The sequence below is a fragment of the Schistocerca serialis genome, chromosome 11 (assembly GCF_023864345.2).
Source record: "Schistocerca serialis cubense isolate TAMUIC-IGC-003099 chromosome 11, iqSchSeri2.2, whole genome shotgun sequence".
NCBI classification, from domain to species: domain Eukaryota; kingdom Metazoa; phylum Arthropoda; class Insecta; order Orthoptera; family Acrididae; genus Schistocerca; species Schistocerca serialis.
In genome coordinates this window covers 166,740,101-166,862,302 of record NC_064648.1, presented here as the reverse complement: position 1 = coordinate 166,862,302, position 122,202 = coordinate 166,740,101, and the positions used below count along the sequence as shown (strand labels likewise).

Genomic DNA, 122,202 nt, shown 5'->3' with positions numbered 1-122,202 from the left:
AAATTTTATCAGCCACAGGATCACTGAAAAAGAAGAACAATTTCTTAATTCACTATTGATTTTTATGCTTCTGTTCCCGATTTACGGGTTTGATAATTTTTTAAATGTGCCGCCTATTGTTGGTCGCGGCACAGCCCAGCAACACCGCTAAAAAATGCTGAAAAATTCTTAAAGAAATTTTATAGATGACGTGGGCAAGCTAATTTACATAAATAATTCACACTTTTGATAAACTCTAATATATTTAGAGCAAACAACAATACAACTCACATTAATTCGTAACGCATCGTCTAATGGCGGCTAAGTCCAGACAGAGACAAAAGAAGTCTACCCATTCGTAAAAAACTCTTTCACAGTGTCCTACCGCAATGACTTCTGAACAGAGAAGACCAAAGAATACATAATGCATTGTGCTTAAATAGTATTGCTGACTATTAACATTTCTTTGCAAATTGACGATATTATTCTCTTCCGACAACATTTTATATATATCTCTGCTATCGCAAATACTGACACATTTTACAATCACATAATAAATACAGAAAAATTCCTATCCTAAATACAGAGAAATATTACAACAAAAAATATAAGGAGAATAACAAATGTCTTTTACACCACATTCAGTAATATTTTTGTTCAATAATTACGATATATACAACTTGCCCAAAGCGGCGTATATGGTACAAATAAACTCTTGTTCTTTAATAATGTGAGTTTGCCAGGGAACGTTACATTGCCCCCTGGCAGCATTTGGCAAAGAGTTTTTACACTTTGACACAATGGTGCCAGTAACGTTCTTTACACTTGTATATTTTACGGAATGGCTCTTTTATTTAGTCCCAGGGTTATATAAGTTCAAGGCTCCCCCATTTGGGCGTAGGCAAACAGAAAACCTGGGCAAAACTGTGCCGGAGCCCAGCCATCCCAGTTGGTTCATGGTCAATATTGCCTCTTTAACAGTTATTCATTTGAATTAAATTTGCAGTTCGTCACAAACGGTTACACAATTACACAATATCACAGTCACATACAGTTCGACTGAAGTTTTTTGTGTGTGATACTATTATTCTTGTGATACACTACAAGGTCACTTGTCCTACGTAGTAAATGTTCAATGTTTATCGAAATGAAGTCATTGACATGTTATTCAGTTTATGTGAACATAAAAAAAAATCAATAATGCTGCATTTGGTGAGCGGTGCGGAGTGATTGTTGAGCGGCGCTCGGCGCGGCGCGCTGACTCCGTGTAGGTCACCGCCCCCGGCGTTGACAGCTACGGCGCGGAGGGGCGTGGCTGTCTGTCTGGTCTGCTACGGGCTGCTGCGGCCGCTGCATAGCTGATGTAGCCGGATGCGCGTTGGATATCCGCTCGCCCGTGCGACGTCTTCTTGCAGTGCTCCAGGAAACATGCAACAAGTTCAGAAACAGTGTACTATCCTTATAGGCATTTTTCCTGCTGTGGGAAAGAACGCACACAGTTAGTGGCAGTTATTACTCAGTAGGCCTTCACTAGTCTGGTTTGCACAATGTTTCGTTGTCACAGTAACACGTTTTATGGGCATACAATATTTTTCACCATGTCATGACTTGTCATTAGTCACACGCAAGTTTTCACCTTTGGACAAAATGTATCTCTGTAGTCAATGCGCTTTCTTAGCGTCCCTTGACACACAAAGAGTTAAAGTTTGACACTAGCTTGATCCACCGTCCGTTATCGGTTCACTGTTCGTGTCGTGCTAGTTCCTTGTCCATTTGCACACACGGCGATGATACAGTTTTTTATCACTTATACACAACTACTCCGTGACGTATTGCTGCAGGTTTAACGGTCACTGTCTGTCTCTGCCGCACAATACTGCACTTTTGTTTAAGTTCCTTTATTTTTATTTACAATGTCTGCTGTGCAAATTATTTTTTTTTTTTTTTTTTTTTTTTTTTTTTTGTAATAGCACATTCGTAACTCTTTACCAAGGTGTGATATTTGCGTACATGGTAACAAAATATTAAAATTTGGTATTAGTTTGCCCAAAAGTCATCTATATTCGTGTTCGAGTAGATTTTATTTGTGCATTCCAGCCGGATTCAGGCATATTGTTCAATAACTCCTTTGAACTCATGTCACACTTTACTATCAACGTCCTACGTAACTACAGTGTAGTCTCTGTAGGCAAAAATTGACTTGGACTGTATCTGGCTAGCTCTTTTTTACTGTTTGAATCTGCACATGCTTCAATTGAAGTTTCTTTGTGCGTAACTTTGCATTACATAAATTTGCAACAAGTTTGCCTCCCGTGGTGCCCTCGGGTCACTACTGGGTGCATTATTTTCTCTAATAACATTGGTGAGATAATAAAGTTCTCAGGGCCTCATATTATTGATATTATTCTGGGTTCGAATCTTTCAATCTGACAGCTACACATATCTACATACATACACATAATAGAAAAGATTGTGCCAAGAAATATTTCAAATTTGGGCACATAGAAAATTATGTAGTACACTAACTAATCATTACTAAAATGTTCTTTTTGATTGAACTCTGTCACAGCTTAACACTACAAATAATTGCACTAATCAGATTATCTGTGCAAACATTTATAGCATGTTCTAGATAACACAAATTAAAAGAGTACATAACACAAATATCCATACACATGAGAAAGTCAGTCATATTCTTATAACTAAACACTTCTACACTAGTACATTATCTCTAAAGATCACACATCATTAATGTTCATTATTTACAAACGAATGGTGTCCACATATGACTATTAGTCTTTTACTGTAGGAATGCTTTTACATCCTTACACGGATACAGTCCCCGTACTCTCCCTGAGTGGGGATCTGCTAAGAGATAGCTACACTCATGTGGCACACTTACTACTCTAAAAGGTCCACTGTACACCAGTTGCCACTTGCTATTCTGTTTCAAGGATGCCGAGGACTTAGGATGATTGCGTAAGAGTACCAAGTCCCCAACACTAAATTTTTGGTTATTCGTCACATGTCGATTATATTTTTCTTCCCTCTTTTAGCGCACCTGGTAAGGTTGCATCCTGCTTTTCTTATCTTGTGTGCTTATATACAATGTATAACCTGAAAAATTTATTTAACTCTCCAAATGTTCGTAAAAAAACTTTTTCCTTCTTGGGCCAAGGAATGGAGTATGAGGCTCGACAGTAATTTTTGTGAGGCTTCACCTCGATATTGTACTGATATCCCTTAACAATTCCTGGTCGTTCAGAAAATACATCTGCATAATTAAATAATAACTGCACCAAATCCTGTTGTTGCATTGAATTCAAATTTTCGGACTGTGATACTTTGTTCACAAGTGCGTCCACATTTGCTTTTAATTGATCACCTTGTACGTCAGGATAATAGAGATTCTGTCCTAGACAATGATTGTCTAAATGTAGTATCGACTGATTCCTACACTTTATGTTAATAGCCCCCCCCATGAACCATGGACCTTGCCGTTGGTGGGGAGGCTTGCGTGCCTCAGCGATACAGATAGCCGTACCGTAGGTACAACCACAACGGAGGGGTATCTGTTGAGAGGCCAGACAAACGTGTGGTTCCTGAAGAGGGGCAGCAGCCTTTTCAGTAGTTGCAAGGGCAACAGTCTGGATGATTGACTGATCTGGCCTTGTAACAATAACCAAAACGGCCTTGCTGTGCTGGTACTGCGAACGGCTGAAAGCAAGGGGAAACTACGGCCGTAATTTTTCCCGAGGGCATGCAGCTTTACTGTATGATTAAATGATGATGGCGTCCTCTTGGGTAAAATATTCCGGAGGTAAAATAGTCCCCCATTCGGATCTCCGGGCGGGGACTACTCAAGAGGATGTCGTTATCAGGAGAAAGAAAACTGGCGTTCTACGGATCGGAGCGTGGAATGTCAGATCCCTTAATCGGGCAGGTAGGTTAGAAAATTTAAAAAGGGAAATGGATAGGTTAAAGTTAGATATAGTGGGGATTAGTGAAGTTCGGTGGCAGGAGGAACAAGACTTCTGGTCAGGTGACTACAGGGTTATAAACACAAAATCAAATAGGGGTAATGCAGGAGTAGGTTTAATAATGAATAGGAAAATAGGAATGCGGGTAAGCTACTACAAACAGCATAGTGAACGCATTATTGTGGCCAAGATAGATACGAAGCCCACACCTACTACAGTAGTACAAGTTTATATGCCAACTAGCTCTGCAGATGACGAAGAAATTGAAGAAATGTATGATGAAATAAAAGAAATTATTCAGATAGTGAAGGGAGACGAAAATTTAATAGTCATGGGTGACTGGAATTCGAGTGTAGGAAAAGGGAGAGAAGGAAACGTAGTAGGTGAATATGGATTGGGTGGAAGAAATGAAAGAGGAAGCCGCCTGATAGAATTTTGCACAGAGCACAACATAATCATAGCTAACACTTGGTTTAAGAATCATGATAGAAGGTTGTATACATGGAAGAACCCTGGAGATACTAAAAGGTATCAGATAGATTATATAATGGTAAGACAGAGATTTAGGAACCAGGTTTTAAATTGTAAGACATTTCCAGGGGCAGATGGGGACTCTGACCACAATCTGTTGGTTATGACCTGTAGATTAAAACTGAAGAAACTGCAAAAAGGTGGGAATTTAAGGAGATGGGACCTGGATAAACTGACTAAACCAGAGGTTGTACAGAGTTTCAGGGAGAGCATAAGGGAACAATTGAAAGGAATGAGGGAAAGAAATACAGTAGAAGAAGAATGGGTAGCTCTGAGGGATGAAGTAGTGAAGGCAGCAGACGATCAAGTAGGTAAAAAGAAGAGGGTTAGTAGAAATCCTTGGGTAACAGAAGAAATATTGAATTTAATTGATGAAAGGAGAAAATATAAAAATGCAGTAAATGAAGCAGGCAAAAAGGAATACAAACGTCTCAAAAATGAGATCGACAGGAAGTGCAAACTGGCTAAGCAGGGATGGCTAGAGGACAAATGTAAGGATGTAGAGGCTTATCTCACTAGGGGTAAGATAGATACTGCCTACAGGAAAATTAAAGAGACCTTTGGAGATAAGAGAACCACATGTATGAACATCAAGAGCTCAGATGGAAACCCAGTTCTAAGCAAAGAAGGGAAAGCAGAAAGGTGGAAGGAGTATGTAGAGGGTCTATACAAGGGCGATGCACTTGAGGACAATATTATGGAAATGGAAGAGGGTGTAGATGAAGATGAAATGGGAGATACGATACTGCGTGAAGAGTTTGACAGAGCACTGAAGGACCTGAGTCGAAACAAGGCCCCCGGAGTAGACAAAATTCCATTGGAACTACTGACGGCCTTGGGAGAGCCAGTCCTGACAAAACTCTACCATCTGGTGAGCAAGATGTACGAAACAGGCGAAATACCCTCAGACTTCAAGAAGAATATAATAATTCCAATCCCAAAGAAAGCAGGTGTTGACAGATGTGAAAATTACCGAACCATCAGTTTAATAAGCCACAGCTGCAAAGTACTAACACGAATTCTTTACAGACGAATGGAAAAACTAGTAGAAGCCGACCTCGGGGAAGATCAGTTTGGATTCCGTAGAAATACTGGAACACGTGAGGCAATACTGACCTTACGACTTATCTTAGAAGAAAGATTAAGGAAAGGCAAACCTACGTTTCTAGCATTTGTAGACTTAGAGAAAGCTTTTGACAATGTTGACTGGAATACTCTCTTTCAAATTCTAAAGGTGGCAGGGGTAAAATACAGGGAGCGAAAGGCTATTTACAACTTGTACAGAAACCAGATGGCAGTTATAAGAGTCGAGGGACATGAAAGGGAAGCAGTGGTTGGGAAGGGAGTGAGACAGGGTTGTAGCCTCTCCCCGATGTTATTCAATCTCTATATTGAGCAAGCAGTAAAGGAAACAAAAGAAAAATTTGGAGTAGGTATTAAAATCCATGGAGAAGAAATAAAAACTTTGAGGTTCGCCGATGACATTGTAATTCTGTCAGAGACAGCAAAGGACTTGGAAGAGCAGTTGAACGGAATGGATGGTGTCTTGAAGGGAGGATATAAGATGAACATCAACAAAAGCAAAACGAGGATAATGGAATGTAGTCGAGTTAAGTCGGGTGATGCTGAGGGTATTAGATTAGGAAATGAGACACTTAAAGTAGTAAAGGAGTTTTGCTATTTGGGGAGCAAAATAACTGATGATGGACGAAGTAGAGAGGATATAAAATGTAGACTGGCAATGGCAAGGAAAGCGTTTCTGAAGAAGAGAAATTTGTTAACATCGAGTATAGATTTAAGTGTCAGGAAGTTATTTCTGAAAGTATTTGTATGGAGTGTAGCCATGTATGGAAGTGGAACATGGACGGTAAATACTTTGGACAAGAAGAGAATAGAAGCTTTTGAAATGTGGTGCTACAGAAGAATGCTGAAGATTAGATGGGTAGATCACATAACTAATGATGAAGTATTGAATAGGATTGGGGAGAAGAGAAGTTTGTGGCACAACTTGACCAGAAGAAGGGATCGGTTGGTAGGACATGTTCTGAGGCATCAAGGGATCACCAATTTAGTATTGGAGGGCAGCGTGGCGGGTAAAAATCATAGGGGGAGACCAAGAGATGAATACACTAAGCAGATTCAGAAGGATGTAGGTTGCAGTAGGTACTGGGAGATGAAGAAGCTTGCACAGGATAGAGTAGCATGGAGAGCTGCATCAAACCAGTCTCAGGACTGAAGACCACAACAACAACAACATGTTAATAGCATTACAATTAGGTACAGGTACCTCTTCAGATCTGAGCATGGACAATTCTATTCTCCTACCAGCATTCATCAAACTTAATTTTCCCCGAGAAAGGTCGATTATTGCGTCCCTTTCTCTCAAAAAATCTACCCCCAAAATGCAGGCTACCTTTAAACCCTTTACTACCAGGAATGAGCACGCTATGGCTTCATCCCCTAAATACATCTCTACCCGCACTTGGAGTTTAATTATTTGTCGCTGTGCACTTATGGCTCCAGTGACTTTACAATTATTCACGGGAAAAGTCAGCATACGCCTTTCCTTCCCCAGTACTTTGAATAAGTCCATACTCATAACACTGACAGTAGCACCTGTATCTACGACCGCTTGCACATCAATATTGTTAATTTTGATCTCCATTATCGCTTGTACTTTGTCTTTGTGCTCCTTTATGCACGTGGATGGTTCAGTTATTAATTCATCTCCCATCTGTACCCCGTCATTATACCTAAGGATACAGATGTTGTTCGGTGTTTTGTTCTGTGTCGGGCTGCTCTCACTCCAAACCTCAGCCGACGATGGAGAGCGTATCTCGGCTGCATCTAGTTTGTTGAATTATTGCTAGTGGATGGGCGTGGCTGCTCTGTGTCACTGACCTCCACTATGTGCACGTTGTGTTGCGTCGGCCGCCACGGTTGCGCAATTGGCGCATTTTGTGGTGGCGGTCGGTTATTGTCATATCTATCACTGTTTTGCCGGTCCGGACTGGGCCTCTGGTTCTGCGGCCAAGTTCGGTTTGCATCATTATAAGTATTAGTGTTGCTCGGCCCCCTGGCATTTTTCCATCTATTATTGCTTGGTGGGCCTGTCTCATACCGGTCATCGAACCTCCTGTTCCGGTCATTATTCACCGGCGGACTATTGCCGTTCCGGTCTCTACCTCTATTCCCGTTTTGTACATAATCTTGTCTCCTATTGTTACCTCCGCCGTTTCCATTATTTGGTGGGGGCGTGTTATTTCGACCATTTCTGTAACCGTTTCCGTTACTTCTAGCCTGTTCAGAGGCTGCCTTAACATCCTCCTGAATCAGGTCAATTGAGTCCAGAACAGACAAGAAATGTTCCATATCATTTTCAGGCACGTGTATAAGTTTTTCCTTTACATGTATTGGCAAGTGTGATTTCAAAAGTCTGATCAAATCCCGGGATGAAATCTGTTCGTCCCAGTAACGGGTCTTATTAATGTACTTCTCGAAATATTTTCGCAAATTGCCTAGTCGTGGAGAATACGGCTCTGGATTATATACCTCCTTCCGTAATCTCTCCAGAATACATGTTGACCAATATTTGGCCAAGAATGCCTTTTCAAATTGCTCATATGTGTCGCAACTGTCAGCTGCTTCGGTTGCCCATAATGCAGCATCTCCTTGTATGTAAGACATAACGAACTGTATTTTCTGTGTATGACTCCAAACGCTAGGCAAAATGTTTCTAAATCCCTTGATAAACACTACAGGGTGAACAGATTTCTTCTCCGTTGTAAAGATCTGAAACTGTCGGTTTCTAATCAGGCTTTCTTCAATCACTATTTTGGGGCGACATTTATTTGTTTCGCTAACATTGGTTGCCTGTTCTGTCTCTCAGTCGCAATTTTTTACTGCAGTATTTATAAGCCTATCATTGTTGGACCTGGCTGGCGTGACATACGCCTGGTCGTGCCGCAAGCTGATTTCTAGCTCGGCAAGACGACGGTTGACATTCCGCTGCCACAGCGGAATGTCAGTGTGTAACACCTTTTTTTAGGTCCTGCATTTCCGCATTTGAGCCCACATCTTTGGCTTCAATCGCGGCGTGCACTTTCTCGTCTATTTTTTTATAAATTCGTTTTCAATTTCGTGCACTTGTTCGGACATTTTGTGCTCAATTACTTGATTTGTGTCAATTTCTAATTGTTCCACCCTGTTAGTCAGTACACTGATTTCTTCTACGATACTGGCGTTAGCCACTTGGATGCTATCTACTCTTTCGCTTAGTTCTTGCACCGTTTTGGGTATGGTTTCATAGTTTTGTTTCAAACTAACTATCTCACTTTGCATAGCTTCCAAGGATTGCATTAACTGCAAGTCTCTCTCATGCAGGCGTCGATCACGCTCTGCTTGTTTAGCATCACGTTCTCTATCACGCTCTGCTTGTTTAGCATCACGTTCTCTTTCGCGTTCTGCTTGCATACGTACAAATTCAGCCTGGAAATTGAGCATGCGCTCGAACATAACTCTTAATGATTGCACTTCTGACACCTCACCACTCTCTGGTCCATGTCCAGTGCTTGCGGGTGGCACAGCATTTCCGCTATCAACTGAAACACTGGCTGGCAGTGGCAACATTTCTTGCCCTTCTGCCCCCAGATTCTCACATTGTACTTCCTGAACTACGTCACTAACATTACTTTGTGTCCCACTTTCTAACTCGGTATCACTACTTACTGACTGTTGTTCATTATCCATGTTGATATCCTTCTGACTACGCAATCTAACCATAGTAAACAAAAGAAATAAAATCTGAACTAAATATCCTAACACTCAGGTTTCACTGACATAATCACACAAGAAATGGTCATTTGTTAAAACACACTTATTATATACTACAATGACTAACTACTCAAATGTCCTGTTATTTTAAAACAAAGCACTAACAACAAGCACACCACTAATGATCCGAGAACACTGCACTGAGGCTACTGTACTACCCACAGGACAACTACACTGTAGCTTTACCTTTTCGTGATCTATCTTGGGTGCAGCTGTTCCCTGATGTTGTGGTAGGTAATTAATTTTTCGAAATAATGAGCTCTCTTCTTCAGCTTGCCTCTGGGTATATAGTGTTCTCATGCAAAAAAATCATATACAGGTATTACCACACAATATTGGTTATGCAATACATACAATATATGGAAAAATTATTAAATGTTCTCCAACAAAGTTCGACTATAATAATTCCCTAGTTATCTCATGGGTATTTAGTGGCCACTGCATATTCGTGCCCCACGTTGGGCGCCAATTTAACGAAATTGCTGTTTAAATTTCGTTAAAGAATAAAATTTGCTTTTAAGTTAATTTTCTTTACCTTACTTTCTTTGCGTGCGAACTTTGTTGTAGAACCTCTCTCTTATTTACGTGTGGTAATAAAAATTTTCACTTTCAAAAGAATTACGTACATTTAAAAATTACGTGAACTCATATTAACTGATTAAGAATATTTGGTTGAAAATTAAATTCTTTACATCATTCGGCCTTGGCACACATTTTCTAAATGCAGTGGATTTTTTGTTAAATATTTTTACTGAATTCTTTCCCGGCGTTAGCTTTTGGACACAAGATTATCACTATTAGCAGAAAATGGTTAATTATTACCAAGCCGACATTTAATTATCACTGATCAAACCTACTTCGCTATACATTAAAGTTATTTGAAAGAACCAAAATTGTTAAATTTCAATGTTAACTATCCGTCTAAGAATGCACAAATGTGTAACTATTTTTTTAAAATCTCAGTCAGTCTCTGGATCGCTGTAAAAGAAGAACATTCTCTTAGTTCACTGTTAATGTTTATCTATCTGTTCCCGATTTACGGGTTTGGTTGATTTTTCCTTTAGCGGAACAATTTTTTAAATGTGCCGCCGCTGTAAATCGATCGGTCGCGGCACAGCCCAGCAACACCGCTAAAAAATGCTGAAAACTCTTTAAAGAAATATTATAGATGACATGGGCAAGCTAATTTACATTAATAATACACACTTTTTATAAATTCTGATATATTTAGATCAAGCAATAATTCAACTCACATTAGTTCGTAATTTCTCTTTCAATGGCGGCTAAATCTAGATACAGACAAATGACGTCTACCCATTCACCAAATACATCGACACAGCTTCCTACCGCTTTCAGCTCTAAACGAGGAAGACCAAAGAATACATAGTGCATTGTGGTTTTATAGTATTGCTGACTATTAACATTTCTTTGTAATTTCACGACATTATTTCCCTCTGGCTGAATTTCACATCTCTGTTATCTCAGATATTGACACATTTCGCAATTACATATTTAATATAGAAATATTACCATCCTAAATACAGAGAGAATATTACTACAAAAAATATTACAATAATAACAAATGTCTTTTACACAAAATTCAATAATATTTTTTGTTAAATAATTACATTGTATACAAGTTGCTCAGAGTGGCGTATATGGTACAAATAAATTTTAGTTTGTTAATGTGTGAGTTTGCCAGGGAACGTTACACTTTCATCTCTTTGTGAAACTGGAAGACTCTCTTCGTGGAAAAAAGTTTGAATATGATGACTCTCTTGTGCACGGTCCCAAACAGTGACTCCAACAGGTTGGGCCAGAATTTTACCGTGCGGTTATACAGGTGCTGGTTCCAAGATGGCGTAAGGCAGTTGAGAGGGATGGAAATGATGTGGGGAAATGAAAATATTGTTCCTAAAGGATGTATCTACACACTGTAAAACTTTCAAACATGTACAATAAAAGATGGATTAAAAAAAAAATAGTGGGCATTTCTTTTGGAGTGATCCTCGTACATGTGTTATGGCTGCTAGCCAATGATCGCGTTTGTGTTTGTTCAAAAAAAAAAAAAAAAAAAAAAAAAAAAAAAGAGACTCAAATGCTCTGAGCACTATGGGACTTAACATCTATGGTCATCAGTCCCCTAGAACTTAGAACTAGTTAAACTTAACTAACCTAAGGACATCAAACAACACCCAGTCATCCCTGACCCCGCCGGGAGTCGAACCCGGGAACCCGGGCGCGGGAAGCGAGAACGCTACCGCACGACCACGAGCTGCGGACTTGTGTTTGTTTACAGCAGGTTTATTCTTATGATCTACAAAGTGCAGTGGAAACGTGTGGAGGCCACGCCTTTTCCGAAAGTGCAGAGATTGTTTTCGATGATTCAGAGACAATGGTTTTGAGTTGAATGACAAAAGACGTCCCAGTCGGTGTGGTTACAGTGAGTTGCTGCGGCCGAGTCCGGGGGCGAATGCTGAATGCTACAAAGTGCAGTTGCTCGATTTAAATCGTGCACTTAGAGAAGTGACAGTCATAGAGCTCCCTGGCGGTGCCAAACGACATGTTGCAAGCAGAGTGAAGGAAACCTTGAACTGACTACAATGGGATAGCTTGCTCCCACACGCCATATTCACCAGAGGGCGCCCGTTCCTATTACTTCGTGTTTTCGCCCGTACAGCAGGGCCTCTCTGAACAACACATACGAGGCACATTTCATGAATAACGCCCGCTAATAGTTCTTCAATATAGTGTCCCTGCTTCTCTACGACTAACAAGGGGAACCTCCATACTGTAAATCACGGATTTTGATGCGCTTCAACTGGGTTGTAGAGGCACTTACCCTGAGTACCTGGCTACCCGGTTTTTTAGCGACGTGCCTTGGTTTTTGAGAAAATCGATTTTGAAGTTCATTGCCCGCTTTGTATACCCGTAAAATTACATATACTCCGACCAAGTCAGTATAGGGCAGCGGTAAAAGTTCACGGCTACCGCGTTGGAGGTACCGTGTTCGAATACTGCTCCCATATTTTTTTTATGTATGTAAGAACCGTCCGGAAAATTTGGTCCAAACGTTCAAAAACGAGTAGACAAATTAACTGGGAAACAGAAATGTAGCCGTATCCTGCGCGAAATCCGGGAAGTTCACGAAACTGGTGTACGAATAATTTTTGCGTTCTGTAATTCTTCCGTACGTGGGATAGAAATTTTTTTTGTACATTATCGATTCGTGGGGAGGGCAAACAGATTCAACTTTATACGATCATCTATTCACTGATGAAAGGAAAGCGATAAAAAAAAAAAGGTTCAAATGGCTCTGACCACAATAGGACTTAACTTCTGAGGTCATCAGTCACCTAGAACTTACAACTACTTAAGCCTAGCTACCCTAAGGACATCACACACATCCATGCCCGAGGCACGATTCGAACCTGCGACCGTAGCGGTCGCGCGGTTCCAGACCGTAGCACCTATAACCGCTCGGCCACCTCGGCCGGCAAAGCGTAAACAATTGACAGGTATGTTGACTATGAAAGTTCAAATGGTTCAAATGGCTTTGAGCACTACGGAACTCAACTGCTGTGGTTATCAGTCCAACTATGCAAGTGGCTCAAAGAGATATATTGTATATCATTGAAACTATATGTAACATTAGGGCACATATGTTTCTGCCTATGTCATGCTGTTGTTAATAGTTTTCTGTGTTTTACTCAAATAACGCATGGTATATCAACATATGTGTGCGCTCTTATTCATAAAACCGTAACACACGGTTGTAATAGGCCATGCAACACATCAGATGTACTGCATACATTCGTAGTCCAGTGGAACAGTGGAAGATGTTTTTAATAGAAATTAACTAATATAAATTACAATAAAATAAATTAAATTACAAGAAAATGTGACAACCATGTCAGAATACATAGTTACTTATGTGTGGTCTATGTCGTATTATGTGTGGTACGACAAACAGCTACCGCAATATTAACGATAAAAAGCATAAAAGAGTTTGTCTTAAAACCCAATTGCATTCCCGAAGTAAACCAATGCAATCGTACTATAAAATCATCAAACACCTGGTCGCCGTAGGCACTTCATTAGGACCCTTATGTAGGACAACCCCACACTGCGCTGGGTGGATTAATGCAATGGGGCCTGAAGATGGCATCAATGTAATGCCGGAACTGGTAGCACATAGAAGTTCATAAAATAAAATAAATTTCTACAATACATTCGACTGTTGGTAAATTTTTGCATCAAGAAGTTCATGCTAGCCGTCGTCCCACGATCCATACTGGATCAACGAAGACACTTCGAAATCTTCAATTCTTTTTTTCTCTACTCCTTACTGTCATTCAGCTGCTTCTAGTGTCTCATTTCCTATTCTGAACTCCCTCAGTATCTCCTCGTTTAATCTGACTACATACGATTTCCCTAAGGGTACTTTTGTCGACGTTGATCTTAACCTCTTCTCAAGACGACAAATTGTGTTAAACTGCGCTCCCCATGTCCTATGCCGCCTCTGACAGAATTACCTGCACATTGTCGTCGGCAAACTTTCTTTTACCTGATCTGTAATCCTCTTTCCAGGATCCAATGGCTTGCTTAGCTGCTCACTCGATGTAAAATCGGGAAACATTATGGATAAGCTGCAACATTTTTCCTTCTCAACCATTGCGTCTCTTCAGTGTCTTTGACTTCATGCGGCACTATGGTTTCTATAATTTTTGTTAACAAATATTTTAAAATAATCATTAAACGGTTCTCTGAAAATCTACACTCCCTGAATTTTGAGAATACACAGTATATTAATTTTTGTTCTACAAATGGTCATACCAACACTTTGTACAACAGGTAGTCATGCCGACAATTGATGTAGCACGTGAACAGGAATCAGTAAACGGAATAAAACCCTTCAAATTTTTGGGTGTACATACTCGCGAAAACATGACCCCGCAAAAAACACATTACTGAACAGATCAAACAATTAAGGGCAGCTACTTTTGATCTTCGTTTAATTTATAGTCTTGTAAACAAACGAATCAGTTTCCTAATATATTCTGTATATTTCCACTCTTATGGAATAATTTTCCGGATTAGCTCTTCACTTAGAAGGTAATGATTATGCAGAAAGAGCAGTAAGAGCAATATATGGTGTTCATCCACAGCTATCTTGTAGGCATGTCTTCAAAGAGTTATGCACTTTAACTGCAGCTGCGGGATGAGTCAAAAGGCATGTCCCATGGGACAAATATGGTGAATCAGAACTCCACTGAAAAACGTTCAGGGATCTAAAACACGAAAAACAGTCCAATGAACAAGGGCTCTAAAATGCATAGCGTAGCCACATCTACAAATTAATTTTTGGTGTGAATGTAAAGTGACTTATTATCCAACTGACGCATGAAAAAAAAGAAAGAAAGAAAAAAGAAACAACTAACAGTAGAAAAAAAATGCATCTTAATCGCCCATTATTAAAGCTTTCAGTGACTCAGAAAGGAATTCCAAAATGTTTTTATCATTTGCCCAATAACATAAAGGTCTGACACGTAGCAAAGCAAGTTCAAAATCTAACTCAGAACACTTTCTCCTGGAAAAATCCTTCTGTTCCATAGGCCAGCTTTGGTTTAAAAAATTTTTGGTCTCTAAAAAAAAAGGTTCGTTTTTTAAGTGGTGTTTCATGCACAGGACTGAGAAACAAATATGTTAATTGTCTTAATGCTGATCATTAAAATCGTTCAAACTGAGTACCAGTCTGTTTTATTTAATCGTATGGCTACGGCCTTCCGTCGGGCAGACCGTTCTCCGGGTGCCGATCTTTCAGTTTGACGTCACTTCGGCGACCTGCATTCCATGAGGATCATAGGATGATGATGAGGACAGCACAACACCCAGTCCCTGGACGGAGTAAATTCTCCGACCCAGCCGGGAATCGAACCCGGGTCCAGAGGATTGACAGCTACCGGGGGGGGGGGGGGGGGCGGACTACCAGTCTGTAACACGCAACTAATAACCTAACATTCGCTCTTTGCACTTTATTCCTGTTTCCTTCAAAATTTCAAAGAGCGTATTCTACTCATCATAAACTATGCGATCAAAAGTATTTCGGACACCCCCCCCCCAAAAAAAACATAGGTTTTTCATATTAGGTGCATTGTGCTGCCACCTGCTGCCAGGTGCTCCATATCAGCGACCTCAGTAGTCATTAGACATCGTGAGAGAGCAGAATGGGGCGCTCCGTGGAACTCACGGACTTCGAACGAGATCAGGTGATTGGGTGTCACTTGTGTCATAAGTCTGTACGCGAGACTTCCACACTCCTAAACATCCCTAGTGTGGTGTCAGCGCCAGACACCACACTTGCTAGGTGGCAGCCTTTAAATCGGCCGCGGTCCAGTAGTATACGCCGGACCCGCGTGTCGCCACTGTCAGTAATTGCAGACCAAGCGCCACCACACGGCAGGTCTAGAGAGACGTACTAGCACTCGCCCCAGTTGTACAGCCGACGTTCATAGCAATGGTTCGCTGACAAATACGCTCTCATTTGCAGAGACGATAGTTAGCATAGCCTTCAGCTACATTTACTACGACCTAGCAAGGCGCCATAGCATTTGATAATTAATATTGTGAAGCCTGTACCGTAACGATTAAAGTTAAGTATTACATCATCTACATACTTTATTGGCAATTCTCAAGATATTGTCCTGTTCCAGACCTCACGCCAGTCAGCGTGTAATTAAACGCGTGCATTTCGGCCTCCTCTAGAAAAACAGTGTTGGCTCTTCTGCCAACACTACACCTAGGTCCACTGTTCCCGATGCGATAGTGAAGTGGAAACGCGAAGGGACACGTACAATACAAAACCGTTCAGGCCGACCTCGTCTGTTCACTGAGAGAGACCGCCGAAAGTTGAAGAGGGTCGTAACGTGTAATAGGCAGACATCTATCCAGACCATCACACAGGAACTCCAAACTGCATTAGGATCCACCGCAAGTAATATGAAAGTTATCTGGGAGGTGAGAAAACTTTGAATTCACGATCGAGCGGCTGCTCATAAGCCACACAACACGCCGGTAAATGCCAAAATGTGTAAACGTTAGACGATCGAACAGTGGAAGTTAAGAATGTGGCGATCCGCTGGCAGGGTGTGGGTATGGAGAATGCCCGTGAATGTCATCTGCCAGCGTGTGTAGTGCCAACAGTAAAATTCGGAGGTGGTGGTGTTATGCTGCGGTCGTGTTTTTCATAGAGGGGACTTGCACACTTTGTTTTGCGTGGCACTGTCACAGCACAATCCGCGCCCGGTAGCTGAATGGTCAGCGTGACGGATTGTCGATCCTCTGGGCCCGGGTTCGATTCCCGGCTGGGTCGGGGAATTTTCTCCGCCAATGGTGTTGTGCTGTGTTCATCATCATCATCATCCTATCATCCTCATCGACTGCAGGTCGCCGAAGTGGCGTCAAATTGAAAGACCGGCACCCGGCGAACGGTCTGACCGATGGGATGGGGGGCCCTAGCCATATGATTAAATTACATAAATAAATCACAGCACAGGCCCACATTGATGTCTTAAGCACCTTCTCGCTTCCCACTGCTCAAGACCAATTCGGGGATGGCGATTGCATCTTTCAACACGATCGAGCACCTATTCATAATACACAGCCGGCCGGTGTGGCCGTGCGGTTAAAGGCGCTTCAGTCTGGAACCGCGTGACCGCTACGGTCGCAGGTTCGAATCCTGCCTCGGGCATGGATGTGTGTGATGTCCTTAGGTTAGTTAGGTTTAATTAGTTCTAAGTTCTAGGCGACTGATGACCTCAGAAGTTAAGTCGCATAGTGCTCAGAGCCATTTGAACCATTTGAACCATAATACACGGCCTCTGGCGGAGCGGTTACTCGACAATAACATCCCTGTAATGGACTGGTCTGCACAGAATCCTGACCTGAATCCTGTAGAACACCTCTGGAATGTTTTGGAACCCCAAATTCGTGCCAGCCCTCAGCGACCGACGTCAATACCTGTCCTCAGTGCAGCACTCGGTCAAGAATTGAATGCCATTCCCAAAGAAATCTTCCAACACATGACTGAACGTATGCCTGGGAGTATGGAAACCGTCACAAGTGGGCCAGCACCATATTGGATTCCAGCATTACCGATGGTGGGTGCCACGAACTTGTCAAGGCATTTTCAACCGTGTTGATGTCGGGATAGCAGCTGACAATGACCTCGTTCAGATAGTGATAGGGGCAGTTGACAGTTAAGAGGAACACATTCTGTCTTGCCATTCCTGTCCTCGTCAGCAGCTGTGTTAGTGCAACATTACTCATGAACCTAGCGAGGTGGCGCAGTGGCTAGCACACTGGGCTCGTATTCGGGAGGACGACGGTTCAATCCCGCGTCCGGCCATTCTGATTTAGGTTTTCCGTCATTTCCCTAAATCGCTCCAGGCAAATGCCGGGATGGTTCCTTTGAAAGGGCGCGGCCGACTTCCTTCCCCGTCCTTCCCTAATCCGATGAGACCGATGACCTCGCTGTCTGGTCTCCTCCGCCAAACAACCCAACCCCAACCCAACTCATAGTGGTTGGTGCTGCTATGTTCAAATTAACAGCTGAAGTGTCATCACAGAGCATATTCCCAGGGTATCAAAGTGTCATGCATGTAACTGGTCAACAGGAAGCGGTAGACGCTACAGTGGAGCGAGACTAGATCTGTGGTGCTGTCTTGCTTAAGACAGCAGGAACATTGAGATGTGATTTCGGTCACTCAAACAATCTGAGATGAAAGAGAGTTCAATGCAAAGTGGTATACCTACTCCAACAGGTGTTTAATGCGGTAAATGTAGAATTCAAAACATACAAAAATAATTATTTGCAAAATTGTGTTGCATAGTCTCTAAACGTTAGTCAGTGCTATTTAAGTACAGTGATACTGTGCGTGGTGCTCCCATCATTAACAAATATTCCATTAAAACTGTTGTGTGCCATGCCATATAACTCCTGTACTGATTTCTTGGTTCAAATGGCTCTGAGCACTATGGGACTTAACATCTTAGGTCATCAGTTCCCTAGAACTAAGAACGATGGACCACATGTTTTCTATCGGCGAAAGATCCGGAGAGCGAGTCGGCCAGGGAAGCAATTCAATCTGGTTATTGACGAAGAACCTTTGGACAATGCGTGCCACGTGTGGTCGCGCATTATCCTGTTGAAATATGGCTGTGGCCGAGCCCTGAAGGTAAGGAAGGACAACTGGCTCCAGCACCTCGGATATGTAGCGCCGGCTATTTAAAGTACCGGCAATGCGTACTAGAGGCGTGCGAGAGTAATATCCAATACCGCCCCATACCATAATACCCGGTGCAAGACCAGTGTGGCGGTGCATAATGCAGCTGTCCAGCATCCTCTCTCCTCGGTGTCTCCACACTCGAATCCGACCATCGTGGTGCGTGCCTCGTCAGTAAAGACAACGTCACTCCATTCTGCCGTCCACATCCGTCTGTCATCACACCATTGGCGAAGGAGACGTCTGTGGTTCTGCGTCAATGGTAGACGAAGCAATGGACGTCTTGTGGACCGACCACTCTGCTGTAAACGGCGTCGAATGGTACGCGCAGGCACTGGATGATGCGTTACAGACGCAGTGTGCTGTGCTACGGTTCAGGATGTCACTGAGCGATCCGTCACTGCCATGCGCACAATTTGCCTATCAGCACGTGCAGTAGTGGCACCGAGGTGAATGCGATCGACCACGTCGGTCCGTCGTACCCTCCTGCATCCAACGGTCACATATCCGCATTACAGTTGTTTGGTTTCGTCCAACACGACTAGCGATTTCTCTGTATGATAATCCACAATCTCGGTAAGCCACTATCCTTCCTCTGTCCAACGCGGATACTTGATCAAAAGATGTTCGCTGTTGTCTACGAGGCATAACTGATCGTCTTGTGAAACAACCACAAGGTAAACACACGTGCCGAACGTACACTCGTCGAAATCGCCAAGCCTTAAATGGCGCTATGAGGTGGCGCCACAGGCGCGCGTGATGTGCGTCTGCTATGAAATTCTAATCAGTTGCATATCTCATCGCTGTAAACCCATGGTGTAAATTTCACTTGATTCGGATGCTTCCTTCAGGGTGTTGCATTTACGGTGGCCAGCAGTGTACTTAAACCTAACTAACCTAAGGACATCACACACATCCATGCCCGAGACAGGATTCGAACCTGCGACCGTAGTGGTCGCGCGGTTCCGGACTGAAGCGCCTAGAACCGCACGGCCACCGCGGCCAGCTACTGATTTCTGGTATGTATTTCCGTATACTAGCATTTGGACAGGAACAGGCTTGAACAGTCAGTCTTCTTATTTATAAATCAGACCTTTAAACGGTTCTTTTTAGAGGAGCCGGCCGGGATGGCCAAGCGGTTCTAGGCGTTAGTCTGGAACCGCACGACCACTACGGTCGCAGGTTCGAATCCTGCCTCGGGCATGGATGTATGTGATGTCCTTAGATTAGTAAGGTTTAAGTAGTTCTGAGTTCTAGGGGACTGATGACCTCAGAGGTTAAGTCCCAGAGTGCTCAGAGCCATTTGAACCATTTTTTAGAGGAGAAAGATGTAAACGTTTCTCACAAATGTTATGTACTCGCACATATCCATAATGATAAAAGCAGCTTCACTTAGTTTGTCAGGACGTGTGTTAATTACTAAAGGCCATCCTTTCAAAGTTACCAGTCTTGCATTGTATATTCTGTATTCAGGATGAACTGATCTAATCTCCCTCACACCACACCTGGAACTGTATAGCAATGCTGATTCAGGAGATGAATGACGGAGTATCTTCATTCTGCACAGATTATAAGTAACGTAGAAGACAAACAGTTCGACCCACTGATATACCACCGCAACACCCTCAGATATCCACTACATTAAGAGCGATCTGCTTTCATAACTTCCTTGATACACTGAAGAGCAAAGAAACTGACTAATATCTCAAGTAGTGCTGGAGAGAACTGACACCATGAATCCTGCAGGGCTGTCCATAAATCGGTAAGAGTCGAGGGGGTGGAGATCTCTTCTGAACAGTACATTGTACAGCCTCCCAAATATGTTCAATAATGCTCATGTGTGGGGAGACTGGTGGCCAGCGGTAGAAGAGTGTTCCTGGAGCCACTCTGTAGCAATTCTGGACGTGTGGGGTGTTGCATTGTCCTCCTGGGATTGCCCAAGTCCGTCGGAATGTACAATGGACATGAATGGATGCAGGTGATCATAGAGTATGTTTATGTACGTGTCACCTGTCAGAGTCGTATCTAAACGTATCAGGGAAACCATATCACTCCAATTGCACACGCCCCACACCATTACAGAGCCACCACCAGCTTGACATGCAGGGCCCATGGATTCACAAGGTTGTCCCTGTATACGTCCATCCATTCGACACAGTTTGGAACGAGGCTCGTTTAACCAGGCGACATGTTCCCAGTCATCAACAGTCCAATGTCGGCGTTGATGCGCCCAGGCGAGGCATAAAGCTTTGTGTCGTGCAGTCATCGAGGGTACACAAATGGGACTCTGGCTCTGAAAGCCAGTATCGATGGTGTTTTGTCGAATGGCATGCTGGTACTTGTTGATGGCCCAGCACTGCAATCTGCATCAATTTGCAGAAGGGTTCCAGTTCCGCCACGTTGAACGATTGTCGTCTGTCCCAGAGATGGAAGTCTGACAGAGCCATATCAGGTGAATAAGGTGGGTGCGGCAACAAAAAACTGGTTCAAGTGGCTCTGAGCACTAAGGGACTTAACATCTGAGGTCATCAGGCCCCTAGAACTTAGAACTACTTAAACCTAACTAACCTAAGCACATCACACACATCCTTGCCCGAGGCAGGATTCGAACTTGCGACCGTAGCGGTCGCGCGGTTCCAGACTGAAGCGCCTAGAACCGCTCGGCCACATCGGCCGGTGGTATGGCAACAATTCATACCTTAATTAGTGTAATTTTGCCATGGCAAAGGCATGCGTTTTCTATCCAACGTCAAGAGTCGCGGCGCCCATCTTGCAGATAATTGTTTCATTTCTAATTCTTCTGTTGAAATACTGGGTGATCAAAAAGTCAGTATACATTTGAAAACTGAATAAATCACGGAACAATGTAGATAGAGACGTACAAATTGACACACATGCTTGGAATGACATGGGGTTTTATTAGAACTGAAAAAATACTAAAGTTCAGAAATGTCCGACAGATGGCGCTTCATCTGATCAGAATAGCAACAATTAGCATAACAAAGTAAGACAAAGCAAAGATGATTTTCTTTACAGGAAATGCTCGATATGTCCACCATCATTCCTCAACAATAGCTGTAGTCGAGGAATAATGTTGTGAACAGCACTGTAAAGCATGTCCAGAGTTGTGGTGAGGCATTGGCGTCGGATGTTGTCTTTCAGCATCCCTAGAGATGTCGGTCGATCACGATACACTTGTGACTTCAGGTAACCCCAAAGCCAATAATCGCACGGGCTGAGGTGTGGGAAACTGGGAGGCCAAGCATGACGAAAGTGGCGGCTGAGCACACGGTCATCACCAAACGACGCGCGCAAGAGATCTTTCACGCTCTAACAACCCTACCATAACAATGGTCAAAAATTATGATTGTAGTGTTGCTCACGCTGCTAAATATTGCATTTACAGACAACAAAAAAGTTATATTGTGTGGCAGGTGTCATTAGAGCACAGTTAATAAAGTCATTCCTTGAAATAATGGATAAACTAGACACTCATCTTTTCGTGTTTCCCACGCTGGTCTCGTTGGGAACTCATGGCTCAATTGTCGAAAATCTAGGTAGTGATGATTCCAAGCTCGGATGCAAAGAGGCCTAGGTGATATTATGCGATATTCAAAAGTTTTTTGGATGTGTTTCACAAACCATTCTTGAAGGTTAAACTTTTGCAAGTTAAGACAATGGTGATGTAAAAAAGTAATTAGGACTCCAAATTTAAGTTACACATCTTTTTTTATTACTTTTGTGGCAACATCACTTCACAATATATAAGATATTTGAAAATATCTTCCTCACTGTTAAAGTTCACATTTCATAAACTGACTACAATTTGCGTCTTTTCAACATGACGACCAAGACTTGACTCTCTAATAACAGCTTACACGCCCAAAAATCAGAGTTACAAGTACGTCAAAGACCATAGTGACAAAAGAAAGAGTACACATAAGAATAATATCATTGCAATACAAACATATCGATGAATCAAAGTACCTCTACATTAATGAAATCAAATCTGAATGTTGTCACAGAAATATGTTAACTATTTTACAGAAACACAGTAGAATATTGCTGGTATCGAGACGTTGAGGTAAGGTGCCGTAATGGTTACGTAATTCAAGTACCATTACAACGCGTCTAGCTGTATGGGGTGGTTGTAATAAAACCCCACGTCATTCCAAGCATGTGTGTCAATTTTTACCTCTCTATCTACATTATTCCGTGGTTTATTAAGTTTTCAAATTTATACTGACTTTTGCATCACCCGGTATGATATACCCTTTCGTATGACATCTGGCAAGTGTGAGCAATTTCACCCACTTTCAATCGGCGATCCTCAATGACCAAAGACCATGTTGGAATGATTTCTGGAGTAGTGACACATCTTGGCCGACCACTGCGCGGATCACCATCTAAGTTCTCCCGACCAAATTTAAATTCATTTGCCCACTTGGCAACAGTTGAATATGAAGGAACAGAGTCCCCCAGTGTATTCTGGAAATCGGTATGAATATCCTTTGATTTCATACCTTTCTTTGCGAAGTATTTAACCACTGCTCGAATCTCGATTTTTTTCCACCTTCGCAAGTCACTACGCGGGAACAACAACAGAGCAATGTCACCGCCACAGCTCTCTTCCAAGAGCACTGACGTGGCACGTGCTTACAGGCAGCAGTCCAATGAATATCACGTGGACAACTCGTTGCGCTAGTGCTGACCTCTCGTGGTGATTCCGAGAACTTTTCAGACCACCCTCATACAGTGATGCATTATTAGGAGTGGCTGAAAGTGGTCTACACTCGACAGCCACACAACTCACACACACACTGAGGAAGTGGGATATTGAGCGGAGGAGCCGGCCACGGTAGCCGAGCGCTTCTAGGCTCTCCTTCTGAAATTAGGAAGATAATAAACTCTCTCAAGAATAAAAGCTCACATGGAATTGATAGCATCCAGCAGGATAATAAAAGCTTGTTCTCAAGAAATAAGTGGGGTTCTTAGCCACATATGTAATAGCTCTCTGAAGCAGGGTATTTTCCCAGATAGACTGAAGCGTGCTATTGTTAAACCACTGCATAAAAAAGGGGATACGTCTGATGTCAACAACTACCGCTCAATCTCTCTTCTGACTGCCTTATCCTAAATTCTTGAAAAAGTAATGTATTGTAGAGTAGCTTGACACCTTTGTAAAAGTAAAGTTTTAACAAAATGTCAGTTTGGTTTCCAGAAAGGTTTTTCAACGGAAAATGCTATATATACTTTCACTAATGAAATATTAAATGCTCTGAGTAACCGGAAGTCACCTGTTGGGATTTTTGTGATCTATCAAAGGCTTTTGATTGTGTAAATCATGGAATACTCCCAGATAAGCTCAAGTACTGTGGTATGAATGGGACAGTGCTCAAATGGTTTAAATCATACCTAACTGGAAGAGTGCAGAAAGTTGATGTAAACGGTTCGCGTAATATGCAAAAAACTGGTGATTTCTCAAACTGGGGAAGAATCAAGAATGGGGTGCCGCAAGGTTCGGTCTTGGGTCCTCTGCTGTTCTTCATATATATTAATGACTTGGCATTCTATATTCACGAAGATGCAAAGCTGGTACTTTTTGCCGATGATACAAGTATACCTATCACACCCAACAGACAAGAATTAACTGGTGAAATTGTAAACGATGTTTTTCAGAAAATCATTAAGTGGTTCTCTGCAAATGGGCTCTCATTAAACTTTGACAAAACATAGTATATACAGTTCCACACAGTAAATGGAATGACACCTTTAATAAATATAGACTACGATCAGAAAACAGTAGCTAAGGTAGAATATTCAAAATTTCTAGGTGTATGTGTTGATGAGGGGTTGAACTGGAAAAAACACACTTGAGGATCTGCTGAAACGTTTGAGTTCAACTACTAATGGTATTAGGGTCATTGCAAATTTTGGAGGTATACATCTGAGTAAATTAGCTTACCACGCCCATATTCATTCTCTGCTTTCGTATGGCATCATATTCTGGGGTAACTCATCATTGAGTAAAAGAGTATTCATTGCACAAAAGCGCGTACTCAGAATAATTGCCAGAGCTCATCCAAGATCATTCTGCAGACACTTATTCAAAGAGCTAGAGATCTTCACTGTAGCCTCACAATATAAATATTCACTTGTGAAATTTGTTATTGACAATCCGAACGGATTCAAAAGTACATGGCTACATCACTAGGAGAAAGGATGATCTTCACTACTCAAGGTTAAATCTAACTTTGGCTCAGAAGGGGGTAAATTATGCTGCCACAAAAGTATTTGGTCACTTACCTAACAGCATCAAAAGTCTGACAGATAGCCATATAGCATTTAAAAGGAAATTAAAAGAATTTCTTAATGGCAACTCTTTCTACTCATTAGATGAATTTTTGGATATAATAAGTGGGTAATTTCCCCAACACCCACAAAAAAAAAAAATTAAAAATATTGAGTGTCATGTAATATTTTGTGTAATGTAATATCTTGTATAGACACCTTTTATTAACCTGACACGTTCCACATCATTACGAAGTGTCGTATTCGTGATCTATGGAAAGAGTACGAATCTAACTAGGCGCTTCAGTCCAGAATCGCGCTGCTGCTACGGTCGCAGGTTCGAATCCTGCCTCGGGCATGGATGTGTGTGATGTCCTTACGTTAGTTAGGTTTAAGTAGTTCTAAGTTCTAGGGGACTGATGACCTCAGATGGAAAGCGTTTGACTCAGTGAACTCTCGGCTGTCGGAGCAGGCGGCCGAATTCTTTGAAGAGGGAATTAAAAACTTAGTTGTACGGTATGACGAGTGCTTAAGTAAACACGGCAACTATGTAGAAAAATAGGTAAAAGTGTGTAGAATCAGAAAACAAAAGTTTTTTTACGAAAGTATTTGTATCTTTTTTTAAAAATAAAAACGGCCCTTACTTAAAAAACAACCCTCGTAGTTGTGGTACGAGGTACCCTCCGCCACACACCGTAGCTGATTGCGGAATATGTATGTAGATGTAGATTAAGTCCCATAGGGGTCAGAGCCATTTGAACGATTTTGAACCATTGAGCGGAGGAAGAAAGCTCCGTCCAGCTAGGGATCTGCAGGCCCCATTAGCCTGTGGCAGCTGTTGTGAGCCTCTGCCGGGGGTGTGTGTGCAGGAGTACCTGCTGGGCGACCGCAGCTTGGGGGCGGGGCCCGTCGCCTTCTCGCTGATGGCCAGCTTCATGTCGGCCATCACGCTACTCGGCGTCAGCTCCGAGAACTTCGTGTACGGCGCGCAGTTCGTCGCCATCAACCTGGGCTACGGGCTGGTCACCCCTGTGGCTGCCTACCTCTTCCTGCCCGTCTTCTTCCGCCTCCAGGCTGCCAGCGCCTACCAGGTATTATATCTCTTAAAAAAAAAAAAAGTAACTATTTATTTTGAGGAAACACTCTCCTGCTAAATTTGTTTGTCCTTTGATTTATCGTGATCTGTTACTGATTTTCAGTGGAGTTAGTTTTTACTTTCAGCTTTCAAAAAAATACAAAAGGGATATAATAAGCAAAATAATGAATTTTGTAGGTTGCCAATTACGTATTATATCTGGTTTTATCGAGCGCAGGCTCCCTACAAATTACTGTAAATGCAATAGCGTAGTATTACTCAGCTCCAGTTCACTATCACAGAAAATGGACAAGTTTTAATAAAATTATTTCACTGGAATACTTCAGTTAATCTCACTGAATATTTTTACATAATTTCTTCCGCTCCGGCTATCAGACATTGTGCTGTGAAAAAATATTTTTAAATGTACCGCGTAATGGCGGCTAATTGTTAACAACCATAGTTCACTGTTACTCGCTCCGCAGCAGCTGGAAACATGCTAAATAATTTTCATTAAATATTGTTTTCATAAGATAAATGTGGCGTAGGTTCTTGAAATAACACACGGAGATCACTTTATACTAATATATTCTTACTAGGACACAGTTTACACGATTAAATATTTGCAATTACGTTACGACAGAAACAAATGCTAGCGCAGCACAATAGCTTGCGTACCTTATTCCAGCTAACATCAGAACGAACAGAACAAAACAGAGTACACAGAAGAATGAACATTGCATTGTGTTTTATACTCTTACAGAGATGATAATACTTCTTTTAATTACTTACACATTATAATCTCATACACTAAAAATAATGTCTTTTCTGCATTTGTCGATATATACTGCATATTTTTTACAGTCAAATCAATGATATATCAATGTTTGCAATTCATTTTGAGTCAGATACAGTCATTTTTATTTATGTTTCACCTTGATAATGGTGAATATTGCAAAAGGGACACTACACAGGTAACCATTCAGCCCTCCACCCACGTGTACAGTGCCGGCCATCAATCCTTTCACTGCTGCGGACGTGCTCTCTACATTCTGTGCTGGGGGCAGCTTTTGTTTCGGCTGTAGGGGAGAGTGGGGCACATTGAACCATAAAAAAATATTTCTCCATGTTACTCATCCAATAATTTTATTACAGAGTTGTGATTTACAGATGTTACAGTTCAATCATTCAAGTAGCAAATGGCCTTATATGATTGCGTTGTCATTGTTTTTTAGCTGCAGGCCTTTGAAGAAAATTTGGCAAATGGTTCATAGTGCCCCACATGTGGGGTACAATGAACCACTTTAAACAGGTTCGTTGAAAGAACCTATTTAGCATACAAAGTAAGTGTAAATATACTTAAAACATAATGTGTACATATATTCCATGTGTGAATCATATAATTACATCTGTAGGCACACAATCATGTTACTTATTTTGCAATTACCGAACATCAATGGACTCGAAGCTGATTCCAAATTTGAAATATGATTTTTGTCTCTTTGTCACACCATCAGTAGCAGGTCGTGGGAGCACATAAAGTCTGTTGATATCTGGTACAAAAGCTTCATCCTTTACCTAATTCTTTCTCCTGCTCCACAGAAAATACCTTACAATTGTCACGGTTTGGTGTCAATCTTTCTCTGGAACCACATTTAATGTCTTGAACATATGAATGAAGAGTTGGGTAAGGTATTAAATGAGATTTAGCTGCTTGGTGAACTGCCATGCCCTTATTAAGAACATCCTGTACAGCTTCTTGCATAACGTAATGGTCAGTTTTACCTCTGTTCGCCTTCCTGCGGTATGAAAGAATCATCTTCAAACCTGATAATATAAAACAGGACTGGTGAACGTCTGTGATTTAAAAGCCTTAAATTCCTACACATATGTTTTACCCATGCTAAGGAAACAAAGACAGAGTGCTTGTATTGGACACTTAAAAGATTCCTGCGGCACAACGAACCATGGCTCATTGTGCCCTGGGAGAGCTTGGTTCAATGTGCCCCAACAGTACATATTTCAAACAAAGCTCATGTGAGGTTATGTATGAACATTGTTAATATTTGAAGATCTATATCATTAAAATACAGTATTGTTATTCTTACAATGACTTACTTTGTCTAAAATTTGTTGACAAAGGGTTGAACAAAATTCAATCTATCTATGTCCCCAAAAATTATTTCAGTGTCGCGAAACTAACATATCACCACTACAACACTAATGTCGGGAACTAGATACTGCAGAAAACAAGTGTCAGTTGGTAGAGCAGTACTGACAACATATGACAGAGGAAAAAATAATTTACCACCTTATACTGAAATTATGCTACCTGATTCATTGTGCCCTGTGGTTCAGAGTGCCCCACTCTCCCCTATTGCTCGCTAAGTGCTGGTACCTGTGCTGATGGCCGGTGTTCCGGCCATTATGCAATGCTTACCTGGTTTCTTGGAAAGTAATAGCTGAAAAAATTTGATACAGGGTGGCGCACGAAATGTGTTACCAATTGTTTCTTTCACAGTTCATGACGCACATTAGATATCCCTCTGGAATCTCTACCGCAGTACCAGCAGAGCTTGGAAAAACTAATGGGTTACGAAATGTCGTGTAATTCACGATACTGCCGCTAGGAGACTAGTAAGCAGCAATGGCTGACAATGGAAGAGTGACGACACAGCAACGATCAGCAGTTGTGTTGCTTTTTCATGAAACGAAAAGTCTTGTTGCGACTCAGAGGCGTTTCCGAAAACAGTTTAACACACGATGGGTCCCTGGCGAGAAGACCATCCACAGGTTATACGATAAATTTGTACAGGAAGGAACAGTATTGGAAGCGAAGCGACCTTGGCCTAAGCCTGTTTGTTCGCCGGAGAATATTGAAGCGGTAGGAGTTGCTGTACAGAGAAGTCCTGGGAAATCGTGTAGAAAGGCAGCGGTGCAACTGGGAATATCCAGACGCTGCATTCAACGCATTCTTAAAAGTGACCTCCGTGTGGTACCCATACAAGATGACCTGTGCACAGAAGTTCACTGAAAAACACAAGCAGCAAAGACTACCGTTTGCTCAGTGGGTGGAGGATAGGGAAGAAACTCTCAACAACGTTTGGTTTTCAGACGAGGCGCATTTTTATTTAGACAGTGTGGTTAACAAACAAAATGTACGCTTTTGGGCCACTGAAAAACCACAAGTGCTTCATGAGCGACAACATTATACGCCGAGGATTACAGCTTGGGCAGCAATTTCCAGTCACGGACTTACTGGGTCCTTTTTCTTTGAAGAAACTGTGAACAGCGAGCGTTATTTGAGCATGCTTCGCAATAAGCTTCATTCCACAGCTTCTTGCTACTGCCTTGCCCTTCAACACGCAGTGGTTCATGCAAGATGGAGCAAGGCCACATACTGCAAACACTATGTTGGAGTGAAAGTTCCTGGGAGATTAAAACTGTGTGCCAGGTCGAGACTCGAACTCGGGATCTTTGCCTTTCCCGGGCAAGTGCTCTACCAACTGAGCTACCCAATCACGACTCACGCCCCGTCCTCACAGCTTTACTTCTGCCAGTACCTCGTCTCCTACCTTCCAAACTTTACAGAAGCTCTCCTGCGAACCTTGCAGAACTAGCACTTGCCTGTGAAACGCAAAGGTCCCGAGTTCGAGTCTCGGTCCAGCACATAGTTTTAATCTGCCAGGAAGTTTCATATCAGCGCACACTCCGCTGCAGAGTGAAAATCTCATACTATGTTGGAGTTTTTACACGAGCATTTCGGCATGCGAATTATTTCACTCAGGCTTCCAGGTCGCTTCAATGATGGACAAAATTGCCCCCCAATAGTCCAGACCTCAATCCGTGTGACTTTTTTCTTTGGGGGTACCTAAAGGAAAAAATTTTCCCGAAACGTCCACGTGATTTAATGGAGCTCGGAAGACGTATTCTTCAAGCTTGCTGTGAAATTACGGACGACATGTGCCGTACGGTAATCACTAACCTCAGTGTTCGTTTGAAGGAAGTTGGGAAACGAAATGGTGGACATATTGAGCATGTGCTGAGTTAGAACAAATCTCCATGGACGGCTCTTCATTGTATTATATGTTCCTTTCAGATTGTATAGACAATAAAGTTTATATTCAAAAACAAAATGGTAACACATTTCATGCGCCACCTTGTCTTTGCACATCTTGCAGTCTGAGATCTTCACCCGATAATGAAATCAGTTCCTTTTCGTTATCGATCATATTTATTGTCTTGCATCTAATTAAATAAGCCAACGGCCTTGCCGCAGTGGTAACACCGGTTCCCGTCAGATTACCGAAGTTAAGCGCTGTCGGGCTGGGCTAGCACTTGGATTGGTGATCGTCCGGTCCGTCGAGCACTGTTGGCAAGTTGGGTGCACTCAGTCCTTGTGAGGCAAACTGAGGAGCTACTCGACTGAGAAGTAGCGGCTCCGGTCTCGTAAACTGACATACGGCCGGGAGAGCGGGGTGCTGTGCACGTGCCTCTCCAACTCCGCATCCAATGATGCCTGTGGTCTGAGGATGACACGGTGGCCGGTCGGTCCCTTCCAAGGCCTGTTCACATGGAGTTAAGTTTAGTTTTATCAAATTAAATAAAACATTGCACAAAACTATAAAACGCATTGCGCTTACTTTGTATTTGGTTGATTTTAACTCATACATTGCAGTGAGTGAAATAAAGATAAGACATGGAAATCTATATTCACTAATCAGTTGTCACATGTATGAAAGAACAAAACCTGAGAACAGCTTGAGAGATTTTGCTTGAGAGATTTTTTGTTTTGCTGTGTTCCTAATTGTGGACTGCAATGACATTGTCGACATGGAAAAGAAAATTTAAAAAAATTATTTAGTTTTGCAAGTCTTGTGTCATATTTCCATAGCAAAACATAACTTTGGCAGTTAAAATTATAAAATGTATAAACACATGTTGTTGTTGTTGGTCGTTGTTGTTGTTGTTGTTGTTGGTGTTGGTGGTGGTGGTGGTGGTGGTGTCTTAAGCCCAGAGACTGGTTTGATGCAGCACTCAATGCTACTCTATCCTGTGCAAGCTTCTTCATCTCCAAGTATCTACTGCAACCTACATACTTCTGAATCCGATTAGTGTATTAATCTCTTGGTCTCCCTCTACCAATTTTACGCTCCACACTTCCCTCCAATACTTAATTGGTGATCCCCTGAAGACCCGAATGTCTCCTACCAAATGATCCTTTCTTCTACTCTCGTTGTACCACAAATCTCCCTTCACTCCAATTTTATTCAGTACCTCCTCATTAGTTACGTGATTACCCATCTAATCTTCTGTAACACCACATTTGGAAACTTCTATTCTCTTCTTGTCTAAACTATTTATCGTCCGGTCTTCGCTCCCATACAGGGCTACACTCCATTCAAATACTTTCAGCAAAGACTTCCTTAAATTTAAATCTATACTCGATGTTAACAAATTTCTCATCTTCAAAAACGCTTTCCTTGCCATCGCCAGTCTACATTTTATATCTTCTCTACTTCGACCATCATCAGTTATTTTGCTCCCCAAATAGCAAAACTCCTTTACTATTTTAAGTGTCCGATTTCCTACTCTAATTCCCTCAGCATCGCCCGACTTAATTCGACTACATTCCATTATCTTCGTTCTGGTTTTGTTGATGTTCATCTTATATCCTCCTTTCAAGACATCATCCATTCTGTTCAACTGCTCTTCCAGGTCCTTTGCTGTGTCTGACAGAATTAAAATGTCATCGGCAAACCTCAAAGATTATTTTTCTCCACGGATTTTCGCTCCTACTGTTAATTTTTCTTTTGTTTCCTTTACTGCTTCCACAATATGCAGATTGAATAACATTGGGGATAGGCTACAGCCATGTTTCATTCCCTTTTCAACCACTCCTTCCATATCGTGCCTCTCGACTCGTATAACTGCCGTAAATACATATGTAATGTATAAAGAGAAATGTAGGTACCAAAAATCTCCAAAAGATGATTATGGATTTACTTCAGATTTTTACACTATACTCTGCTGAACATTCAATGGAAACGGACATAAAGGGGGGGGGGGGAAGGTGGAGATGGACACACACACACACACACACACACATACAAAGAAAGAGAGAGTGAGAGAGAGAGAGAGAGAGAGAGAGAGAGAGAGAGAGAGAGATTTGGGGAGGAGGAAAAAGTATGGACTTTACTAAACATGGAGCAGAAGAAGATGGACGGGGGTGAGAGCTGCAGGGAGGAGGAGATCTGCAGAGCTACTAAACATCCAGAGGGAAATAGGTGTAGAGACGAGGGAAGAGCAGATTTACTGGGAGAGTGGCAGCAGTTTGTGGCTCAAATGGTTCGAATGGCTCTGAGCACTATGGGACTTAACAGCTGAGGTCATCAGTCCCCTAGAACTTACAACTACTTAAACCTAACTAACCTAAGGTCATCACACACATCCGTGCCCGAGGCAGGATTCGAACCTGCGACCGTAGCGGTCTCGCGGTTCCAGACTGATGCGTCTAGAAGCGCACGGCCACACCGGCCGGCAGCAGGTTGTGCACAGAGAAGTAGGGAGTGGAGGAGATGGATGGAGAGAGATGGGATGAGAAGAAGGGAAGGGAGAGGTGGAACGAGGAATTTAGGATATATATGCAAGCTAGTCAACATTCCATTAGAACTACTGACGCCCTTGGGAGAGCCAGTTCTGACAAATCTCTACCATCTAGTGAGCAAGATGTATGAGACAGGCGAAATACCCTCAGACTTCAAGAAGAATATAATAATTCCAATCCCAAAGAAAGCAGGTGTTGACAGATGTGAAAATTATCGAACTATCAGTTTAATAGGTCACAGCTGCAAAATACTAATGCGAATTCTTTACAGACGAATGGAAAAACTGATAGAAGCAGACCTTGGGGAAGATCAGTTTGGATTCCGTAGAAATATTGGAACACGTGAGGCAATACTGACCCTACGACTTATCTTAGAAGCTAGATTAAGGAAAGGCAAACCTACGTTTCTAGCATTTGTAGACTTAGAGAAAGCTTTTGATAATGTTGACTGGAATACTCTCTTTCAAATTCTGAAGGTGGCACAGGTAAAGTACAGGGAGCGAAAGGCTATTTACAGTTTGTACAGAAACCAGATGGCAGTTTTAAGAGTCGAGGGGCATGAAAGGGAAGTAGTGGTTGGGAAGGGAGTGAGACAGGGTTGTAGCCTCTCCCCGATGTTATTCAATGTGTATATTGAGCAAGCAGTAAAGGAAACAAAAGAAAAGTTCGGAGTAGGTATTAAAATCCATGAAGAAATAAAAACTTTGAGGTTCGCCGACGACATTGTAATTCTGTCAGAGACAGCAAAGGACTTGGAAGAGCAGTTGAATGGAATAGACAGTGTCTTGAAAGGAGGATATAAGATGAACATCAACAAAAGCAAAACGAGGATAATGGAATGTAGTGGAATTAAGTCGGGTGATGCTGAGGGAATTAGATTAGGAAATGAGACACTTAAAATAGTAAATGAGTTTTGCTATTTGGAGAGCAAAATAACTGATGATGGTCGAAGTAGAGAGGATATAAAATGTAGACTGGCAATGGCAAGGAAAGAGTTTCTGAAGAAGGGAAATTTATTAACATCGACTATTGATTTAAGTGTCAGTAAGTCGTTTCTGAAAGTATTTGTATGGAGTGTAGCCATGTATGGAAGTGAAACGTGGACGATAAATAGTTTGGAAAAAAAGAGAATAGAAGCCTTGGAAATGTGGTGCTACAGAAGAATGCTGAAGATTAGATGGGTAGATCACATAACTAATGAGGAGGTATTTAATTGAATTGGGGAGAAGAGCTTGTGGCACAACTTGACTAGAAGAAGGGATCGGTTGGTAGGACATGTTCTGAGGTATCAGGGGATCACCAATTTAGTATAGGAGGGCAGCGTGGAGGGTACAAATCGTAGAGGGAGACCAAGAGATGAATACACTAAGTAGATTCAGAAGGATGTAGGCTGCAGTAGGTACTGGGAGATGAAGCAGCTTCCACAGGATAGAGTAGCATGGAGAGCTGCATCAAACCAGTCTGAGGAGTGAAGACCACAATAACAGCAACCTAACACATATCCATGCCCAGGGAAGGATTCGAACTGACGGCGCAAGGAGCAAGTCGGTCCGCGATATGACGCCGTTGAGCGCACGGCTAACCCGCGCCGGCAAGCTGTTAATATCATCTGGTGTTACTAAAAAGTTACTCACTTCTGGTGAATGATTTTCTGCGGAGTTCATTTCAACAAAGAATAACTAAAATGTATTTGATGTTACGGAAGAGGAAAGACGCGTAATTCATTTCCCCTTGTGTTTATTTATGATGTTAGATTCGCAATCTGAGCATACGTACTAATTGTGTGCAGCAAATGATGGCCACCACATTGAACATCTATTGGCCTGACATGTCGGGACACACTCTATTCCACTCCGTAATTGAAAACGGAAACCACGTATGTGCGTCTACCTCACCCCTCATGGTAATGTACATGTGCGTCAGTGAAAAAGACCAATAAGAAGGTGTTAGCATGTGGACGTAATGTGCTGTTCCAGACTCTTCTGTACCTAAGGACCATCACCGTTCCCTTTGGATCCCTACGTAATTCGGTGCTCTCCGATACACACGATCGAACAGCGGAGGAGTGGTACTCAAGCGTCAACTTTAGGTTACAATATCTCTGGATGTAATTAACATTTTACAATGCAACAAACGGCACTGATTACTTATTTGTTTGTATGTCCAGATGTGCTAACAAAACTAACGGGGTTCCATTTAAAAAAACGTAGATTTGTGTTAAAAAACATACTTCCGTGCATATTTTTATGGTTTGTATTAACCAATTACACTAGCCCCTCTCCTCACGTTCGGTCTGTGGAATCGATTCGTCGTTATTTGATGTGGTTTACGAAATATATCCAGCGGTAACGTTAGGTGACTCACCCTGTATAGCAGTTCATGACATCCATTCTTACAAATGTACTGTTTCTGGTGGAAACACGTCCAGATCATCCGCTCTCAAAAATCCGCCATGTCACTTCCCCACATCCACCACTGCTGGCGGCTCACCTCCAACTGCGCAACGCTACGCGCTGTTCGCATCCAGCTGCCCAACACTACAATGGCAGACAACAATGCAAAACCAGCCACAGACTGCACACAGCACAGCCAGTGATTTTCACACAGAGCGCTACGTGGCGTTACCAATAAGGAAACCTAAACAGCCCACTTACAGTACGAGCACGAGCATATTGACAGCCGTGGCCGGTGCTCGGCTTTTGCAGTACCTGGAGATGCGCTTCGGCGTGGCGGCCCGGCTGTGCGCCAGCATTGCCTTCTCGCTGCAGATGGTGCTCTACATGGGCATAGTGCTGTACGCGCCAGCGCTCGCCATCCGCGCCGCCACAGGCCTGGATGAGAACGCCTCCATCCTGGCCGTGGGGCTCATCTGCACCTTCTGCTCCACCATCGGCGGCATGAAGGCCGTCGTCATCACCGACGTCTTCCAGGTGAGTCTCTGTCCCTCTGGCAGCTGCTCGTCAGCTGACGCCCTGTTCCACCCACTTCCTGTCCTTGCCCGGCCACCTGCACCTACAACACACGCTGCAGCTCCTGCCTCTCCACGTAAAATACACTACTGGCCATTAAAATTGCAACACCACCAAGATGACGTGCTACAGACGAGAAATTTAACCGACAGGAACAAGATGCTGAGATATGCAAATGATTGGCTTTTCAGAGCATCCACACAAGGTTGGCGCCGTTGGCGACACCTACAACGTGCTGACATGGGGAAAGTTTCCAGCCGATTTCTCATACACAAACAGCAGTTGACCGGCGTTGCCTGGTGAAACGTTGTTGTGATGCCTCGTCTAAGGAGGAGAAATGCGTACCATCACGTTTCCGACGTTAATAAAGGTCGGATTGTAGCCTATCGCGATTGCGGTTTATCGTATCGCGACATTGCTGCTCGCGTTGGTCGAGATCCAATGACTGTTAGCAGAATACGGAATCGGTGGGTTCAGGAGGGTAATACGGAACGCCGTGCTGGATCCCGACGGCCTCGTATCACTAGCAGTCGAGATGACAGGCATCTTATCCGCAAGGCTGTAACGGATCGTGCAGCCACGTCTCCATCCCTGAATCAACAGATGGGGATGTTTGCAAGAGGACAACCATCTGCACGAACAGTTCGACGACGTTTGCAGCAGCACGGACTATCAGCTCGGAGACCGTGGCTTGACGCTGCATCACAGACAGGAGCGCCTGCGATGGTGTACTCGACGACGAACCTGGCTGCACGAATGGCAAAACGTCATTTTTTCGGAAGAATCCAGGTTCTGTTTACAGCATCATGATGGTCGCATCCGCGTTTGACGACATCGCGGTGAACGTACAGTGGAATCGTGTATTCGTCATCGCCATACTGGCGTATCACCCGGCGTGATGGTATGGGGTGCCATTGGTTACACGTCTCGGCCACCTCTTGTTCGCATTGACGGCAGTTTGAACAGTGGACGTTAAATTTCAGATGTGTTACGACCCGTGGCTCTACCGTTCATTAGATCCCTGCGAAACCCTACAGTTCAGCAGGATAATGCACGATCGCATGTTGCAGGTCCTGTACGGACCTTTCTGGATACAGAAAATGTTCGACTGCTGCCCTGGCCAGCACATTCTCCAGATCTGTCACCAATTGAAAACGTCTGGTCAATGGTGGCCGAGCAACTGGCTCGTCACAATACGCCAGTCACTACTGTTGATGAACTGTGGTACCGTGTTGAAGCTGCATGGGCAGCTGTACCTGTACACGCCATTCGAGCCCTGTTTGATTCAATGCCCAGGCGTATCGAGGCCGTTATTACGATTTCTCAGGATCTATGCGCCCAAATTGCGTGAAAATCTAATCACATGTCAGTTGTAGTATACTAAATTTCTCCGATGAATACCCGTTTATCATCTGCAGTTCGTCTTGGTGTAGCAATTTTAATGGCCAGTAGTGTAAATGAGACTGCTAGCTTCATTAAGGAAATACTGTTTAGCTCTCTCACGGAAGTTGTTTCCTCACTCACGAACGTGCTCCACACCTGTGGCATGGTAATGAAACGACAAAAGCCAAAATACATGTTTGAAGAATTGCATCATGAAACCACTAAAGAGTTTGTCAAGCGATCATCTTCATCCCACCATCGTAGTAACATACGAGCTGTGGCTAGAAAAAAACCGGACTAGTACTGGTGAAACAATAAAACGAATGCAATAAGGCTGAAAGTCGCGTGGCCTGTCACGTGACTCTCGCTCCGCCTACTGCTCGAGTTTCATCTGCCTCCTGCACTCAGTCTGCCCGTGGCGTCTGTTTTAAGTAGTTGACGTTTTGTCTGTGCGTCGGAAAATGTTGAGTGTACAGAAAGAACAGCGTGTTAACATCAAATTTTGTTTCAAACTAGGAAAATCTGCAAGTGAAACGTTTGTAATGTTACAACAAGTGTACGGCGATGGTTGTTTATCGCGGCCACAAGTGTTTGAGTGGTTTAAACGATTTAAAGATGGCCGCGAAGACACCAGTGATGACACCCGCACTGGCAGATCATTGTCAGCAACAACTGATGCAAACAATGAAAAAATCGGTAAACTTGTTCGACAAGATCGCCGTTTAACAATCAGAGCAGTGTCTGAGTTAACAGGAGTTGACAAGGAAAGTGTTAGGCAGATTCTTCATGAAAGTTTCAACATGAACAAAGCGTGTTCAAAAATGGTTCCAAAGTGTCTCACAATTGAACGGAAGGAACGCCGAAGAATGATTTGTTCTGACATCCTGGAAAAGATTGAAAGTGATCCCACCTTCTTACAAAATGTTATTACTTGCGATGAATCGTGGTTTTTTACTTACGATCCCGAAACTAAACGCCAATCGATGCATTGGAAAACTCCTGGTTCTCCACGACAAAAAAAAGCACGAATGTCAAAATCGAAATTCAAGGCAATGATGATTGTTTTTTTTTGACATCAAAGGGATTGTGCAAATTGATTGGGTACCAGAGGGACAAACAGTGAATCAGCATTACTACATTAGCGTCCTGGCTACCCTACGTGAGCAAGTACGGAGAAAACGGAACGATTCGTGGAGAAAAAAGTCATGGATCCTTCACCAAGACAATGCCCCAGCTCACAGTGCGTTGTCAGTGAAGACGTTTTTGGCAAAACACAACATTCCCATCTTAGATCATCCACCCTACTCACCTGATTTGGCCCCCTGTGACTTTTTTCTTTTCCCTAAAGTCAAGTCAGCTTTGAAAGGAACTAGATTTGAGACTGTTGAAGCAGTAAAAGAAAAAGCGACGGAAGTAATATATGGACTTACCGAAAATGATCTGCAGCATTGCTATGAACAGTGGAAAATTCGTATGGAGCGGTGTAGAGACCGAGGAGGAGAGTACATCGAAGGAGATAACATGAAATTGTAAATAATTGTAAATAAATGTTTTTTCCAGCATCAGTCCGGTTTTTTTCTAGCCGCACCTTGTAATATGCACTGTTGGGCAACGGAAAATCCACGATGGCTGCGACAAGTGGAACATAAGCGACCTTGGCGGATTAATGTATGGTGCGGCATTTTGGGAGGAAGGATGATTGGCCCGCATTTTATCGATGGCAATCTAAATGGTGCAATGTATGCTGATTTCCTACGTAATGTTCCACCGATGGTACTACAAGATGTTTCACTGCATCACAGAAAGGCAATGTACTTCCTACATGATTGATGTCCGGCACATAGCTCGCGTACGGTTGAAGGGGCATTGAATAGCATATTTCATGACAGGTGGATTGGTCGTCGAAGCACCACACCGTGGCCTGCACGTTCATCGGATCTGATGTCCCCGGATTTCTTTCTGTGGGCAAAGTTGAAGGATATTTGCTACCGTGATCCACCGACAACGCCTGACAACATGTGTGAGCGAATTGTCAATCCATGTGCGAACATTACGGAAGGCGAACTACTCGCTGTTGAGAGGAATGTCGTTATACGTATTGCCAAATGCATTGAGGGTGACGGACATCATTTTGAGCATTTATTGCATTAATGTGGTATTTACAGGTAATCGGGCTGTAACAGCAAGCGTTCTCAGAAATGTATCACACTCGAACAACGGAAATAAAATGTTCAAACGTACCTACGTTCTGTATTTTAATTTGAAAAACGTACCTATTACCAACTGTTCGTCTAAAATTGCGAGCCATATGTTTGTGACTGTAACAGCGCCATCTATCACAAAGCGAAAAAAGTGCTCCAACTAAAACATTCATATTTCTTTACGTACTACACGAATATGTAATAAAAATGGGGGTCCCTATTTAAAAAAAAAAAAAAAGAAAAAGAAAAAGAAAAAAAAACCGAAGTCGATATCCGTTTGACCTATGGCAGCGCCATCTAGTGGGCCAACCATAGCGCCATCTGGTTTCCCCCTTCAAACTAGACGAGTTTCGTTCTTTGTAGTTTTTTTATTTGACGCTTATTTCGTGAGATATTTGGCCCAGTCACGATCATTGGACCACCCTCTATATACACTCCTGGAAATTGAAATAAGAACACCGTGAATTCATTGTCCCAGGAAGGGGAAACTTTATTGACACATTCCTGGGGTCAGATACATCACATGATCACACTGACAGAACCACAGGCACATAGACACAGGCAACAGAGCATGCACAATGTCGGCACTAGTACAGTGTATATCCACCTTTCGCAGCAATGCAGGCTGCTATTCTCCCATGGAGACGATCGTAGAGATGCTGGATATAGTCCTGTGGAACGGCTTGCCATGCCATTTCCACCTGGCGCCTCAGTTGGACCAGCGTTCGTGCTGGACGTGCAGACCGCGTGAGACGACGCTTCATCCAGTCCCAAACATGCTCAATGGGGGACAGATCCGGAGATCTTGCTGCCAGGGTAGTTGACGTACACCTTCTAGAGCACGTTGGGTGGCAAGGGATACATGCGGACGTGCATTGTCCTGTTGGAACAGCAAGTTCCCTTGCCGGTCTAGGAATGGTAGAACGATGGGTTCGATGACGGTTTGGATGTACCGTGCACTATTCAGTGTCCCCTCGACGATCACCAGTGGTGTACGGCCAGTGTAGGAGATCGCTCCCCACACCATGATGCCGGGTGTTGGCCCTGTATGCCTCGGTCGTATGCAGTCCTGATTGTGGCGCTCACCTGCACGGCGCCAAACACGCATATGACCATCATTGGCACCAAGGCAGAAGCGACTCTCATCGCTGAAGACGACACGTCTCCATTCGTCCCTCCATTCACGCCTGTCGCGACACCACTGGAGGCGGGCTGCACGATGTTGGGGCGTGAGCGGAAGACGGCCTAACAGTGTGCGGGACCGTAGCCCAGCTTCATGGAGACGGTTGCGAATGGTCCTCGCCGATACCCCAGGAGCAACAGTGTCCCTAATTTGCTGGGAAGTGGCGGGGCGGTCCCCTATGGCACTGCGTAGGATCCTACGGTCTTGGCGTGCATCCGTGCGTCGCTGCGGTCTGATCCCAGGTTGACGGGCACATGCACCTTCCGCCGACCACTGGCGACAATACCGATGTACTGTGTAGACCTCACGCCCCACGTGTTGAGCAATTCGGCGGTACGTCCACCCGGCCTCCCGCATGCCCACTATACGCCGTCGCTCAAAGTCCGTCAACTGCACATACGGTTCACGTCCACGCTGTCGCGGCATGCTACCAGTGTTAAAGACTGCGGTGGAGCTCCGTATGCCACGGCAAACTGGCTGACACTGACGGCGGCGGTGCACAAATGCTGCGCAGCTAGCGCCATTCGACGGCCAACACCGCGGTTCCTGATGTGTCCGCTGTGCCGTGCGTGTGATCATTGCTTGTACAGCCGTCTCGCAGTGTCCGGAGCAAGTATGGTGGGTCTGACACACCGGTGTCAATGTGTTCTTTTTTCCATTTCCAGGAGTGTATGAAGATGGCATCTGCTCTTTCGGAAAGCTGCGAGTAATGAGTATGATGGGCCGGGGCACTATGAATGTGGTGCGGGACAATAAGTTGCTAATGTGGGTCTCATGGGTGGCGTTCCAGAGATAAGTCCCTGCAGTGGCACTGTCTTCTGTGTCCTTGGTGGCTCACACGGATAGAGCGTCTGCCATGTAAGCAAGAGATCCCAGGTTCGAATCCTGGTCAGGGCACACATTTTCAACTGTCCCTGTTGTTTTATATCAACGCCTGTATGCAGCTAAGGGTATTCATTTCATTGTAATTTCATTCTAATGAGCTGCATGGTCACTGACATGTCCGAAAGAACGGATACCATCTTCATATATACATGCCAAAATAAAAACGTAATCGGGTGCCAGTGGTTGTTCTTACAAAAGAAACCACACAATAGCATTAAAACATAGACAGAATTCTTTCGAAATTGTTTTAGGCGTTGGCATCTAGGTTGCAGCCTACAATAGTTAGCCTGCTACATTGTACGTGCGTGCATGATGTTCCAGCACTTACAGCAACTTGACGACACTTGTTCTTCTGATAACACATTTATGAATGGTAGTGACGAATGATTGTGGGACCACAACATCCCAACAGCATCCTATGACTCACATTTGCTAAGTATGGATGTAGACTCTCTTTCCGATTGTGTTGTTGCTGTTCCTTATGTCTTCCTTTCCCAGGAATCCTGTAAAAGATGTCCTTCAACCCCTCTTTTGTCCATTACTAACGACGTGTGTGGTCCATGTGACTTGTGAACCCTTCTCGCTCCTTCTGCTACAGCCTTGTTCACTTCCCATTCCACCACTCCATCACCACCCCCTCACCACCCCCTCCTCCACCACCTGCTCCAGTAGGATTGTTCGGATGACCGGAATTTTTCTGTTCTCAGTCTCTATTAATGTTCGCAGCAGTGTTCCTGGTCAGTATTAAAGGTTCCATTGATGCAGGAGGCTTCGACAAGGTGTGGGAGATAGCCACCACTGGGGGCCGTGCAGACTTCTCCAGGTGTGTTGCCAGCCATTGCCTACTAACTTCACTCTTGTGTCTCTGTTCTGCTTGAACACATTTTAAAAAGTAGCACTTTGTTGTTGATTATGGAAGAACAAACAAGAACCTTTTTCCTCCTTTTTCAAATTTTCTTGTGTGTTCAAACATAAACATCTTCAAATCAGTTTTCAAGTTAGTAAAAGTAAAGACAACCATTCACTACGTTCAGAAAGAACTGAACAGTCCATAGGCACACAGCTTTGAAGACATTAATAAAGTACCTCAACTTTTGGTCTTGGGTTGTTCTTCTTCATGGTGCAACAGCATGTGTGTAAGGAATGGGGATTGGTTTTCTTTCTGTTAATGTTATCTGTATTTTTATCACACACACACACACACACACACACACACACACACAGGGTGTACAAACTCTAGGGATTGAGCAATGAAAAGATACGGAACAAAAAAGTCTAGTGCACTTACGTCCGGAAATGCATGGTTTCCATGCTAGAGACCATTTATGCAATCATACTTTGTTACAGAAAAATTTGGAGTAGGTATTAAAATCCATGGAGAAGAAATAAAATCTTTGAGGTTCGCCGATGACATTGTAATTCTGTCAGAGACAGCAAAGGACTTGGAAGAGCAGTTGAACGAAATGGACTGTGTCTTGAAAGGAGGATATAAGATGAACATCAACAATAGCAAAACGAGGATAATGGAATGTAGTCGAATTAAATCGGGTGATGCTGAGGGAATTAGATTAGGAAATGAGACGCTTAAAGTAGTAAAGGAGTTTTGCTATTTGGGGAGCAAAATAACTGATGATGGTCGAAGTAGAGAGGATATAAAATGTAGACTGGTAATGCCAAGGAAAGCGTTTCTGAAGAAGACAAATTTGTTAACACCGAGTATAGATTTAAGTGTCAGTATGGAGTGTAGCCATGTACGGAAGTGAAACATGGACGATAAATGGTTTGGACTTGAAGAGAATAGAAGCTTTCGAAATGTGGTGCTACAGGAGAATGCTGAAGATTAGATGGGTAGATCACATAACTAATGAGGAGGTATTGAATAGAATTGGGGAGGAGTTTGTGGCACAACTTGACTAGAAGAAGGGATCAGTTGGTAGGACATGCTCTGAGGCATCAAGGGATCACCAATTTAGTACTGGAGGGCAGAGTGGATGGTAAAAATTGTAGAGGGAGACCAAGAGATGAATACACTGAGCAGATTCAGAAGAATGTAGGCTGCAGTAGGTACTGGGAGATGAAGCAGCTTGCACAGGATAGAGTAGCATGGAGAGCTGCATCAAACCAGTCTCAGGACTGAAGACCACAACGACGACGACAACAACAACAACAACAACAACAACAACAGCTTTTTTTAAAATTTTTATGGCATTTGGATCAAATTGAGCCTTTACTACAAAGAGCCAAAGCTACTAATGATTCACAGCAAACAATTTAAATTTCATAGTGTGGCTAACACAGGGGTTTTTGAGGCAAGCAATATTAACTCAGCTGCCAATTCCACAATGGTGAAAACATTGAGAGGGGCCAGTCTATTAAAACTTGCTGCCATATTAAAACTGTGTGCTGGGCCGAGACTTGAACTCGGGACCTTTGCCTTTCGTGGGCAAGTGCTCTCACTCTGGAGCCAGTCTACTGTTGGAAATGTGGAAAGTGAACTGCTTTATTTTGTAAAACATTTAAATTTTCTCTGCAGTTTGTTTAGTGAAATATAAATTAAACATGAATAAAGAGTGCTCAGTGTTCAACTGAACAAATCAAAGTGATAAAACAATTGACATTCCTTATTACAAGTAAGTGTAAAATAGTTTAATGAAGATGTAATAAGGACTCATGACAAGCCGAAAGATGCCTTTGGATTTTAGTTATTCTTCAAATAAATGCCTACGCAAGCCAGCAGGGTTGCCACATCTTGCAAAGAAAATAAGTCTCATTACTTTATTATCACACCTCGTATAATGGGATGCCAGTGACACTCTTGAAGTCTGTGACTGAACTGAATCTCACCAGCGATAGGTGGTCGGTTAAGTTAGCATTGACAGGGGGGCGCTGAACTCTGTTTTCCTGGAGGTGTGGCTCTTCCCGCTCTTTCCATTCGCATGTGGCTCGAAGCCTTCTTGGTGCTGCTTTGCAGTGCTCTACTGGTTAGTGTGCAGTTTTTGCTGTTGGACCGCACAAAATCAATGAAAAGTGGCATGGAAAACCCAGGAAACTTTATCTCTCAAGCATTGCTGGACACCCTGATAAATGAAACGGGTTACCACTGTAAATACAAATGTGACAGTGGACAGTAACAAAAAATCTTGATATAATAATTCATTCACTGTGGATTTATCTTCACATCTCATAGTGTCAGTCGTCTATCGTCATTACTGTTAATGGTGGGACATGTTTTTCAGCATTTCTGCTGACCCCACGGTGCGCCATACATGGTGGTCGCTCATCATTGGTGGCGGCTTCACCTACCTGTGCCTGTATGCCGTCAACCAGACGCAGGTTCAGAGGCTGCTCTCTACCAGGTAAGTGGCAAGTGTCACAGCTGGAGGGCACGGTATGTTGCACGATCCAGAAATATCCTGTCACTAAAAATGCTTGGCATTTAACATATCCGTAAAGTGGAGGTGCTCACCACTGGTGTCCTTGGTAACTGGTGAAGTTTGCAGGTTTTATTTGTTTGGAGTGAGGAAGTCATATAGACAAATGGCCAGAAATTCATTCCAAGTGAGGCACACATATGTGAAAGTGTAGATAAAAGACCTTGGAATCAGCACCAAGCAGGTGGCTTACCAGCATAGCGTAAACCGTATGACTGTGTGGAATATTCACAATTAAAACTGCAACTATCCGTTTCCCTTAGAATGCCTGCAGGCCTCATTACCTACAGACTTGCCTCCGTGGCAACGTTTTCATTGCTGGCTTGTTGCAGAGGCCGTGACGGGGCTGGGATTTCAGTCATCTGTCCCATTCGTGGATGAGGCTACCTTTACAAGAAGCAATGTTGTTCAACCTTCACAACACCCATCTGAAGGATTACTGGGTATAGCTACAGTATCGTGTCTGTGAAAAATCAGCACCAGTTCAGCCTCAGTGTATGGGTGGGGATTAATGGCGATTGCCTTGTGGAACCAGTCATCCTTCCACAATGCCACACAGGTGAGGTACGTGTTCGCTTCTGTGGATGATCCCACCTCCAATGCCTTTGATGGTGTGAGCACTAATGTGGCTGTCACACATGCTGCTCCAGCTCACTGCCTTCACGAATGTGGTGCTAAAACACTGGTACAGACACAACATTCCAATTTGCCTGGTGTGTTCCCATCTGTGGTCAATCATTGAAACCTACACTGTTGAAGACCTTTTATAGTTTACTCAACATACAGGGTGTACATAAAGCCTGGGAACACTTTCAATTATTTATTGCACAAGAACCAAACATTGTACAGATATCATACATAATGTCATTTTGAAGAGAAACCTTGAAAGTTTTTTTTTCATGTACACCACCACAGTGTAGTCTGGTAATTTGCCAATAGTCAGCGCTATTCGTAAACCTGGCGAGTTCAAGTGTGTCTGTGTGTTGGAGTTCATGAAATGGCCTGTCTGATCACCAGATCTCACTCCGTGTGACTTTCTTCTGTGGGGACAGTTTAAAGATCTGGTGTATGTACCACCTCTACCACATGATGTAGCAGAGGTCTGAGAGGGAATATGGGAAGTGACTTCCACAGTCGACGATGCCAAGCTGGGACGGGTAGGGCAAGAATTCGATTACCGTATTGACATCTGCTGGGTCACTCGTGGTTCACATATCGAATGTTTGTAAAAAAAACTTTCAGAGTTTCTCTTCAAGATGCGATATGTATGACATCTGTACAATGTTTAGGTCTTGTGCAATAAATGATTGAAAGTGTTCCCGAACTTTATATACATCCTGTATATATGTTTCTGCTTGGTCTAGTTGTCCTTTTTAGTTTGGTAATCATTGCTGCCACAACCATGTCATGGTCACTGATACCAGTTTTGATGTGGATATCCTCAAAGAGGTCAGGTCTGTTAATTGCTTTGTTGTCATTACATCCAATATATTTCCATCTTAGTGGTGTTCCTAAGTACCTGTACTAGATAGTCTTCAAATAAGGCATTTAGTAAAGTTTTGCTGGATGTCTTATCATGCCAACAACTAATAAAACTATAATTTTCACAATTCATTTTTGGGTGATTAAAGTCTGCACTGATGATTACAGTGTGATTGGGGAACTTTTTACCATTAGGATTTTAATACTTTCACCTGTGGGAGTCATTTCTTTCCATTTTACACGGATACTTTTGGGTTTCCTACAGCTGCCATTATCTAGATGGATGGAGAGTGTGCACCCCACACACAGTCAGCTACCTGAATAGCAGTCTCTCATGTGTAGTGCACACTCTACAGCTCTCAACCCCTAACCCCATGTGATGTGTAGATGTAGGTGCAGATATAGATGTGTAGGTATAGATATATAGATGTGAATGTGGATACGTCTTGTTTGTTGCAGGGATCTGGCAACGGCACAGCGCGCTCTCTGGTGGTCATGGCCGGTACTTAGTTTGCTTAGCCTGACCACTTCATTCGCTGGTCTGGCCATGTACTCCTACTACTACACCTGTGACCCACTCACCAGCAAGAGGATCGAGAGGCTAGACCAGGTCAGTACTGTGTGTGTGTGTGTGTGTGTGGGGTGGGATGGCGGGGGGGGGGGGGGTGAGAGGAGAGTGTGAGTATTGGAGACTGATGAGTGGTGTCAAAACTTCATTTGGACAAGGTCCAAAGTATAGACATTTCCATTTGTTACGAGATCTTAAAGGTTAACAGAACTATATTAGAGGTAGTCATTATTAATGAAAAGATTGATTTATGAATTTTACAGGTTGTTGAGCTGTGTGGCTGTGAATTGTTTTACTTTAAGGAATACAGCAACCAACCACTTCAGTATGTACTGGATGTTTCAATCTTGGGGTTTCAAGGTTTTATAACATTTATTATACTCAACCTACAATTACAAATAATACACCAAGTGAAAGTGCAGCTCCAACGGTTTTTCTTAAAAATGTTCAGTGTGAGCATATTTGTCACATGGCACACACAGTCAATAGGCAAGTTCTTCCCAAATCTTTATCAATTTGTCTGTAGTAATTATTCCAGCAGCTGCCTCAGTCTTGTTTCTTAAATCAGGCAGACCGGCTGATAGCAGAGGCTCATGTATGTGACCCATTGCGAACCTCCTAAGGAAAAAAAAAAATCACATGGTGTCAGATTGGGTGAAGGTGGAGGCCATTCAAAAGGAGCTCTTTCATCTCACCCCATAAACCCAATCAGGTGGTAGAGTATGACGTCGTTTAACCAATCACGTACTGAATTATGTTACTGAGGTGGCATACAATTTTGCTGCCAAACAAAGTTCTGTGCTTGAGCTTCTCCCAACTGAGGAAAGAGCCATAGTTCTTGTGCATCACGAAGTACCGATTACAGTTGCTTCACCAAAAAAGGAAGGCCCATAAGCTATCTGTCAGGATATGGCACAAAAAGATTCAATTTACGGGGGGACTCATTGAAACTGTGTCATTTCGTGGGGATTTACTGACTCACAGATGCACACATTGTGTAGGTTCACATATATTCACTTAGGTGAAATGTCAATTCATCACTGAAGATGACATGACACAGAAAGTCTTTGTCATGCAGCAAAACTTCATTAGCAAACCTAGCATGTAAACTGTAGTCTGTACGCTTCAGAGCCTGTAGCAACACCTAACAAGAAAGATATAGTTATAAAAGTCTCGTTAAATGTCATCAGAGATTATCACTGGAATTGCTAATTCATAACTAGCCTCCCCAACCGATTCACTGGGAAAGACTGTCTCAGTCGTTGTAAAATTTCTTCAGCTGCTGCAAAGGGAGCCGGTATCTCAAAACTGATGATATCATCTACAGATGTTGTTATAACTAGGAGGGTTAGAGTGAAACTTAATATGGTATGTCCATAGGACTGTGGTAACAAATTCAAGCATGGCAAACTGTAAAATACAAAAACCTTAGTTCTCTAATCACCATCTTTGTTACCAGCACTTTGTAATGGAAGAGACAGAAAGCAATGCTTAAGCACAGGTATACAAGCAAGACTGAGTTGCTCTTTCATTTGATGTATTGTTTATAATTCTAAGTTGTATGAAACAATCGAAACTATAATTAGAATATCAACAATTATGGAAAGGATATATTATTACTCACTGTAAAGCTGACACGTTTACTTGCAGACAGCCAAAGCGTTACACATTCAACTTTTAGTATTCTGGTCAGAGTGGCCAGAGACAGTGGTAGAGTGTGAAGTGTGCTTGCTTGTGTGAATGCATGTGTGTTTCTCTTCCCTGATGAAGACTTTGGCCAAAAGTCTAATGTGTAACAGTCTTTTTATAGTACCTGTCTGCAGATCAATGTGTCACATTTACAGTGAGCAGCAATCTATCCTTTTTGTAACTATACACACTTGACTTAGTGTTAGAGGTTCAATCTGGAAACAGACCCCTCTGCTGTGGCTAGGCCATTTCTCAATGATATCTTTTTTCTAGGATTTCCAGTTGTAGCATCCCCATTTACATTCAGTGCAGAAGACTAAATTCACTTTGTGCATTATTTTGAAATGTGGTTGAGTTTGTTGCACATACTGTGTAGTTGTATGAGAATGTGAAATAGAAATGAATTTTTACTTACATGTTTCACCAACTGAGACTAGTTGCAGTAGCTGATGTTCAATATACAGACTCTTATATTTTTTTCAGGTTACTTTGTAACATGATGCATTTTTGTTCCAATATTTGAATAAAGTAGCAGAATTTGAATAAATGAATTTAATTTCTCTCTTATTGAGCAGTTGAGCAATGATCATTGTTGAGGTGGCATGTACGAGGTTTTCCCGGAAAATATGTATAAAAGTTGAATAATAACTTTATTTTACAATTATTCAGGTACTACAATATGGTCTCCTTCAAAGTACTTGCTCTGAGACGTGATACACTTCTGCCAACACCGTTTCCACTGTTGATAACATTGCTGAAAGTCTTCAGTTGTGATGTTGTTCAGTTGCCGTGTCGTTTCCGCCTCGATGGCTTCCACATCTCCCAAGTGCCGCCCCCGAAGCACCATTTTGCATTTCGGGAACATGAAGAAGTCACGCGGGGCTAAATCAGGTGAATAAGGCGGGTGGTCTGTCATGGTGATTGAGCTTCGCGCCAAAAACTCTCGCACAACGAGCGACGTGTGAGCGGGTGCATTGTCGTGATGAAGGATCCACCTGCCCCCCTTTTGCCAACTCCGGTCGAACTCGGGCCACATGAGCTCTGAGACATGTCAGAACTTCAACGTAAAAATTTCCGTTCACTCTCTGGCCGGGAGGAACAAATTCCTTGTGAACAATGCCCCGAGAATCAAAGAAAACAATCAACATTGTCTTCACATTGGACCTTGATTTTCGCGACTTTTTTGTTCCCTGTTCTCCTGCTAGTTTCCATTCCTTGCTTTGGGATTTGAGCTCCACATCGAATTCGTAAAAGCAGAACTCGTCTCCAGTGATGACTCGGTTGAGAAAGTCCCCTCGTTCCTCTGCTTCCAACCAATCCTCACAGCACTCGACCCTCTTTGCTTCCTGTTCTGGCGTCAAGAGCTTAGGTACGATTTTCACACACAATTTTTTCATTTCAAGTTTTTGTGTCAGGATTTCGTGAATGATTGTTTTGGGGATTGACAGCTCATCAGCAATCATTCTGACTGTCAATCTATGGTCTTTAAGAAAACGAGCCCGAATTCGTTCAACATTTGCATCGGAACTCGATGTCGACGGGTGTCCTGGGCGAGGGTCATCGTTCACCTCTTCTCGGCCATCCCAAAACCTTTTTAACCATTTGTTCACGGTCGGTTCCTTCAGAGAATTGTCTTCGTAAACCTTTTTCAAACACTCAAAAATCTCATGGCCGTTCTTGCCTAGCTTTGCAAGAAACTTGATGTTGACGTGCTGTTCCTCAATCAGAGAGAGCTCCATGCCGATGGCAGGTGAAAAAGGGTAACTGTCAACAAGCTGCCGCACACTTCCACCTTCACGCAGAGTGCTCTGACTCGAACTGTGCATTGATGGGATTGATTACAGCAGTAGTCCCACCTGGCGGTGACTACAACTTGTAACATAAAGACATTATTCAACTTTTATACGTATTTTCCGGACAAACCTCGTATTGTTCCTACTGCATCTGATACGCATCTAAAAGGAATGCATTTCAGAATAAAATTTTCTCCTAAAGTTTTTACCATTTATGAGCGATAGTAATTTAACATTGCCATCAGTTGTGTAGGGCCTGTATCTGACAGAAGAGATAGCAGCAGATTCACTGTTTGGAGACAATGGTCAGTTCATACGCAGTTTGAATCATCACAAGTCACTGTTAAATAATCTTCAAATAACCTCAGGGGTGGACAATTCTCTGAAGGAACCGACCATGAATAAGTGGTTAAAAAGGTTCCGGGATGGCCGAGAAGAGGTGAACGATGACCCTCGCCCAGGACACTTGCTCAGAATCATCACAAGTCACTGTTAAATAATCTTCAAATAACCCCAGGGGTGGACTTTGCTTATAGCAGAATGAAATCAGTGGCTGAATGTGCATTTCATTCAACATTTTGTGTGTCTTTACCACGATCTGCTGAGCTCATGATTCTAGCTAGCTTTTCTGAAATAAAAATTACAAAAACCCTAATTCACATACAACTTGACAATTGTGAGAACATTTCCTTATAAATGAAAACAAGAATGTAACCAATTTTTAACATATTTAATTACAAATCAAATCTATATCTACTACAGAGACATTAACAAAATACATCTAATCAGTTTGAGAAGAATTGAGAATCAGTTTTCTGAGAGAAATTTTGCACCTAATTTTTTTCTTAAAATATATTAAAATTCCTCTGATTTGTTTCAGCCACAGGCTGATTTCTCTATCGTTGGTCTGAATTTACAGGTCATACACATTTCATTACATTCTTTTGACAGCTTGAAATTTTTTTAAATAGAAGGATGCACATTTGCACAAGAAAATGATTTTGAAATAATTTTATACTTGCCAGCCGCTGTGGCTGAGCGGTTCTAGGTGCTTCAGTCCAGAACTGCACTGCTGCTATCATTGCAGGTTCAAATCCTGCCTCAGGCATGGATCCATGTGATGTCCTTAGGTTAGTTAGGTTTAAGTAGTTCTAAGAGCTAGGGGACTTATGATCTCAGCTGTTAAGTCCCATAGTGCTCAGAGCCATTTGAACCATTTTTTAATTTTATTCTTAAAAACAAATGATATTCTTCAAGTAAAGCTTCAAACCATCCATGGTAGATTTATATTGTCATTTTAACATATTGTAATAAAGTTCAAGATTTTAAGGACTATTAATTGCAAATTCTTAAAGTTGTTAATGACTTATTTGCAATGAAATGTTTTAGAACTCTGATGCTACATTTATAACTCATACTAAACTAATGTGTGTGGCATGAGTTCTTTTCACTGAAGATATCATGGCATCTAAATTCTGCAGTTTGTGAATAGTAATTTCTTCTCAAGGTAGCATTCAAACTCCAAATGATCAGTTTTATGATTTATTCAGAGAATAACTTCTGAACACACGTTACTGTTTCTAGAGAATACAGCTTCCATTTTCACAACATTGTTCAAGCTTCTCCAGTTTCATGTGACTGATCACAATGCATACTTTATCATAACATACTAGTTTAGTAAGCAGAGTCAATAGAACATAAACATGTTGTTGACAATGTAAACTAGTACATGCACTATTGATGATTATGTTTGAATTTAGGTACAGTTATAAATAGTAATTAGAAAACTATCTAGAGACACTATGCTATACATCATATTATATAATTAAAATTTTTGCAGTGAAATTTTATCAATTTGTATCCCTTCAAATGAAAATTTACATCAGGCCTAAAAAATTAATTGTATAAATGTGTAATTTTAAACACAATTAAATTGTAACATCCCTTCCCTTCAATAGTAGTGGTTTCTTACGCCAATACATATTATTTTACATACATTACATCATATCAATTTGCAGTTACGAGAATAAATGTAACAGGGGTTTATATTACAAACAATTGAACTAATCTGTTTATAAGGCTGGATCCTACACTCAGTTAAAGTAATTTCAATACATACTTCCAAATATCATAAAGAATAGGTTCTGGAAAAAAATCATACACATGATTGTCTGAAATGAAAATGAACTGAATTGGCATGTATACAAAACAAGTGTATTTAATACAACAGTCTCACATTCTCTGTTTGTTACATTAAAGTTTGAGCTAAATGTTCAGATTCTGCTTGGTTTTATTGTGTAAATTATGAAACTTTATTTTGTGATTTCACTCCCTGAAGGGTGTTTAGTTTGCCATCTCAAACACAATGAACTTAGTTGGATGATGGGTTATGCATAGTATAAATTTACTCTTTAATTTACTCTTGCTTTTGCTTCACACTTAATTTTCAATGAAAAAGATTTAATCAACTGTAATTCTGCGGTTGGATTTAAAAATTCCTTCTTTATTTTGATGTAACGTCATTTTTATTATGTATCATAAAATGGATGGTTAAAATCGATACAACCTAAACATTGTTGATAGTTGCAGACAAATAATAACAAACTAAGGATTTATGTCACTGATTACACCAAAAATTTTCCAGTCAGTTTACAAACATAAAAAAAGCATTCCTCCTCATCATTCGTAATTTACATACATCAAAAAACTCTTGCATTACCTCGGTTTTGAGAGTTCCAGAACCTGTACAGTAAACTGGAATAGAGATCAACATAAACATAATTTCTGCCCTCTTATTGCTCATGAAAACCACACATTGCATGTTGTACCACCATACAGCAAGACCTTCAGAGGTGGTGCTCCAGACTGCTGTACACCCCGGTGCCTCTGATACCCAGCAGCACGTCCTCTTGCATTGATGCATGCCTGTATTCGTCGTGGCATACTGTCCACAAGTTCATCAAGGTACTGTTGGTCCAGATTGTCCCACTCCTCAACGGCAATTTGGCGTAGATACCTCAGAGTGGTTGGTGGGTTACGTCCATAAACAGCCATTTTCAATCTATCCCAGGTGATAGAGATCATGTCTAGAGAACATGCTGGCGACTCTAGTTGAGTGGTGTCATTATCCTGAAGGAAGTCATTCACAAGATGTGCATGAAGGGGGCGCAAATTGTCGTCCGTTAAGATATGCCAATATACTGCCGATATGGTTTCACTATCGGTTGGAGGATGGCATTCATGTATCATGCCACCGTTACAGTGCCTCCATGACTACCAGCAGCGTACCTCGTCCCCACATAATGCCACCCCAAAACAGCAGGCAACCTCCACCTTGGTGCATTCGCTGGACAGTGTGTCTAAGGCAATCCACCTGACACCAGGTTGTCTCCAAACATGTTGTAATGTTATGTGAGCCTCACTGCCCTTTTTTAAAACTAATATGTGCCTGATTTTATACTGAGAATCTCATTAATGTATGTAAATACTGTAAATGTAAATGTGATTCAAAAAGTACGTGAAGTGAAGTGAAGTGCAGCTGGACAGCAAGAGACTCTTTAGCGCGCCATCCCCGCAGTGATAGTAGTTGTGAATCTTTGAGTATGGACTCTAAAAAAAGACAATTGATTTAATAAAAAAAAAAGAGGATGGTTAATCTGTATCTTGTGGAAAGAGGATGTGTTGCTAGGCTGTCGCTCAGAACGTATTGTGACATTTAATGAAAATTGATATTTTAGTGATAAAACTGAGTAAAGTATGTGTAAGAGTTGCCAAACATTTATGTATACAAATTTTCTGGAAGTGAAGAATAGAAACATCTTGTTTTTGGAAAAGGAGGTGAACTTCATTGTCGTCGCTGGCTATCAATCGACAGAATTGTAAGTGTACAAAGTTCATTAAAATACAGGAAAGGAAATGCATTCTCTACAGTTTTCATTCAATACGTAACAACCTTTCATAATTTCTTAATTACAGTAATTGGATTATGATCTTGTACAATAATATGTTGCTGAACTCCACTGACCAATTTTGATGTAGCGGGACATGTAGTTTGAAGGAAGTTTGTGTGCCAAGCAATCTCCTTTCCTCACAAAAAGCAGATTTCTGTTTTATCTTATTTACTTACAATGGTGGTCCCGTATGTATGAAAAGCTATGAAAACTTGGGCTCAGAGCTATCTGCAATATGGTATTTTAAACCTTAAAGAACAATAACTTCCAACAAATTATAATACGTCACCAACTGGTGCAGAAGTTGATAATTTAAGGAGATAGCAACCAAAATTCAGGTACCAGTTAAGACTTCATCTACATCTACATCTACATCTACATGATTACTCTGCAATTCACATTTAAGTGCTTGGCAGAGGGTTCATCGAACCACAATCATACTATCTCCCTACCATTCCACTCCCGAACAGTGCGCGGGAAAAACGAACAACTAAACCTTTCTGTTCGAGCTCTGATTTCTCTTATTTTATTTTGATGATCATTCCTACCTATGTAGGTTGGGCTCAATAAAATATTTTCGCATTCGGAAGAGAAAGTTGGTGACTGAAATTTCGTAAATAGATCTTGCCGTGATGAAAAAGTCTTTGCTTTAATGACTTCAATCCCAACTCGCGTATCATATCTGCCACACTCTCTCCCCTATTACGTGATAATACAAAACGAGCTGCCCTTTTTTGCACCCTTTCGATGTCCTCCGTCAATCCCACCTGGTAAGGATCCCACACCGCGCAGCAATATTCTAACAGAGGACGAACGAGTGTAGTGTAAGCTGTCTCTTTAGTGGACTTGTTGCATCTTCTAAGTGTCCTGCCAATGAAATGCAACCTTTGGCTCGCCTTCCCCACAATATTATCTATGTGGTCTTTCCAACTGAAGTTGTTCGTGATTTTAACACCCAGGTACTTAGTTGAATTGACAGCCTTGAGAATTGTACTATTTATCGAGTAATCGAATTCCAACGGATTTCTTTTGGAACTCGTGTGGATCACCTCACACTTTTCGTTATTTAACGTCAACTTCCACCTGCCACACCATACAGCAATCTTTTCTAACTTGCTTTGCAACTGATACTGGTCTTCGGATGACCTTACTAGACGGTAAATTACAGCATCATCTGCGAACAACCTAAGAGAACTGCTCAGATTGTCACCCAGGTCATTTATATAGATCAGGAACAGTAGAGGTCCCAGGATGCTTCCCTGGGGAACACCTGATATCACTTCAGTTTTACTCGATGGTTTGCTGTCTGTTACTACGAACTGCGACCTTCCTGACAGGAAATCACGAATCCAGTCGCACAACTGAGACGATACCCCATAGGTCCGCAGCTTGATTAGAAGTTGCTTGTGAGGAACGGTGTTAAAAGCTTTCCAGAAATCTAGAAATACGGAATCAACTTGAGATCCTCTGTCGATAGCGGCCATTACTTCGTGCGAATAAGGAGCTAGCTCCGTTGCACAAGAATGATGTTTTATGAAACCATGCTGATTACGTATCAATAGATCGTTCCCTTCGAGGTGATTCATAATGTTTGAATACAGTATATGCTCCAAAACCCTACTGCAAATCGATGTCAATGATAAAGGTCTGTAGTTCGATGGATTACTCCTACTACCCTTCTTAAACACTGGTGCGACCTGCGCAGTTTTCCAATCTGTAGGTAGAGATCTATCGGTGAGCGAGCGGTTGTATGTGATTGCTAAGTAGGGAGCTATTGTATCACTGTAATCTGAAAGGAACCTAATCGGTATACAATCTGGACCTGAAGACTTGCCCGTATCAAGCGATTTGAGTTGCTTCACAACCCCTAAGGTATCTACTTCTAAGAAACTCATGCTAGCAGCTGTTAGTGTTTCAAATTCTGGTATATTCCATTCATCTTCCCTGGTGAAGGAATTTCAGAAAACTGCGTTTAATAACTCCGCTTTAGTGGCACAGTCGTCGGTAACAGTACCATCGGCACTGCACAGCAAAGGTATTGACTGTGTCTTGCCACTTGTGTACTTTACATACGACCAGAATTTCTTTGGATTTTCTACCAAATTTTGAGACAATGTTTCGTTGTGGAACCTATTAAAGGCATCTCGCATTGAAATCTGTGCCAAATTTCGCGCGTCTGTAAATTTTAGCCAATCTTCGGAATTTCGCATTCTTCGGAACTTCGCATGCTTTTTCCATTGCCTCTGCAACAGAGTTCGGACCTGTTTTGTGTACCACGGGGGATCAGTTACATCTGTTACCAATTTGAGGTATGAATCTCTCAATTGCTGTTGCTACTATATCTTTGACTTTGAGCCATTTGACTTAAAGTAAAAATCTGAATCAAAAATCAGTCTCTGTCTTTCTCTCCAAACACATATATAAATATTCATATTATTAAGATCAAAAGTCATTTTATATTCTGTTTCTGCAGATATGACTCGATGTGTTGACAGTGTAATGGATCCAGTCGAGTTTTCACTTCACTAAGTCTTCATGAGCAACACATCACAGCGAAAGAAATTACGACCGTCACAAGTAAATAACCACCAGTCATCGAATGTGCGTGCGCAACTGGTCATGTGCAGTCATCAGCCCCATGCCACTGGCCGGGCGCAGCTGCTTCCGCGCATCTGCCCTCGTGCTTAGCTCACGGGGTAGACGTCAAAATATTTCTGAATGTCAAAAGATTGCCAGAGTACAAACAGTTCTACAAACACTCAGGAGGAGCGCAAATATAAACCAAATGACGTCTTATTTCCCACGATGATACGAAAGAGACACACAAACTGGATAGTTACTGTAGTCAAAATAGTAACTACAATATATGAAAGACTAGAAGCTGATCTCGGTGGTTTCAAAAGTTCAATATAAATAAAAGCACAACTCCAGAAACCCCCTCCTTTGACCATAAAACCTTAGACAAATTTTTTTAGCACTTAATTAATCCAATGTATTTTCTGTTCCATGTACTATGTATTAAGAGTATGATTGCAAGAGTTGAAGAAGATTAAGCAGTTCAGTCATGATGTCTTAGTCATGAACGCTTGATACACTGATGTGATCTATTCGGCCTGTTGTAGGGGCCCAACTGTACGACACTGCACGGTGTCGTGGTTGCACAGATGGACCTTGTCACAGACGTCGGGAGGGAAATTTCAGACCGTGCAGCCTATTGGGCACAGTTTGAGTCGAGTCACGACATCCTGTGGTTGCACAAAAAGCATCATTCAACATCGTGGCATTGCTGACAGAGTTCCTCTGAGCCATAGTCTATAGGTAACGGTCATCCATTGCAGTAGTAGCCCTTGGACGGCCTGATTGAAGAATGTCATCAACAGTTTCTGTTTCTCTGCATCTCCTCCATGTCCGAACAACATTGCTTTGGTTCACACTGAGACGCCTGGACACTTCCTTTGTTGAGAGCCTTCCTGGCACAAAGTTACAATGCAGACATGATCATACTGCAGAATTAACCATCTAGGCATGGTTGAACTATAGACAGCATGAGCCGTGTACCTCCTTCATGGTGGAATCACTGGAACTGATTGGCTGTCAGTCCCCTCCATCTAATAGGTGCTGCTCATGCATGGTTGTTTACATCCTTGGGCACTTTTAGTGGAGCTCTGAACAGTCAAAGGGACTGTGTCTGTGATACAATATCCACAGACAACATCTATCTTCAGGAGTTCTGGGAACCGGGGTGATGCAAAGCTTTTTTTGATGTGTGTATATGATTTAATATACAGTTTGGAAGTTAGGAGATGAGGTACTGGCAGAAGTAAAGCTTCGAGGACAGGGCGTGAGTCGTGCTTGGGTAGCTCAGTTGGTAGAGCTTGGTAGAGCACTTGCCCACGAAAGGCAAAGATCCTGAGTTCGAGTCTCAGTCCAGCATACAGTTTTAATCTGCCAGGAAGTTTCATATCAGCGCACACTCCGCTACAGAGTGAAAATCTCATTCTGGAAACATATATTACCTGCCATATCATCCTATTAGAAATATCTTTAAAAACAGTAGTTTTGAGTGCATTTTTGAATGGATATTTTAAATATGTATTTTTATAATGTATTTTCAAAGATATTTTGATTTTTACAGATTTACTTGTATGTTCCTCTCGTGCTGTCATATCTATGTCATCGTTTACTGCTGTACTTTAAACACACTTTAAACACAAGTTTAAGTACTATAGTAGAGCCACATTAATCTTTAGGCCTGTCAGCCAACTTTAAATGTAAATCACCATACTGGAAGCAGAATATGTACTTCATGCGATGTCAGTGTAAGTTTCCTGTACTGCCTCAATTTTTATCTTTTCAGTGTGTATTCTGATGATGCTCTTGTTAATCTGAAGAGTGAAACCAGTCAATACAACAAAAAAAGTGTGACTTTTAGCTGTTTTCAAAAATTTAATTTGGATATTGCATAATTAGAAAATCTGCCCAAATGGAAACTCAATATGAGGCCTCTGCAAGTGCTGATAACGCTTCTCACATGATTATGCAGCTTCTGTCTCCTTCACAGTGACCACTTAATGTCCTAATCTGTTCATGCCTTTTTTATATTGTACCAGACCTGGTAACAACACAAAACATAAAAAAACAGTAATGCACTCTTATGGCCATTCTACCTGTTGCAGGTGTGTGTGTGTGTGTGTGTGTGTGTGTGTGTGTGTGTGTGTGTGTGTGCATGTATGCATGCTCTGTTACATTAATATCTGATCAGTCTTCAGAGTGCTTCACTTTCTTGGCCAGGCAGTGTATATAATTATTGCTCTTGACTCCAGTAAAACTTACAGCAATATCATAAACTTTCTTTCCAATTTTTCACAGTAAATAGGTATCTAAGTATCTAATGAAATTAGATGCTTTATTTCAGAAACAAATTTGGTTCTTGTTACATAATTTATAGGATAATTTGAGATAATTTTGTGATAGAGCAAGGAGTACTGGTAGTCTTGTGTGAAGTTTGAAAAGTAGTGGAGAGGTACTGGCAATTGTCAGACTGTGAAGACGGGGTGCCAACCAGGGTAGTTCAGCCAGGAAGAGCATTCCACTGAATGGTGACATTTCAGGTTTGAATCCTGGTCTGCACGAAGTTTTAGTCTGGCAGGAAGTTCCAAGTTGGTACAAATTACAATGCAGTTGCAGTAACTGAACTGAGAGGTATTTGACAAGAAATCAGACACATGTCAGTCCATCCTCTCTTTACCCGAGTCAGCGCTGTCACGGTCTCCTGTGCCGGATGTAATGCAGCTGCCCTCGGAATGACAGGAGCACTTTATTTGCAGCTGATGCCATTGTATGTGGTGGACACAATGAGTGGCATGCCGGGCCTCTTCATCGCTGGCATCTTCAGTGGTTCCCTGAGCACCGTCTCATCAGCTGTCAACTCGCTGGCTGCCGTCACATTGGAGGATTACTTTAAGGTGAGGCCTACTGCAGCTGCGATGAAAGGAATATGTGGGCTATGGGTGGATGGATGTCATATGCCCCTATATTAAAAACATTTGATGTATGGTGTTTGTGCACCAGTGTGTGTGTGTGTGTGTGTGTGTGTGTGTGTGTGTGTGTGTGTGTGTGTGTGTGTGTGTGTTTTCAAATGCATCAACTGGATGGGCCTACTTTCTTATTTGTTTTGAATTGTAAATCATTTTTGTTGTCTGGAGCCTGGTTTGCACTGGAGAAGATACAAGAGAATGAGCATCTGCCAAGAAATGTTCTGTCTTTTGTAAATGGCACATAAGTGAACAGCCTTTGATTACATTTGGTTCACAGTTACTTACACTCACACGTGTTTGACTGGTTGAATTGGAGTGAGTGATGGAGTGGTCTGGAAAAAAAAAAACAGGTAATGTTGGTGAGACAGCACTATATATGTATCATATATGCTTCTGGGAGCCAAGCGATTCGCACCACAAATGCGAAACAAAAAGATATATGATAAGTAGATAGCTGCCAAAGCTCTTATAGGTCCAGCTGGGGATGTGAGAATGATGATAAATCCATTACATGCTTCTATCAGGTGGGAACGGAGCCAATAAGTACAAGCTTTGATGTTTCTTCTTGTTAAAAAAGAGAAGCATAATATATTTCTGCAAAAGTAAACAAGTATAAATGTGTGTTTATTGTGCTGACTAAACTAAAAGTGTACAAAATATTTTATTATTCTCTTTGCTGTAATTAAATTGATGATTCCTGTCATTTTAGAGGTTTTTAGTGTTAGACCTGAATAAATAAAAATCTTTTCCATTGATTATGCAATCTCTCTTCTAACTCATTTGACACATTTACATACATTATTAATCATACTTTCACATTATAATCATTATACGTAGTATAATAAAATACTAGAAGTGCTTTGTGTAAGTCACTCTAGACACCAGAAACTGGGATAAAGCAGCTACTGAAATACAAAAGTTTTTAAACACAAATGTATCAAGTTGCAAATAACCACAGTGTAACTGCTAGACATTTTTCAGGTTGCTCATCGGTAACTAGTACCTGCTTTTAAACTTCCTACTCAGTTGTAACGAGACTCCTGCAAAGTTGTCAGATATCGCTAAGACTGCCATCCGTGCTTCTTCACAGAGCAGGCGAGCCACCGACCTCCTCACTCTGTTAACTGGCACAGACATTAAACACCTTGTCACCGACTTGTGATTCCACCACCCTTCGACCACTGTCCGTAGATGCTAATGACGATAGTACGCCAAAATCCAATGAGCTGTGCAGTTTCCACAGTGCTAGTAGCCACTTGTTCTCACATCACATACCTACAGTGCACCAGGTGGCACTGAATCTGGCAATAGGCAGCAGCCTCACAATTTTGGCCTACCTGTGTAAAGACCGATTACTGTCACGATACCGTGAGCAGACTGCCGAGAGACCACCGCCGGAACGTTGTGGAGACAGGTATCGGTTCCCGTGTTAGTGCAGGGGCTCTGCATTTGTGGTCTCTAGCCAGTTGTGCGATTGCCGTTCGTGATGAAATGGTGACACAGTTTTGTTGTGTTCGGCAGCCACTGTACGTGCGGTACCGGGGCCACCCCCTGGCGGAGTCGCGGTCGCCACTTGTGGGGAAGCTGCTGGCACTGGTGTTCGGACTGCTGTTCCTAGGACTGGCCTTCATGGCGCAGTTCCTGGGTGGCGTGCTGCAGGCCAGCCTCACGATATTCGGCGCTGTCGGCGGACCTGTGCTCGGCTTCTTCTCGCTTGGCATGTTCCTGCCCCACGCCAACGAGCCGGTACGTACTCCTCATCCTGCTGCCTCGCCAGAGACTCTGTAGAGAGGTCTGGTGTGTAGAACTCAGATGCCGAGATATACTGGTAGTGAACTCACTTATCTACAGGGTGGATCTTTTGGCCTCTCTCTTGTTATTGGCACTATGATGAAATAACTGAAGTAAAGCAGAATACTTTAACATGAGGATAAACCAAAAGAATTAAAAAAATCATTACCATGAGACCGAATTATTGAAACCAAAACAGAAAGACCTAAAGCACCTTCAAAAACAGAAAAAAATAACAGGAAAGAAATAATCATAATCAAATTCAATATGAAAAACAATAATTAATATAAACAAAGAAAGAACAATATACTCCAATCTCAGAAGAACCATTAATAAATGTTTATGTTTAGAAGAGAAAACATAAACACCAGCAAAATAAACCAACAAAAAAGTAAAAACAGAGAATATAAGCATTAGCTTTAATAGTTAAAAAAAAAAAAAAAAAAAAAAAAAAAAAAAACGCCAGTCTTGTAAACCGGAGATAAGTCTAGGCCCCACTTTTAAAACTTCAGAGGTGGAAAGCTTCCATCATCAGTCCCCAAAACCGATATTTTAAATAAACTAACCCCTGAAATGATTAAAATAATAATTATATCACTATCAAATGCAATAAATATTAATTTTATTAAATTAAGACATCCAATATCAATAATACTTTCATTATCCTCCAAAGTTTCTTAGTTGGATTAATAACAGGAACAATAATGGAAAGATATTGACTATCATATATTTTGTTCTTAACATTTCTTGGTGGTATATTAGTCCTATTTATTTATATTACAAGAATTGCATCAAACGAAATATTTCAACCTAAATCAATTAGCATAATTATTACCCTAACAATATGGCGATTTATTATATCAATATTAATTATACTAGACATAACAATATTTATAGACTTCTGCAAAAATACTGACCCATAAATATTGATAATTCATCAATTACCAAGAAATAACAATACCTTTAGAAAAATTATGTAATAGACCAACATTCATTATTACAATAATAATAATAATCTGCAGAGGGGCGAACATTGACTCAGACCACTACTTAACACGCATTAAAGTGAAATTCACCCCGAAAAAATTCTATCCGAAGAAAACACACATGATGAAATTTGACACACGAACAATCAAAGAAACCAATCTGAAGGAGGAGTGGGAAAAGGAACCAGCTGACTCTTGGGAAAAATTTCGAACAAAAATTACAAAGAAGGCAAAAGAACTGATCCCATTGAAAAAGAACACAAAACACCCCTGGTGGGACTCTGGATGTGAAAAAGCGCTGGAAGAAAGAAAGAAAGCCTTTCTGAAGTATAACAGTAAAAAATCCCCAGAAAATCTAGATCACTTCCACAACACCAGAAGACAAGTGGCAAAAACAATCAGACAAGTCAAGAGGAAGTACCTCAAGGAACAGTGTGAGTCTATTGAAGAAAATTTCCGTAACTATAATGTATGAGACTTCTATAAGACCTTTGCTGGGAGAATCAATGGATACGGCTCACGAAATCTATGTTTCAGAAAACCAGATGGAAAACTAGCGCTCACAAATCGGGAAAATTGTGAGGAACTGGCGAGATACTTTTGCAGACTCCTCAATTGCCCTGAACCTTCATCAAGATTCCCTCAAGAAACTGCTGTCTACACAAATCCAGAATCCCCACCACCTACACTAGAGGAGATCCAAAGACATATTCATAGACTGAAAAACAACAAGGCATCCGGAGAAGATAATATCATTGCAGAACTACTTAAAAATCTTGGACCAAATTCCCTCAAAGAACTCACTCAAATCATCACGGACATTTGGCAGACAGAAAAACTACCAGAAGATTGGAAATGCGCCCTAATTCATCCACTGCATAAAAAGGGAGACATGGCAGATATAAACAACTATCGAGGAATCTCCCTTCTCCAAGTCACTTATAAAATCCTCTCAGCTTGTCTTCTTCAACAAACAGAACAACAACTCGAACACAGTATTGGTGAATACCAAGCTGGCTTTCGCCCTCACCGATCCTGTGCAGAACAAATTTTCAATTGGAAGACAACACTAAAATACAAAGCAGTTAGAAACAGTCCGATCATTTGTTCCTTTGTTGATTTCGCAAAGGCTTATGATTCAATCGATAGGCAATCTCTCTTTATTATCCTTGAGGAGCTAGGACTCGATCCGAAAACCCTAAACCTTATCAAAGAAACGCTCACAAACACAACTTCTAAGATAAAATTCCTGGGTGAAATATCAGTGCCCTTCCTGATCAAAACCGGCGTCAGACAAGGTGATGGCTTGTCTCCACTCCTCTTCAACCTTGTCTTAGACAAAGTCATCCGAGAATGGGAAAAAGAACTGAAGAATCAAAATTACTGGAAGCCTATACAACTAGGAAGATCGAAAGATGGTATTAAAATTTCATGCTTGGCATTTGCAGATGACGTGGCCATTCTAGCAGAAAACGAGACCACAGCAATTAAACAGATAGACATTCTCAAAGAATGCGCCGAAAAAGTTGGGCTACAAATTTCCTTCCAAAAACCAAATTCATCCGCTCAAAATTTGAAACTCAAAAACTGACTACAAAATATGGACAAATTGAGAGAGTCCCATTCTTTAAATACTTAGGCGAGGTCCTAGAACCCACAGGGGGAGAGAAAACTGCACAAAAAGTTCAACTGGAAAAACTGAAAAGAGCATACTGGAAAACCCACAACATCTACAATAAAAAGTGTCTCTCCATTCACTCAAAAATACGACACTACAATACAGTAATCAAGCCCGAAGCACTATATGCCAGCGAAACACTCACACTCCATAGAAAAGGCAACCTGGAAGGCATCCTGAAAGAGGAACGCAAAATTATCAGAAAGATTCTTGGCCCAAAAAGAACTGAAAATGGATACAGGTTACAGTCTCGGAAAACTACAGAAAAATTATCTAACCTCGCCGCAGACATCCGGAAAAGAAGACTAACATTTTACGGTCATATCCACAGACTCCCAACACCCAGACTCTCCCACAAAATTTTAATATACATTGAAAAATTGAAAACCATACCCTGGATAAAAGAAACCAAAACAGATCTAGCAAATGCACAAATAAATTCTTCAGAAGTTATAAACAGAAATGTATTAAGGCAAAAATCAATAGTTGGAAAGTACAACCCGAGAATGAAGTTTGCAAGAGACAGGGGACAAAATGGACAGAGGAAAGAAAGAGAATTCATGGGGAAAGAATGAGAGAAGTTTGGAGAATTAAAAAATTGAATCGGAAAAGCTTTGCGTGATCCATATGGGTCCAATCGCACGTAATAATAATAATAATAATAATAATAATTTATTTTTAGCACTATTAGCAGTAGTTGAAATTACTAGTATTAACCAGGGGCCTATTTGTAAAATAAGATAACTTACTAATGAATAAACCATTACGATTAAGACATCTTTTAATTAAAATTATTAGCAACTCTTTAATTGATTTACCTGCACCAACAAATATTTCATTTGATGAAATTTTGGGTCCCTGCTAGGGTTATGCTTGGTAATTCAAATCGTAACTGGCCTAATTTTAGCTATACATTATACATCAAATATTGAAATAGTATTCAGTAGTGTAGTACACATCTGCCGAGACATAAATAATGGTTGAATTATTCGAACTTTACATGCAAATGGAGCATCTATATTCTTTATTTGTATTTATTTGCATGTAGGATGAGGAATTTACTATGGATCTTATATATACATACACACCTGAATAATTGTTACAGTAATTCTATTCTTAGTTATAGCAACTGAATTTATAGGATACTTTTTACCTTGAAGTCAAATATCATTTTGAGGTGCAACAGTAATTACTAATTTATTATCAGCAATTCCATACTTAGTGACAGACTTAGTTCAATGAGTGTGAGGATAATTTGCTGTTGATAACGCAACATTAAATCGATTCTTTACATTTAATTTTGTATTATCATTTATTATTGCAGCTATGTCAGCAATTCATTTATTCTTCCTTCATCAAACAGGATCTAATAACCCATTAGGGCTAAATGGAAATATCAAAAAAAATCCCATTTCGCCCATACTTTACTTTCAAGGATTCTATCACATTGGTATTAATAACATCATTATTAATTATATTATGTTTAATTAATCCCTACCTTCTAGGAGACCCAGATAATTTTGTACCCGCTAATCCGTTAGTAACACCAGTCCATCTTCAGCCAGAATGATATTTCCTATTTGCATATGAAATTCTACGATCAATTCCTGACAACTTAGAAGGTGTTATTGCACTATTCTTATCAATTAGAATCTTAATAATTTTACCATTCTATAATAAAACACCATTCCGAGATATCCAATTTTATCCTATTAATCAGATTCTATTCTGAATTATAGTAGCTGTTGTATGTCTATTAACACAAATTAGTAAATGACCAGTTGAAGAACCTTACATCATAACACGACAAATCTTAACAGTCATCTACTTTACATACTTCTTAATTAATGTAGATGTTGCAAACGCATGAAATAAGCTAATTAAGGAATAAATAAGTTAATTAGCTTAGGAAAAGCATATGTTTTGAAAACATAAAACTAGAAGTTTAACTTTTCGTAAAAAATTTCACTAAATAAATGAGATAAATAAAATCTTTAAACCAACAAAGAAAATAAAAAAAATTGAGAGATAAAGGTAAAAAACTTTTTCAAGCTAACGGAGCTGTGGTAAGGTACCCCGAACTCAAATAAAGCCAAAAGATATAATAGCAAGCTTAATAAAAAATATAAAAGAATAAGAATCACCCCCAAAAAATTAAAGCTAATAATATTCTTATAAAAACAATTCTAGTATACTCAGCTAAAAAAATTAAAGTAAAACCACCTGCTCCATATTCAATATTAAAGTCCGAAATTAACTCAGATTCACCTTCAGCAAAATCAAAAGGAGTACGATTAGTTTCGGCCAAACAAGAAGCAAAACAAGCTAAAGCTAAGGGAAAAGAAATAATAATAATTCAGCAGTAAAGCTGATAATTTATAAAATCAAACATGTTAAAACTACCAATTAAAATAATTAAAGATAATAAAATCAAAGCTGAACTAACTTCATATGAAATTGTTTGAGCAACAGAATAATTTGAATTAGAAGACCACCCAGCAATTATAACGGTATAAACACCTAATCTAGTACAACACAAAAAAAAACAAAAACCCATAAGGAAAAGAACACATATAAGTTAAGTAAGGAAAAATTACTCAAACAACCAAAGAACTCATTAAATTAAAAACAGGAGAAAAATAATAAAGTACATAATTAGATACAATAGGAATTGGCTGCTCCTTACAAATAAACTTAATAGCATCGCTAAAGGGCTGTGGGATTCCTACAAAACCTACTTTATTTGGACCCTTACAAATCTGAATATAACCTATAACCGCTCCAATTAAGTTAAAAAACCAACACTAACTGAAACACAAATAACAAATAAACAAAAATTTAAAATAAACATAAATAAATCATAAAGTATCAATACCATTTGTAGAAAAAATCTACATAAATGAATTATAAATTCAACACATTAATCTGTCAAAATAATAAATTAATTAATATTAATCAATATAGTCAAAAATATTTTAACCATATGGTCCTTTTGTAGTAATATGGATTAATAGTCTTAGGATAGAAACTGACCTGGCTCACGCCGGTCTGAACTTAGATCATGTAAGAATTTAAGGGTTGAACTGACCTAATCACTGGGCTCCTGCAACCATAATGTTTCTTAATCCAACATCCAGGTCAGAATCTACTTTGTCAATATGAGCTCTCAAAAACAATTACGCTGTTAGCCCTTAGGTAACTTAATCTTATGATCATAAATTATGGATCAAAACAACAAACATAAATCAATGATATGATAATGAAGAGTTTATTTATTCTTCATGTCACCCCAACAAAACATAATCATTAAATGTAGAAAGACAAACAAAAAAACTATATAAAAGTAAAATGATAACCTCTATGGGGTCTTCTTGTCCTAAAGAAGAATTTAAGCCTTTTGACTCAAAAGTGAAATTCAAAAATTTATTAAGAGACAGTTGATTTCTTGTCAAGCCATTCATTCCAGCCACTAATTAAGAGACTAATGATTATGCTACCATTGCATGGTCAAAATACAGCGGCTCTTTAAAAATCTGCTCAGTGAGCAGGTCAGACCACAAAGAATTTCAAGAGGACATGTTTTTGATAAACAAGTGGAAATCAATTTTACTTAGTTCCTTATAATAAATTTACAATGCAAAAATTTTATACAAATAAATATACCATTTCTATCATTATTACAAAGATTTTAAAATTAAATCAACAATCTTAATAAAAAACCTAAAATAGTTATAAAATCAAAATATAAAACAATGAACTAAAATGTAATCTCAAACATATATGGTTTAAAGCTTACTATTATATTTTCAAAAACAAATTATAGGTTAATAACTTCAAAGCTTATCCCTTAAAGGATAAATAAGTTAATATTTATACTTACAAAATTAAATAAACACAACTAACTTAAAAAAATTAAATTTTTTCTTAAGAAACTAGATATCTTAGGAAACGATTAACATCTCATTTCTATAAATAATTTTATAATAATTATGATACATTAACTATAAAGTATTATATATAAATCCAAAAATGAGACAAGTAAAATAAATACTAAAATTTTGATAAACCCTGATACAATAGGTACAATACATAAAATCAACTTTAAAAATTTAAAATAATATTTCATAAAGCATTTACATTACCAATACACTATAATTTAAAAAATCAATTCTATAAAATATACTAAGACAAAATCCAACAAAATTATTTATATTAAATAAAGAAACAAAAAATAAATATAATAAAAAAATAATCAAGATATCCTGGTTTGCACAGAAAAATTTTCAGTGTAAGTGAAACACTTTACTGATGAGTTATATCTTGAACCTCTTCCTAGATACACTTTCCAGTACATCTACTATGTTACGACTTATCTCATCTAAATTGAAGCTATTTCAAAATAATCAAAATAGAATAATCAATAATGAGAGCGACGGGCGATGTGTACACAGCTCAGAGCCACTTTCAGTTGTATTAAATAAATCCACCTTCATTAACAGTATTTCACCATCAAATCCGTTACAAACAAAAGTCTATTGTAACCCACCTCCCTTTAACTACAAGCTGCACCTTGACCTGAAATATTTTATAATTATAAATCTTGAGAATTATAACTCTAAAAAGATTCTCTGATAACGGAGATATACAAACAAATAAACTAAGTAGAGTAAATTGTGTATTATCAATCATGGGGTAGGTTCCTCTGAATGGAATGAGATACCGCCAAGTTCTTTGAGTTTAAAGACCTTAACTAATAGTACCCGGGTAAATACAATTAACATTTAAAATAATAGGGTATCTAATCCTAGTTTATTATTTAAATTTCACAGATTTATAAAAAGAGCTACAAATAAATTTTAACATTTCACCCTACAAATTTATATTTTAGCCCTAATAATACAAACAACTGTTCTAACCAGTAATATTCACTTGTATCAATCGTATAACCATGGCTGCTGGCACGAATTATGCCAATACTAAATCAATTGCTAAATCCAAAATCACTTGATAATTAAATCAAAATACTGCAAAAAGAACTTTTAGTTTAATAAAACTTACATACAATACAAAGAAAACATGAATAAACAAGCAAGAATAAAACTTTTAGGAACAAAAAATAAGAAATTTAAAAATTAACCAAAAGAGGAAAAAATTAAAGATACAAATATATAAGAAAAAGAAAGAAAAAGATTACAAATGTTAGCAAAAAGAAAGAAGCAGACCCCCTTTGTGACCACAACTTCTCTATTGTATACAAATAAAGATATATATGGAACACGTTTACCACTGAATTGTATTCTTTCTTATTTAATCTTTCTTTTCACTAATAATAAAGAAAGATTAAATAATATAATAAATATATTAGAAACAATTATGCAAATTAATGTAATATGTTATTAATATAAAATTATATTAAGTTAACTTAAATATTAGTTAGTTGACTAATCTAATTAAAGACAATTTATTAATTATATTATTATAATTGATATAATTATTTATATTAACATAATATTTTATATTTAATATTATTAATTTTATTCATTATATCCTATTATAATAATATTTAATATTAATTTACATATTATTATATATTTTATAATGTAATAATTTATTTTAAGCTAAAAACATAAGTAGCTATAATCCTCGGTAAATAAATTTATTGAAATAATCACTTAATGATAATAAAATAAACTTATAAGAATTTAAATTTAATTAAATGTAATATATTAATATAAATTATTGATTGTGTATATATATATATCTAAAAAGAAAGATGATGAAACTTACCAAACAAAAGCGCTGGCAGGTCGATAGACACACAAACAAACACAAACATACACACAAATTTCTAGCTTTCGCAACCAACGGTTGCCTCGTCAGGAAAGAGGGAAGGAGAGGGAAAGACGAAGGGATGTGGGTTTTAAGGGAGAGGGTAAGGAGTCATTCCAATCCCGGGAGTGGAAAGACTTACCTTAGGGTGAAAAAGGACGGGTATACACTCGCACACACACACATATCCATCCACACATATACAGACACGAGCAGACATCTCACAAGCAGACATATTTAAAGAGTTTGGGCAGAGATGTCAGTCGAGGCAGAAGTGAAGAGGCAAAGATGATGTTGAATGACAGGTGAGGTATGAGTGGCGGCAACTTGAAATTAGCGGAGATTGAGGCCTGGTGGGTAACGGGAAGAGAGGATATATTGAAGAGCAAGTTCCCATCTCCGGAGTTCGGATAGGTTAGTGTTGGTGGGAAGTATCCAGATAACCCGGACGGTGTAACACTGTGCCAAGATGTGCTGGCCGCGCACCAAGGCATGTTTAGCCACAGGGTGATCCTCATTACCAACAAACACTGTCTGCCTGTGTCCATTCATGCGAATGGACAGTTTGTTGCTGGTCATTCCCACATAGAATGCATCACAGTGTAGGCAGGTCAGTTGGTAAATCACATGGGTGCTTTCACATGTGGCTCTGCCTTTGATCGTGTACACCTTCCGGGTTACAGGACTGGAGTAGGTGGTGGTGGGAGAGTGCATGGGACAGGTTTTACACCGGGGGCGGTTAAGAGATAGAGGGTAGGGAAGGTGGTTTGGGGATTTCATAGGGATGAACTAACAGGTTACGAAGGTTAGGTGGATGGTGGAAAGACACTCTTGGTGGAGTGGGGAGGATTTAATGAAGGATGGATCTCATTTCAGGGCAGGATTTGAGGAAGTTGTATCCCTGCTGGATATATATTATATATATAATAGAGGGAAACATTCCACGTGGGAAAAATATATCTAAAAACAAAGATGATGTGACTTACCGAACGAAAGTGCTGGCAGGTCGATAGACACACAAACAAACACAAACACACACACAAAATTCAAGCTTTCACAACAAACTGTTGCCTCATCAGGAAAGAGGGAAGGAGAGGGAAAGACGAAAGGATGTGGGTTTTAAGGGAGAGGGTAAGGAGTCATTCCAATCCCGGGAGCGGAAAGACTTACCTTAGGGGGAAAAAAGGACGGGTATACACTCGCACACACACACACACATATCCATCCACACATATACAGACACAAGCAGACATATTTATATATAAAATAAACGAAGTGCATAATTAAAGGGTTGCCTTGATGGGGTAAATTAAGTAAATAAAAATTACCTTCAATAAACAAATTACATAAGATAGAATTGAACTACCTCATTTAGTATCAAAAACTTACGTGCATCATACACCGAAATGTAAAAAGGTAAGCTAATCAAGCTAATGGGTTCATATCCCATTTATAGAGGTATCAATCCTCTCCTTTTTAATGACCAACAACTCTACAAAACTTCTCTTCCTTTCAACATTAATGATAGGAACAACCCGGTCCATTTCATCAAATTCCTGATTTGCAGTTTGAATAGGACTTGAGATCAACTTACTTACATTTAGTCTGCTTCTAATGAGAAATAAAAATATAATGATAAATGAATCATCAATTAAATATTTTATTGTCCAGGCAGTAGCATCGACAATACTATTATTTTCAATTTTGTTGATTCAAATAAAGTATCCAATAGGATGGGAAACAGAATTTATCCCCTCAATAACAATTAGATCTAGATTATTATTAAAGATTGGAGCTGCACCTTCTCGTTACTGATTTCCAGAAGTAATAGGTGCTTCAAGATGGAATAACTGTTTATCATTAATAATATGACAAAAAATTGCCCCAATAATAGTACTATCATATTGTATTCAACTAAGAACCTTTATTTGAACCATTATCATTTTAAGAACCGTTATTGGGGCAATAGGAGGCTTAAATCAAACATCTCTATGCCAGATTCTAGCATATTCTTCAATTAGACACTTAGGGTGAATAATTAGATCTCTAACAGTCAGAGAGAACATCTGAGAAGTATACTTTATCATTTATTCACTACTAACGCTGATCATGATTTGCCGGACGATGTGACCGAGCGGTTCTAGGTGCTACGGTCTGGAACCGTGCAACCGCTATGCTTGAAGGTTTGAATCCTGCCTCAGGCATGGATGTGTGTGATGTCCTTAGGTTAGTTAGGTTTAAGTAGTTCTAAGTTTTAGGGGACTGATGACCACTGAAGTTAAGTCCCATAGTTCTCAGAGCCATTTGAACCATTTTATGATGGTTTTATTATTCAAACAAATAAATCTATTTGTTATAAACCAGATTTATTCAGCTAGAAACATAAAAACTGAAATTAAATTCCTAATATTCTTATCTCTTCTATCTCTAGGTGGTTTACCACCATTTTTCTTGGATTCCTACCAAAATGAATTGTAATACAATCATTAATAGAAAACAACATAACAACTATTATAACTATTATACTCGTATTAACTATAATTACACTTTATTATTACATACGTATTAGATTCTCAGCCTTAATTATGTCATATACCGAAAATTCATGATCTATAAAGATAAAGTATCAAAAATCATTCATTATTCTTCCTATAACCGTAATAATTTCAACAATAGGATTGCTCTCAACATCCACCTTAATGTCATTGTACTAAGGACTTAAGTTAATTAAACTAATAACCTCCAAAGCTATAATTAAAAGAATAATCTTTTAGGCCTTAGTAAAACTTTACTCTTCTAGAATTGCAGTCTAGAATCATAACTGAACATAAGAGCAGAGTATGGTAAGAGAGAAAATATGTCATAAGTAGATTTACATTCTACCACCTAAAATTCAGCAATCTTACTGCAAGAATGAATATTCCCAACAAACCATAAGGACATTGGTACTTAATACTTTCTGTTTGGAGCATGGGCAGGAATAATAGGAACATCAATAAGAATACTTATTCGTGCTGAACTTGGTCAACCAGAATGTCTAATTGGAGATGACCACATTTATAATGTTATTATTACAGCCTATGCATTTGTAATAATTTTCTTCATAGTAATGCCTATTATAATTGGTGGATTTGGTAATTGACTTGTACCATTAATAATTGGTGCACCAGATATAGCATTCCCATGAATAAATAATATAAGTTTTTGATTACTACCACCTTCATTAACCCTTCTTCTTACATCTTCTATAGTAGGTAATGGTGCTGGTACAGAATGAAAAGTTTACCCGCTCTATCAGGAGCTATTGCACACGGGGGCGCATCTGTAGATCTAGCCATTTTTCTACTACACTTAGCAGGTGTATCATCAATTCTTGGTGCAGTAAACATCATTACAACAGCAATTAATATACGATCAGAAAGCATAACTTTAGACCTAACACCTTTATTTGTTTGGTCTGTAGCTATTACAGCTCTCCTTCTTCTTCTTTTACTTCCAGTTTTAGCAGGAGCTATTACTATATTATTAACAGACCGAAACCTAAATACATCATTCTTTGACCCTGCGGGAGGAGGAGATCCAATTCTATATCAACACCTATTCTGATTCTTTGGACACCCAGAAGTTTACATTTTAATTCTACCCAGATTTGGTATTATTTCACACATTGTATGTTAAGAAAGAGGAAAAATTGAATCATTTGGAACATTGGGTATAATTTATGCTATGTTATCAATTGGATTAATAGGATTTATTGTATGAGCATATCATATATTTACAGTAGGAATGGATGTTGACACACGAGCATACTTCACATCAGCAACAAATAATTATTGCTGTACCTACAGGAATTAAGGCATTCAGAGGACTAGCTACATTACCTGGAACTAAACTCGAGTTTAACCCACCGTTACTATGAGCTCTAGGATTTATTTTCTTATTTACAATTGGTGGGTTAACAGGATTAATACTAGCAAACTCATCACTTGATACTGTATTACATGACACATATTATACAGTAGCCCACTTCCATTATGTTCAATCTATAGGAGCAGTATTCGCAATTATAGGAGGTGTTATTCAATGATACCCACTATTTACAAGATTGACTATAAATAATACATGATTAAAAATCCAGTTCACAATTATATTTATTGGAGTAAACTTAACATTCTTCCCTCAACACTTCTTAGGATTAGCAGGAATACCACGACAATATTCAGATTACCCAGATGCATATACATCATGAAATGTAGTATCAAGAATTGGGTCTACAATTTCTATTGTAGGAATTATTATATTCTATGTAATCATATGAGAAAGATTGGTTTGAGCAATTGTATTCAGAGCTAATATAAGAAGATCAACAGAATGACTACAAAATAATCCACCTGCAGAACAAAGTTACTCAGAATTACCCTTAATCTCTAGATTCTAATATGGCAGATTAGTGCAGTAGATTTAAGCTCTACAAATAAAAGTTTGACCTTTTATTAGAAAAACATTTAATGGCAACAAGATCAAATTTATCCCTTCAAGACAGAGCTTCACCATTAATGGAGCAACTCTCATTCTGGTATTCATGCTGATCTTTTTGGAACAAACCCACACTCAAATGGTGAACTTTTTTCTTGATCATTGATTAGTTTTTTTGATAATGTTGTTGCGAGGATTATAACAATTATTGGAATAATAAATTTAATAAAAACTCTTGTAGATAGCTTAAGCTTTCTGATTGGAAGTCAAATGTACTATTTATACTAGAAAAACAATTATCTACCTCATCAATAAATATAAATGTGTAAGAATAATCATACTATGTCTACGAAGTGTCAATATCATGCTGCTGCTTCAAATCCAAAGTGGTGTCTTGGTGAGAAATGATTTAATGAGTGTCGAAGTAGACTTGTTGTTAAGAAAATTGTTCCAATAATTACGTGGAGACCATGGAACCCTGTTGCAACACAGAATGTTGATCCATATACTGCATCTGCAATAGTGAAAGGTGCTTCTAAATATTTGTAAGCTTGAAGTATTGTGAAATATAATCCTAATAATACTGTAAAAAATAATCCTTGTAATGCTTGAGTGTGATTAGATTCTATTAAACTATGATGTGCTCATGTTACGGTTGCTCCTGAGGCTAAAAGAATGGCTGTATTAAGTAATGGAATTTGTATAGGATTAAAAGGTTGAATTCCTACACTGTGAAGCCTTCTGTGTGGGAATGACCAGCAACGAACTGTCCATTTGCATGAACGGACACAGGCAGACAGTGTTTGTTGGTAAAGAGGATCACCCTGTGGCCAAACATGCCTTGGTGCACGGCGAGCACATCTTGGCACAGTGTTACTCCGTCCGGGTTATCTGGATACTTCCCACTGACACCAACCTATCAGAACTCTGGAGATGGGAACTTGCCCTTCAATATATTCTCTCTTCTCGTTACCCACCAGGCCTCAACCTCCGCTAATTTCAAGTTGCCGCCCCTCGTACATCACCTGTCATTCAACAACATCTTTGCCTCTGTACTTCAGCCTCGACTGACATCTCTGCCCAACCTCTTTGAATTTACATATGTCTGCCTGTGTCTGTATATATGTGCAGATGGATGTGTGTGTGTATGTGTGTGTGTGTGTGTGCGAGTGTATACCTGTCCTTTTTTCCCCCTAAGGTAAGCCTTTCCGCTCCTGGGATTGGAATGACTCCTTACCCTCTCCCTTAAAACCCACATCCTTTCGTCTTTCCCTCTCCTTCCCTCTTTCCTGATGAAACAACCTTGGGTTGCAAAATCTTGAAATTTGTGTGTTTTTATTGGGTCTATTTACCAGCACTTTCTCGTTTGGTAAGTCACAGCATCTTTGTTTTTGATATATATTTTTCCCACGTGGAATGTGTGTGTGTGTGTGTGTGTGTGTGTGCGCACGCACCTACTTGAGGGTTAATAAAAATTGCTCTTAATCCTAACTGTGATATGCAGTGTTAAAAAAAGTACTTTGATCTTTGTGTTCTTGCCGAGGAATCAGACTGGAGTTAGTTACTCTCTTGAAAAGACATTCAACAAGCTTCCATTTAGTATGAAGTTGGAAGTGAGACTTCCTATGAATTCAAAACAGATAGAAAAGTGGTAAATATTGCACAGTAATCTGTTCCACAATGTTGATACTCTCCTTTATGCCACTCTTTATTTGTGCCACTTTTCCTTTGTTTGTTCCTACTGCACACTCTGGTCTGAGGATTGGAATCCACAATGGATGCAAAAGGGGTCATTTGACACTTCCTGGAATGTGGGGGTACCGAATTGCCATGCACTTTGTTCCCAAGAAATAATGCATTTTCTTTGGCATGGTAGTGATTTCAACATTGTTCTGCATTGGTGCCTGCTGCAGAATTTTACAGAAAACTGCCAAAACATATTCCCCAAACTATTCTATCCCTTCTTCATACACTCCTTATTGAGCTCCAGAAAGTAACCATTCTAACACATCTGTTTAAGAATTCTGGTATCTATTCCCAGCATAAATGAATGTGGGTGCAGTGTACCTGCCCAGCAGCAGTCACCAATTCTGACAAGGATACCTTCTACTGCTGATAAATTGGTTAGTCACAACAGTAATTTACCATATGTGTGTGGAAAAAGAATATATGTCTTGTCTTGATGAGGTCACATTCTGTTCTACAATAGCAGAATGATTGTAGTAGACTCTGAAGAACCGCCTTGCTATACTGTAGGTGTGCTCATATGCACTTTCATCTGTGAGCCCACATGCATCGAACTGAAAGAGAAAATACCACTTTCTGCACTAGATGGCGGTGTGGGGGGGGGGGGGGGGGGGTGATAAAGTGTGAAAAAGCAAGATGGGAAAGATCCCCACTTCAAGAAATGATATCTTCTCAAAGTCCATGAGGTGCAACAAAGCACAACATGCTGTCATATAATTATGAATTCAGCAGCCTAGTTGGCAGGGCTGCACTATTATGTGGTTCTGGTGGTGGTGGTGGTGGTGGTATCGGAGAGGGGGGGGTTAGGGTGATTGGAGGGGGGGGGAGGGGGAAGCTCACCTTGGGTCAATAGGCTGTTAAGAGTAGGTTGCAGTTGTTGTGTGAGGCTGCCCACATTCACCTTGTTGAATGCTGGCCTGGTTGACACACTACCCAGACAACGCCAATTATAGCTTTCAAACCACATTTTATTAAACTTTAATTATGCCAATCAACTTAAAAAATGGAAGACATTAAAATAATGCAATGAAATCTACTAACAAATCATCATCATCATCAGTTATCTGCTATATTAGCAGGTCCTTTGCCTCTCCATTTTCTGTGATCCATTGCTTCCTTCTTAAGGCTGCTGTATGTTGTACCGTCCATCATGTCATCCAGTATCTGGAATCTCTTCTTCCTCGTTTCCTTTTCCCTTCTACATAACCTTCTAAAACTGTTTTTATAAATCCGTCCCTCTTTCTTAATATGTCCCCAATCCAATTTCTTTTTCTTCTCTTTATTACATCTAGTAACTGTCTTTTCTCTCCCGCTCTTCTCAGTACCTCTTCATTTTTTACTCTGTCCATCCAACATATACATTCCATCCTCTGCCATGTCCTGATCTCAAAAGCCTCCAGCTTTTCTCTGTCTTTCTTCCTCATAGTCCATGTTTCATCGCCATATAGAGGAACACTCCATACAAGACATTTTATGAGTCTCTTCCTGAGTTCTCTGTCCAGACCACTGCAGAAAATTCTCCTTTTATTATGAAATGCCTCTTTTTGCCATTGCCATCCTTCTTTTAATTTCTGTGGTTCACTTCCATTCAGTGTCTACCCTTCTTCCAAGATACTTAAAATTTTGCGCCTGTTTTCTCCATTCAGCATAATTTTTATTTCCTTATTTCTTCCTAGTGCCAATACTTTTGTTTTATTTGTGTTATTTTTCATTCTATATTTTTTTCCATTTGTTTCAATGGTGTCCACCAAATCCTGTAATTCTTTTTCCCCTGTGGCTAGAAGGACCATGTCATCAGCAAACCTCAAACACCCTACTCTTCTTCCTCCAATTTCTACATCTGTGTCATCTAATGAGCATTGGTCAATCATATTTTCCAAGTAGAGGTTGAAAAGAGTAGGTGATGGACAGCATCCTTGTCTTACTCCTTCTCCTAGTCCGATCCAGATTTTACTTTCTCCTCTCACTTTAATTGAAACTTTTTGATTAAGATATAATGAGTTTACAAGTCTTCTGGTTTTCCAGTCCACTCTCTTTTCCCTCATTATAGTCGCCAGCTCGTCCCAAACCACATTGTCAAATGCCTTTTCTAGATCAATGAAGCACATTCATAGGTCTCTTCCTTTTTCAATAAACCTTTCTCCCAAGATTCGTAGGAGCCCTATTGCATCTCTGGTGCCTGTATTCCATCTAAAGCCAAACTGCTGCTTGCCAAGATTCTCCTCCATTACTTTTTCAAGTCTTTTATTAATTATTCTTAACACCACTTTGGCTGCATGTGAAATGAGGCTGATTGTCCTGTGCTCACTGCATTTCTTGGTTCCATGTTTTTTCGGGAATGGAATCATTACTGTTGTTAGAAAGTCCTCAGGCCATTCACCACTGTCATATATTTTATTACATAATCTCAATATTTCTCTTATTACATCTTGGTTCGAGCATTTTAGTATTTCTCCTGGTATCATATCTGTACCTACCGCTTTGTCATTTTTCATTGCAGCTATGGCAGACTTTACTACTTCCATTATGATGATTGGTCCTTTCTCGTCCTCACTTACACTGTTGTGTGATTCAAGTTCCAGAGTTTCTGGTTTGCTATTTGTGTCATATAGCTCTTTTAGATATTCTTCCCATCTCTGGAGGACATCGTCACAATCTTTGTACACTACCTCTTCGTCTTTACTCAAAATTTCCATAGTAGCACTTCCTGCTCTGTTTTGTTCCCATGTCATAGTCTTTACTCTGTTGTATAGTAAGTCATATCTTCTCTTCCTGTCCAGTTCTTCAACTTCATCATATTCCTCTTTTAACCATTTTTTCCTAGCCTGCTCTGTTTGTCTTCGCAGTTCATTATTTAACCTTCGGTATATCTTTCTAGCATTTTCAGTGCCCTCGTTTTTCAATTTTCTTCTCTCCTCCATCTTGGAAATCGCTTCTTGTGTGACATGGTTTTTTCGACCTTTTCCCTTTTACATATCCTATATTTTGCTGTCCGGCTTTAATGATTCCTTCTTTCAGCATATTCCAGTACTTGTTGGCATTATCAGGTGGTTCTTTGTCTCATAATGTGTTTAGAAACTCCCAAGACAGCATTTCTGTAATTTGTTCCTTGTTGTATCTTATCTTCTCTAGATCCCACTTCTTCACCATGGTCGCCTTCTTCAGTTTTTTCATTCTTATTTCTATTTCTGCCATAAGTAAGTTGTGGTCACTATTAATATCTGCACCTGGTAATGTGTGCACCTTCTTGATTCAATTCCTGTATATTTCTTCTACCAGTAGAAAATCGATTTGGTTTCTATATTTATCCCCTGGTGATTTCCAAGTGTAGAGCCTCCTCCTATGGTTCTAGAACCATGTGTTTGCCGCTATCAGCTTCCGTTCCCTGTAGAAGTCAATTAGCCATTCACCTCTATCATTTCTCTTTCCAAGACCTTGACTGCCTACTATGTTTCCCTCTTTCCCTTTTCCCACAATGGCGTTCCAGTCTCCCATTACTATTTTGCAGCATTTTTTATTTTCATCCATTATTCTCTCTATTACATTGTATCTTTCCTCTACAATTTGGTCATCATGTTCTGAAGTTGGCATATACACCTGGACAATTAGTAAACCTTTTTGTGCTCCTTTCAGACTTACACCATTAACACGGTCATTTGCATAATCTACATATTCCACACATTTAGCCAATTCCTTTGTCATAATCATTCCTACTCCATTAATTCCTTTTACTTCTCCTCCTGAGTAGTACAACACATATTCATCTGACTGCAACTCTCCATGTCCATTCCATCTTACCTCAGCAACTCCTACAAGGTCCATATGATTCTTTTCCATATCTCTTTTAAGGTTTTCTAGTTTTCCTGCTTGTAGCAGAGTTCTAACATTCCAGGTATCAATTCTCGTTTTGATATTTTGCCTCATTTCTAGTTGTTCCCCCCCCCACCCCCCCACCCCCCCTCCACCCCCCCACCCCCCCCACCCCCCATCCTGGAGATCCGAATGGGGGACTATTTTACCTCCGGACACTGATTTAACATAAGAGGACGCCATTTTAGCGCATAAAATGGAGACTGCATTATGCAGGGAAGACAATCTGTGGTGGTATTCCGTTGCCTTCTGCAGTTCTGGAGGCCACCCCTAACATGGAATACAGATGCCTTTTGCAGCCACACACTCTGGGTCAGACACTGCATAGGTTGGAAAATGAAAGACCCCTAGTCCTCGAAACCTAATAGCTTCGGGGTCGGAAAAGAACAAGAGCTGGCCGAGGGTGGCCAGATAGGAAAAATAAAAGTGAGGAGCCTGGCATAAGTAAGTGGAAGCAATGTTAGGACTCAGCTTGGGGCCCTGTGGTCACCAGCCATGTAATCGCTAGGTGTGACTCCCTGAGGAGTCACATACATACGTATATTACAACTAGGACAGTGTTGTAATTGTCATTAGTTGAATTAGCATGCTTAAACTGATTATTTATTTAGGTTTCCATTACAGGTGCTTGTAATTTTTGACAGTGGCTAGTTTTGAATGCTTGCATTCATTCTCAAACAACTGCCTACATTCAAATGTCTAACTAAGCATAATTCCAATGATCTATTCAAAAGACTCTTATCAATTGAATTAGGCTTAGTTAAACATTTGGAATGAAGGCAGTTGTTTGAAAATGAATGTAAGTGTGTGAAATCAGTCACCATCAAAAATTATGTGCAACTGTGATAATAGTTTAAATAAACTTAGTTGCTGGTTCTCTATACCAACATAAAGTTGGAACTGCATAACCACACTTCAACTCTCGAGCTGCCTTGCCTATGTATAAAGTCCGCCAAACACAAATGACATTGTTTTGCACTGTTCCATTGTTGTTTCACAGTTGTGAGGCTATACCAATTCCTTCGTTTTTGCTTCAGATAGATTGGTGATAAATTGTGTTGTCATATGTCCAAGTGATCAGCAGTAACATAAAATAAACAGCGAGGTAGGTAACAAAAAAAATTTATGCGTCGCGCATGAAAGTGACACAGATTGAGGTAGCAGCACGACCCCCTAATGAAGCTGTTCCCTACGAGTTAATTAGTAATAAAATAATTGGTTGGTTGGGATCTGATGCAGCTGTATACCGTGGGTCATTACTGAGAAGTAAAACCTATCTGTGGAAACGGAGTGACATAATGAAAGTTTATTTCATTATTGTTTAGTTAAGCAATCCTCTAGCAAGGTTATGTAAGTTTATTTTAAGGTTGTGTAATCAAAATAAGATTAAACAATGATTTTGCTCACATATCTTAACCACAGTATCATAAAGACCACTACTCTTTACAAGTGTACAAAATATAGCGTGTGCCGGCTTGTGTTACAAAAAATGGTGAGCCCACTGGATGGTTAAGTTCACTTCCTGTTGCTTCACTTTTAAGGGTAGTAATCAGTGACGTTTTTCCTCGTTACTTTTCTTAACAATCGACACGAATTTCCCAAATGCTTTGGTATCAAAAACGGCAATATTAGTCTTGCTCAGATTGCATAAATATCTACAGATGCCCACGAGGCTTTCTCATCCTTCAGTTCTTTCTGCTCACCGTCAACTGAAAGAGCGACGTGAACTTTTCTCAGATCCCTGCAGACTCTTTTGACTATTTTTCAGCCCCTCTTCCCACTGAACGCCTACTGCTACGTGACGGTGTTGCAGGGAGCCATAACGGGCCTGGCCACGGGGCTCGCCTTCTCCATGTGGGTCGGCTTCGGCGTCCCCCGGCCGGACGCAGTGAGGCTGCCCACCAGGACGGACGGCTGTGACTTCAACGTTACGGCCACACCGCCGCCGCCCACCCAGGACCCCAGGTCAGCCGCAGCATCTCCTCTCACATTTCCGCAGCATCATAAATTAACACTGTACTTTTGAGTGCTCAGGAGAGTTGTCAGTTCCATTATTCCACACGATACTTCAGTGACTGACCCAGTCATCTTCTCCAGTTGATGTGAGATGTACTGTTAAGTGTACCTGCTGCCTGGACTGTCACAAAATTCAATTTTTTTCCTCTTTTTCACACATTATATCACCTTTGCTATCACTTGCATGACAGTAAAATATTTAGTTTATAAGCTTGAAGGCACACATTCTTTTGATCCCTTTGGTGGAAGGTTTGGGTCATAAGTTGTTAGTTCCACACCTCATGGGTTCCATGCTACAGAGGAAAAACTTTGCTTATTGATATGTAATTTTTAATAGCACATAGAACCTGTTTTGGGGTCTAGATTCTTCTTCGTAAATCTCATTTCTTAGTAACATTATTGTGAAAAGGATAGTTGCTACTCACCATATAGCAGAGATACTGAGTTGCAGACAGGCACCAGAAAATGAGTGTTTGGCCAACAAGACCTCATTGGGCGCGCGTCCCCCTCCACACACAGACACACACACAAATGGGGCTCACTCATAGATGACAGCAGTCTCTGTCTGATGAGGCCACAAACCAAGTCAGGTCTCAGTAGCCAGAGACTGCAATTATCTTATGTTAATACATTCCACCCTGGATTTACCATTTTTTTAAAGAAAATCATACGAGGGCTATTCAGAAAGTAAGGTCCAATCAGTTGCAAAAAAGGAAACCACAGTGGAAGCCTGATGAAGTTTTGCACAGATGTGTAGGTCAGTGTCTCTAGTACATCTGTCGATCGCGCATCACATCGCTCTTCACAGTTCTGAGTGCACAGTGAGCATATAAAGATGCCCCAATTTGGAAGAGTGGGGGGGGGGGGGGGTGCACAGAGATTCCCAAAGATTCCACCTAATGACTTATTTTGTACTAATTGGTCTATTTTGTTGAGTAATGGAGGGAAGTTCCCAGATTATAGTTCCTTACATGGGTGCTGAAAGACATGTTTCCATGTTCTCATAGAATATGACTTTGTTTTTGACTTGGAAATATTTTTTTGTAAAGAATGATGTTAAAATTTGTGTCACACCACTATTTATAGCTGAGTTTGACTCCTAGCTCCTGCTGCACTGCTTCACATGTTTGTTTTACTGGGATGACACGATTTTGCCTGAAATACACATTCTCTTGGTGTTCCAGATATTTTGCTAGCCGGTATGTAGTGGGTGTTCTAAAGCCACCGTGTCCTGCTGTATGATTAAAATATCTTTGAATAACTGTTGCAATAAAAAGTCACACGTCTGTCTGTGGACACAATATGTAGAGTTGACTAAAAGAAATTGCAGGGCTCAGGTGCTAGAAATATTTCATTAACATAGTGAACAATAAATAGTTGAGAATAACACTCATCTTAAGTACATTGTTGTACTTGTTGTTCTTGCTTACTGTCTGGAAAAAAATGGGGTATGATTTTACCAAAAGGGTGTTTGGATATTGAAAATGTTTCAGAACAATATATCCTTCTCCTTCATGGTCTCAGTATACTAGCACAATTCATTCATCCAATAAAATAGTCAACAATGCATTTCTGTCATGTTCTCAGAATTATCTAATCAGGTATAAAATGAAATTCTAAAAAAAAAAAAAATCAGTTTTTCAGATTTGTTCACATGTAAACAATGTGTTTCACATGGGTGCAATGGAGAGAAGTTGCAGTTTCACATGTCTGATCATCGACACAGTTACAAAACGGGTTCCTTTCTCCACAGCTCACTGCCAACGACCTCCAGCTAGAGAAACATAAACCAAAGATACAAGATGGATTGTAGAGTATCACTCATATCGGTATTTGTTCACAAATGGAATGTGTATAATACTTTAATCAAATAGTAATTGAAGTTTTGTTAAGCTTGAATAATCAATTAGTGTCAGATGCAATAAATTTAAAATGGGGTCTTAACAGTTTTAAATATTGTTAAGACCAAAATTCTCTGCTGATAATTGATAAGGGGGGACATAATTTTTCACATATAGTTATCAGTATTTCATCCTGGAAACTCAAAATACAAAGGCATAGACTTTCAAAAATAAAGGAAAATAGTTAAATGTGACAGAAACATGGGTCCCCAAACTTCAAAATAATTCAATAAATTAAAACTAAGGAAATACACTTTGCTGGTGTTACAAAATATTATAATAACAAAAGATATATTACTTTATACATTAGTTCCAGCTGAATCACTATCCGATGTACTCCAGAACTACATAAGTGTAGGCTCATTGTACTGTGCCATTGTTACCAACTATGGGCATTGCAGTGAAGCCTTCCTCGTGTAGTGTCAGATCATGAGAGCACTGCTGCAGAATTACATCATCTAAAAGAAGTGTATTGAAATAGAGAAATAATTACTCAATATCTACTGATATCAGTAGGCCTGTATGGAAAATGGCATCCACAGTATTTCACTCACGTCAACAAAGATAAGCAATGTGGCTTGCAATGTTATAGATGATTGCTTCTCAGAAGGTCAAGTGTATGTAGCATATCTTACATGGGGCAGAGCAGTAGAACAGTTTAGGACAGGTTCACTGACACACCCAACAAAAACAGCTTAGAAAATCAGCTGTTGCTGAGCACTACCTCTGATATAATCTCAAGATGAAATGCTGTAAGGCCAGTGTCCTTGTGTAAACACAAAGTTTCTGGGACACTGTAATTAAGGATTCTAGCAATACAAAGAAGTCCAAAAGTTGTAGTAAACTGGAATGGAGGTATCAGTTTAAATAAGGCTGGGCACCTTGCCCACCAGGGGTGGTAAACACTGAAGGCATTTGCATTTCACGGAATATCAGTGCGGTCTCTGAAAAACAAAAGAGGATCACAGTGTGTAACTGGCACTGGGAATCAGCCTCAGCTCCGAATAACTGTGCGACGTAGACAGTGCTTCGGTCCAGTTGTAGGCCAGGCAGCAAGTATGCATAGTGACCCAGCTAGCAGCTCCCAAAGGTGACGACTGTGTCTGTTGTTGAAATATCATACAGGAATGTGCATTTCACAACTCAGCTGATCACCTGGAAGCACAGTGTCAAGAGCTTCACTGTCCACGGTGGTGTCGGCCTGCAGTAGTAGTGGGGCAGTGAGGAGGTTGTGGACAGTGGGTGCCAAAAGTCACCAGAGCAGGCATGGAGCAGCTACTGCCACATCTCGTACACTTTCTACCTTCCATAGCATATAGGACTTATATTCATAAATCTTTTTAATAAAATATCGAGTAACAGTTCAGCGATAACTTCAGCCTGGGATAATGTTAGCCACAGATAATGCAGTGTCAACACCACAACCTGCCTTCCTATGTTCTCACCTGGAACTCAAAGAGAAAATTAGTGAAGATCAGCTTTGCACTGCCTGTCTTAGTTAAGGCTGTAGATCACGAGTGTGTAAAAAGAGCACCGATGCTATTACACTGAACAATATAAGGATTGGTTCCAGTGTTTATCACCACATGTTCCCATTGCACACCTGGACATGCACAAAATGTGAACATATATTTTGTTATTTATTATTATTATTTGTTATTGCTGTTGTTGTGGCCATCAGTCCAGAGACTGGTTTGATGCAGCTCTCCATGCTACTCTAGCCTGTGCAAGACTCTCCATCTCTGAGTAAGTACTGCAATGTACATCCTACTGAATCTGCTTACTCTGTTCATGTCTTGGTCTCCCTCTATGATTCTTACAGCCCTCTTCCCTCCCACCCCCACTTCCCTCCAGTACAGAATTGGTGATCACCTGGTATCTCAGAATCTCTCCTACCAACCGATTCCTTCTTCTAGTCAGGTTGTGCCCCCCAACTGTATTTAGTACCTCCTCATTAGTTACACAATCTAGGCATTAAATTTTCAACATTCTTCTATAGCACCCCATTTCAGAGGCTTCTAGTCTCTTCATGTGTGAACTCTATCTTCCGAACATGGGTATGTACACTGATAAAAATAGCTTCAGAAATGACTTCCTAAAGCTTAAATTGATAATGTTAACATAATTTCTCTTCTTCAAAAACGCCTTAATTGCCATTGCCACTCTAAATTTTATGTCCTCTCTACTCCAGTCATCCTAAGTTATTTTGCTGCCCAAATAACAAAACTCGTCTACTGTTTCAAGTGTGTCATTTCCTAATTTAATTCCCATAGCATAACTTGGTTTAATTAAACTGTATCCAATTATCCTTGTTTTGCTTTAGTTGATGTTTATCTTATATCCTCCTCTCAAGACACTGTCCATAATTTTCAACTGCACTTCCAAGGCCTTTGCTGCCTCTGAGGGAATTACACTGTCATTGACAGACCTCAGAATTTTTATTTCTTCTCCTTGAACTTTAATGCCTACTCCAAATATTTCTTAGGTTTCCTTTTCTTCTTGCTCAATGTACAGATTGAATAACATTAGTAATAGGCCTACAACCCTGCCTCACTCACTCAATGACTGCTTTCCTCTGTTCCCTAAACTGTTATAACTTCCACATGGTGTAAATAGCCTCTTGCTCCCTGTATTTTACCCCTACTACCTTCAGGATTTAAGGAGAGCATTCCAGGCATGGCTGTCAAAACCTTTCTTAAGTCTACAAATACTGTAAATGTAGGGTTGCCTTTCCTTAATTTATCTTCTAAGATGAGTTGTAGGATCACTATTGCCTCATATTTTGCTGCATTTCTCCAGAATCTATACAAACTTGCCACCAGGTCAGCTTATACCAGTTCTTCCATTCTTCTGTAAAGAATTTGTTTTAGTATTTTACAACCATGACTTACTAAACTGATAGTCTGGTAATATTCACACACGTCAGCAACTGCTTTCATTCTAATCAATACTAACTTCTTGATTATTCTTAACATTTCTGCATATATGAGTACTTCAATACATTTTTACTGTTCCTAACAATTTATTGAAAAGTTATTAAAACACTGTGTACCTTCGACTTACAAGCAACTATTAATGAAATGCAATGTCTCATAAAATGAGATTAACGTAAAATCAGCAAAGAATATACAGAAAACATTCAAATATGGCTCATAATAGTGGAATGAAGCATCACCTGAGAATAAAAGGATGGAAGTATGAAAAAATGCAGACTGTATGGGGTAGTTTAGTAAACGGAAAAAGTAGCGTTCAATTAAAATTCCGTATTGGCAGTAGAAATGTTGGAACACGTGAGGCTATGCTGGCCCTATGACTTATCTTAGAGAACAGATTAAGGAAAGACAAGCTTGTGTTTCACAAAGTTGATTGGAATACTCTCTTTCAAATTCTGAAGGTGGCGGGAGTAAAATAAAGGGAGAGAAACGCTATTTACAATTTGTACAGAAACCAGATGACAGTTATAAGACTCAAGTGGCATGAAAGAGAAGCAGTGGTTGGGAAGGGACTGTGACAGGGTTGTAGCCTATCCCCAATGTTATTCAAAAATGGCTCTGAGCACTATGGGACTTAACTGCTGAGGTCATTAGTCCCCTAGAACTTAGAACTACTTACACTGAACTAACCTAAGGACATCACACACATCCATGCCCGAGGCAGGATTCGAACCTGCGACCGTAGCGGTCGCGCAGTTCCACACTGTAGCGCCTAGGACCGCTCGGCCACACTGGCCGGCCCCAATGTTATTCAATCTGTATATTGAGCAAGCAGTAAAGGAAGCAAAAGAAAAATTTGGAGTAGGAATTAAAATCCATGGAGGAGAAATAAAAACTTTGAGGTTTGCCGATGACATTGTAATTCTGTCAGAGACAGCAAAGGACCTGGAAGAGCAGCTGAATGGAATGGACAGTGTCTTGAAAGGATGATATAAGATGAACATCAACAAAAGCAAAACAAGGATAATGGAATGTAGTCGAATTAAATCAGGTGATGCTGAGGGAATTATATTAAGAAATAAGACACTTAAATTAGTAAAGGGGTTGTGCTATTTGGGTAGCAAAATAACTGATGATGGTCGAAGTAGAGAGGATATCAAATCTAGACTGGCAATGGCAAGAAAAGCGTTTCTGAAGAAGACAAATTTGTTAACATTTCGTATAGATTTAAGTGTCAGGAAGTCGTTTCTGAAAGTATTTGTATGGAGTGTAGAATTGTATGGAAGTGAAATGTGGATGATAAGTAGTTTAGACAAGAAGAGAATAGAAGTTTTCAAAATGTGGTGCTACAGAAGAATGCTCAAGATTAAATGGGTAGATAACATAACTAATGAGGAGGTATTGAACAGAATTGGGGAGAAAAGGAGTTTGTGGCACAACTTGACTAGAAGAAGAGATCGGTTGGTAGGACATGTTCTGAGGCATCAAGGGATCACCAATTTAGTATTGGAGGGCAGTGCGGAGGGTAAAAATCGTAGAGGGAGACCAAAAGATGAATACACTAAGCAGATTCAGAAGGATGTAGGTTGCAGTAGGTACTGAGAGATGAAGCGGTTTGCACAGGTTAGAGTAGCATGGAGAGCTGCATCAAACCAGTCTCTGGACTGAAGACCACAACAACAACATTGGCAGTTATATTGTGATGTCACATGCACACCACACCTGGGATCCACATGTTACACGTATGTACAATACGTATTATCCCCCACATTGCAGCGAGTACTTCTACCTGTACCGCGTGTCGTACCTGTGGGTCGTCGTGCTGGGATTCCTGCTGACACTCGTCGTGGGCGCCGTCGCGTCGTGGGTGGCGGGCATCGCCTGCAAGGGGGACCGCAGCGTGCCGCCGCCAGACCCCGACCTCTTCGTGCCGCCAGTCCGGAGGGCGCTGCTCGCGAGGAGAGGGCGCAGGGTGAGTGGCAGTGGTAACAATGGCAGCACTGTCTCCAGCTGAGCGATGCCCTGACAACTGATTAGGCAGTCAATTTCAGATATAATCTGTTTGGAGACACATTTAGTATTGGATTAAAAGCTGTTTTAGTGGTGGAGTTGATTATAAAGTGTTTCTGAAGTAAACCTCTTTCACTTGTAGATGAACTATTATGGGAACACAAAAACTTTTGTGATTTCAAATCACATCTTCAGGTGTACAAGATAGGAAATGTACAATGAACATTACGATAAACAGATAGCTATCCTAATAACCTATGCTGACGACAACCAATATGAAGTACTCACACATCAATGACATGTTTGAACCCAGATACAAAAAGGAGGGGGAGTCGACATCTCAAAGTAAAGTACTGTTACCCACAACAAGCGGGATGTAATTCAAATTGACAGGTTTAAAACTGAAATGTTAAATGTGCACCTACCTACAGTGAAAAGAGCAAAATAACAAAACAAGAAAAGTAAAAGCCCCAGTTAGATACATTGAACACCCCTGGTTATGAATCCTCACTTCATACTGGGAAGCTGCAGACAGCAATGCTTCAGCCTCCTCAGTGTGCCAGTGTGTTCATGTGTATCATGGAGGGCACAAGCATCACCATGCACATAGCAGGGAAAGCTACAAACATTTTTATGCAATCCAAATATTTTGGGAATATTTGAGGCCTCTGTTACACAGCATAATCATATAAATTATAAAATATGTCAGCAAAAAAATTGTAAAACCAAATAGACCAGAAACAACAAGCCCAGGATCAATAACCTAGCAAATATCACACTACATCTTTGAAAGGTGATCAAAGATAGACAGTATATTGTAACGTCGTAACTCCAGCTGATTGTTAAGGGTATGTTTGGGGTATAACTTTAGACTCTTCCACAGCGTTTAAGATTTGGTCCTTCACTTCTCTGTCTAAGACTTTTGAATTATTGACTACACCTGTTATGGAGTGGCCTGAATCACGTAAGCTGCTACTTAAAGTGGACTTTGAATTTCTCAGACTATCGTGTTCTCGAAACGTAATAGCAGACCCTCTGCCAGTCTGCCACACATACCTGGCAGGACAATTGTCACAACTGATGCAATATATACCAACAGTGTCGTACTTTTCACAGGCCACATACTATTTATTTACAAGTGTTTGACCAAGATTCTGTGGGATAAAGAACACCTGCTTTATCTCTTTTGTCCTTTACTTTATTATTAAACTTAATTTATTTAATTTTATTATTAAATTATAGAGTGTCCTTCTTGACTGCAGACTTATTTAGTCTAGTGGCTTAAATGGCTCTCAAGAGACCAATCTTGGTACTTAGTTTTAAAAAAAAGTCACATGAGCCATTCTGGTATGACCCCACTGGGGCCGATCTGACAACTCAGCTTCTGTGATGTAGCTACACAATATGCTCTATGACTTAATGGGCGCTGAGAGTCAGAAGAATGGCTCCACTATATATGCCGATCATTTGTCAAAGGTCGTCTCGCTCATCAGAGAGATTGAGCGTACAGGAAATGCCGTGTGTCATGCTGGATCACATATAGCAGTGTTGGGGTGACCGAAAAGCTCAATATTTGTGCAAACAAGGCAACTTAAGGTACAAGGAGAACCACCAAGAAACTGATAATAAAATGGGGAGCAAGTAAGAGCCTCACAAATTATATTTAGACATGGCAGAATGTAGTAAGGTACTGTTCCTCCACTTATTGTGATGTCACCCATTACATATACAGGGTATTATAGCATATTGTCACATATACCTATAGGAGCTAATATTGGTCAAAAATGGAATAAAAGATGTGTCCGGAAACCAGTATCTGTTGAGAAATGGCTCAATGTGTTCTCTCATTCCCATCTGTGTGTTACATAGAAGTATATACTACAGGCATGTGCTTACCATGCATTCTGATGCATTCTTCAGTGCTACTTCACAGTGAATAAGCATTCTTTCAGATATACGGAGCACCATTTGGATTGTGTTTTGTGCATTGGCCACAAGCTACTGCAACATCTTGACATTGTTGATGGGTCGGGCACACATCAATGTTGTTAAATATCCCCAGAGCCAGAAATCCAACGGATTCAGATTTGGTCAATGAGGGGACCATGGTACTGGACCTCCCCAGTCAATCCATTACCCTTGAACATTGCAGTGAGATACTGTTACACAATCTGTAGAAAATTGGGTGGTGACCTGTCATGCATAAAGCAGTCATCATTCTGTAATGGTAATGTTCTCCATTAGTGCTAATAATTTATTGTACAGAAAACTGATATGCGGCACCTGTTTAACTGTATCGTAAAGTCTACGGCCCTAAGAACCTTTCACTGACAATTCCCAGCCATACATTCATTCTGAAGTGATCCTGATGCCTTATCACTGTGATTGCTCAAGTATTGCATTGGTCCATACATGCATACTGTAGTAATTTACTATGGCATCTCTTGTGAATTCTGCCTCATCTGTAAATAAAATACAGTTTGAGAACTGCAGATTTTCAACAGCTCATGTCAGAACAAGTATTGATTTTTGGACATATCAAAATAAGTACTTTCCTTCTATTATTCACCAATACTAACTCGTGTAGGAATATATGACACTATATTTAAACACCCTGTATTTAATGTATAGGTTGTTTGTTTTGGTATAGAACAACTAAATAGCTCCAAAAAATGTGAATTGTATGAAAAAATGTTCCAGATAAAAAGTTAATATTTTCAAAGGGGGCATATATCTGTGCTGCCCACTAACTTGTCTCCCCACAATGCAGTGGTCAATTATTTATTTTCAAGTGGAAATCTTCATTTTATCGCAGATTTGGAGTCGATGCCAAAAAGTACCTAGGGTTTACCTGAAACTTTCTTTTCATTTGTGGTAGGTGGGGCAGTAATGAACAGATTTCAGATTCTCTGGCTTTTGCAATTAAGAACTGACTCATTTCATTCTACATTGCATTTGTGATAAAAGTGTAAACTTTCCTCTTCTGAACAGTTGTGCTTGTGTTCAAAACTTGATTGCACAGTAAAATTTTTTTGTTTAGACCTCTGAAAATGTGGAAAAGAAGCTACTTTCACTACAACATGGTGTTCTGTTCCCTACAGCACCAGGATGATGGATTTTAGTGAGTCCCCTCAAATCTCAATGTGTTCTTCCACACAATTCTAGTACACACTTAAAATTTTGATCATAAAACTAGAACCAGCTACATCTACATCTACATCTACATCTATACTCCGCGAGCCACCTTATGGTGTGTGGCGGAGGGTACTTATTGTACCACTATCTGATACCCCCTTCCCTGTTCCATTCACGAATTGTGCGTGGGAAGAACGACTGCTTGTAAGTCTCCGTATTTGCTCTAATTTCTCGGATCTTTTCGTTGTGATCATTACGCGAGATATATGTGGGCGGTAGTAATATGTTGCCCATCTCTTCCCGGAATGTGCTCTCTCGTAATTTCGATAATAAACCTCTCCGTATTGCATAACGCCTTTCTTGAAGTGTCCGCCACTGGAGCTTGTTCAGCATCTCCGTAACGCTCTCGCGCTGACTAAATGTCCCCATGACGAATCGCGCTGCTTTTCGCTGGATCATGTCTATCTCTTCTATTAATCCAACCTGGTAAGGGTCCCATACTGATGAGCAATACTCAAGAATCGGACGAACAAGCGTTTTGTAAGCTACTTCTTTCGTCGATGAGTCACATTTTCTTAGAATTCTTCCTATGAATCTCAACCTGGCGCCTGCTTTTCCCACTATTTGTTTTATGTGATCATTCCACTTCAGATCGCTCCGGATAGTAACTCCTAAGTATTTTACAGTCGTTACCGCTTCCAATGATTTACCACCTATGGCATAATCGTACTGGAATGGATTTCTGCCCCTATGTATGCGCATTATATTACATTTATCTACGTTTAGGGAAAGCTGCCAGCTGTCGCACCATGCATTAATCCTCTGCAGGTCCTCCTGGAGTACGTACGAGTCTTCTGATGTTGCTACTTTCTTGTAGACAACCGTGTCATCTGCAAATAGCCTCACGGAGCTACCGATGTTGTCAACTAAGTCATTTATGTATATTGTAAACAATAAAGGTCCTATCACGCTTCCCTGCGGTACTCCCGAAATTACCTCTACATCTGCAGATTTTGAACCGTTAAGAATGACATGTTGTGTTCTTTCTTCTAGGAAATCCTGAATCCAATCACAAACCTGGTCCGATATTCCGTAAGCTCGTATTTTTTTCACTAAACGTAAGTGCGGAACCGTATCAAATGCCTTCCTGAAGTCCAGGAATACGGCATCAATCTGCTCGCCAGTGTCTACGGCACTGTGAATTTCTTGGGCAAATAGGGCGAGCTGAGTTTCACATGATCTCTGTTTGCGGAATCCATGTTGGTTATGATGAAGGAGATTTGTATTATCTAAGAACGTCATAATACGAGAACACAAAACATGTTCCATTATTCTACAACAGATTGACGTAAGCAAAATAGGCCTATAATTATTCGCATCTGATTTATGACCCTTCTTGAAAATGGGAACGACCTGCGCTTTCTTCCAGTCGCTAGGTACTTTACGTTCTTCCAGCGATCTACGATAAATTGCTGATAGAAAGGGGGCAAGTTCTTTAGCATAATCACTGTAGAATCTTAAGGGTATCTCGTCTGCTCCGGATGCTTTTCCGCTACTAAGTGATAGCAGTTGTTTTTCAATTCCGATATAGTTTATTTCAATATTTTCCATTTTGGCGTCCGTGCGACGGCTGAAGTCAGGGACCGTGTTACGATTTTCCGCAGTGAAACAGTTTCGGAACACTGAATTCAGTATTTCTGCCTTTCTTCGGTCGTCCTCTGTTTCGGTGCCATCGTGGTCAACGAGTGACTGAATAGGGGATTTAGATCCGCTTACCGATTTTACATATGACCAAAACTTTTTAGGGTTCTTGTTTAGATTGTTTGCCAATGTTTTATGTTCAAATTCGTTGAATGCTTCTCTCATTGCTCTCTTTACGCTCTTTTTCGCTTCGTTCAGCTTTTCCTTATCAGCTATGATTCGACTACTCTTAAACCTATGATGAAGCTTTCTTTGTTTCCGTAGTACCTTTCGTACATGATTGTTATACCACGGTGGATCTTTCCCCTCGCTTTGGACCTTAGTCGGTACGAACTTATGTAAGGCGTACTGGACGATGTTTCTGAATTTTTTCCATTTTTGTTCCACATCCTCTTCCTCAGAAATGAACGTTTGATGGTGGTCACTCAGATATTCTGCGATTTGTGCCCTATCACTCTTGTTAAGCAAATATATTTTCCTTCCTTTCTTGGCATTTCTTATTACACTTGTAGTCATTGATGCAACCACTGACTTATGATCACTGATACCCTCTTCTACATTCACGGAGTCGAAAAGTTCCGGTCTATTTGTTGCTATGTTTTTTGTGCATTCAGATAGTTGTTAATCAAAATAACTTAATTGCTTAATGTATATATATTTTCTCTACTTTCCTGTCTTTTATGTTACTGTTGAAATTCAACAACTGCATAATTTATTAAAATTAAAATAGTCTTGATTTTAACTACTTTTAAGATCACTGACTATGTTTTCAAAAATCTTATACATAATTTATTGTTCTGTAAAGACAGATTTATATGGATCTGTAAATAGCTGCTGCTACAGAGCAGAGGGCAGTTCGTGCACAATCGTATACAGTCACCGGGCTGGTCAGTCAGTATAAAGTCACTTCTCCAAATTCTCAGTTGTACAATTACTTACAATAGACAAAATATTATTGCTACTTATTAATTTTTTTAAACTCCTTCTGAAAAGCCATTGGCACTGAAATGTGAATTTGTCTCTTTTTTTTTATAAAGCGGTTTCACTGTTGAGTTCTTTAATCATTCAGGAAACTAAACATTCCTAAAAGAAGAATTACAAATTTGGCCAAGTACTGGACCAACATAGGCAGCACAGTGCTTTAGTATTCCGCTAGATAATCCATCGTGTACCTGAGAGTTCTTAGTCTTCACTTATTTACTCAGTGACTGAATCTCTACCTTTCCAGTATCATAGAGGTGTATTTCAGATAGCAGTCTTTGAAAGCCATTTCCTAAGAGAATTAGATAATTACCTGGAGAAACTAAGATTTTATTTAACTTACCCACTATATTCAGAAAGTTACTGTTAACTACTCTACATTGTACTTATTGTTGAAAGTTACTTAAAGTTCACTTATAACTTCCCAGCAACTGACTTATGAAGTAGAAGAAGAAGAAGAAGAAGAAGAAGAAGATGATGATGATGATTTCAGAGTAACCAAACTAACGGGACTGTAAACTTAAAGAAAGGCAAAACTACACTGTACACAAACAGGCTTCAGTGATAGGCCTGGGTGTAGCTATTCTGGCCTGCTGTGAAGGTATTGTGATGTGGTTGTGCTGCAAATGTCTGCATATCATAGACATTTGCAACCCAACATTTACATTATGCACTGTGTGTTGTTTGGAAACACATTTGTTCCATTTGCTCGCAATTCTTGCTGCCAACATCAGTAATGTCCATTTTAATCTTTCCCCTCAAGCTGGATTTTCAAACAGCTCAGTACTTTCTCAGGTTTCTTTTCTGGCAGTGTTAGCTGTATGTTAACAGTGGTGCAGAGTAGTATGGATCGAGTTGGCCTATATATCTAGTGTGAAGGTTCACTGAATGCAGTGGAAGGAACAATACAGTGATGCTATAATGAAATATTCTCACATGGATGGCAAACCATATCATAATATCTTCATACCACATCAGAAAAGCTACAACCAGTGAACAGTGGAATTCTGTGTCTCTGTGAGTTCAATGTCCTGTTAATTACGAGGGTTATTCCAAAAGTAAGGTCCGGTTATAAAAAAAAAATCAAAACTAAAATGTTTTTTCAAAACAATTGTTTTATTTACATTCCTTACATCTTTATCTATTTTTCTACATAACTTCCATACTTATTAGACATTTGTCACATCGTTCAACAAGCTTTTGAATGCCCATGTTATAGAAATCGGCCGCCTGTGACGATAACCAGTCCTTAACTGCTTCTTTCACTTCATCATCTGTGTCGAAGCGCTTGCCGCCGACAAACTCCTTTAAGTAACGGAACAGGTGGAAATCACTTGGCGCCAGGTCCGGACTGTAAGGAGGATGGTCCATCTGTTCCCATCCAAATTTCTTGATCAGAGCTTGCGTTTCATTTGCAGTGTGGGGTCTGGCATTGTCATGCAACAACAAGATTCCAGACGACAAAAGACCACGTCGCTTATTCTGGATTGCACGTCGAAGTTTAGTCAGGGTAGCGCAGTAGGCGGCTTTATTAATCGTTGTTCCTCTCTCCATAAAGTCGACTAACAATACTCCACGTCTATCCCAGAACACAGTCGCCATAACCTTACGTGTTGAGATTGTCTGCTTTGCCTTGACCTTGACTGGCGATGACGTGTGACGCCACTGCATTGACTGACGTTTAGACTCTGGAGTGATGTGAGAAACCCATGTCTCATCCCCTGTGACAACATTGTCTAAAAGACTGTCACCTTCCTTATGATATCGCTCCAAAAAATCAAGAGCAAAAGCCATTCTTTTCATTCGTTGGGGCTCAGTAAGCAGCCTGGGAACCCAACGGGCACACAATTTGTGAAACTTCAAATGTTCAGACACAATTCTGTACAAAGTTGTTCTACTCACATTCGGAAAATGCATGTCTACGTCTGTAATAGTGAATCGGCGATCTTCACGAATTTTTTTGTCAACCGCATTGACCAAATCGTCTGAAATCACTGATGGTCGGCCACACCGTGGTTCATCGTGCACATTATCCCGTCCTTCATTAAAAGCTCGCACCCACTTGCGCACTTTACTGTCGCTCATTATGTTAGGACCGTATACTTCAGTAATCTGCCGATGGATTTCCGCCGCTGAATTGTTTCTTGCAGACAAAAACCGTATCACTGCCCTTACTTCACAATCGGCGGGCTGATCAATGGTCTTAAACATTGTAAAGTGACACTGTGAACTACACTCAGCAACAGTAACAAAGCGAATGGCGGCGTTTGACGCGCAAGGCTTGCCGGGAGTCGGCGCGCATGCGTGTTTTGTCATTGGCGCCAAATTTCAATAGTTACGGCGAATCGGACCTTACTTTTGGAATAACCCTCGTAGATTGCTCTGTAATCATCATCTCCTTGTAAAGTCAATTGCGGGCAGTTACAAGTGAAGTCCAAAAATTTTTCCATGGCAATACAATATACAGTATTTAACAATTAGGTCCTGTATATAGCAGCTGAGTCAAATAAAAGCTTAGTTTGCAGCCCAATCCAGATATGAAAAAAAAATTGTGTAAAGAGTCAAACTAGAAGCAATTATTCTGTAAAAAGCCACTGGATAGCATGGATTTCTCATACCAATACGCCCAGAAATATTGCTCAAGAATCTCTATATCACATTTTATTTAGGGCAAAACAGTAGTGGGCCAAATACTGATCCTTGTGGATCTTCATACTTAGTGCATTTCTCACTGTGAATTTGGTTTTATTCCTGTATTATAATTTGTTAATGTGATCTGTTTTCTGTAACTGAGACAAGACTCTGTTCACAATGCAACATTTTATAGTTTCTCTTGTAGAATTAAAAGATCTGTGCATCTGAAGGCCTTGGAAAAGTTCCATAAAATATTGACAGTTTAAAGTTTTTCCTATTTGGCTCTAGCACAGTCAGTGGGTGCAGCCAGTATGTATGTGTGTGCAGGGCTCCAACCCGGTGCAGCTGACACGTGTGGCCGGTGACCTGTCCAATGGTGTGGGACCAGCTGCAGACACCAAGAGCCAGGAGGAGCCACTCAATGGCATAGGTGGCCACCACGTCACCCCAATGTGATGTCGACAGAGTACAGTGGGGACTGCTGTGAGCTGAAAGGTGAATCCACATGGCATGCGACCATGAATGTTTGTTTCCTGTACTTGAGGGATCATCATAATTTGACCCAAGATAAACAACAGACCTGGTACTGCCACTTATGGGACCCACATTTGATGTTATACAATTGTCAAGTTTGTTTCGTTCTTGTGTCTAAGCGCACCAGTGCGACCCTCTACTTTCTATTCTGAAGGTTAGATGCCATTTGTAGAAGGCATGATGTCACAGACTGTAGCAAGGTCACAGAGTATACTGACTGGATAATTTTTCTTGTTTACCTGTGCCAGAACTTAATTTGTGAGGTCATGCTCAGCTATATGTGTGTTAGTCCTTTCATCACCACCACCTGGTACCAAATTATACAGGGTGTTAGAAAAAGGTACGGCCAAACTTTCAGGAAACATTCTTCACACACAAATAAAGAAAAGATGTTATGTGGACATGTGTCCGGAAACGCTTAATTTCCATGTTAGAGCTCATTTTAGTTTCGCCAGTATGTACTATACTTCCTCGATTCATCGCCAGTTGGCCCAATTGAAGGAAGGTAATCTTGACTTCGGTGCTCGTGTTGACATGCGACTCATTGCTCTACAGTACTAGCATCAAGCACATCAGTACATAGCATCGACAGATTAGTGTTCATCACGAACGTGGTTTTGCAGTCAGTGCAATGTTTACAAATGCGGAGTTGGCAGATGCCCATTTGATGTACGGATTAGCACGGGGCAATAGCTGTGGCGCGGTGCATTTGTACCAACACAGATTTCCAGAATGAAAGTGTCCCGACAGGAAGACGTTCGAAGCAATTGATCGGCGTCTTAGGGAGCACAGAACATTCCAGCCTACGACTCGCGAGTGGGGAAGACCTAGAACGACGAGGACACCTGCAATGGATGAGGCAATTCTTCGTGCAGTTGATGATAACCCTAATGTCAGTGTCAGAGAAGTTGCTGCTGTACAAGGTAACGTTGACCACGTCACTGTATGGAGAGTGGTATGGGAGAACCAGTTGTTTCCGTACCGTGTACAGCATGTGCACACACTATCAGCAGCCGATTGGCCTCCAGGGGTACACTTTTGCAAATGGTTCATCTGACAATGTGTCGATCCTCATTTCAGTGCAAATGTTCTCTTTACGGATGAGGCTTCAGTCCGACGTGATCAAATTGTACATTTTCACAATCGACATGTGTGGGCTGACAAGAATCCGCATGCAATTGTGCAATCACGTCATCAACACAGATTTTCTGTGAATGTTTGGTCAGGCATTGTTGGTGATGTCTCAATTGGGCCCCATGTTCTTCCACCTACGCTCAATGGAGCACGTTATCATGATTTCATACGGGATACTCTACCTGTGCTGCTAGAACATGTGCCTTTACAAGTACGACACAACATGTGGTTCATGCACGATGGAGCTCCTGCACATTTCAGTTGAAGTGTTCGTACGCTTCTCGACAACAGAATTGGTGACCGATGGATTGGTAGAGGCGTACCAATTCCGTGGCCTCCATGCTCTCCTGACCTCAACCGTCTTGACTTTCATTTATGGGGGCATTTGAAAGCTCTTGTCTACGCAACGCCGGTACTAAATGTTGAGACTCTTCGTGCTCGTATTGTGGATGGCTGTGATACAATACGCCATTCTCCAGGGCTGCATCAGCGCATCAGGGATTCTGTGCGACGGAGGGTGGATGGATGTATCCTCACTAACGGAGGACATTTTGAACATTTCCTGTAACAAAGTGTTTGAAGTCACGCTGATACGTTCTGTTGCTGTGTGTTTCCATTCCATGATTAATGTGATTTGAAGAGAAGTAATAAAATGAGCTCTAACATGGAAAGTAAGCATTTCCGGACACATGTCCACCTAACATATTTTCTTTCTTTGTGTGTGAGGAATGTTTCCTGAAAGTTTGGCCGTACCTTTTTGTAACACCCTGTATAAATATTTTTGTGGATTTGTGGATGTCAGAGCAACACATTTTCTTAAGCAAGCAGCAGATTTCCAACTTTAATAGACAGTCATCCAGTGAAGAATCACAATACTACAACGTAAAAGTCCATGCAAGAAAAATATCAGAGCTATAGGATCTCATGGAAGACCTCATGGAAGAATTACAAAATGTGTGAAAAGAAATATATATACTCTTATATAAATGGTATGCAAATAAATGAATACTTGCTTTCCAAATAGTAATCAGTTACACCACTGAATACCTCAATATTATGAACATTTGTTGCCTGCTTTCATAGAAGGAGCAATAACTCCATACACCAAAATTTCAGAGTTTATTCCTCGAGTCATTACTCTTTCCATTCACTGCAGTATTTTCAAAAATGGCATTCCTGTGATGCAACTTCCTTGGGGGTGACAATCTCCCACCCCCTTGCATCAGTAATTACATAAAGATATCAGACTAAGAACAGCCGACCAGTTGCAAAGGATAAAGTAATCTTTACCTAGGTTTCAATAGATATAAATCTATCTTCTTCAGAAGACGGCAGTATTATAACATGAAGTGATATGTCCTTATCGTTTAGGCAAACATCCGCATAGTTACATTAATCATATAAAATATAGCCCTGAAAACAGGGTTTGTCAAACAAATAAAATAGGTCCTATTTTATTTGTTTGACAAACCCTGTTTTCAGGGCTATATTTTATATGATTAATGTAACTATGCGGATGTTTGCCTAAACGATAAGGACATATCACTTCATGTTATAATACTGCCGTCTTCTGAAGAAGATAGATTTATATCTATTGAAACCTAGGTAAAGATTACTTTATCCTTTGCAACTGGTCGGCTGTTCTTAGTCTGATTTACGTGGAACCGTTGCTGTAGCGCAGCTATGTTTAAAGTACATAAAGATATCATGCATTGGACAAACCAATAATACCACTTTTTATCCACTGAAATAACGCCTTTCCAGCATTTCCATAGGTTTGATATAATCACACTGTAGGAATGTCATTTTTAAAATGGTATATTTCTCTGTGTGTAACTATCTCCCTTACCTCACAAAAAAGACTTTGCATTTCAGACATAATACAGACAGAATTGTACGAGGTAATGGAGCAGGATGAAATGTAAATATGTGGTACAGTGGGCTGTGTCTTCTGCTGTGCACTTCATAATGAACTTCAGAATTAAATGAAATGTGTAATAAGTGTAATCAGTAGAGATGAAATCAGTGGTGGTAGGAGGGAGGTCTCGAAAGTTCTCTGCCTCATACTGAAAAACGTGCATTTATGTTTCCAGAATATTTTTCAACATAATCTTCTTTAACATTAACATATTTCATCCAGTGAAATTTCGTCTTTGTAGTGTACCATTGGAAGGGCTGCAAGGCACTCTTCCACAGCTGGAGTTGCTTCTGTGTTAGGTGAAAAATGCTGATGAACAAGAGCAACTTTGAATTTTAAGAGGAAATGGAAGTCTGAGTGAAACATGCCAGGGGAATAGGCTGAACTTTCATCCAACACTTTACAGTGCATATCAAAAAGTAAATTATGTCAAGGTTGTCTATTTACTGCCATTAGGGAAACTCCATGATACACTGTCACTGCAAAGAAACTTCTAAACAAACAAAGATTACTGCATAACAGGCGTAAAACAAATAGTAGGGCTATAGATAGGTGCTGAATGAAATGCATTTGGCTGTCAAGAGATCAATTACTGATGCCTTCAATGACTACCATAGCAGAATATTGTGAAAATGACATTTCACAAAAACCAAAGAAATTCTGTTCCTATGTAAAGGCTGTTAATGCACAAAGTTAGCGTCCAGCCCTAGTGAATGAGACAGGAACTGAAATTGAGGGTAGCAGAGCAAAACCTGAAATGCTTAACTACATTTTCAAATTTACTTTGCAAAGGAAAACCCAGGAGAATTGCTCAACTTTAGTCCTTGTACCACTGAAAAGATGAATCAAAGAAGTATTAGTGTCAGTGGTGTTAAGAAATAGCTGAGATTGTTAAAACTGAACAAAGCTGCAGGCCCGATTGAATCCCTGTCAGAGTCTATACTGAATTTGTGGCTGAGTCAGCCCATCTCATAACTGTAATCTCTCATAGATCCCTTAAACAAAAAACTGTGTCAAGTTCTCCGAAAAAGGTATAGGTCACACCTATCTACAAGAAAGGTAGTAGAAGTGATCCACAAAACTGTCATCTAATATCCTTGACATCAATTTGTTGTAGAATCTTACAACATTTTCTGAGCTCAAACAAAATGATGTACATTGAATAGAATGACCTCCTCAATGCCAGAAAGCATGGTTTTCAAACCAAATTTTCACATTTCTCCCATGACATATTGAAAGCTTTGGATCAAGGCAACCAGGTGGATGTTATGTTTCTTGTTTTCTGAAACGGATTTGACTTAGAACCACAGCTTTGCTTATTGTCAAAAGTATGATCATATGAGGTATCAAGTGATATTTGTGACTGGATTGAGGACTTTTTGGTAAGAAGGATGCAGCATGCTATCTTGGATGGAGAGTCATTGTCAGATGCAGAAGTCATTTTAGCTGTTGTGATGCAAGTAGTGTTCTTGTTGTATGTTAATGACCTTGCAGATAGTATTAATAGTAAAATCAGGATTTTCACAGATGATGCAGTTATCTATAATGAAGTACTATCTGAAAGAAAGTGGGATAAATATTTTATAAATATTCAGTTAGATCTTGTTAAGATTTCAGTGTGGTGCAGAGATTGGCAACTTTCTCTAAATGTTCAAAAATGTAAAATTTTGCACTCAACAAAATGAAAAAATGCAGTATCCTATGACTATAACATCAATGAGCCACAGTTTGGATTATCCAGCTCATACAAATAACTGGTTGTAATGCTTTGTAGGGATATGAAATGGGATGTTCACTCAGGCTCAGTTGTGGGTAGTTGCTGCTGTTAGACTGTGCTTCATTGGTAGAATACTGTGGAAGTGCATTCAGTCTACAAAGGAGATTGCTTACAAATCACTTGTGCGGCTCGTTCAAGAATATTGCTCAAGGGTGGGACCCATACCAGACAGGACTAACAGGAGATATTGAACGTACATTCTGACAGCTATTGAACTATATGAAATAAAATCATCATCAAATTCTGAATGGCTTGCGTTAGGATGTTCAAACTACACGGTTGGCTGCAGGGCATGATGGGAATTGGTATGTGAATTCACACATGCCTTTCACCATTTGCATGCGAAAATGTCACAGCACAGTGTGCCTGAGTGTATAGTGCTTGTAAAGGCCTACCATACGAGCAATAGCACCCCAACTGTGGTCCGAAGGAAATAGTTCAAGCTGAAGACAACTGGTCCAAGTGTGCTAACAATCAACAATTTGATTTGCAAGTTTGAGAGAATGGGTAGTGTCGTGAGGACAGTGTCAGCAGTATTGGTCATCCAAAAAGGTTGAAAACTTCAAGAATATGCATGCTGTGTTTCAAACCGGCCACAGGAAATTGATGAGATGAGCTGCACAACAGGTGGGAACCAACCGGAGATACTGCGACAAATTGTTGTTGAAACATGCGTCTATTCCCGTACAAAATTCAAACCCGTCAGCCGTTTAGCCCCAAGGGTATGGAACAGTGGTTGTGTTTCATCAGCACTATTGTACACAGAAGTGACAAACAGGACTTTGATCTGAATATTGTTCGGTTTAACGGAAAAGTGCATTTTCATTTAGACGAGTCCGTCAACAAGCAAAATTGGTGCATTTGGGGGGACTGAGAATCTGCATTTCATTATCGAGAAGTCTCTTCACCTTCAGTGGTTGTCTGTGTGGTGTGCAATGTCCAGTCATGGAATAATCGGTGCTATCTCTCTTACTGGCACAGTAACTTCTTAATAGTATGTGAATGTTTTGTAAGACAATTTTGTCCCCATTATCTAAAGTGACCCTTATTTCTACAATAAGTGGTTCATGCAAGACAGAACTTAACCCCACGAAAGCAGGAGTGTGTTTAATGCCCTGGAGGAGCACTTTGGGGACCCCATTCTGGCTCTGGAGTACCCAGAGGCCACTGGCACAAGCCACATTCCCCTCATCCAGATTCTCTGGATCTGAAAACATGTGACTGCATTTTGTGGGGCTATATTAAAGACAAGGTATACACAATAACCCCAAAACCATTGCCGAGCTGGAAAACGCCATTTCGGAGGTCATCGACAGCATCAATGTTCAGACAATTCAACAAGTCGTGTACAATTTCGCTATTCATCTGTGCCACATCATTGCCAATGTTGGCAGATATATCAAATGTGTCATAACCTAAATCCAAATATCTGTAGTGACATTTACATGTTGAATAAAGTGTATGCATGCCATAGTTTGTAACTAATTTAACTTTTTTTCATATAGTTCAATAGTTGTCACCCTGTATACAGAGCAGGGCAGCTCAAATAATCACAGGTTTGTTTAATCCGTGGAAGATTGTCAGATAGATACTGAAGGACCTGAACTGGAAGACTCTCAAAGATAGGTGTAAAGTATCCCCAGAATGTCTACTGACAGAGTTTCAAGAAGCAGCTTTAAATGATTACTCTAGGGATATACTACAATCCCAAATGTATAACTCACACAGGGACTGTGAGGATAAGATTAGAATAATTACTGCATGGACAGAGGCATTCAATCATTCTTCCCGCCCTCCAAACATGAACGGAACAGGAAGAAAGCCTAATAACTGGTACAATGTTATGTATCCTCTGCCACGCACCTCACAGTGGATTGCAGAATATGGATGTAGATGTAGATATGAATTTCAATTATGTATGACTCAATATAGCGAAAATAGTACCAAATATGCAACATATCTTCTCATTGTAAAAGAGACTGAGATTACGTTGTTATCAGCCTTATTTCTGCAGCAAAGCTCTACAATTCCCCACCCCCCCCCCCCCCCTCCCTGCAGATACTCCCCCCCAACAATTCATTGCTGCCTCAGGATTAAGTCCTCTCAATCAAACTACTCTTTCTGTCAAGTTGAACAATAAATTTCTTTTTTTTCCATAATTTGGTTCTGTACCTCCACATTGGTCTACCCATCTAATCTTCAGAATTCTCCCATAGCACCATGTTTCTTCCCAGAAGTCCATATTGTTGACATTTGACTTCTATACAGGGCTGCAATTAAGAAAGATACTTTCAGAAGAGACTCCTTAACACTTAAATTTGTATTTGATGTTAATAAATTTCTCTTTTTTGTGAATAATTACCTTCCTATTTGCATTTTACATCCTCTCTACTTTGGTCATTGTCATTTATTTTGCTGTCCATATAGCAAAACTCATCTGTAGCTTTCAGTGTCTCATTTCCTAATAAAATAGCCCTGCCCCCTCCTTATTTAATTAGGCTACATTCCACTAGCCTTGCTTTACTTTTGTTGGTGTTCACCTTGTAACCTCTTCTGAAGGCGTTATCCATTCCATTCGACTGATTCCCACAGTCCTTTGCTGTCTCTGATACAATTATGATGTTATCAATAAACTTCGATTTTTTGTCTGCTCTCTAAATTATAATTCCCTGTCCAAAATTGTCTGGTTTCCTTTTCTATTGCTCAATGTACAAACTGAGTAACTTGGGATATAGGCTAAAACCTGGTCTCATTCCTTTTGTGTCCTTCAGTTCTTCTCTCTGCAGTCTAGTTTGCTACAACCCTGACTCTTTCTTCTCATGCTTTTTAATTCCTATACCTGTACTCTGGTTTCTTTACAGACTGTAAGCTTGTGCACCATGAATTTTATTCCTGCTATCTTAGCAACTTCAAAGAGGAGATTCTCCTCTGATTTGGCTTGTATGATTCTTTCCATTCTTCTATAAATAATTTGCTAGAAGTTTGCAGTCATGAATTATTAAACTTATGGTTCAGTATTATCACACCTGTCATTTGCCTTCACACCTGTCACTTGCCTTTTTTGAAATAGCAGTTATAAAATTTTTCTTGATGTTTGTGGGTATTTCACCTGTAACACATGTCTTGAACACCAGGCAGCATAGTTTTGTCATGGCTGACTCTTCCAAGGAGCTCAGTATTTCTGGGGGAATTTCATCTATTTCCAAGTGCTTTGTTTTCACTTACATCTTTCAATGCTCTGTCAGACTCTTCTCACAATGTCGTATCTCCCATATCATGTTCATCTACTGCCTCTGTATATTTCTTCCACATTTCAGCCTTCCTTTCTTTGCTAAATATGAGTTTGCCCTCTGAGCTTTTCCAAAGGTTTCTTTAATTTCCCTTTACACAGCATCTATGTTTCCCACAACCACGTAAACTGAATGTTTGAAATCCAGTGTGTGTGACTGTTTGTTTTCCCTGTTATTGTGTTGCAGGTGCTGATCTGCAGGTTCCCAGCCTGAGACATTCCAGCCTTCTCTACAGAGGCTGCAACAACTTAGTCTATTTATTTTCTAGTTTTGTAAAAAAGGAAAAAAATGTAAACACTCAGTATTCCTCAGTTTGTAATAGCTGTGCTTTTTATTCTCAGTTCTCTTCTGTTCAGCTGAATTGCTGCAAATAATGAAGCACTGCAAAATCAGTTTTATAGGTGCATGAAGTCTCGACAGAAGCAGCCAAAGAGAGTGGGAGAGATTATATGAGACAGCAAAATGTTGCTGAAGTTAACTGGTGATGCAATACTGCGCAGTGTAGAAACTTTCACAAATGTAACATTTCAGTGGACTTGTTAAATATGGGCAATTGCTTACCTGGTAAACTGTGAGCAAAAGTATGACAATAATTATTACAATATTGGAAAAAGTTCTGACCAGGAAATTAATAATCGTGTGATGAAGATCAATACTACAGGAGGGTGGAGGCATTGGATGGTGTAAAGATGGCTGAATAATATTGTTGAATGGCATAGAAAAGATGCCTCCAAAATAAAACTAGTTGCCTATAAAAGGTCACAGACACAAACCAATCACAAAATTTGCACATGTACGTTTTTCATCATATTTGCTGCACCGTAATTATTTTTCTAGAGCACATTGCACTTTAGAAGAATCTGTCTTGTCTTGTGTGTATGGGTTCCTAGCCAAAGTAAATTTTTTGAAGGTTAAAACCATTTTGCCATTTCAGCTTTAAAATTTTTTTAAATATGAATGTTTCTTTATTTCATCATTCACTCAACCACTGTCAGCTGATTTTTGGCACCTGTAGTAAATTGAGTAATTCGAAATCAAGCTGCATCTGTACTTCACTCTTTTGAATAATGCATCAGTTTAAATAGAACTCAATACAACACACTGCATTGCTATCTGCACCATTTCCACCACAGCTGAACTTATACAAACACATATTGCATAATTGGCAAAGAAATCAACAAATATGGTATTTATAATGTGGGTTCAACTTGTACAGTGTAAAAAGAATTTAGTGGTAAACATGTTTTTCATCCATTCATTCACCCATTTTGTTCTGGCTCCACATTAGAGGTATGGAGTGAGTTAAAGTATTCATTAAAAGGTGTGGGTAGAGACATGAAATTTGTTGAACATTAGCTGTTGTGTTATCCCTGCTTTTTTCAAGTCATCTTTACTGTCATGACAAGTTCCATTGTCTGCATTCTAGCTTTACTGCTGGTTTTGTACAGCTCCACAACTTACCTGGTTAATGTGGTTGACTGCATTCTTTTAATATCCCGTAGAAGTTTAGTGCATATTTTTACAAGTGAAGATATACTGATCTAATTTAGAATCTCCTTGTTTGCTCCTTCATCCATCCTTTTTTTAACAAAATAATTTGTCATTACTTTCTTCTCTTCTATATTTCCTCAGTGCCTCTTTGCCCATTTTAAATACTTTGTCAGTGGGCTACGCTACATGCATTATGTTTTCAAAACTAGTTCCTAGAACAATTTATCCAAATATTTGACTCAAGAAACACTTAATTGTTTTGTATTTAGTTTCCAGAATTTTGTTTAGCAGAATGTAGTTGGACAAGAGCAACGTTATTATTTTTTAAAGGAAATTACTGATCATCTTATCATACTACTAGCTGCTGTTTTTATCTAATAGTTTTGTGTAAATATGCACAGAACAGTGTCAGCTGCCTACAGAACATTAAAGTTAAAGCACAGTTTAACATATATGGTCATGATATTCATTGCTGTGGGAACTGTTACCATCTGCAAGCTGGAACAACACTAGTGCACATTGCAGCGAGAAAGCCTGCAGGATTATTGCTTTTGACATTTTACTGTAATGTCTGTGTGGTTTCACCTTCAGCTGCATCTGTGGAGGCATATGTAGTACATTAAATAATGCAGGTATTGTGTTCCAAACAGCTTTCCTACATTACATATTCTGTGATTTGATTGGAACTGTAATGAAAAGAGTTAACATCATTGAGTAGATACTCAACATGGGTGTCTTTCTGCAAAAAGTCAGTTCTTCTGCTGTTTACTAGTACTTTTTGTTCTTAAGACCCTAACCCAAAACATCTCTCAAGTATGTAACAAGAAACATGTCTGCTAAAGCTTGTAATATTGTTATCACATATCCCCACATTAGCTGACAAAAATTAAGTGAATAGTCAACTGTTTCATATTATGAGTAGATGCAATACTATTGAGAACTTACAGTATTCAAAATGAATACAAAACATATGTGCAGTCATTTAGTAAGAATCTTGAAATGATTTAATATTGTGAAATCAATCACGATGTTCATGAGTATAAATGAAAGATTGCAGAAAATGCAAACAAAAGCAATTCAGAGAACTTTTTCACACTCAATGCACATCTTCCTATTGCATTCCATGAATGTTGGCTGAGCACGATTGATGCACTTATGAGACCACCAGTTCTTTTTTTATGCTGGGTACTTTATACACATCTTCTTCTTTTCCCTTCTATCATTTGGTATGCCTCTAAGGTGTCATCAAACAAATTCTCCTGTGTTTGAGATTTAATAGGCATTTGCACCAAAATTCGATTTCTGCTTTTAGTAGAACCATTCCTCTTTCCAAAATATTATGCTGAGCTGTTTTTCTTGCTGTAACAGACTGAATGTTTCTGCTTGAAATTATCTTTGCCATAAAATTACTGTGTTTGCTGTGAGTAATTAGCTGTGGTACAATTCAAACAGGCTCTCCTTCCAGTAAAGCAACGTCTTCACCGTTCCACTCCTGTTTTATGGTGACCATCAGCTACTACAAAGTCAGAATCGATACTAGAATCATCAAAAATATTATTGTTTTTCCCATTTTCCACTTCATCTTCTTTGGTTCAACTGCAGACCCCTTAGTCTTCTTAGAAAGTTGCTGCATGCTGAAGCTAAAAATAGCATAAATTCACACATACAATAAAATACTATAAAATAAGAATATCCAAAATATCAACTGAAAGCAAAATATGTAGTGACTAGAAACATGCAGTGTGTTGGACCCACCTAATTATTACACATAATGTGAAACGTGGTCACACAGGCACTCAATTTTGCACTAATTTCGAAATGATATGTCTTATTGCTAGGCTGACAAAGTCAAGCTCATTGTTGAATGTTGCCACATGTTTTAGAATGAATGTTTAAAATGAATGATGGGTCTGAGAGACCATTGGTTTGGGTTAAGGGTTAAAAAAAAACATGCTTCAGCAAATATCTGTAGGCTATAAGGGAACTATAAACAAACTATTCTGTAACGGACTGTTTTATACCTCCCAAGGCCCTTAGGAAACTAAAGAAAGACAAATGTGGTCTCACCCACTCTTCCTTCTTTTTATTTCTTAGTTAGTGCTTATTTTTACGGCAGTACATGAAGTTCCCTATTGAAAAAACTGTTAGAAACCAACATAAATGATACTGTTTGCACTAGTCTGATACCATATTTGTAAACGTAGCTTTCTGTTGGCTTGGAATGCTGCTGTTGCAATATATAACAAAAATGAGTCGGAATGTCATGACTGTATGTGTTAGACCCTAGTTAAACCTGACTAATTATCAGTGTTAGGGCATTTAAAACTCCATTGTTCTGATAACCTGTAAGTGTGATGGTACCACTGCACCTTAGTTTTGAATATTTGGAGATTTCCAGTTCTCTACCTGATGTCTGTTGGCAACATTCCAAAAACATTTTCACCAGAACATAAAACTCAGTCCCAAACCCCAGTCAGGAATAATAGTCTACATGAAAAGCATTTTTACTTCTAGTATTTTGGCTGTTTGTCTTAAATTCATTATTATTTACCTCAGATAAGACAAAAGAGTGAACATATGTTTATCTGTTGATGTTGGTTTTTCCACTTTACTCAATATTCTCACTATAGACTAAGTACTTTTTTGACCTCTGCTTCTCTGCGATAGAGCCTCAATTGGTAGTGAGTGTGCTTTGTGGATGTTTCCTAGAGTGGCTGCTTCTGCCTGGTGATCCATGACTCATATCAGCCCGCATTGCTGCAGGCTCTCCACTATGATGGGATTTACCGTACACAGTATGTGAATTAATGAATGAGTGAAGATTATGCCATAGGCCAACACTGAGTGAAAATGTGCGAGGTACACTGTTACCAAGCACTCAAATTCCACAGACTGTGTTCATTTTTTACCGCAAAACACAGTAAGTTTTGGACACAAATTGTGTTCTAAGAATTCTGGCTGTGATGAAAACAGTGACAACATTGCATTGCAGACTGAAGTACAGAGCTGCAAAAATTAGCCACAAAGTTTACTACTTTACCTGTGTGTGCATCCACTGCCTAGAACCTCTTCCGAATCCTATGTAGTTTTCTTTTTGTATTCCACTAGTTATATAATCCACCAAAAACTGTCATCACATCACATTCTGGAAAATGTGGCAAAGGGACCAACAGCATCCAAATACATGTCAGACCGATTTATTTCTTAATGTTAAGTATTGCATCATCCTCCACAATTTGGCACCATCGCCATCACGTTCCGCATATCGTTATCCCTCGGCCGGACATCTTTCAATATATAGCCCCTTTGTCTTTCATTAAAGTTGCATCCTGTCTCTAAGTCTCTGGTAATCTGTCCACTAGTTAATACTGTCTTCAGTTCCCACTGAGTGGATATAGGATTTGCAGGGGGTACACTGATTGCACCACCAGTGAAATAGGTGTGGGTTACAAAACTATCCCCAGTCAAAAATAAACTTTTTCAAGACAGTGGTAAAACCTGCTCAGCACACAGTTAATGCTTTCATCGCCAGTTGTCTTAGTTGCTAACGAATCTTCCAACTTGTGTGGTTAACGTTTTAGGTCTCGCATTTTGTCCAGAGCTGTGTTTTGACATCTTCAGAGATGCTCCTGGTGCCACTTTGTTTTGCCGAATGAAGAGTTAGGCATTGGAAAGAAATGTAAATACAAATATTTCATATACAGTGATGAAATGTTGTCCACAGCTATATAGAGAAGCCATCAAAGTACATAAATATCTGGATGATTATAACAGAAAAGAAGCCATGAGACTTAGTGGTATGTGGATTGATAAAAATATTTAATAATGAACATACAGCACTGGAATTGTCACAGATCATAGCCCTCTAGACAACACAACTATTCAATATAGTTGCCATGCATTTATACACATTTGCACCATCATTGAACCCAGGCATCAAAACCAATTTTGGGGAAGAAAAATCACACTTTTGCTTCTTAACCTATTTATGTCACCATGTCTGTCACTGTGAATCACTTCAACAACACATCCTCAATTGACATCTGTGACATATGTTGGCACAGCAGTATCTGTTTCTCTGTAACCCAACTCTTTCACGCAGTACCACACACAGCTGGTGTTGACTGCAGCATCACCGTACGCTTGGTTCATGGATGACATAAAATCACCTTAACACAGTGGATCAAAAAGCAAAATACTGAACCCCTATTCCAAACTGGCTTTGATGCATGTTTTAAACAATGGCATAGATGCACTGTCACAATTTTAAATACCAGTGTTATGCAGGGACACTTTGGTCAATGATCTGTACTAATTCTGCTGTTCTTTGTCCACTATTAATTTCTTGATGAACAGTAGCTGCAAAGAATCAATAGTTAAGTTTCATCTTTGCTGGATGTCTGTCAATCACATTAAAACACGTACCATGCCCACTTTTCACAATATTCGTGTCACATGACTGACCTGAGTCTCAGCAAGACATGGCAGAATCAGAAGCAGCTGTGGAGATATCTGACTCTGCTCTATATGACATGTCAGGGCCAAAAATATTTGTGGACCATGAAAGTGCAACCCCAAAGATTTGCCAGCAATTAAAATCTTCTCAATCTGACTGTCTGCTGTCTCGTCTCCATTACATTTTGTATGTTACTTCCTAATCCTTCTAGCAATGTGCCTTTGGCATCTCAAGTAATGTAATTTGTGTCCTAACAAAAATGAATATTCTAATAAAATACAGTCCTCAGTGATGAATGTCTTGTCAGAAAATCACGCTTGGAACATATCAAGTTCCTAGAAAAACAAAAATTACATTAGAAATGCAGAAAACTCTGCCATTTATGTTGCCTCCCAACTAGTGTTGTCAGACTCACTCACTACCAACTTTGGTCAATTTTCTACTTGTCCCAGAGCTTAAAAATGAACATAAACAGTCTCGACTGCAAAAAACTTTATTTTTGTAGTTATCGGTTTCTGTCAGTTACTGACCACCTTCAGACCACATATAATGCTGACAGGTGTTGGCAGAGAACAGAGCAGGCATTACAAAATGCATTAATGTCAACTGCGGAGTTTTGTGGAGTCCATACCACCTACCATCAGACAGTAACGGAAGGAAACTAGCAACCTCAAAAATAACGGTTTTTGTGGTCGAGACTGTTTATGTACATTTTAAAGTACTAAGGAAAACTACTGTTCAAGAAAAATGTTCTCAAAAATTACTGTCCCAAAGCTATCACTGTTTTGAAGTTTTGGGTTGAGAAAGGAGAGATGAATTTGAGGTGGGCTTCTGACTTAATAATTTCGATCTCTTTCTGGTAAACTGTTGAAGAGATTTCATTTTGTTTCAGAGTGCAATAGATCTCGAAGATATGCCTAGCAGTTCTGGCACATACTGTAACTGCATACATTCTCAATATTTTGTGGTTGTCACGTTTTTTCACTGGACATGTGAAAGGCTTGAGCAACAGCTTCCTCCCACATGGAGGACTACTCTATATTACAGATACTGAAGGGTACCGTATATTGTATAGAGGAAGTAATGACTGTGTCCTAGTCATTTGGTACTATGACAACTAGATTCTTCACAAAGGAAATTAATGAGAAATCCTGATTTGGGGGAAAAATGGCCTCTGTTGGGTTGAAGGTAAGCTATGATGGTCAGGTAGTGAAACAATGAGTGACTTTGAGCTCATGCTAGCTTTCTCACAAAAATAACCTGTGTCAGATGACAGAAACTCTTTCTGCCATAAACTTTTTGGAGACAGGATTTTTTTAACCATTTAACTGTGGATTAGAGATGTAACTGGGTGATGAAAATTTTGCGTTTCGGCTGTGGCTACTGTGATACTGGTTTTCTCAGATGTACTTAATGTGGGTCATCTTCAAGGATCTTAGGGACACATTTAAACATGAAAACCCTTCTTTTAATGGCAGAAAATGAGATGAATCCCTACTTGAGTGTACTGTGCATGAGTCTGTTTCGAATTAATTAATTCTCAAGGAAAAAATTAAAAAATGGAATATTAAGTTTCATAAATACTGTCACGAATACTGGCAACTTACCCGCTTTTAGCAGTTATTTAAGACTGTCATTACTCTCCGCTATTGCCCCTGACCATCAGTCCTCACTTTCATTCTTCATCACCATCCATTTGACACCCACTACTAAATAAAAGCTGCCTCTTCACTTTGTCACACCTTACAAATTTTCACCCACATCCATTCCTACTGCTGCTGCTTGTCATTTTCTAATGTCATCTACTTATTTGTGTAGCTATTGGCTTCCATGTGTCTCCCACTAATTTCCAGTTTGCTTGCTGAGGATCCTCCCAACATTTGAACAGAATTCTCTTTAAAACTGCAGGTTTCACTCCAACTCCATCTACCAACCTATTATACTACACTCAGTCTAAAACAGAGCATTGGCTCAACAGAAATGCAGTTACCTCAGCTGGATCTTTGCCTGGAACTGTTAGCTGTTATGTAATGCTGTTACCAAACCGGGCAGTCTTGTGTTGCCATACTTGTGTTTATGTGAGTTCCGTTGAAATGTGAGGACACAAGTGGCTAAAACTCACGAGAAAGATCCACTATTTTGTACTCGAAGTCCTAATTATTACTGTAGGCCAATTTGTTGGAAGCTCACTGATTACACTTATGTGGCCAGGAGCTCGGAGGTATTGTGTAATGCTGAACTCTTTGTTGAGAATGTTTGTTGCAATAGTAAAACAATCACAAGCATATCATTTCATAAAGAGGACTTGTGCAGATTAAGTGAAGTTGTGTGAGGCCAAGAACTTGCCAATACAAGTGGAATCTTTTGGATAAGTGTCAAAATAAGAAAAAAAAATTGGGTAACATAAATTGCGGGGAATTAATATATGAAAGCTGTACTTTGCTCCATTGGCATATTTGGGGAAAATTTTCTATTGTATCCAATTAATCTTCTCGTATTCCTCTGACGCTGGGTGATCCACGTCATAAGAACTGAGGGCAGCCTTCTTCTGTAACCTTTGAACCAAATGTTGGTTCTCTTGGATTATCTCATGTCCTGTGCATCATATGTTTCATTTCTGTATTTGGTTGATAGTGTAGATGTTCCTTGATCAGTATACAACATTCTTGGTACTGATCTTACATCCTAACAGGCTTCAGGACATTCTAATATGGTTCATAACATACCTCCATCAATTATAGGACCAATGCAGGAGTAGTGGCATGTCGTAATGACGTTTGAAGGGTGTATCCTGTTGGTGGAATATCCTGGCTGCTCTTGACAGGCAGTGGTACCTTTGCCATCTAAAGACGGCTCCATATATCTAACATGTCTGTCCTTTGCTCTCCTACTTCTCCACTAGCTGTTCATCTTTCATATCTGTAAAAAGACACATCACACTCAAAACTCATAGTAAATCATTCCCAAAGGTAAATACTTGTGGTGAAGCCCCTTCTTTTTTTGAAAGATTTCCTTTATCAGATTATTCCACATGATATTTCTAGCAGGCTGCTACTTATTGTGATAGCGTGGCAACCAAAATCACAGATAAATAAATAAAAAATGAAAAATAATTAATAAATAATAAAAAAACTCATCAAGTTTTCCATTGAGGTTTTTGAATATCCATTGGTTGGGGAAAGAACACTGATGAGCTGTATAGAGATGTATCAAACAGAAAGGAGTAAGAGCCACTTTAGGAAAAACTTGATTTAAATCATTCCTAATGTAGTTTGGTGATTATTGCCTATGTCTTGTTGTTAAGTTATCCGCGCATAAAAATGTAATGTGATAGTGTATGACTGCCTTATTGTAGTGGCACATGGCAACTGGTAATGGAAAATACTTTCACCTGCTGGTGCATCCTTAGGTTCCTAATACCCTGTGTGTGTGTGTTTTTGTGGTTCTGCAGGAGTGTATGTGCAGTGTTTGTTGTACTTATAATTAAAAGAAATGTGCTAGCAATATTGTTGTTTGAGGAAGATAAAAGTGTTTCCACTTTCGAAATAACTGAGAAGCTAAGTTTCCTGGTCAGAATTTTGTGATCAGTTTGTATTGGAGTGTGTGTGTGTGTGTGTGTGGATGAATTCTTCTGCACATGGGTTTCCATTATTGTTATTGCAATGCGTGTTTGGCAACTGCCAACACACACAGACAGACAATATCATATGTAGAAAATGCACATCTCCATTGAGCTGTTGGTAAGTGCCTTTTGTCTGTCATTGTTAATTTTGCAGTTCATTGCAGTAGATTACTTGTTAAATGTCTAATTTGCACAAAAAGCTTGTACTCTTTCCAAATGTCTTCCAGCAACAAGAAGTGATGAAGAGAATGTGTGTTCAGTGAAAAAAATTTATATTAGTGTGTAAGTGAGAGCATTTAGCAGTATTATAGTGACAACTGTGGTATACAGAATGTGTTAGTGATGTGGGAAAAGAATAATAAACTTTTTGAGATAATAACTTATAACCTGTGCTGTAAATCTGCAGACCACTTCAACAATGGACTCCTACTCCATTCTTCCTTCCTCATGTTTTTATTATTGTTATTGGTTAATATAACTGTTAATTTGTTACACAAAAGGTGTCCATTAAACTGCATTTAATGGTCATCACACAGGCTGTATTTTCACATCACTGAAATGTGCAAAGAAGATGTAAGCAGCAGTTGCATCTGAAAACAGTGAAAAGATGGCAGGAAGTAGTCTCCATATACTGGAGGTTCAATATGGTACATCAGGACCAAAGCTTCCTAGAGCTACTATTCAATGCTGAATACAGTGCATAATAAGGAACAAGGAAATTATAGGAACATAATACATTGGAATGAACTGGTAGTAAACCTTTTAATATGCTCTGCGATTATGCACATTAAAAGAAATACAGTGAATCAGCAGGGATGCTGCCATTTTTAACAATGCTGCTACTGACTCAGTTGTACCAGATATTCACTGTTCATCTTGTATTGGTAGCTTAATGTTTACTTGAGTGGATTTCTGTGTTTTGCAGAAAATGCTTCCCTACAACAGTAACAAAGTTGTTGTTGTAATGTTATATCACCAGTTGTGCATCTTTATAGCCAATACTGTTACTTGTCAGTAGCTGACAGTAACGTTTAAACCTTGAATGTAGGTAGTCAGGTCAGTTGTGGAGGAAGTGCATTTATTTAATTTTTTGTTTAACTGGTGGCAATTTGCAGTGTCATGTTTTGTGTTAAGTGGAAGCTAATCCACTGAAATAACTGGGAACACTTTCAATTATTTATTGTACAAAAACCAAACACTGTACAGATATCATAGATATGTCATTTTGAAGAGAAACCCTGAAAGTTTTTTTTTTCTTCACTTATACCGCCACAGTGTAGTTTGGTAATTTGCTTATAGTCAGCGCCAGTCACAAACATGGCAAGTTCAGGTGCGGAGCAAGCTTTCTGTGTGTTGGAGTTCGAAATGACCTCCCAGATCCCCAGATGTCACTCTGTGTGACTTCTTTCTGTGGGGACATATTAAAGATGTGGTGCATGTACCGCCTCTACCACATGATGTAGGAGAGCTCCGGGAGAGAATACGGGAAGCGACTGCCACAGTCAACAATGCAATGCTCAGACGGGTATCGCAGGAATTTGATTACCGTATTGACATCTGCCAGCTCACTCATGGTTCACACATCGAATGTTTGGGGGAAAAAAACACTTTCAGATTTGCTCTACAAAATGCCATATGTATGACATTTCTACAATATTTAGTTCTTGTGCAATAAATAATTCAAAGTGTTCCCAAACTTTATGTACATCCTGTATTTTATTCCTTTAAAGAATTTTCCCAGTCAGCATACTATTAGTCTGTAGAAATGTCATTGCTCGAACAGCATAATTTCTCTGGATGTAACATACCCTTTTACTTTACTATAAATACTTTGCATTTTAAACACAGTACAAACAGATTTATACAAACTAATGGAATTGGAAGACGTATCAATTACAACAGGAAGTACTTTGTGCCATGCACTTCACACTGACTGCAGAATACTATGTAGCTGTGGAACTATCATGTTTTTTTCATAATCAGTCACTGTAACATATATAAATTATGTTAAAATACTCCCTCTGTCAAAAAAGTTTCAGGACAGGTTTTTCTTTTTTTTTTATTTCAAAGTTTGCAAAACTGTAAAACATTGTTTTTATGTGACATGGTACGAGTGTGTCCTTGAAATGAACTTGGCCACATTGCCATGTAAAATCACTAAGTGACAGGACTGTGCTTAGCAACACGCTGTTTAGGTTTTAGTTATGGTCACACAATGAATGCCGATTGTGAGCAATGATTTAACATTATGTTCTGCTTTACGCTCTGGAAAACCACTTGTGAAAATTGGACAATCCCTCATTTCTGTCAAAGGTTATTACTGAGGAAGAAAGTTGGTGCTACCAGTATAGCCCTCACACCAAGTGTCAAAGTGCTGAATGGCGGAGACCTGGATTACCAGCCTAAAAAGTACAAGTCAAATGACAACCTTTGAGAATATAGGAAATGTTGACCGCATCCTTTGATAGGGATTATTCACCATAAGTATACTCCTACAGTTCAAACAGTGAACCAAACTCTTTACACTGAAGTCTTGAAACATTTACGACAAGTCATTTGATTTGTGACATTCTCAGTACTGGTTTTCACTGCATGACAATGCAATACCCCAAAGCTGGGCAGACATTCTGTTATTGCCATCCCACATCCACCATATTCACCTGACCTTTCACCTCACAGTTTTTTGTTTTTTCCTTGTTTGAGTGAAAGGGTGACTGAAAGGAAAGCTCCATCAGGATGTTGCAGACATCTAACGGGCTGTGAGAAATGACCTTACAGCAATTGCAGTTGAAAATTTTCCTGCTTGCTTCCAAGACCTCCAGAAACGTTGGCCACTATGTATAGAGAGCCAAGGGGACTAATTTCGATAGGAGCTAAGATAATTACTTGGTAAGTGTAATTTTCTAATTTTTAAAATACCTGTCCTGGAACTTTTCTGACAAAGGGAGTAAATTCACACCAGAAACCAATGAACTCTGAAGCAACATACTGAAGAGATTTGCAAATTATGTGGCAACAAATTAAAATTATGGCAGTTTTTTAAAAAATACTTTTATAAGCTCACCAGACCCAGAACAACGTGACGTGATAAATCTCAAATTGTTGAACCACTCTTTGTATGGTAAACTTTATCATTGCAGGCAGAATAACTTTTACTGGATGCTGCATTACACTTCCAAATGACACAGATATGTGGCACTATTGTTTTCAGCACAGTCGCCAAGTCTCTGTAAACAATGGTCAGAACGTTGAACAGTTGTTCAGTTCCTCAACAATAGAAATCTGCTCCTAGGCCATGGAACCATGCTGTATGAATGTTGACATTATTGGAAAAGCTCTCCCCCCCCTTGCCGAAAATTGCACAGTGGAGGACCTGGAGTTAAGTTACCAACCAGCACTGCCCAGGTCTGTTCGACCTTGGTCAAATTGTTGCCACAATTTCACTGCGGATGGACATGACATTGCATTTGGTCCATACACCAAAAGGCATTCACAGAAATTCAGTACACTGCACCTTATATATGAACTTACAGTAAATTTCCAGTCGGTACTGTAACACACCTGTATGTGCTGGAAACCTGCAATGTGTACCCTTTCTGACAATGCGTCAATCTCCTTGGACAGTGATCTTTGCATGGGATGATATGTGTAACTTGTCTTCTAAGGTCCCTTCATGCTTACCACACCAGAATCCTGACCACATGTTGACATTTGCACGGCACTGCCCATGAAGTTTTTATACAGTAGTGTTTTCCATTGCAGATTTAGTCAGAGCCACTGTTAGACTCTGGACTTCAACTACTTTCTTACCTTAAATTTTCTGTACCATCAGATGTACAGCACTGATGAATCAACATACTGATTATTTCAAGTAATCCATTTCAATTTGCACTTTTTCTCATTCATATAGAAGACAAGGCTCACAATGCAGAAGAAAAATAATGTTCATTTTTGTAAATTTTTAGCCAGCAAAGTTGTATGTAATTCAGAATTCTGTTGATTCTTTAGGCCATAAAAAACTAAATTCCAATCAAGCCATATTTCTTTGCATTATGTTCTTTTCTAAATAATACGAGGGTTATTCCAAAAGTAAGGTCCAATCGGTCGCGAAATGGAAACGACTATGAAAATCCGATAAAGCTTTGCACAGATGTGTTGGGTAGTGTCTCTAGTATAACCCCAGTTAGCATCACGTCGCTCTTCTCATTTCTGAGCTCGCAGTGAGTGCGTAAAGATGTCTAGAAAATAGTGTCTGCCGCCAAGTACGAGGGCCTGGTGAGAAATTTCGCCTGAAGCTATGCAGCCAACATTACATAACTGTCGTGCTGTTTCGTCTTCACGACAATTCTCAGCCGCATTCTGCAGGGGCAATGAAGATGCTCCTGCATCATTTTCAAATGGAAATGTTAGATTACCCACAATACAGTCCGCAATTGTCTCCCCCTGAGTTTCATCTCTGGTCACGTGAACCGCTGTCTTTGAAGACAACATTTTGACACAGACAACGAGGTGTAGGCCAGCGTGGAGAATTGGCGGAAAGCACTGGCGGCTGCCTTCTATGATGAGGCTATTGAAAAGTTGGTACAACGCTATGACAAAAGTCTAAGTCAGAACGGCGACTACGTAGAGAAGTAGCTGAAAGGTGTAGCTAATTGTTACAAGTAAAACATTTCTGATGTTCACTGTGGTTTCAATTTGGCAATCAATCGGACCTTACTTTTGGAATAACCCTCGTAATTCATTCTTACCTACATCTATAAGTAGTTAGACATCACCCAGAAAAGCCAGTCCACAGTTGAATGGACTGGCAAGTGAATGGGCAACTACTATGTTGGAGGTGCCAGCATTTCAAGTTACTGTCAACAGGTTCGTTTCATTTCTCTAGGCAGAAAATAATGTCTTTTTTTTCCCCTCACTGTCTTTGTGGGTGTTCTACCTTGTGTACTGAATAATATAAATAGTAATCCATAAAAATCACTGACTTATTTTGTAACGTTTTTAAGTACAGTATCCTAAAACCATTTTACAAAAGTCCTGTGCCTCACCTCTTCTTCGTAAGTCTTCTGCGAACTTAATAACAGCAGACAACTAGGAATGAAACTTTCTGAAGTTCCAATGTGCTCTACAATTACTTTACCTCTCTATGTCAGTTTGAGCTGCCACACTACTGCTGATGGTATCATATTTACAACCTTTTCCAAAGCTGCGTCCCGCTTTTACCCAGGTTTCATCAAGCCAAATGATTTTGCAAAAAATTGTCCCTACTGATTCACTCAGAAAACGGCAGTGCCAGGCTGTAGTACCTTGGTGCTGCATTAATAACATCCAGCCACAAACAGGCATGTAATGGAATCCTAACTTTCTTACAAATTGAGGCAAGAACGATTAACTACCCTGAAACAGGTCTGCTGCCACAAGAGAAGCAGATAGTTTTATATGCATTGGCTGTTCCTTTCTCGAATAATACACAAACTGTATATTTTATGATGAGAAAGAATACAATTTGCGACTGTCCTCTTGAGGTGCTTCTGCTTCCCAAGGATCACCAATTTAGATGATGGCTAATCTTCTTTTGCTAATGTCTCACTGTTAATTCTTATTATTTGTCATTCACTAATTTTTAGAGCATCAATAGTGCCCATCATTTTGTCCAAAGACACGAGAGACGCACCTGTGTGCAGCATAGTGATGCATTTGAGCTTTGGTGCTGACAGATTACTGTACATAAAATGGATGGAAAGAAGAACAGATGTTTGTTGTTGAGCAACTGAATATCTCCAGACGCCTTTCTTCTTGTATCAATCAAAAAATTCTCCACCCTTTGGCCATACTGTGAGAAGATGTGGAGAAAATAATCTCGGAAGGGAACATCGAAGGCAAGAGACCGAGGAGAAGATAATCTCTGGTCTACTTCTTCAACAGGGCCTAACAGGATGGAGACACTCAGTTTCTGGAGTCATAATGCTCCATGAAGCGCATGAAAACTTGTGACGTGAAGTAACAAAATAGCACCAGTTGTTATTTTCCGTGATCTATCTAAGACATCTGAGTGTGTAAATCACAACATTCTTGTAGATGATCTGAGGTTTTATGGAATTGATGGCACAGCCAACCAACAGATAATATCATGCATAACCAATAGAATGTGAAAAGTTATGCATAGTAAACCAACCAATGTAATCAGGGTAGATTCTTCTAATGAGAGAAATCATATATAGGGTTCCCCAAGGACCCATAATAGATTTGCCATCATGTAAATTACCACTCATCTAACACACAACAAACAGAGTTAGTTCCTTTTGTAGATGACACTAGTTTTGCAATCAATCCAAGCATGTATACAGCAGGAGAAGAAATGAGAAACAGTCTTCTTAAACGTATCATTGACTGTTTTCTTCACATGGTTTCGCTCTCAATTTCAAAAGGCACAAATTATGCAGTTTCTTAGGGGTACTAAACCCATGATAACTGTAACAAATGTTGGGGGGGGGGGGGGGGGGGGGAAATGATACATAGGGTGAAACATCAAAATTTTCTTAGTATCTGTATTGATTAGACTTACTAGGGAAATATAAAGCTTTTGTAAGTCCTAAAACAACTTAGTTCACATTTGCACTCGAAAACCTTGCAGATATTGGGGAG

The 122,202-nt window shown here is 40.0% G+C and overlaps 1 protein-coding gene across 1 annotated transcript; it reads left to right on the top strand.

Annotated features, from left to right (window-relative positions):
• The first annotated feature begins 3,466 nt into the window (after positions 1-3,466).
• LOC126426591 (putative sodium-dependent multivitamin transporter) lies at positions 3,467-106,572 on the top strand. The gene is made up of 12 exons (XM_050088485.1): positions 3,467-3,478; positions 25,768-25,989; positions 35,286-35,510; positions 41,909-42,024; positions 44,438-44,557; positions 46,574-46,724; positions 59,442-59,579; positions 61,173-61,397; positions 81,841-81,992; positions 88,654-88,849; positions 97,666-97,833; positions 106,178-106,572. The coding sequence occupies exons 1-11, from the start codon at positions 3,467-3,469 to the stop codon at positions 97,792-97,794; spliced, it is 1,686 nt and encodes a 561-aa protein (XP_049944442.1). The 3' UTR covers positions 97,795-97,833; positions 106,178-106,572.
• Positions 106,573-122,202: the final 15,630 nt, after the last annotated feature.

Excerpts from the sequence above, each read along its gene's own strand:
- LOC126426591 (XM_050088485.1), top strand. Across the intron at positions 44,558-46,573 it reads CAGAGGCTGCTCTCTACCAG|GGATCTGGCAACGGCACAGC; the intron begins GTAAGTGGCAAG and ends TGTTTGTTGCAG. Across the intron at positions 88,850-97,665 it reads TCGCGAGGAGAGGGCGCAGG|GGCTCCAACCCGGTGCAGCT; the intron begins GTGAGTGGCAGT and ends ATGTGTGTGCAG.